This window comes from Electrophorus electricus, chromosome 11 (assembly GCF_013358815.1).
Source record: "Electrophorus electricus isolate fEleEle1 chromosome 11, fEleEle1.pri, whole genome shotgun sequence".
Taxonomy (NCBI): Eukaryota; Metazoa; Chordata; class Actinopteri; order Gymnotiformes; family Gymnotidae; genus Electrophorus; species Electrophorus electricus.
Window position 1 is genome coordinate 12295006 of NC_049545.1, and position 129995 is coordinate 12425000.

Here is a 129995-nt window from a genome sequence, read left to right on the forward strand (position 1 = left end):
CAGCATCACTAACCTGGTAGAAGAGCTTCCCCTCCCCTAAGGTGAGGTCAGCGTCATCCCAGAACACAGCCAGCAGGGGCAGACTTTCATTACCACGGAAGCCACCTGGGAACGGAGCAGGAAACAGGAGCTTCTCATTCTCACTGACAGTCTGGAACAGCACCAGGCCATTGTCTGAAAACTGAGTGTTCCACACAAAAGGGTTGCTGTCACCTTCCAGAACACACGTATTTACATCGTATACAACAGGACAAAATATGGCAAAGGAAATATTCTGCTTTACATTAGGTTTGCGATAGTTTAAAGCCCATTAAATCTCTCTAATAATGTTAATTCATTCATCCAATAGTGTGCCATAGTAATATCTTTATACTTTTTAATACTTACATAAATCCTGTCATAGAGAATGCCCATGAACGGAAAACCCATTGGAGGAGTAATATATGGCGAGGTTCCATCAGCCGTTGATATGGGTAACCTCATATCACCGACTTCCTTTCCATAAGGGTACAGTATGCTGACTGTGGATATATGCATGAAATTACTACACATGCTCTCCTATACACATTCACATCATATGTCACGCTTGGTGAAATGACGTATACCGTTATTCAGCAGTAAGTTGCTGCTGTTATGTTAAGTTAGTGCTGAAAACTGACTTGAAACTAGGAAAAGTCCTCAGCCTACTACATTTTGTGGTGCATTCCTGTTAAAAGATAATTAAATAGCTGACTGCCATCTGTCAATATTACAGTTCACTTTGATGACTTCTGTAAGAGTTTTCATAAGCAACATTGAACATTGGGTTATGAAACGCTAGTATGTAAACAGCAAGGTTTTTGAAACTGATTTCAGTTAGTTATTACTCTGTTTGAAAAGATCTTCATATTTGAAGTCAAACATTAATTCAAAGGTGTGATCCGGTCACAGCACAACTAAACATTTCTGCAGGATTATGATGCATTTCCTGACCCTTTTGTGCCAGCTGTTGACAGTTCTTATTATCATCAAGGCAGTTGCAGCTGAAGGTTCCCATTGAGTTTCTGCATGTCATATTGCCATAGCAAGCGCCAGGTGAGAGACACTCGTTGCGGTCGATGCACCCGAGTGGTCCGCTCCCATTCTGAGCCGTCACGTCCCAGCCATGGGTACACTGGCACCAGAAACCTCCCACCGAATTATAGCACAGGGCGGCAGGATGGCACCCGCCCCGGTTTTGCTGGCACTCATCTTGGTCCACGCATAGTGGCCCTAGAGCCAGTAGTCCTGGCGCACATGTGCATGTGTAAGATCCTGGTGTGTTGGTGCAGCGGGCTTGCTGGTGGCATGGCCGGGCCGGTGAGGAGCACTCGTCGACATCCTGGCATCGGATCCCGTCCCCAGAGTAACCCATGGGGCAGTAACAGGAGAAAGACCCTAATGTATTCCAGCATCGAGCCAGGGAGTGGCACACGGCTGTGGCGTTCTGGCATTCATCCGTGTCTGCGCATGTCCCATTGGACTCGTGGTACCCCATGAAGCAGGAGCACTGGTAGGACCCAAGCAGGTTGGTGCACACCTGGTCCGGACGGCAGGAGCCGGCGATCAGACACTCGTTGATGTCGGTGCAGTTTGGCCCCTGGGCCTCATAGCCAGACACACATGGGCAAGAGAAGGAGCCTGCAGTGTTTACACATTCTGCATTTTCAGAGCAGGGACTTTGTTTTACACAGCACTCATCAACATCTTGGCAGATGCTACCATTCAGCTGAAAGCCCAAATTGCACTTGCACTCATATGAGCCTGGGACATTCACACAAGTGGAGTAAGGCTGGCATACTGTCCCATTCTGGGCCCCCGAGCACTCATCTATGTCACGACACTCTGTCCCATTACTCCAAAATCCTCTGCTGCACATGCAGTAAAAGGAGCCAGCCGTGTTGACGCAGCTGCCGTTAGCACACAACGGGCCCAAATCTACGCATTCATCTATGTCCTTGCAGAGGGCGCCGTTGGTGCCGTTACTGGAGAACCCAACTTGACATGGGCACAAGAAGGAACCGGGTGTGTTGACGCATGTGCTGTGTTCCGGACATGTCGAATTATACAGGCATTCATTAAAGTCATCGCAGAATGTTTTATTACCAGTATAGCCCTTCCAGCACTCACAGTAGTAGGACCCTATTGTGTTATGGCAGTCAGAAGAATTAGGACACTGCGCCAGATGGGTGGCACACTCATCGACGTCTAAACAGAGGGAATTGTTGGCAACGAAGCCGGTGTCACACGGACAGCGGTAACCCCCGTTTACGTTCAGGCAGGTGCTGCGCTCCGGGCATGTGAAGTTGCCCATGTCACACTCATTGATGTCATCACAGCGCGAACCATTGCGCTGGTAACCTTGCCAGCACTGGCAGTAGAACGAGCCCTCTGTGTTGAAGCAGTGTGCTGACCGCGGGCACGGAGGGCTCCCGCCCCCTGCTGGGCTGCATTCGTCCACGTCGCTGCACTGCATCCCATTTCCATAAAAGCCCTTCCTGCAGGCACAGTAGTGGGAACCCAGTATGGCACTGCACTCGGAGCTGGTGCCGCAACTGGCGGTGGCGTTGCCGCATTCCCGTTCGCTCACACAGGTGCCGTAGTCGTAGACTGCTCCCAACGTGCAGCTGCAGCTGTATGACCCAGGTGTGTTGAGGCAAGTCATGTTGTTCCTGCAGCGTGATGGGGTCAGACATTCGTCCACGTCCGCGCAGGTGAAGCCATCGCCCTGGTACCCATCCAGGCACTGGCACAGGTAGGAACCCACGGTGTTGTTGCACATGGCGAACTGGCTGCAGTTGCTGGGCAAGGTGGAATTCTTTGAACATTCATCCACATCCGTGCAATCAAACCCTGATCCGGGCATGCCAGTGGGGCAGGCACACTTGTAGGAGCCAGGGGTGTTAATGCAGCCGGCGACAGGGTGGCACCCTCCATTTTGAGACTGGCACTCATCAATGTCTATAAGTCATCCAAAATGGGACAGGGTCAGGGAAACGACCCTAAAAGTACTAAAAAGATGCTAAAGAGAAAGTACAGACAAAACAAAGGTGTAACAACTAGCTTATGGTTGGAGAAGATGGCTTACCAGCACAGTTTCTCCCATCACCAGTGAAGCCACTGAGACAGAAGCACAGATAACTCCCTACAGTGTTGACGCACTGCGCAAAATCACTGCATCCATCTGTTCCAGACGTACACTCATCCTCATCTTGATGTCGGTTGGTGGGGGGGGGGGGGGGGGGGGGGGGTGATGGACAAGAAAACAGTAGAAGAAGAATGTGAAGGAAACAATAGCAAGACCAACAAAAAATTAAATCACTCGAGTATTATTTCACACTTTCACTGGTTCAAAAGCCTAAGGAGGACCTATTATGTTTTGATGTGATACATAGAGAAAACGCGGAATATGGCGACATTTGGGTAGGATTTTTAGAACAGGGCAGAATTAAAATGTGGGTAGGAATATGATTGATATACTGTGCATACAAAACCCATACAGTGTGTATCAAACAATTACCACTGCATTCAGTTCCATTTTGAATGTAGCCCATTTTGCAATCACAGGAGAAGGAGCCAGGGCTGTTCACACACACGGTCTCATTCTTGGGGCACACTTTCGCCTGACATTCGTCAATGTCTGAACAAACGAGTCCGTCCCCATCGAACCCCATGTCACACACACACTGGTATCCAGTAGATGAGGGGTGGCAGAGTCCATATGGATGGCAATGGGGGTTGCAGGTCTTCACGGGTGGAGCACAGGTGTTGTTGTACGCCACTGTGCCGTTCAGGCAAGAGCAGACATATGCGCCAGGAGAGTTTATACATACTGAGAAAGAAGGGCAGGTGGAATTGGAGAGTGCACACTCATTCACGTCAGCGCAGGTGAAACCATCCCCTTCGAAGCCCTGCTGGCACCGGCAGTAAAAGTCACCAGGGATATTGAAGCAAAGCGCACGTGAGTGGCACACGCCAGCTTCCGCACATTCATTCACGTCTACGCACGTGGACCCGTTCCCGCTAAAGCCGCGCTTGCAGGTGCATGCGAACGAGCCGACGGAGTTGAGGCACGTGGCGTTGGGGTGGCACGGCCAGCCCATCGAGCACTCGTCAGTATCGGAGCACGCCGCGTCCTTGACGGGCCTGCTGAACCCCATCTCACAAGGGCACTCATAAGATCCCTCTGTGTTGGAGCATCTCTCATTGGCCTTACAAGGCTTTACCAGCGACTGGCACTCGTTGATGTCTTGGCAGACAGTGACGTTGGCCAGCTTGAACCCCAATGGGCAGACGCAGGTGAATGAGCCCATGGTGTTAATGCAGGAGGCCCTGCTGCTGCACCCACCACTGTTGGTGAGACACTCGTCTACGTCCGAGCATTGAGTCACGCCGTCCCCGCTGTAACCCGCCATGCAGCTGCAGTTGTAACCCCCAGGCAGGTTCACACAGACACCATATGCATGACACTTCCGAGACAAGGCGCACTCATCCACGTCGGAACAGGACAGGCCGTTGCCGCTGTAGCCGGGCAAACATGCGCAAGTGAAGGAACCGGGGAAGTTGACGCAGGAGGCATACGGGCTGCAGTGTCCTATGGCGCACTCGTCCAGGTCCTGGCACTGTGTCTTGTTGAAGACGTAGCCCTGGCCACAGTTGCAGTAGAAAGATCCGGCGGTGTTGACGCAGGTCGCGCTGGCTGAACAGATGTTGTTCACGGCACACTCGTTCACGTCTGTGCACTGCAGGCCGCTCCCCAGGAACCCGGGGCGGCAGGAGCACTCATAGCTGCCCAGCACGTTGGTGCACACTGCGTTTTGGTCACAGCTGTTCACTCCGTTGCATTCATTGATGTCCACGCAGGTCAAGCCATTCCCTATGTAGCCTTCCTGACAGGTGCACCGGTATGAGCCGGGCGTGTTCACGCACGTGGCGAACAGACTGCAGATGTTGCTCATGCATTCGTTGACATCCATGCATGTTTGCCCATTGCTCTGGTAACCTGTGCTGCACAGGCAGCGGTATGTCCCTGGCAGATTCTGGCAGCCCTTGAATCCAAACGAGGCCGAGCACACGCTTGGGGTCTCGGTGCACTCATCAACATCTAGGCAAAGATAGATTCCATTGCCTTTATATCCAGGGTTGCACGTACATATGTATGAACCAGGGTTGTTGGTGCATGTTGCATTCCAGTGACAGCGGCCTGACATGAGGCACTCGTTGTTGTCCTTGCACTGAAATCCGTCTCCGCTGAAGCCATTCTTGCACTGGCAATCCCGGCCGCCGTCTATGTTGATGCAAACTGCATCAGCGTTGCAGCCGCCGTTTCCTGTCAGGCACTCATCGATGTCCGTGCATTGGAAGCCATTGCCGGTGTAACCATCCAAGCACACACAGGTGTAGCTCCCCAGGGTATTGCCACAGTGTGCCTTTGGGTTGCAGCTGTTGAGCCCCATGGCACACTCGTCGATGTCCACACACTGGATCCCATCTCCGCTGAATCCGGACAGGCAAACACAGGTGAAGCTGTCCCGTGTCTTGGCACACTCTGCGTAGGCATGGCATGTCTTCCCTATTGCTAGACAGTCCTGGACACTACCAGCTATGAAAAGGGAGAGATGGATCAGTGCAAGTGCCTTTGGGATAAAAGCAGTGGAAAACATAATGCCCAAAATCTGAAGGCCGGTGACTCACCTGCGCTGGTGTATGTGGGGTGCAGCGCCTAAACACACCAGGCACAACAATAAAGCCCTGCACGACTAGAGAACGTCAGAGTGTTATCAGGATATGATAAACCTGTTCTAGAGTTCTGAATACACAGCCAGGGGATGTTCTCAAACTCAGTCCAGTTCACATTTTTTTGCTTCATCGCCGCTCCCAAAACCCCCCTGAATTACGCAAACAAGAACACCGTGTATTCTGGTACAGTTGTGCCAGAAGCTGGAGAGCATCGGAATGTGCAATGGGAGTTACAGAGAACTGGGAAGAACATTAATCTAATATAGCAGAGGTACAATTTTATCTGCATGTGTCCACTGCACACCCAGAGTCCACCAGCTGATTAAACTAATGGACTCAGATGAGCTCCTTCTGGGTGGAAACAAACACTTGCTTGCCACACCAGTTCTCTGCAGTATAGGTCAAAGGATGAAATGAAACAGACTGAAATGAATAATGTTATATTATTTCAGAGATTAAGTTCTTAATGTGCTCTAGATTCTGATGAACGATGAGGCATCCTTTATTCAAAGCAGAAAGACGTCAGCGTGAGGAAGTAGGCCAATTTGTGATAGATGATTATATGGGAGTATAAGCCATGGTTTTTGGTTTCACCTGACTGTAAAGGTAATCTATTTGTACATACAACAAAAAAAAGGTAATGTAACAGTGTCCAATTTCAAATTTCACAAGTCACAAAACTCATAATGTAGGAGTCATAGCCTACAGCATAATAGAGAGGAGAGGAGCTGGCATTCAGACCCAAAGAGATTCCCTTGGTTGTGCAAGCACCTTCAAGGAAGTAGTTTGATTGAGTCATCTTCACTCTAAAGTGGAATAGATACTTATTCTTTCTAAAATGGTTCTTATAACACCTGATATAATGTATATTTTTATGTAAATATCCATATTTTTATGTTTCACAGTTTTCCTGCTTTCTTTGGTTCTTTATAAAGGACAACTCAATAATTTGGATATATACAGATACTTGTTAGCTCCCTTTCAAATAATGAAAGGTGTTGTTAAGCAATCTGGCTGTCTGAGAGTACACAAGGCAGGTGTAACATAATTACACCCTGTAGGCTTAAATCTGGCATTGTTCAACTTCAACTTAAACGTGTCATCAGAAGATATGTTCGTGCAGTTATACTCACATTATGTAAGATATTATATATATATATACTATATATATATATATTATATATATATATATATATATATATATATATAGTATTAGCAATAATATAATTATTTCTCAGTCCCCTTACTAAGAGTCATAACAGAAAATCCAAAAAATATGTACACAAAATTTTTAAAAACCCACAATTTTCAGAATTTTCAAGCAAATGTCAGTATTTTGTGTGAGCTCCACTGGCACTAAGCACATCTTGAACACTTTTGGGGAGGCTGTCCTGAGGTTTTCTGAAGTAATCATCTGGTTTCTTTCAATACTTCCCAGAATCGTTTCCTGCTATTGATCAAGTGTCACGGGAAGTCACACGAAATACTTGCAACTGTATCCTATTGATACCAATATATACATATGAATGACTATAGATAACAACGATTAAGTGATGTTTTTGTCCTTTGATTTGATGTATTCTTATTCTTACTTCAATGTTCTGTTGCATTAAATTGCCTTGTATGTATGTACATCATTTATATTATGCTCAAAGCACTGAAAGACCAGATGACCCAGCTCCCAAATCAAAAAGACAGGAAGCTGACACCAAGTATACCTTGGCTAAATAAATACTTTTGACTCTAACGAGGGAATTAAAATAGAGAAATACTCACAGCATATCTCACAAATGAACCCAAAATAATGAGATTGGCACTGGGGAAGGCAGCGTGGGTTTTCTCTCTGGCCCCTTGGACTCGCACTGTCCCTCGACCTTGGATGAGAAGGCTCTCTCTCACTTACACTTTCTCATCTCTGGAGACGGAGCACAATGGACCGTCTAACAGTACCTTGATATCTTAAACCAACCAAAAGGGGAACACCCATATTTTCTTATGGTCATGTTTTGTCCTCCTTGCAAGCCAACTGCTTTTTTTTTTTTTTGGCTATCACTTGTCCTTTCCCATAAAACACATGTGGCAACAATGCAGAGTCTTATTTCATTGTGAAGGCATCTTCCTTAAAACACCTGCAGTGCTCCAGACGAGGCCCTTTTTAAGTGGGAATGAGTTGGTTCTGCTATGTTTCAAATTTGCACTTCCATGTCTCACTCACCACTAACATGAGTAAGAATTCCACATCTGGAGTTTCATATGTATTTATGTCACTGGATAAAAGAATATATTCAACACACTTGCAAGAGTATGTTTTGCTGCTTGGGGAAGGCTGTCAACAAAATTTCATTGTACTCATGTATATTGACAATAAATATTCTCTCTCTTTATGTATTCATCACCTCTTTTTATTTATTATTCTTAAAAGTAATTGAACAAAATGTTATTGAAAATAGGATATTTACATTTGAAGACACTCTCATCCAGAGTGACTTATAATTTCAAGCATGTTACAGAGGTATGGGAATTTAGTGTTTGGAGTCAAGGACTCTTATTGGCATAGGACTGGCCTGCATGGGGTCTGAACCCCAGTCACCTATGGGAGAGGCAGCATTGTCATACCTTAAGCAGGTCAAAAGCTTTGATATTTAAGGAAATCTTGAACACTCTTAGTCAAATATATATTTTCCCAAGTACTTGATAACAGCCATGGGGAAAACCACATTAGACAAATGGGATTCGTAATGAAGCTTTAGACTAGAGGACTGAACAGTGTTCATTAAGCATCTTTGATCATCTGCCACACTGTTGTATTCATGTCTACTCAGTACATATCTACATATATACTCTTCTGGCACACATGACCCTATGAGTAACTCCAATTTAGTTCGTTATTAAGGGATTAAGCCATTTTTAGTTTAAGTACCTTCAGTGTGACTACTCATAATAGTGTCAGAGATATCTTGAATGATGATCATGACTAAATTATGACTAAATCTTACTGTATTAGAATGTGGAATTAATAATATGTAAAACATAAATATTTTAAACATCTTAAACTGCTATTTTGACTGCAGATATATCCTAAATTGAATTAGCACAAGTCTCAAACTTTCAAAAATACTGACTTGCAAAAGTTCTAAATGAATCTACACGGTAGCTCATAGTTGACATGGACCTTTATGTTGTAGGTGATGGAATAAAATAAAAGAGCTTTATATTGTCATTTTACCAGTGATGTAAATATAAAAAGTTCATTTAAAGATCATGTTTGGTGAACAATATATAAATGCTGATACTGTCTTCATATAGGCAAACTACGGTTAACTTCATGTTTGTTTCTTTACTTATTTCTTCATTAATACCGAATAATTAATAAAAACCTGGCTGGTGTTTCTGATGGTACTATGACTTGCAAAACCAGGTATATAGAAATCATGAATGATTATTTTCTAGATCTGACACATGGATATCATTAACTAAAACTCTGTTAAATAAGTACTGTACCTAGGTTCCTTTGGTTTTTTCTTTGTTATATAACATAATGTACATGGAAATGCTAGTATATTAGCTACTGTGTTTGTGAAGAAACAATGAGATAAAGATGAAAATTTAGATTAGCACGTCCAAAACATTCTTGGTTCATAATACTAACTTCATTTGGAAAGATACCAATGCTAACCAGTAATCCAACATTATTGCTTCCTGTTCATGTGTTTTTCTCCCACATCAAAGAGATGTTTTAGAGATGTTTTATCCTTTGTATTTTTTTGAACTTTGAGGGTAGGCATTAATTTCAGTTTTAACGTAAACACCTTCCCCACACTGCTAAAACATAAGCAGCCTGAAACCCAGAAGAAAATGACCTTGTGACACTACAATCTTATACCCTTTTTCAACTATTAATCTTTTCATCACCGAAGGGTAAAGAAGGTGTGGCAAAACAGCCTTGTTAGGTAAAAGGAATGACATCACCTGAAACAACAATAAACACACCGGGCAAACAGGATAAACCCCAAAACAACTGGCTTTCAATAATAAGTGGCCAATGAACTTGAAAAAATAAAATAAAATGAAAGTGGCAAAATGAAATATTGAAGAATAAAAAAAGGAAAAATGACAACAGTTTTATATGTTAAGTAGGGAACAGTGAAACTGATGCTGACAAAATTAGCTATAATGCTTATTACTTTATTACTCATTATTTACCATTAAGCCTGTTCATTCAACAAAGATTAGAGCTGTATTGAGAAGGGAGAGTGAACAGTACAAAACTCAACCATGATAATAAATTGGCTTTTTAGGCATTTGTTTAGTCACTCTTTGAAGACATTGATTTTTGATAGCCTATTTAGCACATTATCACCTTTTGGTGAGTTTATAACGATAGAAAAAGCATAAAGTGAATAGAAATTGTTGATCCAAATAGATGCATAAGAAACCACATATATTTGAGGAGACATTACATATATATCTTTAAAATATTTACTTTTTTTGAATATATGTATTGAAGCTAAGAGAAACCCTTTTCACTTTTAACAAAAGATTATTATATCACATAATTTCGACTTTTGTTTAGGTGAAGGATTTGTGTAATATACTTTTCCCATCACTGGTCTATACAAGAATTTTATAATCAGACACTGACAGATATTCCAAAACTGAACTCAGAAAATGTGACGTCAGTTTCGGGTTTTGTTGGGTATCACTGAGGTATTAATCGTGACTGAACTGCTGGAAATAGCGGTAGTCGTAGAGTGTAACTTTACGAGCCATTTCACAGTGTCAGTTTTTAGCCTTTTCAGGAAAAAAAATAAATTATATATATATATATATATATATATATATATATATATATATATATATATATATATATATATATATATATATATATATATATATATATATATGTTTTTAAAGCTAGTGGGCCAGAGGCACTACCGTCGTCGAAACTTGTTCATCTGGTTTGAACCTACAGGTTTCTTAACATAGAAAGAAAGAGAGAGAGAAAGGACCAGTGCCTTCCAGAAAAAATGAACATTAATAATAATAATTCGTAAACATAAATCCTATATGAAATAATTCATGTTCATCGCTTTAGTCGAAGTTTGAAGAACTTTATTTTCTCAACCGAAACAGGAGCTTTACCAAATATGGTTAAGAGGACACGATACAAGTTTGAGATAGGACAGGCCCCGCCCATATCCGGGTCTTCTTCTCACGTCACATCACTGCACAGGTATAACTTGCCACCTGCAGCGAGTTGATGTTAGTTGAGTGCAGGAGCCAGGTCAGGATATATATTGGTGTGCTTTTAGTTGGGAGTAAACTCGACGTAGATTTGTGTGAAAAACCTGATCTGGATTATAACTTTTACAATTTCTAATCCTTTCTTTTTGAAGAGTTTGGAAGAAAGGTTTTTGTGGGGTTTTTTTTTTTTTTTTTTTTGGCTTTGAGTTCTTCTGAGACGTTTTTGTGTTTGGGTCTGGTTTCTACGATGAAAACCATACTTGCGTTGTGTCTTCTGGCGTTTGTCGTCGGCGCTTCGGCACAAGGTGAGTGCCTTTTACATAAATCACTCTTTAGGGCTGAGCTGTAAAATTGGCTTTGCATTTTAAGTTGTCAACTGTGGCTTGCGTTTAGTTTATTCAACTGGGATGTCTTGGGTCCCCAGCTACTGTCCCAATAAGAGAATTGGTTGTCGTTGGACGGTAGTTATTTGATGTATTTGGCGCAGGAAGCAAGCGCTTGTAAACGACTTGGGGAGGGGAGCCCCCTCCCGCTTGCGCTGCACTCTTCCTCCCCCTCCCGTGGAACACCTATTGGCTAAACACTCGGGCCACACCCATGTCTGCTCAAAACAGAGGCTCCTATAGTGTTTTCATCTCCAGCGGGAAACATTGCGAAAAATGTATAATTCTACTGTACATTCTCTAACTTTGTTAACCTTAATCCTCCAGACACGTGCAGAACCATGAAATGGGCCACCTGTGACGGAACTCCACCAACGTGTAGTATAGCTATTGATAATGGAGATAAACAGATTCTGAACTGCAATAATCGTAAGTTCCTGATGTTTTTGTTTAATCTGTATCTGAAGACGATGTCAACATAAGTCCATGGGGAGTGTTCGCAACTTGGTCTTTGTAGCGGAAATGGAGATGAAACGTATACGGGGTAGGCAGCTAACACTTGCCTTCTCTTTGCAGTGGTTCCCAAGTGCTTCCTCATGAAAGCAGAGATGTACCTCGCCAGGAATAACCTGGAGACAAGATCAATCGGTGGCAAGCCAGTTGAGACTGCGTTTGTGGATAATGACGGCATTTACGACCCCGAGTGCGAGGCTGACGGTCGTTTCAAGGCTATCCAGTGCAACAAGACCGACACCTGTTGGTGTGTTAACAGCGCAGGTGTCCGCAGGAGCGATAAAGGCGACAAGAACATGAAATGTGAACCAGTGGAGACCTAGTGAGTGCCTTTGCCGTCCTAGTCTTCCATATGTAACTCCCATGTTGCTGTCGGTACTTGGTACTCTGTACCTGTCTGCAGTTAAGATGGTATGTTCTGTGTTTTAAAAAAAACAAAACCAACTCTTGGTACAGCTTGGCTAATGATGCATCTTGTTTCTCTAGCTGGGTCCGTCTCCAGCTGAAGCATAAAGAAGCTGGCACTTTTGATTCCAACGTACTGAAGACGTATGTAATCAGCCTTTTTAGGTTAACCTGTAGTAGCAAGTTGTCCAAGAGGATTTAAGTGACTTCAGTCTGTTGTGCTAGACTAACTTGCTATTATGTATACCGCAGGGGGATTTCAAATACCATGCAGAGTCGTTATGGCCTGTCTCCTACATTTGTGAAGCAAGTTCAGGTAAGGACCACTTTAGACCACTTAATTAATTTATTTTTTCTATTAGTGTGGTAGTCCTGCAGGTCATAATGGTGGGTTTCCCCCCCTTCCCCAGTATGATGCCGATGCTCATTTGATTGTTGTGGATGTTGAGAAGGATAAGCAAGACCGTGGTACAGATCTGTCCCGTATGGCATACTATATGGAGAAAGATGTAAGTTTCTAAAGATGCAATTTTCAGCTTTTGTGCCTGATCATGTGGGATTACATGTTTGTTGGATTCGCGTGATGCTGAGCTATATGCTTTTATTTCTAGGTCAAAGTCCTGCCCCTCTTCAAAGACCAAACGCCCTTTCAAGTCAAGGTTGGCAATACCAACCTGACCATGGATAGCATCCTGGTGTACTATGTCGATGAAGTCGCCCCTACGTTCACGATGCAGAAACTGACTGGAGGCATCATTGCGGTCATTGTTGTGGTTATCCTTGCAGTGGTCACTGGTCTCCTTGTTCTGGTCAGTATATCCATCTGCCTACATAAGCTGGATCTGAAAAGGCATTTGTTGCCATGACATGACTTTTAATGGAATTAAATTCTCTCTGCAGTTCTTTGTTAGGAAGCGGGACAAGGCCCAGTACACCAAAGCACAGGTGGGTAGTTTACTCTGAAACATCCAAGTGCAAGATGCTTCCTGATGCACATCTAGTGTTGTGGCTCCTCCCCACCCCTTATAACTGGTTCATTTGTTCTGTTTGCTCTGCAGGCCAGAGAGATGGAGAACATGTCATAAAAGCTGCCATGAAACCAATGCTGTTTGTCTTCACACTGGGGCATTGTGTAGGCGTCTACTGTATATTGTTTGGCTTTTAAGCTTTTTTTTTTTTTTAAGGGGTTCAGAAAGTGCCTGTTACATGTTCCGTGAAGTTGTTTTTAAACAAAAATGGATCTCTAGTTACCCTTAAGCTGTGTTTAAGCATGCAGTCAAGACTGTCCCAATCAGGTTAGATGGCAATCTAAGGAAGAATAGCCATGTCTAAACATGGCCATGTTGTCTATTTAATGAAATCTGACTAGTGTTTTTGGTGGAATTAATATGTACAGTTTGTGTTTTTAATAAAAGTTTCTCTACCAGTGATGTCTCATGTAAGATTATCTGGTGTCTTGGTTTTGAATGTCTGAACCAGTCAGCACAGCCTTGTGACATGTAGGGTGATAGTCATACCAAGGGTGTGTACACCTTTTAAAAAGGTGTTTGTCTTTAGTTTAAAAAAAAAAAACATTTCATAATGGTCCAGTTCTAAATTAACCACACTACTTCAACCAGTTTTTTTTTCATTAAAGCAGTTTTACACTGGAATTCATGACTGGATTTATGGCATTATTCTCACCTGTGTTGCAATAAATGTAGGTGAGGGTGAGCACTGCTTCAGGTATTTACTCTGTGGAAAAGCATTGTGTCTTGGGGGAGGGTGGAGCCTCTGCCCTGTTGATACTGCTTGCTTTGAATGTCCTCGGGGACTTTCATATGCTAACCACTCTTTACTGAGCAATTCTCTTGCTTGCATACGTACTTTGTGCTGTTTTTCCTCATTAGGTTGTTTAAATGTTGTCATAATCAACCACCTCCAGTGCTTTTATGGCTTTCACTTGTTTAATTAAATGGAAGTCATTTTCTGGACATTGTTTAACTAGTTTTAGATTGAAAAGGGTGCCTGGTAAATCTCCACTGGCAATGTAATCCAATACATGACTTAAGCCTGAGTCCAAAAAACCAGCTGTACAGGTTTGAGTCTCCCCCTCCTTTCCCACACTGGCTGCTCTGTTTCTTCAACACAATGGCTCCCCCCCCCATGTGCTTCTGTCATTTCCTAGCATAGACTTGTAATTGGACACCTTCCATATTAGGTGCACATTTGCCTATAACTACATGTACTAGTTCCACCTAAATCCTACTTGGAAGTGTATTTTCCAAATAGTCTGTTTCAATGTCTCAGAAAAATCAGTGTTTGCTGTCCTGCAGTTAGTATTCTACATTCTTCTTTTCTTTTTGTCTAGGGAGGATGGTGTCATCAGCACAACACATTACCTAGACACAAGAGCTTACGTTAGAAACACGGGCACAATATTTGCATTTCCCTCCAGTTCAGGCAACCAGGGAATGTCTGTGGCTGCCATGCCTGTTCTCATGGAGGTGGCGGCACATTCTTTTTAATGAACCTTTAATTCTGCATTCAAAAGTCACCATGGTCCTCCTCAGCCTGAATGTTCTGTCAAGAGACCTGTATTCACAGAATACATCTTCAGGACTGATTTTTAGCAAGGACCTGTTTTATATTAATACATGAAAGAACTTTATGACATTATGATGGTATATTAAATGCTTTCCCTATATTTCACGGTACATATTTCTTCAGAAACTTTATATAAACTCAGAACATGTAGGTGTACATTCAGAAACCACTGCAAAAATACTGCCATGCAGTTCGTGTTTGCTGTTCTCCGACTCCTGCTCTGTGGTCAGTTTATCACCATAGGATATTTTTACATCTCTCAGTCCCGCACTGCCAACGATTGGCAAAAACAACACTATTGAGTCCACACTCAAATAGCACCTGGTAAATGGGTTGAGAGTAACTGACAAATTGTTTACAGCCACAGATACATTCAGAAACTGTGAATGTATGAGTGAGTGTCCGAGTAGTCATAGTAAGTAATAAATTATAGTAAGTGGTGAGTAATATTAATTAAATACACTTTATTAAGAAAAATCATCACAGAAACAATACATGTGGATTAAGCCTGCATGACACTAATGCTTGTGGCTGGAACCAGGTTAGACCTGTCTGACAAGGATCAGTGCTACAGAAGGGGCTGTGGTATAGTCAGACACTCACAAACTGCTCTTTCTGCGTCTCAGTTTCAACCAAGTGACGTGACCAATTTCATTTTGAGGAATGTGTTAGCTTTTAACAAACACACACCTGAATGGCTAACTTGCTGGTAAAATTTAACTGGCTCCACAAAGCAGCAGCGAGCTTGATGTAGCCTCCTCAATATCCTTGATAATGCCAAACTGGCTTTCACATTGCTGCCCTGAGGTAAAGCCATAATATGGCCATTAATATACCTATATACACAATATATCCAGTCCTCCCAACTCTGTAATTTAACATCTCTCCAATTCCCTCAGTCCATGCAAATGTAAACAAATCGTTTGAATTCTGTTCCGTCACCAACTCCCCTCTGGCACTCAAATGTTTGTCTAAAAAGTTTAGAAGAGAAGCATGTTGCCAACTTCCTGCTTTACCTTCTCTAACTGTTTCACTTTTTTGTGGTGGCGGACACTTTGATGTTCTGAATTAACCAAATGGAACTATCAGTGCCTATAATTGTTGTTTCACACTCTAAATTGTGCCTTCTGTGGCGCACTTTTCATTTGTTTCCCAGCCATTTGTCTTTGTTGTTCTCTTTTTTCAATCTTTTCACAACACAGCCTGCAACCTTTGTGTCAGAGACTAGTTTGGACAGGTTTGGGCAGGTCACAGTTAGGCTTCTTGATACATGAAATGAGTAGTCACTCTCAGTGTGTATCCATGGCAATCCAAGGCGGTTCAACATAAAAAGCCAATCAGAAAGGACATTTACAGTGGTAGGAGGGACTGTGTAGTTGCTACTATCGACGATACCATGAAGCTGCTGGTGACTCAGTGAAACCGGAAAGGCGAATAGGAGCTTTCAGCTTTCATTTGTAGTTTCATCTGAGAAGGGGAAAAACAAAAAAACAAAAACAACAACAAAAAAACACCTTGCAAAACTACAAGGGTCTCTTCCAAGAGAAATAACTTAGGACATACGTTGATATCCATTTGTTCCGATAACCAGTTCATTGTTGAGCTTCCCTTGTAAGATTGTCTATGTAAGACACCAAATGATCACACACAACTTGTTTGGACAAATAACAAACATGGGAAATCAATGTTAAACCACTGAATGAAAGTGTTGCTTTGGTTTTAATTCAACTCAAATGCTACAAGATAACAACAAAATAAAATGATGTCGCATGTTAAACTGAGAGGAACCTGCCACTACCTGTTTTTAACTTGAGGTATAGTTAACACAAACATTTTCTCTTTCCTTTGTGATTCTTTACCACACAGTGATATTCTGACAGTCTAGATCTGCACAGAGAAACAATGCCAACAAACATTCATTCTGTAGAAATTCAGTAATCACTTTATAACCTGTCAAAATCAACTTTATCTACATGCTAACACTCATGGAATGACTTGCATTACTTTGAAAAAAACTTATACACCCCTCCGATGTACTGTTCAGCTTTAACATTTTCTAGGGTTTATTTGGGAGAAGAGTAAATAAATTACTTATTAATTTGGAATGTCCTCAGTTAGCGCAAACATGTCTCTGGACTATATCAGTCTTAAATCATGGAACACATAAATTGATTAGAATAATAGGATGGTCTTTGGTTAACGTTTGCATATATTTCTTTAAAATGAAATTTGCTTATGGTTGGTTGTGCAATGCTGGCTATGGCCGATGGACTATAACACCTAGGACTTCATTGTAGACCTCTGACATACATGACATGGATTAACACAGTGACTTCAGATGCTTTTTATATGGCAAGTACAATGAAAGGAAAGACCACAGGCCACATAAAGAAGTCTTGCACCTGTTCCTCTCCACTTTGAATATTAGTGCACGCCCGCCCTCAGCTCTAGGTCCTGCGGTAGTGTAGCAAATATCCACTAGGGGGAGCCTCAGAGCAGGGTGGGGGCTTTGCTGGGTCTGCAGCAGGCTGCAGGTGGGGAGTTGCTGCATGGCTCTCCGCAGTGAGGCTGGCCCAGCAGGAGGGCTGGGGCCGAGAGATGGTGCGCTGCTGACTTCTGCTGATGGGCACTGTTAATGTAGCCGGCCAGAAGCAGGGTCAACTCCAAGATCTGGCCAGCACGACACAGAAACACACACGCCTGAATCTTCCGCTTATGTTTGTACAGGTACAAGAACATCAAATAAAAATTTCTGCAGTAAGCAGGCCTATAACTTTGCAAACAATGACTCACTGAGCCATAGTGGATTTTAGCATGCAGATTTACTTTACGCAAACGGATAAGACGGGGTTTGAACTACCCCACCTTAGAAGGGTTCATGGAGAACAAATGCTTCCGAGTGAGCTTCTCCCTGGTCGGGCTGGTGCCGGAACTCTGAGCCACCACCAGCATGAAGTCTTGACGACAACCTCCAAACGTTAGAATTTTCCTAAAGGAGTAGGACACCAGGAGTTTCTAAACAATTGAAAAGGAAGGAAGGAAACATGGGTCTTTATAACGCAATAGGAATCACCAGGTAAGGGCAGCATATTTCAGAGAGGTGTTCTTACTATGGATGTGAACTCCAGCACACTCAGGCCTCCCTCGTGTACTGCCAGCCACACACGCGTGCTCTGCTGTGGAGAAGGGCTCAGGGGCTATAGGGAGGAAGCAAAGAAATACATATACACATACACACAATTTAAATGTGCCAAAAACTCCAATCTGCTGCCTGCTCATAACTGTGAGGGTGTGTCAGATCACATGACTGACAGCAACGTAAACAGCCCAGAAGAAGTGGTGTTGGTGAGTGACACAGCACGGAGGATCGGTGTGGTTAAGCTGTGTGTGTGAACCCTGAGAACAAGAGTCCCTTCCTCAGGAAAATAGACCACTATGAAACTTGTGAATAACAAGTCATACTTTGCCAGTTCATCATAAATTACTCAAAAAATCTATAGGTAAAAGTTTATAACCATAAACGAGCAGGTAGGTGCTTTAAGGATTTTCCACTGGTTGGACACTTGGACAGATTCTGACCCACAAAAATGTTCACATTTACCTCGGCCTCAAACAGCTTTGCTCCGAAGAAAGGCCACTTGCGGGCCACTGTCAGGTAGATGCGCACACACTCAGAGGAACCCCGGCCCCTCAGGGACGCCCAGCGGACCGAGAGCCTCTGACCCAACTGCCTGGTGAAACAAGCGAGCAAGAAATGGAGCAGCCACAAACATGAAGCTAAAATAAAACAAAACCCAGAGACTGCACTGATATTAAAGGAATACAGTAATGTTAAACACACAGTTGAATCTCTTGCTCTCACATATATATATCTATATCTATCTATCTATCTATCTAGATAGATAGATAGATAGATAGATAGATAGATAGATAGATATAAATGTGTATTGTAACTCTCTGCTCTGTGACCCAACAGCAACATGTCCAATGAAAATATGCCAAATGCGCTGTTGTATTCCATACAGAATATTATATTCTCCACAGAGATGTTTACCTAGTCTTAGAAGGTATTTTGTTCCTTTAAGATATACACATATTGAGATTTCTTGAAAGGCCAACCAAAATCAGGAATGCCAATTAGGGAGAGATCCTCACAAACTCCTGGAAAATGTGTTATGTTACAGCATTTAGCAGATGCTTTTATGGGAAGTGATTTACAATTGTGACTGGATACTATTTGAGCAGTTGAGCGTTAAGGGCCTTGCTCAGGGGCCCAACAGTCGCAACGTGGTGGCAATTGGGGCCTTTATAAAGAGATTGTTATTAGAATGGTAATTTCTGAAAAACTAATTTCTGAATTGTCTCTCCATCCACACTGTCTTGCTATATACATCAATAGAACTTTTGAGAATTTCATAAAGTGCTATTCATTACAGTGACACACGGATATTGTGATTCCGTCACAACGTTCAGAGATGTCCCAGATCACATGCTGAGTTGCATGGAAAAGGGATTACCCCTGGGTTAGAGCACGTGAGCCAGAGCATGTTAGCATGTAGAGTTGGGAAGAAGGCCAAAATAACTTGGCACTGTGCTGTTCCAGTAGTAAAAGCGTTATGTCCTACCATTTTGGCTTTCTCGCCAGCTCCACACACTGCACTGCCCACGGTCAAATGCAGAAATGCATCACTACCTTCGACATTCAATCAAGGGCAGAGTGCTAACAGAACTCCTGGTGTAGTGAGATTTGTTTTTTTAATAATTCATTTGACTGCAACAGTGCTGCTTTTGTGGAGCTCTTGGTAACCCGGACCCACGGGTGTTTACCTCAGCTGCTCCTCTGTGCAGGCTCTTCTGTAGTGCTTGGGGTAGAAGTGCTCAAGAACCTGCTTCAGAGTCTGCTTAGATTTAGCCTGCGCGGAGCCTGCAGCAGCCGCGCTGGGGAACGGCTTTTCAAAGTCACCAAACTCCACCTGCGGGGCGCAGGAAGGCCACATTAGCCAGACCCAGGGACATTTGGCTACAGTTCAAGTCTAAAATCGCAACTTTAATCGACTTTAACCCATTCTTAATCCGAGCTTAATTCTTGATTTGAATTCTGTTCATGCTGGGACACAGCCATGCAAATGATAGCAAAACGAGTTGAAACTGGTTAGGCAACGCAGGCGAAAGCGAATCATGGCTTAAGCATGCGGCCCTGCTGGTTTGGGGCTGAACGGACTCCCTCTGAGCCTGCGGCACACCTGAGCGAGCAGAGCGGACATCTCTAAGGCGAGCTCTTTGTTCACTGGGAAGTGACCGGCGGCAATCTCTTCATTTGTCTGGTATGCCAAGAGAAGGCGCTCTCTCTCCGTCTCTCCTCTCAGCTGCTGGGAGAAGTAAAACCTAGGTAGAGGGAGGAGGAGAAACAGATGGAAACAGAGAGAGAGAGAGAGAGAGAGAGAGAGAAGGGGAAGAGAGTAATGGAGAATGCTGAGGTGTTGCGTACAGTAGCATCTTCCTCAGCTGAGGTTCTCAGGGTCTTTTTCTGGGCTACCTGTTCTTGTACGTCAGTTTCACTGTCCGGGCATTCTCCCATTTGCCCGTGTGCAGCTCCTTACAGGCTTGTTCCCATTTAGCTATGATGTCACAGATCTGCGGAAGTGGGCACAACTACCTTTCAGATGACAGAAGGAAGCTGTCTCTCTCTTGGCTTCATTTCATGATGTCGTGACAGGAGATTAGGGGTGTATTCAGTGTGCTGAATGTCTCTTATTGTCAAGACAGGAGACAAGATGCTTGACAAGAAGGTGATTAGAAACGTACTTAACCCACTGAATGTCTATAACTGTCAGTGATTTGTCGTTCCTGCTAGAGGTGCCGCTTTTGTGGCATTGCTCGTGACAGTGTGCTGGAGGCGTGAGCCTCAGTGGGGGCTCCGACCTTAAGGCTGCCATGCAGGTAGTGTTCTATGTTTCGGCCGGTGGGGTCATCCGAGTAGAGGCTGAAGCCGGACTGGCCGGTCTTCCTCATGCCCGTGTCCTGGTTCAGGCGACTCTGGAACTCTTCCACCGTGGTGGAAGCATCAAAACCAACGACCTGCCAATAGAACGCACGTGCACACACAGACACATGCAAACACACACACACACACACACACACACACACACACACACACACACACACACACACACAGCATTGTTAGACAGACCTTTCCACGGCTGCGCGGTTCTCCAGGGTGCATCCTCCGCCCTGCGGACCTGGTAGGTGCTGTTGAGGAAGTGCACGGGCAGACTGAAGGGCAGGGAGTGGTGGTACGGGTTCCTCAGCAGGATGGACAGGATCTCCATGCGGGAGGGCCGAGCCTGCCGTTCGCCCCTCTGCTGGGTCCGCTCCACTGAGCGCTGGCAGTAGATGGCGTACTTCCCCGCCTCTGTCCTGCGGGCAGATAGGCCCGGGTGTCATTTTTCATGCTCGTCAGTCACGGTGTACGTACGCAAGGCCCTGCGCGCCTGCTCATGGACGCTGTGCCCAGGCTCACCTAGCGTCTGCGTGCTTTTCGAGGTGACACCCAAGAAGCCACAGAATGGGGTGCTGAGGCAGGAAGAGCCCCACGCACAACGCCAGGAACTGCCAACCCTGCGGAGGCGAAGGTACACAGAACTGTAACTCACTTCAGCTGAGACGCAATCCCAAGCAGCATCCACCAGCCACCCTCTGGTGGAGGAACACATTAATGCTCCCCATGGTGATGGTTCACAGGTGTAAACAAAGCAAAAAGAGGCCCTCCCAGCTGAGTCACTGCCGTTATTCTCGTGTTGCTCTCCGGTGAATCGCCGAACAGACAAAAACAAAAATAACAATATATCTCCTAACAATACTTGTCCTTCGGATTGTTTTACTGTTTGTCTTATTGTTGAATTTGTCCTGCCTTCTTGGATGCAGGCTATTTCGTCTCTGTGTGTTTTGCATGTGGTTTGGGATGACAAGAAAGCTGGCCATGACAGTGAATGCACCAGACACATATAGGGATCATTTGTCATACCAGACGTAGGCAGAATGACCGAATACTGAAGCAACAACTGTAAAAATGTATTCGAAAATGCTTATACAAAACATTTCTTTATTCCAAACATTTCAACATAATTAAAAATGAATGGGAGAATTCCACACAACTCTTTATCTGTCTGTGTGTGTGTGTGTGTCTGTGTGTGTGTGTGTGTGTGTGTGTGTGTGTGAGTGAGAGAGAAGGGCTGGAGATCAACCTTACCTGTAGTGGGCTCGGCTGGCCATGAGAATGCCTCATGCGTGTCTGTTTGATGAGCTGGCAGTAAATCTCGTTCTGTAGCTCGGGGTGTGTGAGACAAACCTGCAGTGCACACTGGGCCAGTGTCACATGGTAGTCTATGGCTGGCGTGTCAATGGCCACGTTAATGAAGAGCTGACAGGTCTACAGGAGAGGCACGGTATGGAAATGAATAGGGGAGCAGAGCTGAAAGGTTCCAACAAGACACTGAATATAGGTGAGAGCTTGTGACAACCAAGTGTTTTTTCCATAGTTGGTCCATGGAATCTACACTCACCACCCACTTTAGTAGAAACACACACCTTGGACCCACACTGCATTTGAACAGATCTTATAGGTGCATTTGGTAAATTTACAATTACATGCTATAGTCCATCTATTACCATTCACAACCTGTCAATCACTCTATAGCCTACCCATTACTGGTCAGTTTCTCAGCACAGGACCACTGGTGACCAGATACATTTCTAAAAACAGTATCGACACTGACCAGAATTGGGTATTATTTTAATTATATGTATTTGAAATACATATCAGATTTTTTGTATTTTGTAGATACCTTTTGGGATCTATATTTCTATATCTGAAAATGTTAAAACATACTGTAGAATCTAACCCTTCTAAAAACAAATGCTCTCTCACACAGTCTACAGTGTGGAAGAAGCCCGTCACTGAGCCTCTCTCATCCCGGTCTCACTCGCGAGAAAAAGGAAGCACAGGAGGGATAGACAGACTGCTTGGCCAACTGTCTAGCAGCACAGAGACGCAGTAGCGTCCCCCGAGGCTTGTACCTTCCTCCAGGCTGTAGAAACACAGACAGCTGGAACATACTGAGCAGTTTTTCACTTTTCCCCCTTTTAACAGCTTACAGCAGCTTGATTTGTCAATTTCATTTTTCAGATCATCATCATCAGGTTCAATCATGCAATCAAAGAAAGCATTTCTCTTAACAAGCAATTTACAGCCCATAGAGTTTTGCTGAGCACATTGCTGAGTATGTAGGACAAACCTGATCAATATCCTCTCTATTATTTTTATTACTTCTGTCAACATTATTTCTAGTTGGATTTGACACATTTGGAAAGGACGCGTCTAGCCAGGTAACCCCCAGGCCCTGGGAGGGGTAGCTTTTGCAATATTGTGACACTTTTCTGTACAGTAACCTTGAGTTTGAGAAAGGTGCTGGATAAATTCAAAAATAGTTTCTTTTGCTGCTGTTTTCTGTTTTTCTTTCTTTCTTTATGACAGCAGAACTGTCCGAGATGGAGAGAGATGGGAGTGGGTGGGGAAACGAAGAATTAAACCGAAACAGACACAGCAGGAGTGGGGGGCTACAGTGACAGGGGTCTGGGGACCTGTCCACACCTGATGATGATAACAACAGAAACACCAAACACCAACAAGACCGAACAAACTAAAGAGCAACTGGTATCGGCTCAGCAAAGACCTAGGACAAAACATGCAAAACAAGACCAGAAACAGAACCAGAACAGACACCAGGGTTAAATCTGTTGGCATTTCAGGGATAAGAAATACCAACAGATTTAGTTTTTTGATCTAAAATACCAGAAACAGAATCAGACAGAAACAGAATTTGACATTTCCCTAAATGAACAAGACTGGAGCAAGTAACAGTCATGACAACCAGAAGCTTTCTAAGCCTTCCAATTACAGGACTCTTACGCTAAACTATATCAGACCAGAACATTACTTGTCAATATCTCCTCTGGGTCCCAGTAATTATTTGAGCACGAGCCTTGCCAATGCCATCGCCTCAAAACCCCAAGAAAAGTGACAGCCACCAAGTAGGGAACTTTGTATGCCAACTGTTGGGATGCCAGTCATATGGGATGGAGAGGCAGGGTTTGTTGGTAGGATAGCAGCTTATAGGTTTTGGCGCCAAAAAAGTTCACTTTAAATACTCTGACGGAGTTGTTCGACCACAACTTGACAGAGTGGTATGACAATGTAATTTTTATTTATTTATTTTTAAAACAGAATGGCCTCAGGCTCTTAATTCAATCCATGCAGAACAGACAGTGTTTCTGAACTGACTTCTTAGTTTACACTGCGCAGGATTAGTAATAAATAAATGATAAATAAATAAAGAACTATTTCTGAAGAAGTGTGCAGTGAGTGTATAATGGACACAACGCGCAGCATGACAGGCGTTGTACTGACCTTAAAAAGTTTAATAGCTTCGGTCTGCAAGGCCTGGGAGGGCAGGGAGGTGAGAGGCGATGTCAGGCCGTCCTTACTGAAGCAAAGCGTGGGATGCCTCCACACCCGAGAGCCTGCGGAGAGCGAGGGAAACCTCAACAAAGGCCAAGCGCCTAAACCCTCCCTTGGATGTGCTTCCTCTTTACATGAGGTGATGAAGTTAATATCTCTGGAACTGGGCCTGGTTAAATAAACAACCCTGGAAATTCCAGTAAGACTCGAACTGAAAGAAGGTAAGGAGCTCGTCACCGTTCTGATGTCACTGTGATAGCAAACTCAGACACTACCTGGGTCCCCATCCACGAGGAGCAGCTCGCTAAGCAGCTGCTCAAACTCAGTTCCCACCTGTCCAAGGCGAGCGCCTGCTGCCACGCACAGGTGATACAGCCACGCGACCTGCAGGATACGTACAGAAGTGGATAAAAAACAAAACAAAACAAAAAAAACAAAAACAAAGCCTGCAGAAACTTGTCTTCCTAGATGCAACTGCCATTCTAACATCAGGAGCAAACACCTACGCCTGAAGCATTTATATCGAGTCATAAATACTAAAAAGGTCATATTCGGTCACGACCAGAACTACCATGCCGGAGTACCAAAACAGGGAGGGAGGACACCTTCTCATGCTGGGAGTCTGCGAGTAGGTAAGTGGGGACCTGGTTCAGGGCCTGTATGGAGATGGTAGAGACAGCAGACTGCCCACTCTTACTGTCCTCATCTGGGTCACATGACCGAGCCACTTCTTCCACACGCGCCTCCCACAGCCTGATCTGACCCAGGGGGAACTGAGGAAGAAAGTCCTTGATCAAACACCCACACCCACACCCTAACAAACATTCTGAAGGATGTTTCTCTGAGGACAACCATCCTCAGAATGTTTGGAATTCAAATACTAAGATATCTATACTTGCCAAGAGAACAAAACACCTAACATGATGCACGTTAGCAATCTTCACTAGGCAAAAGGAATTGGTTTAAGGAATACACAATTAAAAAAAAAAAGTGAATGCAGTGTTGTAAGCCTTCATATACACACACACACACACACACACACACACACACACACACACACACACACACACAGTGTTAGTGCTATGGGAACTGAGTTCACCTTGTCTTCCTGACATCTGAAGTAGCACAGTGTCTTTCCGATGAGCGCACACCACACACGCCTAGAATAGCCATGCTTTACCTGGGAGAGTCGGATACAAATTATTGTGATATTATACGATAATTGTACAATAATGCAGTAATCCCTTTAAGGAATGCTTGGCCAAAGATGCTAAAAGACTCATTTCAAGCATCACAGAGCTTTATTATTATTATTAATAAATATATGTATTTAAGTAAAGCTAAACTCTGACACACATTCTCATTGTATATGTTCAAGAGTACAGTTATCCCATAATTCCATTATATTGCATTAAATACAAATGCCTTTGAAACCACAGTGTTCTTTAAGACAGTATATGTGTAAAGGCATTTATCCAGTCTAAACAAACACACTGATACTGTCTGGTCTCAACAGGACAACCATCCTCAGAATGTTGGGAATTCAAATACTAAGCTGCCTATGCCTGCCAGGAGAACAAAACACCTCACGGAGCATGAGGCACGTTAGCAATCCTCACTAGGCATCTTGAACTGGTGTAAGGAATACACAGTTAAGAAGTAAATACTGTGTTGTACCATTTCTGCAATCTTATAGGCCTCAGTATGGCCAACAGTGCAATTCATCAGAATAAATTTCATGTATCCCATAACAGTTAGAGAAAAAACAGAAATGAGATTATTGTTGCATTTGTTAAAAATATGCATTAAAAGGATGTTAATCCTTCTCTCTTTCTCCCCCTTTTTAAATGGTCCTAACGGAGACGCATCTTCCCATCCATCCCCTAGCCTTCATACTGCAAAAACCTCAGCGCCACGTGCAGTTTGTATTTACTGAAAGGTTTCAAACATTTACCCTGACTCGTGTTCTTGTGAGGATGCACTCTGGGCCTTTTATTTCCCTCCCACTTGGGATGTGGATTTGTGAAGCATTTCTGGTGCAATTCATCCTTCTTTTTGTTTATTAACACATGTGATGCAATCTGAGTGCCAAAAGATTTTGATCTCAGGATATCAAATGTAGTCACGAGATAAGATTATTGTGAACAGGTTTCTGTTTTGTATGACTTCTCAACCAGGTGCTATGTAATTTCTAACGTTATTTTTGGCAACATTTTAAAAAGATGACTCCATGAACAGTGTTTTAATCAATATATTACATCAAAGTGCCACTGGTTATGTACTGTAGGGGACCAGTGTTCTGAAACTCTGTGGCAGTTAATGGGTTAAAACATAATCCAAAAGTAATGGAAACAAATTTTATTATATTACTTTAATGTTGTAATCCATTGGATTAGGATACAGATACATCTTTTATTAAGTAATCAGTAATCTGTAATGTAATACATTTTAAAAGTAACCCTCCCACGCCTGCAAGTTACTGAGCTGACACATGACTAGCCCCCAACAATTTCTTACTATAAACATGACCTGCATTTGTAACATTTCCTTACTAATCAGTATGTGAAGGTCAGTTTCACTGTGTTACAACCGTATTTACTAGACTAGCAAAGAAAACCTTAAGAAAAGGGCTTAAGAAAAGACCATTTTCTTACATATCAATCTGATTCTTATATTATTAAGGGAGAATAATGCAGTTATATAATGGTCTTCTTGTAATTCATTATATTGTAACCGATTGCCACCAGTAGCTCAGTGAAACAAAGACAAGCAAATATGACAAACATTTATTAGTCAGTGAGCTAAAGGCTACTGGCACGTCAGAAATAGAGACAGAAACATGGAAGGCAATGATGGAACACACACAGTTCGTTGTGTATGTAAGTGGACAGTGTTAGTTGTTTGGCTCTGTACTCCAGCACGTTACGCTTTACTGCCCTACGCCAAGTGCTGCTCGTCACCTTGGCCAACTCTTTATACACCGTCTCAATCTTTTAAAAGGACCCAAAGAAATTGGACAAACGAACATAACTTTAAATAAAACTATGATTTGCTCTGGGATTCACAGATGTTACCAGAAAATGTCTTCACTGGTGGTCCCTTGCAAGGTGATTAATTTGGATATTTTTAGATTCTGCTTAAACAAATTCCCTAATGTAAAGCCTCAAGAAGCACAACTTGCTCAGTTTCCAGAGTAGTTTCAAATCATTTTAGGATGCTTTTTTGTTAAATGTTAAAAGAATTATTAAAAAAAAATGCTTTTAGAAATTAAACTCCACCTGATTGGGTTATTAATCCCATTTCGTGTTGAGAGCTAATGACCAGAAAGCTTGTAAATCTTAGAATCTAACTCGCCCGAACGTTGGGGGCGGTGCTGCGTTTCTGTGCATACTCGCTGTCCTCTGCAGTCGAACACATGAGCTGCACGCCACCGTGCCGTCTCAACACGCCAAGCAACATCCGGCATGGTTTCATCGACTCCCTCATGGACTATCCAGAGGATGACGGAGTTTGCGTGTTCAGTGGCAGGGAGAAGCGTTGCTTCCCGGGGCTGGACCATAAACGAGCGTGAGAGCGGAGGGCAGAGAGCCATTGACCAAGGAGCAGAAAACAGCAGGTGTTCTGCTGTCCAGCCTGGCGCCTCATCCTTTTGGCTCTCGCGCCACCCACCCTCGTCCGCATGTTTGACCGCAGGGGGGAGACGCGTCGCGCAGAAAGCGCTCGCGACGCACGACCCCCGGCCGATCCTCCGCAACATTCATCGGAGGATGCAGCAGCAAAACCTCACAAGGAGCGTGGTTTTTTTAAACCCCTCAGGGACCAATATAAAATGGAATTAACAGTCCAAATGTCGATGGGTGGTCTTTTTTTTTTTTTTGGAGATCACAGTCATTAACTACAGATCAAAGCATTTGACATAACAAAAAAAACAACCCCGGAGCCACTGAAACTACTGCACTGCTGAGCACATGACTGAATGCTCAAGCCAGATCAGCGACTCTCCCCGTCAGCGGCATTCCATTATTTTGACTGATACAAAACTCGCCACACAGTGGTTTAACAACATGCTTTGGCACCGTCATGCATCAAGGTGATACATCTGCTATTCCTCTTCATTGCTGTTGAGATCCTTCTCCATACTTCAGAACGCATCGTGCTGCTGTTGCTGGCATTCACATTTTACAGCCGTTGGTCATTGCTGGCAATCGAGTGAGTTTTCACTGACAGCGATACATGCCCCGTGCTATCGTACCACAAACAGGACACTCTACTTCAGGTCTTGAGCATATCTTCTCCACATTTGCTTGTTCCATGACTTTGGTAACCTTTGTGTCATCTGTCTATAAGACAGAAGGTTTTTATGTGCTTTTTCCCTCCAAACTGTAACTTTGCCTTTCTCTTCTTGAGGCTAATCTGCAATACAGGTATATCTGCCCCACTACCAGACGAGCTAAACATCTTCTGCGCTTGTTTTGAGACAATCAACTCCTTGGACTGTGACCAACTCCTGCTCGGTGGATTGTGATAACTGCACACTAACCATCTGTGCCTGATGTGCTCAGATCCTTCAGGAGGGTTCATTCACGCGAGGTATCTGGTCCTGAAGGCATCCGCGGCCGTGTCCTCGAAGCACGTGCCAAACAGCAGGTGGAGGCGTCCGCAGACATCTTTAATCTCTCCCGGAAACAGTCCGTCATTCTGGCGTGCTTTAGGTAAGCCACTACACTCCCAGTCCCTGAGAAGCCTGCCGTCACACATCTGAGCGAATGCCGCCCTGCAGCTCTGAAGCGCCTAGCGCAGACGGTAAAAGCCCACGTCTGTTCCTCCTGTCCGACCACCGCGGACCCCCGCAGATGTGCATATCGTGCAAACAGATCCGCGGACGGCGCCCGAGCTCTCCCGCACCTGGACGAGACAAACGGCTCCATAAGAACGCACCAGGACGACTAGAAGGCGAGACTATCGTGGATTACAGCAGGCCGCCAGGGGTTGTCACTCCTGCTACTGTGGGAAGAGTCAGCAGCATCACATTCCTTGGGGTGCACCTTTCCCACGACCCGGCCTGGTCCCTTCCTGTGACGGCTCAGGAAACTTGGATGACCCCCTAACATCCTAACTAATTTTTCCACCTGCACCATGGAGAACATCCTGACTCGGTGCGTCGCTGTGGGATTCTGCAGCAGCTCACACTGCGACCGTAGGGTCCTCTGGAGAGTCACGAGGACAGCAGTCTCCTGGCATTAAAGGACATCTTCCACCCTCGTAGGCTAAGCAAGGGCACCAAAGCCCCCACTGACTACAGCCACCCAGCACACGGACTGTTCAGTAGACTGCCTGCTGGCAGGTGATATCGCAGCGTTCAGTCCAGGACCGGCAGGCTGAAGGACAGTTTCTACCTGCAGGCTGTCAGGAACTAATGAAGTATAATACAGTCAGCAGCTGTCCTCCCACTCTTCCACCCATCCTCATGTCTCACTCTTCTATTCAAGCCTCACTCCCACTGTTATCCTCAGTGACACTCATGGACAATCATTTCCGTCACTGTGGGCACATTGTAGCATTATAAACGCACTACAATCATGGTACTGTTGAACTCCTGTTTCAATATACACTCTCAATATATTACCCTGTGCAATATATTATCCAATGGATTATATACTCCATAAACTTTATATTAATATTCTTCTGACACACTTGTATAACCATCTTGCACCTCCTTCTATTCATTTCAGTGCCCTGTGCCTACCGTCCCTAAACTCTGCACACAACAACCATCTATACAACTATTCTATTTATAGAATTTTTTGTTGGATTGTTATATATTGATATATGTATTTTGTATTTTCTCCTACTACCCGATACACACTTGTTACAGACTAATATCTAATGCATTCACTCGCTCATAAGCAGCACACATCCATGTGCCTTATATACTCCACGCTCACACACACAGGCCCCGTTATGTCCTCCCTTACGATTGTACTTGCACAGCTGCAGAGCACCTGAACCTCACGCAAGCGGTTCCATGTACAACCACCCTGACTTTCTGCGCACATGACAGACAAACACCTGAAACTTGAACTAACCATATTATTGATCTTTTTGTAAACCTGGGACACAATGTCCTTCCCTTTAGGGTATGCTTTTACAAAGCGATAGCGTCTCCAATAGGGCCCTTTTCTCCTAAATCAACAGTGCCTTTAAGTCATTGAGATTGTTATGAAGGAACCTGCCAGATTCCAGGAGACCACAGTAAGAACAATGTACTAAACAGTTAATGATGCACCTCCTGCTTTGGAGAGCAGACTCAGCATGGCCTGTTGTGTTCACAACGACGCCTCTTTGGTTCACCTCAGCTGCAGATATGTGGCCACTAATTAAAGCGGAACGTTTTCACTTTTAGTCATTTTTTTTCACTTCACACCCAGCACGCTGGAGCATGGAGTTAAAGCAACCACAAATGTGTCACTGTCAGTGTGTTGGGGAAGCACGCTTGGTTACGAACCTTTATCAGATGTCCCTGTATGGTGGGCCGGACGTTGGGCTGAGTGAAGAGAGGGCTGGCTGCTTTGACCCTGAGCACACACTGCAGGACCTTCAGCCACTCCTCCAGCAGGTTGGGGGAGTCTGCCTTCAGATTATACACACGCTTTCCCGTCATCAACTGAGGAGGTCCACGCACACACACACACACACACACACACACACACACACACACACACACACACACACACACGCGCGCATGCACGCACGCGCGCGCACACACACACACACACACACACACACACACACACACACACCTGATTTTGTGCTTAAGAACTATGGTTTGATATTTGAGAACAAAGGACTTGGATAAACATACACACACACATCCACACACACATACACACATCCACACACACACACATCCACACACACACACATCCACACACACACACATCCACACACACACACATCCACACACACACATCCACACACACACAGAAACCCCCAAGTACCTGAAGCATTTGTTTGGCTTCCCCACGGGAAATGGTGGTGGAAGCACTCAGCTCAATCTGACCCTGAGGTTTGCGGATGACATCGCTCTGTGATAAAAAGGAAACCCAATAATCCCAAAAACCACCCGCATCACTATTACTTTGCCCTCTGTTAAGTCCAGCGAGAGCCACTGGCTGCACCACTGACCGGTGACTTGTAGTACAACAACTCGCCGTCCTTCAGCACGAACCAGCTGCGCTTCCAGGTCTTCTTCCAGGTCTTGACCATCTTAAGCAGGTAGCCCGACTTTTCCATTGGTTCCTGGGCCACCATAACATTTGCTTTTGAGTGATCATGGCTGAATGCGAGCTGCAGTGCTGCGTGGGACATGTGAGTGCGCGCATCCTCTCTTACACTCTTGCTGCCGTCGCTGCTCGAGGAGGAGGAGGAGGTCTTAGGCAGCTTGTTCTCCGGCTCGGAGCATTCGGTGTCAGTGGAGTAGGCATCGGGAGGGATGGCGTAGTCACTCTCAGACGCCATGGAGGAGCGGGACATGGCTGGCCCAAGGAAAGCAAGAGGAAAAAAGGTGTCTGGTGAAGGGAGAAGCCTGGTGTGTCTATGTGTGTGTGTGTGTGTCTATGTGTGTGTGTGTATGTGTGTGTGTGTGTGTGTGTGTGTGTGTATATACGTGTACCTCTCCTGAGAGAGCGGGGGCTGTCATGGCTACTGCCTTTGCCCGAGACGTGCGAGTCACCCTCTTCCTCGACGGAGTTCCACTGACCCTCCTCCGAGCTCCCATCCTCCTCCGAGCTGGACAACTCCTCGGAAAACTGACCGCTGCTCAGCAACGTCGCCCTCTGCGGGGGAGAACACAGCAGTAAAGGCCCGCCCTCACCTCCCAGCCAACCGGAGGACAACGTCGGCCATCGCCCAAACCACGCCTACCCCCTTGACTGTAGTGTAGACGGGCGTGCTCATGTTCCTGTAGACGAGAGATGTGTAGAGCGTGAAGGCGGGGTGTGAGGACGGGTGGGAGGAGTCTAGACAAAGAGCACAGGACTGATATGAGCACAGGTACACATGCACACAGACAAAGCATCAGCACCCCCCTACTGGAGACAGGACACTGCACAGAGACGCATCAAAACCTGCCTACGCTGGCAGAGTGCAGGCACAGGCATACTCAGGCCTGTGAGAGGAGGTACAGAAGGAGCACATCTGCGATGAGGTGAAAGCCCGTTCTGGACTGTGGTGCCTGTTGCAAAATCGAAACGTTAAAGCTTACCTTTATTCGCTTCGTCTGCACACGACGTTTCCGACAGCCGGATTCCGGATTTGGCCACTGCGTATATTCTGCTCTCCTGAGTACAACGTCAAGGTAGTGGATGAATGCACAAAGAGAGGATGCAAGCAAGTGCACTCTCAGGCAAGAAAGAGAGAAAAAAAGAATTAAGCTCTAGCTGTTTGTAGAGATGTGTGTGTGTGCACGCAGGAGAGGTGTGGGTGTAGGGGACACCAACTCCGAACGCTGAAGTGTTATGGAGAGAAACAAAATCCCCAGCCACACTGAAAGTGACCCTAATGCTGAACAGAGCAGATTTTTGCATCCATGCTGCTCGGGATAAAAATCGGATGTGTACTTCAAAGACACCGCTCCCAGCCTGAGGTGTAAAGGAGGTGACGCTCACCCAGGAGGGAAACCTGTGCAGAGGCGGGGTGGGTGGCTTGCTCCCAGCTGCAGAAGCATCGGAGGTCTTCCCCCGTTCTGCCAGCGTGTTCAATGGCCCTACGGGCAGTGCGGGCTCGCCGGTCTCCATTTCCGGTTCCTGGTCCAGGTCGGTCTCCTGGGGCTTGAGCGGGCGGAGCATGCTGATGGCGTTGCGGCTCCTCCCGTGGGCCGCGTCGCTGCACGGTGGAGGCTGGCTCAGGTGCTTTTTGGCAAGAGCCATGTTAACACTGAAGGCATTCGGGGTGCGTAGGCGGGGCTGCTTGGGAGAGGCGGGCGTGCCCTCCTGGGAGGGCGTGGGACGTTTCGGGGTGGGTGCCGAGGTTAGGACAGGGCTGGGTGTGCTGGCCTTGTTGGAGGAGGTCAGAGAAGTGAGCCCGTGCGACCGGAAACGCCTGTTCAGCTCGTCCGAGGGGCCATCCTTGAGGTCGGCCATGTCATGACCTTTGGCCCTGCCTGTGCCGTCGGGGCCTGGGGTGCAGAAGGCGAGGCACTCGGCCCGCTGCAAGTCATCATCGAAGAGCGAGCTGCTGTCGTCGGAGGCGGTGAGGTAGGCTTCGCTGGCGGGGCGGCCGACTTCGGGACCTCCGCATCCACCCGCGGCGTCTGACGGGACAGAGGAGATGCCGCCAGGTGACGCATCCAAAGCCTCAACCTCCCCCTCCTCCTCTGACTCGTGCATTTTAGAAGCGGGACCCTCTGGACTCTGGAGCTTCATGCTGCAGTCTATGGAGAAGGAAGAAGGAAGCCTGGCTTACTGCACTCTTCATAGCTGCAATGACACGACTCTGGACATAATATTATCTCTCCAGCTAGTTTGATGCACTACGTTTGCAAAACGCAGCATGGATCACTGATCACGACTGGCAGCATGTCTGATGAGAAGCTTCTCACTCTCATTGTTTGGCTGTCTGTATAACCCCGCCCACATTGCCTTTCATTAAGAAGACACCAAGTGTGTATTGCGCAACAGCCTTGGCCGTGCGGTGGAAGGCTTTATAGTCACGGGGGCCTCCACCTTGGGCAGCCAGAATCACTTTGCCACAGCGCTTCATCTGGTAGCATTTCTGGCAAGACAACAAGCCTGGCTTGGCGGAATTCCCGACACAGACATGCTGCTTACCAGAAGCTACGTGAAAAGAGAAAAATCAGTGGAATGTCTGATGATGACATGCTTGTTTGACCTTTAATTTATGTTTTTCTGACTGAAATTGCCATTTTAGATATTTAAGAAACCTGAGTTTTAGTGACTACTAATACAAAATGTTGTGGCCTTTGAATCTTTTCATGAGATTCTGAATTATGAACATGTCTATTCCATACAATATGAACTCTCTACAGTTTAGTGTAAAATATTACCACTATGCTGAAGAACCTGCAGAAAAGCCTTTATTCCTGAAACCTCACCCAGGCTGTTCTACACTGACTAAACTGCAGGTTTAAATGTACACAGGACACAGGATTTCTCCCCCACTGTCTGTGAGAAGGTTTAGCGATGACTGGGTATGTTTGTACAGCTCATAATATATGTACATACAGGGTCTTGCAAAAGTATTCACCTCTTTAAAAGTACAAATTTACATAAACTGTACTAGGCAGTATTTCTTATCGCAAACCAATATGCTCTAAAAGTAAAAATTCAAACTCAAAATTATTTGTCACCTGACCTTTAAAAATATATAAATATATAAAATGAAAAATGCTGCATGCATGCATGCATGCATGAGTGTTCAACCCATACAGACCAGTACTAGGTAGCACACGTACAACTTTTATGGAAATAACAGCATTAAATCTGTTTGCCTGATTAAATCTGTTGGGACAAGTTTCTACCAGTTTTGCACTCTTTGTGGCAGCGATTGTCACCCATTTATGGTGCAATTTTCTGGAGAGCAGACTCAGCATGGCCTGTTGTGTTCACACCGACGCCTCTTTGGTTCACCTCAGCTGCACATATGTGGCCACTAATTAAAGCTGAAGGTTTTCACTTTTAGTAATAAAAAGTCACCTTTTGTTGTTTGACTGTTGGTGTGTTGGCTTGGCCTTGCACTTGACATCATTGGCCAAACACAAAACTTTTCTTATCTGACCAAACCATATCCCACAGTTGAGATGGGTCACTTTAATGCTTTTGGGTAAACTCCAGATTGCATTTTTTTCTTCAGTAATGGCTTCTTTCTACCACCCTCCCACAGAGGCCACTTGTATGCAGATATCTTGCCTTCACTCCCGTCTCAGCCACTGAACTCTGGAGCTCTTTGGGTGGCTTCCCTCACAAGTCCCTTCTTGCTCAGACGCCATGTTTTTAGCGATGACCTTGTCTAGGCAGAGCCTTGATATAAAGTAGCATTTCCTCACAACGAAGGCAGCAGTGCTCACTGGGATACCCAAACACATGGAAATCATCTTGGGCCCTTTCATATCTAGAACTTATAGGACCCCCCCCCCCCCCCCCCCCCCAGGTTTCCTTCAGTCTTATCAATGGTATGTAAATCAATGAGGTCCTTTACTCAGAAAATATTCACTTATATAGCGACTCTCAGATAGAGGCTTGTTGTAAGCCAACTGTCCCCTCATTAGGGCAGCAACTTTCTTCTGTGTAAACGTGGAGTCTCCACAGCACAGGGACTGAACACTTCTGCAAACAGCATTTTCAGTTCTACATTTTTGCCACAGAATATTTCCTTACATCAAACCTTCATTTTAATCAATTTAGATCAATCCTAAACTAAATATATGACTTGGTGAAAAACACCAAAGTGTCACGTGTGGCTCAAGGTGTCACATCCAGACGACTCTGAGGATGTTTAAGGGGACTGCATATTTTTGCAAGGCACTGTATATGTGAATTACATGTCCTCCTGAACATAAATACATAACGAAAGATCATGCACACATCAAACTCTCTGACCAGCCGGGGGACTCCTGCGGTCCGTGTGTGTGACGCTCTTCTGAGCTGGCGCCAAGCCACTCAGCACCCGCGGGCTCTTCGCTGGCACATGGACGCAGCCGTAGGTGAGGCGCTGCACCTGTCCCGGTGCGGCCAGAACCGGGCCCACGCGCCCCGTCACCTGTTGCAGGACTGAGAGTCGCAACCAATCAGGCTCAGCCTCAGAACGATGCTGCCAAATAGGGACTGTGGTGAACCGAAGCTATGAGCTGCCTGGTGCATGTGCGTGCTAACGCAACCGTACCCTGAATTTGTCTTTTTAGGTCCTGGATCCGAGACTCCTGCTGCTGATTTGCATCCCTCAGGGAGGCGCTCTCCGTTTCAAACTGAACCCAGGAGGAGGTCAGGCGCTACATTAAAAAGGCAGATTCGTGCAGACACAAAGGCACACGCGTAACACAGCCACATGAACACAAACCTCCTTCAGCTTCTTCATCACCCACTCCTTGATCTTGGCCGCTTTCTCTTCTACGGTCTTGGCGTCTTGGATCCGGCTCCGTTTCTGTGGGAGTGAGGGAGTCGTGAGTCTCCGGGCGCTCTCATTTGTCAATGTCAACTTATTAATACTGACTGATTTCCCATGATTGGATTTTTCGAAAACACTGAAGAGAAAGATGAGTTGGCTTTTGCATGGTGTCCGATTGTAAAAGGTCCTGTCTGCCCCCTGGTGGCTGGTTGAGGTACTGACCTGCTCTTCAAGCTGCTGCTCCAGGGAGGTGATGAGCTCCTCTTTCTCCTGCAAGGCAGCCTGCAGGTCTTGGCAATGTCTGAAGAGTTTCAACTCTGAGTCCCCTGACTGCACATCGGTTACCTTCAGGCGCTCCTCCATCCACTGCACCTTATACACAGACACACACACATGGACCTGGGTGTACTTGTGTAACTTGCCTTTGACCCGGTGATGTAGACACCCAAACACATGCCCAGGCATCACTGCACAGATGTGCATGTTTACCTGTTGGTTAGCTTCATAGGCACGCCGGTCTGCTTCCAGAACCTGCTTCTCCAACTGCTGCACCTGCAAGGCAGCATAAAGAATACAAACACTGTGTACATGAGAGGCAGAGAGACAAAGAAAACTTTAAAAGTGTCCATAAAAGAGATGATCTTATGTTAACAGACACCATTTTCAAAAAAACTACTATTCTCCACTCATTAAAGGTCACCACTCCGGGAATGACTATGAAGGAGAATAAGGAAAAACCCGACAGCTATTTGAGCAGGTTTACAGATGGAGTTTCTTAAGTGTTAGTTCAGGAAGCCTTTCCAATACCACATTCTCACAATGGCACGAGCTTCTGTATTTTCCCCTAGTTCTTCTGTTGTTTCCCCAGCACTGCTTCAGCAGAACACCTGCATTAAGTGGCAGCCAAGGAAAGAGGGATATGAGGATGAGCCGCATGTCTGGATGATACTGGAAAACCAGATCTTGTGCTATACTGTTCTAATTTCTAACTATAACTAATTTTGGTGATTTTTTTTTCCTGCGCCAGTATAATTTGTTGTACATTTATCAATGTTTTCCTGCATTTTACTCCTTATTATGAAAACAATAATATTGAAAACATAAGTGCTGAATACTGAAAACTATAATTAAGGTTTTAAAAACATTTTTAAAAATTCTCTCTCCTGCTCCCTCACACACACACACACAAATCTGCACCACACGGATTTCCAGTTGAATTCAACAATATGCCTCTTGTATGGTACATTCCCACTCACACCCCACCCACCACTTCACACATTCCTTGGCTCAAATTTGGGGAAAGCTATCAGAGTCAAATGCTTTGGACGGCTCTTTTGAAGTCACTGAGTTGTAACGCATAACGGAAAAAGCAGGTCAAAAGAGCACAACCTGTGGTCACAGAAAACACGGAGCTTTTGTGTCTGTCCTTCGAGTGCCCAACCAGCCCCTCCCCACACGCCAATGATCACCACGTACAGTGAGCCAGTTGAGAAAAGCCTGGAAAAGCTCTTGCACACTAAACTTCATAGCTTTAGCGCTTTTACAGGCTGAAACGCTACAGTAGCCAGGTACTGTGCTGTGTATTCACTGTTGCGAGTGTTACTTTAAAAATAGATTCTGTTACAGTCTTGATTACCTACTAAAAATGTACCTGGAACATAATCCAAAGGATTAGTCTAGTACAGTAACATAATATGATTACTTTCTGTTACCTTTGGGTTACATTTTAACCTATTAACTGCCAAAGAGTTTTTAAAAACTCTTCCCCTACAATGTCAACTGGTATGGCCACCAACATGTTCATGTGCAGAGCCAGGAGATGTGTGAACAGTTGTCCATATAACCAACAATGTCTCTTCCCCACCAGTCCAGCTTTGCTGCAGAATAGCAAATCCTTATGCTCGTCACATTGGTAGCCTCTTCCAGTGTAAACATCCCAGACATGTAGAGAATGTTTTGGCATTTGTGAGAACAAAGTTCTTCATACTGAACCTGTTTTGCTCTGTTGGAATATACTGTTTGAAAGCACTGGTGATAGAAGATCGTGGACTTATCCATTTCAAAAAAAGAAAATTGTCTATGCAAGTACAGTGTTAGACACTGTGTAGTACTCAACTGAGAAGGTGACGTACCTTGAAGAAGCGGATCACAACCCGGGTTCCCCACCCGCCCAGCACTGGAACTAGACTGGAACGTTTATCTGACAACGTTGAAGGGACGACATAAAAATTCGGCGACACTGGCCATTTGAACTCAAGTTATCTGCGATTTATTGACAACTAAACACAAAAGCAAATTAATATGATCAAGATAACCTTTACTTTGTGTACGGACATATATGAAACAAATACCGTATCCACGAAAAACAAATATCTTTATTAAAACTGAAGAAATGTGTTAACGATAAACAAATCTCGTTTACACGTGAAACAAATCCCGTGATCACGATCGCGCAGTTAAGTAATGCATGAACCACACCAGAAATATTTCATAAATACAGGTTTGTTTTCAGTCACAACTTGCCATGGGATGAAGTAAAAGAACCAAGACGCAAACAGGTACATGTTTTAAACCTTTAAATAAACGCAGGCTACATTCGAGGCTGACTCATGGCAACCATTCACTCGATTAAGACCGCTAAGGGCTATCCAATGCCTCTCAAATAAGCCCTGTTTTTTGTTTTGCAGGAAAACAGTTTTGAGTGAGCATGGTCATCAACGAACCGGAGCAAGGCACACGGGCCTATACGTGAAGATATAGAAGCAGGCGGAACGGCCGTGTAATTACAGGGCACCGTGAGCCCTGCTGGGAGAAGCACAGTGGCAGCGAGCTGCAGACCACCGCGACCACAGCTAATGACAGGAATCAAAATATAGCACAACGCTCAGTCTGATAAGGCCACTAAAACTAAGTATTGCATGAACCTTCTTTACACAAATAAATCTAACGCCACAGTAGGAGGACTGAGATATTTTAGCTGTCTGTTGGCGCAGTCATAGCTGGGCACAAGCTTTAAAAGATATACCATTTGTACATTGCCCCTATTGCACACTATCTGTAGTATGTAAAATATGAATAAAGATGAAGATAATGCGACTTGAGTGCAATGCGATTTACTGATGAGAATAAGAGAAAGAATCCGCTGTAGCGATCCAAACTCTGGCTGAACCACTGAACCTGATCCCAGCACATTTTCTTTTGCAGCACAGACTTCTTCATCACTTTCAAATAATAAACGTATCTCCCCAAATAGCTGACTGGTTCAACCAAGCAAGATTGAAAACCAAACTTCGCATCCTTGCTAAATGAGAAGCTCAGCTGAATTTGCACAGCCAGTCTCCCAATGGCCCTCCTCCTCCATTGACTGCCAAAACAGGACACTGGAAGTACACTTCAGTAACGAGCATCTGCTGTGTCAGCAGGCCAGGAACTTCACCTTCCTTTAGCCCCACCCCCAGGGCCGTCATCCAATCGTTTCATGACTGCCACACACCCTGCCGCCGGAGACGTTGAAAATACACCCCCCAATCACCGCCGGCACCACCGCGCGTTCATCCGATGCATCGATTATGCGACTAAAACTGAACGCCACTTTTCCCTCTACGTCTCTCTGAAGGTCCTGTGCCCCGCCTCTCTGGGCTCCATATGGGCCCGGCTGCAGCCGGCCCCTTCATTCCTAGCATTCCAGGCGGGGTGCCGTGCGGCCTGCCCTCCCTGACGTCGGGGGCCAGCGCACAAAGCCTGCCTGTGTGCCGAGCCTGGGCGATTCTGCCGTTCCGAATTCCCCCGGCATCACCCATCCGCACGCACGACCAGTAATCCGCACGGGGGTACAAAAAACGGTGCGGTCTCGTTCGGGGGGAGTCCAGCGCGCTCTCACCCGCCGCTGCCAAAGCTGGCACGCCCCGACGGCCTACAAACGGGGGGATTTTTAAAGGCGGTGGACTTGGATTTCACAGCCCATACCGTCTTGTCGGTGTGTACTTTTCACAAAAACCGCGTAAGTGGGGAAAACGCTGGGAGAGGAACATCAGAAGGGAACGATGCTGGGATGCGTGTCCGAAGCGTGGCGTTTTCAGGACAGAACAGAGACTGCGAGCGCTGTGGGTCTTCAGAGTTGGCACCCCCGTTTTCTGTGGAGTCAACCTGGGCGTGGCCAACCCGGACGAGCGCTAACCTAGAACAGATTCCCTCTTTGAACAGTGATCTCAGTGGAGTCATGGCGTGTCTGGCTTTCCTCTGCCAAAAGCAAATACACCAGTGCTTGCCTTCTGACTGACAGTGGCTTATGATAAATGCTTGTTATTAATGTGGTGTAAGGAAAGGCAGGGCCAGATTGGTGTTAAGCATTAATGTTTAGGTCATTTTGAATGAGCTTCAGCATGTACGGATTTACTCTGAAGGAGTGCTTCTATCTCAGGGAAATAAAAACTGCATTGGTGTTCTAAAGAAACACAGCCACAGCGCTGAGATCACACACCATTCACATTCAGCCAAAAGCACAAGTGGCAAGAAACAGTATATTGAAGGTGAGAATTATGAGCCTCATCTCTCCTTCCACTCTGAAAAGTGTGGTTGTGCGTGTATTGCAAGTTGCATGTTGACTTCCTGTACAACACACTGTTTACAAACCCAGGCATTTCCTCCCTGGGGCATTTCAGTAATTACGGAAATGGTTTGTTTTCTGCTCTGCCCCTTTTTCCCCCTACTCTTTTTCATCTTCCTGTCACTTCGTCCTCTTCCTCTGCGGATCTCTGTCACTTTCTCTTCCCCGGTCCCAGAGTCCTCTCCTCCATTCCTCCGCCTCTGATAGGCCAATTTTCTCCACTGCCGTCTGGAATCATGGCGGGCCGAACGTCCATTCACGCATATCCCTAAACCCCAGTGCTAATCTTCGCCATTATAGCCCTGGATCCCAAACCAATCCAGGACCTGGCTGGGAACAAAAGCGCAGGCAGGATATTCTGCATAAGCACTTGTTTTTGTTTTGTTTAGTTTTTTCTCCTCTTTTTCTGGGCGACCTCTCCTCGGTCCCAGTGAGCACACCCAGACGTGGGGCAGCGCAGGGTGGGTAGAAGTGTGCTAGAAGGGCTAGTTGTGAACGCATACCATGAGCACTCAGGAAGCAGTGTACGCCCTCACCCACGGCCAGCACGACTAACAACAACAAGAGTTGCCAAAAAATAATAATTACTTCAGTAACGGCCTCATTTACACCTACAAAGTAAGTATCTATATTTGAAAAGAAAGACTCATTTGTTCCCACTCGTGAACTGAGTTTGGCAATAAAATGTGCCACTGTCAATAATCCAATTGGTTTTTACGTCTGATTGTAACTTGGCTGCTTGCCAGGCTGTAATGACTCTAGCTGTGAAAAACGGTTTAAAGAACTGACCGCATTTATGCCTGCGCCGAACACAGCTGTAACGGTGGTTTGGCATCGAGCATGCCCCGGCCCATTACGGGCTGGCACGAGTCAGGCATTTGAGCCTTCAGGCGCAGCCCCTTCGCTCTGGCCGCCCCGAGAGTGGACAGGCAGGTGTATGTGTGGGCCAGCTTTTAATTCTGCCTTTGTTTCGGTCATCACTGAGCAGTAATGAAAACTGAGGCAAAAAACTACAAATACAAGCATCTACAGTAATCATTGGAATAAGGGTATGAGAAGAGTATAGAAAGCTGTCTCAGCAACATGCACATTTTCAGAAGTCGCTGTGTCACATGCTGTCACATCTACCATCTGCAGTTCCGTAAACTTTGTGCTATCCCGTAATGCAGCAGTCCGGAGCCCTGTGGTCAGGCGTCTGTTTATATTAACCGCTTATATTAATCAGCTCTCCCAGTGGACCAAAAAAAGTAGGCTATGGCATCCAAATAAAAACACACACACACACACACACACACACCCGGTTGGCTGTACAACACCAAACATGGTCAATACTTCAGTAAGCAGCTGTTTGCTGCTACTAAAAAAAGCTGTGTGTTTGACTGTGTGCTTTCACCATTTGACTCATATAAATTCAAGTAGTTGTTAATGCATGAAGCTGATGGACTCCATAAACAGGACTGAAAACGAAGACAAGGGAAGCAGCCAGCAAGACACTGGAGGATGGATACAGTAAAACCACATTCCTGTCCTGTAATTAGTTTACTAAAAGATGGGGCTTGTAGTTTTTCCTTTACTCAGCATGAGGTTGAATAAAATGACGTACAAAGACCCTTGAGTAACCAGTTAATCATAGACAAGTGGGGGAGAGGCACAGAGGAGAGACCGGAAGGTCGATATGCGCCTTAAAAACGGTGCCGTGCACTGACCTTTTCGGCAGTGAGCTCCCGAATCACACTCATCTGTCCTCGGAACTTAAAGAGCAGCGCTTCCAGAGCCATGTACTTCTCCTTCCATTCCCCCGGCGAACCCTCGTCTCCCTCTGCCATGCTGTCGGACCCGGGCCCCCTCAGCCCTGCGCCAGACTGCACACACAGACACAGACCCACACGGAAGAGCATTTGGGAGTGAAAAGGAGCGCCCACGGACAGCTGTTTCCGAGAGCTGTGCCAACTTACAAGTAAAACAAGGGAAAACAGTCAAGTATGAGAGTCACAACAAATTCAGGCACTTTTATGGAAGACAGAGGAGCAGTCACGTGAAAGTGTGCTTTTCTTGGTGAAAGGGGGGTGGGGGGGGAGTGTTCCAGGGTTTGGGAAGGGCCCCAGACAAACCGACTGCCACCAAAATCAACCCGGTTGACGTGAATGGACCGTCACACTTTCCCATTGTACAGAGTTCAGTTATGAAAAACATATGTGGCATAAAAAGGTGATGCAGCTGGGAGAAAGAGTATGGCTGGGGTGATGGAGCGAGAGGGAGCGCGCGAAAGATGCACGGCATAGGACGAAGGAGTGCGAAGGAGAAAGGGGGGAGCAGACTTTCACTATAATAATAATAATAATAATAATAATTAATCTCGGCTTGAACACAGAGAGAGCTGAAACGTGTAAAACCCAATTCGACATTTTCCGTGAGGTTGTGTGGTAAAATAAGACTCAGCTTTCAGGCTCAGTTTCAATGAAAAGCACATGCTTCACTGACCTCATAAATGGTTAATGGAGTAAATATACAGTTCTGGGGATGAGGTTGAAGAGATGTGTACATCATAAAGTGCCTTTACATGTGATGGTGCATAATAAAACAACAATGAAGTCAAATCTTTCAAAAGCATCAGACGGTGAATCCGTGATATCTGAATTTTAAATGATGATTCGGCTGGGCTCTCAGCCTCATACTCGACAATACGGTGAAGACTAAATAGCTTGTATACACACCCATCTGCAGCTTTGAAACAGAGTATAACAGGCTATTCAAATTTCAAGTGTAATGTCTTATGTAAGCAGTGTGACAGTTCATGCTTAACAAACACCAGAAAGGCAGAGTGTTACAGATTACTGGCCAATATGGAAAGACAAAGGCAAGGCTTCATGATGTCCATATGACATGTGAATTATGGATTGTCATGTTATGCTATCAATAAGGAAACAACACGAGGGTCTTTTCACTCTGGGGAGAGGGAGGGAATTAGATCCACTTCCTGTCAGGTCTAGTTATGGCATTCCCACCAATACGGTTTCTGGTTGAATAGCTAGTGCTAATATCAGAAGTAAATCATATTTTTGTGTACTTTCTGTGCTAAAAACACATTGTTGGTGAGAACTGGAATGTTTTTGAAAAGGCTGCCGTAGATTCCATTCTCATTTTTTACGACAAAGAAATTTAACCTACGGTTAATAGTCATATTCAGGTAATAATATTTTAATTTTAATTTGCGAATAAAAATGAAAAACCGTTGTGTGAGTAGAGGGCACTTAATGATAAAACTAAAGTGCCAGGCCTCGCAGCAATGCTACAGAAAAGTCTGGGTTCAGAGTTCCTCCAGTTCCAGACGGAAATGTATTTACATGTCACCCAACCACAATACAATTATATACACTTATTTTAAGGCACACAATTAATATTTTAAAATAATCTTTCACCATCTTTAAATAAGGGATGCAGATCACACTTGTTAGCTACGGTATTGTATATCTCAGCAATGCGACAGTATTCTATTAATCCCCGTGTAAAATTATGTATGTTACTATTAAATCGTTAATTTTGAGCTAGATTCCTATTGTCCCACGTCCCTATCCAAAAAGGAAAATAGAGCAATACGTCGTTACAGTGAAAAAACGTCTTACCCTGAGAGAAGGCACGAATGACATAGCCACCGACTTCACTCCATAGTATTCTTCGTTTTTGTTGCTTTATTAACCCGAAAAAGTAATGAAAGCGTCAAAAGATTTTGTTCACTGAAACTTTCAGCATCTTACCGTGGCCTCGCGAGTGGGCGGGTCAAGAGGCGTGGCATTCATCACTAGACCCAATCGGACACATCGTAGGTGCGGCTATGTAGATTTTAGCGCCCGGGAGCGTCAAATTTAACTGACGCGCCTTTTGGCCAATAAACCTTTCAGGTTATTCCGTTTGACCAATAAAAGTAGTATTGGGCGGCCTTATGTGACGATTCCGGAATTTACGTGTCACACGTGTGTTATGGTGGTAAGTGTTGCAGAAATACAGCTCGCTGCTTGCTAAATTCCATTTTGACGTGTGATCGGTGTGTACAGTATATATGACTGTGTTACTTTATGCCGTATAAAGACGTTAATCAAACTCAAATGCTGAATAAAAGGAAACTGTATTAGCATTGCCTTGATGGCTCACTTTGTCCAGTTGGCAGATAGCTGACGCATGTAGCTAGTCAGCTAACATCTAGTAGCTAGAGAAGCTTGTAGTATTTGGCCAGCTCTCAGCGCCTCCTTGCATGCTTTATTGTCTTATGTCAACTTGCTACATTTCTCTCGCCGCCTTGCCTGCCGTTATGATGTAGAGCTGGTCATGGTGGTGAAGAAGAAAGCTCCGACAGTGGACGTCTTGGCTTTGGACAGCGCCAGGCTGGAGAGCCTGGTAGGTGAGTAAGCGGCGGCTTGGGGTAGACTGGTTGCCAGCTTGCACTACCTTCTCACGTTGTGCCCGCTCCTGTCTTGCTTAGCCTCCCTTTCTGTCGATGGAGATGACTCATCCAGGCATCTTGCCCAGATGCTGAAGGACTGTTTGGCTTCCACTGATCCGGTTCAGCAGATCCAGTGGATATCTAAGGTGTGTGATGGCAGCAATAGGCTGAAGGTGATTGGTTAAAGTGCCTTGTAACTATAGGCTGAGAGTGAAAGCTTGAAATTGAAATTTGAAAACGGATCGTCATTCCTAAATTCCCAATTTACTTGATTCAAAGTTGTAAATCCAAATATAGAATTTTTTTTTAACATTCCAGTCTTTGAAGTTACCTGTATAAAAAAGTAAGGAATGTAAAACAGAAGCACTATGCAACTATATTATTCTGTCCAGCAAAACTCTAAGATTGGCAAGAACAAATGTCACCCCTGCACATTTTTTTTTTCATGGCATCATTTATCCAGCATCACCAGTCATCTAGATGTCTATGATTCAGTCTGTGTGCAGCTGCTCTCGCAGTCTGCTCAGATCGCATGCAGCTTTGCAGCTAAGCTTTGCATGCTCATGCCTCTATAAGCTGCAGCCACTTCTCCGTGAAGTGGTTTTGTTTATTAATCAAGACCCCAGACAAATTGTTCACCAGGACACCACTTTATTCAGACTTTATTCAGGCTTATGAATGGAATAAATTTGGGCCTGATCAAGGAAGTTACCCAAACTACTGGAACGAGCGTAAATGTTTGTTCTGCAGTTTTGATGCTTGAAAATACTTCGCGAGAGTTGGGAACATGAGAAATAGGGCAATCGAGCATCTCCTGATTATCGTACCATGTTAGTACCATGTTATTTATTTATATATATATATATATGTGAAAAAGGGGGCTGTGTTTGTTAATGAGAGGGTCCGTGCATGGATGCAGGCTGGATCCATGCTGGAGCATTTGAGAGAGGATGAGTGTTCAGCGGGTCCCCTACTTCTGGCCTGCCTGGACTCTTTGGCCGTCATATACACCACACTGCAGCCAAAGAACCCGCTGAAGAGGGCCGTCGCCAAGTAGGTGTTCCTTGCTTTCGTTGTCCTACCCAGTCACGCTCCCCCCTGCGCGCGCAGCTACACCACATCAGTTCTCTCTCGTTGTCTTCCGCGTCCACAGGGCCCTGGGGAACGTTCCGGAGTGGCTGCAGGAGAAGGCCGTGTGCTGTCTGTCTGTGTGCCTGTCTTCGTCCCTGTCCTCTCAGGGTCCGGAGCATTACCCCCATCTCACCGACTGCGTCACTTCCTGCCTGGACGCTTTCCCCGCTGGTATGCCGAAGTCCATTTCCCGACCGCATTAACAGAAGTGATGTGTTTGATCCCAAACGTGCGATTCTCTGTGTTACAGGAGAGAAGTGTATTCATCGCTTGCTAACAGAAGGTTAGTGCTTCCTTACAGTGTGCTGGTTGAATAAACCTCTCATGATCTTCCTTTTTAACTTGTTCCTAAACATTATGTAGGCTTTTATTATTTGGCCTTGGTCATGATTCTCTTGTTTTCTATGTAGTCCTCCACTTTTTCCAAAAGGCTGTGAGGGAATATTTAGAACTCAACAGGTAAACGTGTGACCACGGCTTCAGCGCTGATATTCTGATATTTAATATGCTGCATTCAAGTGACTGGATTAATGATTCATGTAGATGTGAATGCAGCCCGCTTCTTTGCTTGGCCTCCTGCGCGTAGGGCTCTGGTCGGCCGGCACGTAGCCCAGGCCCAGCTTATGCAGTCCTGTCTGGCTGTGGTGAAAGCCTCAATGCTGGTGGTTCAGAGATCTCAGGAGCTGATCGGCGCCGCCCTGCTGGGGACGGCAAGCGCCGGCGCCATACAGCAGGCGTTCAGTGGACTTCTGCGCTGCTACACTCGCATCCTGACTGATGGTAGGTCAGGAGCCCTAGTCGAACGTCACAGAACTGAAAGCAGGGTAACGATAGTCTGAGATGAGGAAAGCACATCTCTGTGAACCTAGAGAGAGTAGCGGAGTCCTAGGGGACCTCAAACTCATTTATCACTTTCCCTTTCAAAATCCCTTTTGCTCTCTCTCCCTTTTTCTCCATCTGTCCAGAGGAGTTTGTCCAGGCAGTGCAGAGCACAGCTGGCATGGCTGTTATATTGCTAATTAGGTCTGTCATGGGAACGGGAGACGACATGGCTGTCGTAGTGAGTAATGTTTTTTCCTCCATGCGTTTGCCAGCCCCCGTACCCGCGGTTACAAGCCACCAAGTGCAGTAATATACATTTTTCAACAAATAAAAAACAGGGTCAGAACTGCCTTTGGTACTTTGTGTAATGCTGCTGGTTCCTATGCATTCTAGGTGGCAGGTCTGTTGCAGTGCTCGGGGCCAGAAGGCAACAGTGCCCCCAAGTGGCTAAACGAGAGCTGCGCAGGCCTGTACGTGAGCAGCCGGCCAGCAGCAGTTGCTCTTTATCTGAGCCATGGGGCTCTGGCCATGCTTAGCTGGAGAGGGGGACCACTGGGCCCCCAGGCTGAGAAACTGCTGCTCCTCATACCTGATGTGGTCCTGTCTCTGGATGCAAGGTGATTCACACTCAAGTATATACGACGGGGGCATTCAGTGCAGGCCAAAGATTTGGTGGGAGCAACGACTGTACAAATGGACATGAAAACATTTATTTACGTTACTGTAAAGCCTTTCGCTTATTGATTCTTAAAGCTGCGGTAATTGATATTCAGGGTTTATCACTAAATTCTGTCATGGAATGAAAAAGTTCATCTTCTTCCTTTAAATCTAACAGATTTCATCTGTATGTTTTCTAAAGCCACTCTATTAGTCTGCCTTTCTGTGTGCTGCCCATCGACATATGCAGTGATTGACAGGGAGTGAGGACCGCCTCCTTGCAGAGGAGACTCCTAATTGGTTAATACAGCCAGACTGTGTTGAAATTTTGATTGTCCTGCTCTTTGTAATCAGCAGACACAAAGTCTTGTCTTTTCTCAAAGCTTCTCTTTTAATGAGGCCTACTGGAATGTTCAAGTTTGGTTTATTTGTCACATACATAGTCATACACAGTACAACATGCAGTGAAATGGTTGTTAATGTAGCCACAGGAGTCATATTTGTTTAAGTATTATCTAAAATAATATTTTTTTTTCTTTAGTATCATTTAAAAAAGGATCAGCTTTAATTAGTTTTTGCCTAAATTGTAGTTATGATAACTAGCTTTTTGTGTGATGCATCTGAGAGATTCTGTTTTGAAGTTTCAGTGGGTGTATTGCTGCTATGGCGTTTCAGTGCTAATACATTGAACAGTGTTTGACATGATGGTGCTTGACCGTGTTTTCTGTCCAGCTTCAGTAGCTATTTCAGGAATGCCGCTTTTCTCTTGTGCCACAGCGTGACGGAGTCCAGCATGGCTATAGCGGTGGCCCGGATCCTCGCCCTGTGGGCCAGTGCCGCCCTGGACTGCCTCCAGACAGATCGCCCTGCACCCGTACTGCGCACCTCGCTCCGTGGGGACTGCCCGATCCCCGCCCGCCTTATGCACCACGTATACGCCCACTGGGAGCACCCGCTGGACGGTGTCCGCCACCAGACGCGCGCCCTGTTCCGTGACCTCCTCTTGCTGCACCAGCGGTGCGCAGACGCCCACCAGGGCGACCCCGCGGGCGACCCGTACATCACCCAACTCACCCGGAGCATGCTGGCGCTGGAATGGCACGTGAAGGGCAAGTATGGCTCGCTGGCATGCCTGGCCGAGCATGTCGGGGCCGAGTACCTTCTCCAGCTCGACGCCGGCCTACCGCCCAGGCTGCTAGGCCTCATGGGGGATCAGAGCTTGGCGCCGTATGCGGGCGAACTCCTGGAGAGGCTCTTTGTCAGCCACAAGGCACAGCTGAACGCCCGGCGCGGGGGCGGGCACACGGCCGCAGGGATGGACGACTGGCACAGGACCTGGGTGACGCCACTCCTGGAGGTCCTGTGCACAGCCAGGCCAGATCAGACCACGTACATCCTGGACTACTTCCTACCCAAGCTGCTGCGCTGTAGCCCCGCTAGTTTGGGCTATATGGTCCAGGCCCTGCAGAAGATGCCGTCCAGCTCAAAGGGTGAGCGGAGTTTTTCACGGAGCGATCAGCTATGAGCCCACCTGCTCTTTAGCCAATCGGAGTTGTCCCTGCTTGTCTTGTTCTGGCTTTTTGGCATGTGACTGTGTGGTTCTAGGATCTGCAGGTGGCAGAGGAGCACTGGGTGCCTTGATGACCTGTCTGCGCGCTGCCAGGGCTCAGGGAGTCCTCCGGCCTGCGGACGAGCGGCTCTGGAGCGGCCTGGTGCCCCTCCCTCTGCTGCGCCAAGCTCTGGTGCACAGGCACGACCAGGTGAGGCAAAGCCAGCGTGCGCGCCCTACGCTATGGCGCTCTCACCTCCTGGCCTAGGGGTTGGCAAGGGGGAACCGCGCCTGTTTCCACTGCATCCAGCAGGACGGGCTCTGCTAGTTATCAAACTGAGATGGATTATAGTGTGTAGAGGCGGGGACACGTTAAGACTGCGATGGACGGTGAGCCCTCAGCACTGAAACGCAGATTATGAACATTGAAAAGTTACCTTACTTTAGAATCTGTTTCGAGTCTCATTTAATCTGTAGGATCTGCGACTGTTTTTGTAGTGAAAGGACTGTGTGTTTGTGTTTTTTGGGGGTTAGGTGCGCATGGATGCTCTGGGTCTGGTGTGCGAGAGCCATCGCAGCACAGAGACGCTCTCTGCCGAGGAGATGGAGCTGATCGGCCACTTCCTGCCCAGCGGCCTGAACAGCCAGTCACCCGGAGTGAGACAGCAGAGCGTCAGCCTGCTGAAGAAGGTCCGAAACGCATGGCGTTCCCGCGGCGACCTCGCTCGGTACCGTCTCCTCTCCGAACGCTCACCGCGCTGTCTGCTGCGCTCTCTGTCTTCCCAGCTGCTGTGCAGGGTGAGGGATAGTGCCCAGTCGCTGCGCAGGAGACTGGCCCAGGAGAGAGATCAGCACCAGAGAGAGAGAGACCAGCACATCCTTCACAAGTACCAGGTGCAGGCTTGTTCTTTCACAGCCTTTCTATCTGATGGTTGGTTGGTTTGTTTTTTGCCACACTAGAAAAGGCTTTTTTGCCCTGAACCTGATGGACTAGACACATTTTGTTATGAGTGTGCATCTACTGTGTTGGTTCACAAACTCCCCCACCTGCACATGTAGCTGACCTCCTTCTGCAGATACACGATGTCATTAACCATAAGGGCGCGTGTCCTGACCTGAAATATTACTGTAGTAAGGCGAGGGTGTCTCATGGAGCGGGCGCTGTATAAACGATGGCTGTATTTTATCTCCACCATGTCCCTTACTTGTGTAAAACGCCCATTCTGCGCTTGGCTGTCTGAGAGGTTATGTAATGTCAGGTAACAAGCGATGAGTGCAGAAGACTACCTGGGAATAAGCATATTTCCTTCATCCATTTACACGCAGTTGCAGAGACCAGAGCCATTGTGTGGCTTTGAAAGAGTTTGGCGATATTCTGTATTATATGAAGGGATGAAAATGCTTATTGGGGCATGGATGGGCTTGTAGTTGTGTACTTTGTTTCTACCGTTTAGGTTTTTTGTTTGTTTTGCTCAGAACTCGCAAACATGAGCTGCTATTTGCAAGCCAACAGGCAGGTTTATTAACTAGTTTTATCTGAAAGGGAAGATGAGCTCACATTGTGGGGGAGGGGTTTTATCTGCGAGCGTCTGCGGGGAAGAGGACGGTCCGCATTCTTGTGTGGGGAGTTCTGGATGCACGACTTCCCTGTGATTTAATTCAACCATCCGTCAGTCGAGCGCATGCTTCAAATATTTAATCATCCCGGCCTCTCGAGCCATCAGTTATATGGGGATTAAAAGCTGTATACTGGCTTGTCAAGTACACTCTGATTGTAAGAATGTTTTCACAATAATTCACCTTGGGAGGCATGGGAGAACATGTATCCTGGTTATATTTCTGTGTGTGTGTCCTCAGGAGTTCCTGCGCCGGTTCTGTGAGAGGCTGTTCCAGATGCTGCAGCCTGGAGCCTCTTTCTCCAGGTGTCTGGTGACGCTGCAGGTTCTGGGGCTGGTGGCTGATCACTTCACCTTCAGCGCGGGTACCACGTGCACCGCTCCAACCAGCCTGTCCACATGTACCGCCCCTCTTTTACACCAGCAGGCCATGAAACGTCGTTTTCTGCAAGCGCACCGAGAGTTTTTAAACAGTCTCCTCTTCCACTTTGTTCTGGCTGCATGGATTTTGGGGTTTCAGTGTTGAAAACGAGGCGTGCAATTCGTTGAAGAACCAATCAATAACCAAATTTTGCAATCGGCATTGATGCTTTGCCTGTTTGCATTTATAGCCTGTGTTTTCAGTTCGCCCCATTCACTATATTCCTACAGCGTATACTGCAGAATCGAAGATTCAGTGTGATCAGTTTTGTAGGATATTTAATGTCTGAAGTCAGTTTAGTGTAACACCAGTGGTTTGCACGAGTCCATTTATCTGATGTTGGCTAGCATGGCCCATTACCGTTAGAACATTGTGAAATTGTTACCTGCATAACACAGATAGCCTAGTATAAACATCATTGCCATCAGACACAGTTAATGAAAGGCGGCGTGATTGAGGATTGTAGATTTTGGCTGGTGTGTTGCACGCAGGAATTTGACCTCTGCGTTTAACCTATCCGTGAGCAGAGAAGCCCGCCTGAGGAGTGTTAGGGGGTTAGGGGCCTTGAGTAAGGGCACTTCAGCCATGTGCAGGATGATCTGGCGAGCGACCCGCCTGCGATTATGGGACGTGCTGCTCTGCTTCCTGAGCCGCAAACTCAATCTGTGTCAGTGGCCACAGATTGCAAAGTGTCAAGCACGTAACCCCTTCAGTGCATTACTTCTGTGTAGTACTTTGCCTACAGGACGGCACACATCTCACTTCGTTTAAAGTGCAAACGCTACATCGAAAGGGGCCGAAATACTGCAGATGTGCGCCGTATAGAAGGCCACGAAGTTGTCGTGACCGAGCCAAAATGGCCAGGTCTGACCGGGCGGGAGGGGGGGACCCTGACTAAACCCATGGGGCAGAACGAAGCAGGAGGTTTACAGGTGCTTTTTTGCTCTTTGCATGGCAGACCCCGTGGCCTTCGCTCTGGGAGAGTGCGTGACTGGCCCACACAGCCAGGCTGTTTTCGGCTGCCTGGCCAGCAACTTCCTGGAGGTGAAGCAGCTGGCCAGCACGCTGCTGCGCAAACTTCCTCCTGCTGCAGTGGGACTACAGGTTGGTTTGGAGAGCAGTTGTCATTTGAATAGTTTTGGCTCGGTGACGTGTCGCAACCTCGCTTGTGCTTAACCGACCGGCTGCCAGACCGTCTATTGCAGGTCTCATTTCGGAAGAACCGTTGGTTTTTTTGGTTTTTTTTTAAGCTACCTCCTGTGTGTGTGTGTGTGTGTGTGTGTGTGTGTGTGTGTGTGTGTGTGTGTGTGTGTGTGTGTGTGTGTGTGTGTGTGTGTGTGTGTGTGTGTGTGTGTGTGTGTGTGTGTGTGTGTGTGTGTGTGTGTGTGTGTGTGTGTGTGTGTGTGTGTGTGTGTGTGTGTGTGTTCGTGTGTGTGTGTGTGTTCGTGTGTGTGTGTGTGTGTTCGTGTGTGTGTGTGTGTGTTCGTGTGTGTGTGTGTGTGTTCGTGTGTGTGTGTGTGTGTTCGTGTGTGTGTGTGTGTGTTCGTGTTCGTGTTCGTGTTCGTGTTCGTGTTCGTGTTCGTGTTCGTGTTCGGAGCGCAGGAGCCCGAGAGGCTGCGGTCCGTGCTCCGGGCCGCCCTGGACCTCAGCACCAGCACCAAGCCTTTCGACAGCGTCACGGCCGCCCACCTGCTCAACCTGCTTCTGCACCAGGACGGCCTCCGACAGGCCCTGCTCCACTGTGCCCAAGAGCAGAGAATAGCTATGCAACTGCCAGTACTACTCCAGTCCCAGGCTTCTAAGGCCTGCACCCTGGAGAAGAACACGCTGGCTGGTATGCATGCATTTTACTAGCAGTCTATAAAACGGACGCTTAAGTGTGTGGGTTGGAGTAGAACATGCGTGGCTTGTGGATATCTGTAACGTTGAGATATTTGGTCCCCTGTGGCTGTGTTCGGCATGAAACCCTAGATCTGTCTGTGTGTCTTTTTAAGCCGTATCCATGACGTGTCGTCATCGATGACTGAGTGTCTTTTGATATGCCTGCCATGTTGCAGTGGTGCTGCTCTTGATGGAATGTCTGAAGGCTGACGTAGCGCGGGCGGAGATGTCTCTGCTGCAGGCTGCTGCCTCCTGCCCCTTATACGGCCGGGTCCACTGCATTACTGCTGCCCTGCAACAGCTCAACACTGGGTACCCCACCCCGCCCACACACAGCAGTTAGAATTACCCGTCCATTCTACATTTCTGCATTAGGATTCACTGAGCCACACATTTTAGTTATGAGATTTGTTTTAAGCTGTGTGTGTGTGTGTGTGTGTGTGTGTGTGTGTGTGTGTGTGTGTGTGTGTGTGTGTGTGTGTGTGTAGGTCTCTCGAGCTGCAGGCTGAATGGAGGAGTGCAGTATCAGGCCTCATTGCTTTATGCTACAGGATGTCTGATGTGGTGTCGCCTGTTGTCCAGAGCTCTTCCCCTGAAGGGCTCATCCCCATGGATACTGACTCCGGTGGGCTCCTCTGCCAGGCTCAGGGTTGTACTGTGGATCCTGTATTGAAAGCTTTTGTTTTTGCCTAGATATTTAATTTCTTGAAAATGACTAAATTCCTGCCTGACTCCCTGTTTCTGAATCCTGACCTACAATTTGTGGCAGTAGCGCCACTTTTGTGTCATTTAAACTTTAAACTTTTATAAACCATTTATTTTGAATACAGTGCTTTTAGGTTTTGGATGTCTTTGTAATTCTTTAAGTATACATTTGCTGGGCTTTTCAGTGTGTTCTGGGTTTGCTTCTCAGAAACCTCTGCTGGCTTACAGAGGATCCTCCAGGAGATCCAGCCTCGAGACACCAATGGCTTTTTTACCGATGTCCGAGAACTAGACTCTTCACCTGAGGAGCAAACATACACCGGTAAAAAAAAACAAAAAAAAACCAACAACAAACAACCCACACCTGACAGTCACTACCTGAGACACACACACTCCCCCTCTGGCTGTGTAGGAACTTGATCTGCTATATCCTCAAAGCCCACATCCTCTCTTGCACTACATAGTTTGTCCAATAGGGGGCAGTGTTCGATAACACCAACAGTGTGTTCTGTTTGAGTCTGACTGATAATGTACTTAAAACTTGTAGTTTGGTGCAAATATGAAATTGATATTGTGTGTCTGTGTGCGCATGCGTGTGTCTGTGTACGCTCACGCGTGTGTGTGCACGCTCTGTAGAGTCTGGAGGTGAGGCCTATCGGGTCACTGCGCAGATGGTGCTGGTGTGTTGCTGGAGGAGCATGAAGGAAGTGTCCATGCTCCTGGGGGAGCTGTGTCAGAACATGCCTCTACACACAGCTCACACACACACCCACGAGGGGCTCATCACTGAGCAGCAGGTCAGTAACACGCCATACACACACACACACACACACACACACACACACACACACACACACACACACACACACACACACACACACACACACCACAGAGATGTGTGAGAATAAAGCTGGATATACCCCAAGGACTAGATCACCGTTATGTAATTAAACGAGATACAGTATATTGGAGAATAGTACCTCATCCTTCAGCCCGAGAGATTTTTCCAGTAAGCTGATCTCTCAGGGCTCCTTGGTAATGGCATATCCAGAGTTCAGGTCAAGAAAGACCCGGAGAAACAATGAAGAGGCCGACGGATGAAGTTCGTTCACCGGAAAGATATTAAACCGAAGCCGCTAACCTTGCCGGTGATGTTTTTCACATGCTCGTATAAATGCGCTCGGAGGTTTCATCTCCCTTTACGATTTCTGAGCCTGAGCCTCATACCCAAGCCCCGTGTCCAACATCGGGGATCTCGGATCAGAAGTCCCACTCCGAGATGTTTTGATGAACACGAGCCCCGCCGGTGTGTCTAGTGGCATGTTTGTTGCCTGCGGCGGTATGAAGCCATGGGACCTCATACTGCTCTTTCCTTCCCTTAGCATCCGCCCTCGTTAGTGCGGGGCTTTCATTTAAGCCCCCCCCCCCACTGGTTTTAACTGCTCCAACTGTCTTCCCACGCCCGCATTTTTTCCAAACGGCCCCCCCTCCCGCAGGGCTGTATTAATCCCCTCTTATACCTGAGACAGCAGCAGCAGCAGCTGCCAGTCAGCCATCCGCCATGGCCGTGCTTTGTGTGGATATGCTGTACTGTATGGTTGTCTTCTCTGAAATGGCCCTCCTAAGATTTACGCTCTGGGGTCAGAGTGCATGTTTACATTATGTGCTAAATTTACCAAACCAGAAGCACTAAGTGCTTAAGAAAGTGAATAAGAAATGAAACTGGCTCAATCAGTTATCTCACCAAACCTCATTACCTCTGTATTTTGAACTGTTTCATAAATAATGCCACCTGAGGTTTTCTGGTGATTGCCAGATTGTTTTCTAAATCTTTTTTTCTAAATCTTGTTTTCTAAATCTTGTTCATGAGGGCTGTCTATCCACTGTCCCTCTGTGCAGAAGCCCCTGCATCCTCTGTCTGAGAGATTGGTCCATAATCCTTTTCAAATAAAGATCAACCTTTTTTGAATCCCATCACCCGAACCAACAAATCCCAGCAAGAGACTCGCTTGGAATTTCCGCGTCGGCCTCCTGCAGCTGGAGGAAGGCCTTAGCCAGGCCAGCTGCCTGGCTCACGCAGCTTCCCCGGGAGTCATCGTGCCGTGTCCACGTGTCAAGGTGGCCTGTCCCTTCACTCCTCACACTGGGGGTCCTTCTCGCCTTCCTGATCTATGGTCCGATCCACCAACTGGGCCTACAGGACCACTCGCCCCCTGACAGGGTAACGCCAGCCACCGGGACGGTTACGTGATATTTGTGAGAACGGTTTGCATTCAGGAATTTGAAGGTGGCTACTTCCAGATATGGGGCATGATTCAATTCAACGTTGTAATAGACTGCTCAGACTTGGCGAATGACCTCATTGCTTCAGCAGATGGAGGGAAATTATTCAGTGATGTCACTTCTGCGGTTATTGTAGCATTTCTGCCTGCTACGTAAAAGGGTGATCTAACGATGGAGGCAGAGGCTCGTGTGTGTGTGTGTGTGTAGCTCCATGCACCTTGTACCACTCATGTCTGTTGTCAGTCGCCCCCCCCCCAATCCTGCGTAATAAAGTAAGTGTGTGTGTGTGTGTGTGTGTGTTTATGACAGCGACGTCCTCTTCGTGAGGTCATGTGTACATGCATTGCTGGTTTCCAGTGTCCTGTTATGGTCTCCCGTCACCATGGCAACGCAGCAGATGTTTCCGTACCGCGAGGGGCACCATGGCAACCACAAACAGTTACATCGCGGCGATGTATTAATTCCTCGTTTTCCATCACCCCTTGCCGGAGATGCGGAGAGGAGGAGAATAAACCGATGCCCCGCTCCGGGACGCCTGCCCGCCATCTTGGTTCTGATGGCACATCGCGTGCACCCAGCGCTCCTCTAGTTTCCTCCGTCCAGAATGAAACGCCCAGCCCAGCGTCCGCCTGCCTCCTTTCTGCTGCTCTTCGTCTCTGCAGCTTCTCCCTTTGCGTGGCTAAGCACTGTAAGCTGGGGCTAAGCGAGGTGGATCGAGCTGGCTTCGCTGGGGCTTTGGCTTAGCCCCACGCCTCCCTCTAACCCCCCCCAGCAGCGCTGCACGCCGCCTGAACTGGGGGGGGGGGCGCTCTTGGGCCTTCCGAGCACTAAGTGGCTGTGAGCTGGGCTACCCTGTTTAGAAGCAGCCACCTTTTTTGTTCGTCTTGGCTGCCGATGGTAGCTTCGCAGGCATGCAACTGATGTGACTAAAGGCGGATGCTCGGTTCCTGGAAACGCGGGCCCACGGGCTTTTGGTTGCATCTCTGAAATGTCTGGCTTTGATTCACTGACCCCAGTGAACCTCAGCCCAAGCCTCAAACTGCAAATATAATCTGCAAAGCCACAACTACGACGCTAACTCTCTCTGTTAGTCAGGCCTGTCTTTGATGCACTGTTGAGGTGACTTGACAGTTTTGCTGTTTACTTTTCATGGCCTTTGGACTGGTGGAGCTCGTGTGCAGTTTTGGGGTGTGGGTGCACGCCGTCATTCCGACACAGTTACATTCTCACTGAACGCTCTGCCTCCGAGGGATTTGGTGAGAGTAAAGTTATTGGTGCCCCCCCCCCCCCCCCCCAAAAAAAAAGCAACCCCCTCTCAATGTCTGTATGAGGGGAGTTGCATAATCCCCTCAGGCCTGAGTCAGTGGAATCAAAGCGGAGCGCAAACAACTGCTTTAGCCCCTCGGGTGTGAAGTTTCGTAGCGGCCAGGCGTGGAGGAGAAGCTGCTATTTAGGTCACGAGCCGACCGCATAATTAGCCAGCTGTGGAAAACGTTGGGAAATTTCTCTGCGCATGGGGTGCAGGAGGAAGAGGAAGAGGAAGGGGGGGGGGGGTTAGAAAAATGCAGCTGAAATGGCAAACAGGAAGCATCAGGCTAAATAAAATCCTGTTGGAGCTGAAGCACTTTTAACGGTTTAAATAACTGTCCCAGAGACGGCTGGCGAGCCTGCCTGGGTGCGGGGCGGGGCTTCCCTCCGGGGGGCGGGCCCATGCGGGGCAGATGTGACTGGCACCTTTCCTCCCCCCACTGTACCACCCCCTTTCAGCGTCAGGCTCTTCCCCGTGCGGATCCCCGACGCATCGTTGCATGACTCGGGCGTTTTCACGGCTTTGCTGGAATGCGTTCCCTCCTATTCTGCCAGCATAGACGCTGCTACTGTAAAGTGGTGGCCTGCGCGCAGCCCTGGGCGCTCTCTCCGTGTAAATCAGCCTGCATGCTCCGTTCCCCTGCAGCTCTGCGGCCGTTCATCACTCGTACACCTCCACCTCTGGGTGTACTCCGCCGAGCTGCTTCAATGCGTCTCCTGGCCAGTTAATTTTGGCGGAGTTGAACGAGTCCCATGAGACCCGACGTGACCCAGGTCTTTCCAGATTAGGCCAGTAATTCAGGGTTTATTGATACTCAAACAAGGATGTATTGGTGTTGGCTTAAAACCAAACAGCAACGTTGTGTGGTGGTAACCCCCCCCCCCCCCAACAGCAATTTGCATGTGATTTTTTCTCTCTCTCTCTCTCTCTCTCTCTCTCTCTCTCTCTCCCCCCAGGTGGAGGAGGTGGGGCAGTATTTTCGGGAGCAGCTGCTGCAGTCTCGCCACAGGGGCGCGTTCGAGCTGGCCTACGTGGGCTTCGCGCGCCTCACCGACATGCTGTGCAGGTGAGCTGCGTACACCGCCCACGTTACCCGCCGTGAACTCGCGTGACCTCGGTGGACTGCCTCGCGCGCAGCGTCCCACCACTCCCCGCTGCGTTTGGCGACCGACCCCTGACCTCGGCAGCGCTCTCCGGCATGCTCTCTGCAGTGCGGAGCCGCTACTGCCTCCCCTTAGGAGCCCCTTACTGGAAAGATGGGCTTTTCCAGAACTTTCTTTTCCATTTCCTAATATTCCTGCCTAAGCTTATCAATTCTCCTACATGATCATTGGGCTTCTGGTGAGCCTCTGATCGCTAACCTACTAAAGAAACCGTTTGTGTGTGTGAGCAGTAGTGGTGTTCCTTTTTTTTTTTTTTTTCCCCCCCTCTCTCGCTTCATTTCCTCTCCAGTGACAGTTGATATCTTCCTTATTGCGCAATAACACGGCCAGAAGGCCACACAGAGCACTGCCGCTCCTCTGGCATGCGCACGGCCAGGCCGTGTCCAGGGCGAAACCGTGAGCCCCGCTGGGTCACGTGACGCGGGAACCAGCCTCGCTCTCCAGAACTGCGGCCTGCCAACGGAGCAACGTGGAGACGTCCTCCTGCCTTTAGTGAGGAAGGCGAAGGCCCTGCAGAGGCGTGGGGTGTCGGGGACTGGGGCGTCCTGCGCGGTTTCCTGCTGAGGCGGCTTTGGGTGGTTAGGGCAGACGGGGGTGTGTGCGTGGTGGTTTGTGTGGACTTGGCGGATTGTTTGATCTGGACTGCTTGGTCCGGTGCTCCTGGTACAACAGCAGCACATTTCATGACAGGAGCCCTGCATTCCTCACTGCTGTCTCTGCCCATGCTGCGGGCCTTACACACACACACACACACACACACACACACACACACACTGGGCATACAACTGCCAGTGCATGCTCTGTGCATGAGTATGTGGCTCATTTTAATCGTGGATGCATATTTGTGTGGAATGCCAATACGACTGAATATGAAGATGTTGGCTGAACTTCAGCTGGTCTTGTCTGTCCTTGGTTGACCTGAAATGGCTTCCACTTCTGAGAGCAGGTGTAGATGGTCCACCTCTGCTGCCCTGACCTGCCTTTGTGTTCCATCACCTTTACATCCTGAACCTACTCAGCCAGGAACCTGGACCTGACATCCCCACTGCTGCAGGGGTGTGTGTGTGTGTGTGTGTGTGTGCGCGTGTGCACGCGCGCGCATGTGTGTGCACATGGGGGTGGGGCTTTGAGTGATCTCATTTTGTACTGGGGAACATTACTGACAGGAAAAGTCTGTATAAACCATATAGAACATGTTTACACTTAACACTGTCCTTGAGCCAGTCCATTCAGATTGGCGCCGGGCCAACCTGTGGCCTGTGGCTAGAGCAGTCGTGGGAGAAATGGTTCCCATGGTGTTTGGAGCAAACAGGCATCAGTAACTAATAACAATAATAAGTAAAAAATGCCTCTGGCTCTCTGTGTGTTTTAGGAGCGATAGTGCCACTCTGCAGCAGCTGCCTGCCCTCTGGCTGACGGAGTTCCTGGCGGAGGTGAAGTGCAGTGACCCCTCCTCCACGCTTTGTGCCACCCGCCGCAGTGCCGGGATCCCCTTCTACGTCCAGGTCGCTCTGGCTGCTTCATCTGGGTGGATGTGTGTGATTGGGGGAGGTGGGGGGGAGGAGGATCCCAAGAACAGCCCCAGCATTCAGAACTCCGTTTCCCATCAGCTCCTGCCCTAGAGCAGCCTCATCAGCAACACTATGGGTTTCAGTCACTGATTTCTTTAAGTGTTTTGTTATTGAGTTCCGCCCCAGCGCAGGAACCCTTTGAGACAGCTGAATACTTAACAACTGAAGCGAAAGAAGTATTTAAGTGTTTGGATGTTGCTGTATAGAGAGTGTGTGAGATGGAGATGCACAGAAGGGATGTAGAAATTGGAGGGGGGGGGGGGGGGCTTGAACCCGGCACATCTGGCAAGGGCAGGCGTCCCTGTGGGGTGTCGGGGCCACGGTTGCGCAAGGCCCGAGTCCCCTCCCCTCTTGATCGGATCCCACCTGCAGACGGGAATAGGGTGTGGTCATTAGAGTGAGCTGCCTGTCTGGGGCTCCATTCGCAGGCCCTGCTGTCCAGTGAGTCCAAGTCGTCCGGCTGCAGCCTGCTGAAGACGACCATGAGGGAGCTGACCACGCTGGCCATGCCGAGCCCCGAGCACGCGTCCCACTGCAGCACTGTGCCACAGGTCGCGCACGTGCACACACACCCCTGGATAAAAGAATGAATTAAAGAAATCAGAATCAGGCTAACGCGTGCCCGTGCGTCGGCATGCATACGTGTGTGTGTCTTCAGGTCCATGCTCTGAACATCCTGAGGGCCCTGTATCGGGACACGCGGTTAGGGGAGAACATCATGCCCTTCGTGTCGGAGGGCGTGCAGGCGGCAGTGTTGGGCTTCACTGCCCCCACCTGGGCTGTGAGTAGGCGGTTGTTGTTGTTCTTCTTGTTCACGTCGTTGTCATCAACATTATATATATATATTTTTTTTCTCCACTTGAAATTGATTATTCTGACTGAGAAACGCATTCACACACACGTGGAAGTAGTTATTTAGTCAGAGTTAAACTCCGTGCTTCACTTACACAAAAACATGCAACACTTGTCAACTTGGTCTTTTTCTCTTGGTTACTTAAAGCTGTATGACATTATTTGGATTTAGAGAAGGGGTGAAGTCATCTTAGTTTGCCAGCCACGTGTGTGTGTGTGTGTGTGTGTGTGTGTGTGTGTGTGTGTGTGTGTGTGTATATATACATATATACACACACGTGCACACATTTTTTTCTTCACACTGTCGCTCACGTACCCTTGCCTTGTTAAATAGTAACTGTTTTGCAGACCTTGACAGGTTAATTATTAAGAGCACACAGGGCCAAGAGATCTACGTGCACACACACACACGCGCCCGCGCACACACACAGCTGTCCGGAGGTCCTGGCTAAATGCCCTGCCTTAGCCACTTTGATCACCTTTTCACGGGCTCATACCTCCCACAGGTCACCATAGCAACAGCTTCAGTTCACATTCCTCCCTCTTGGCTTCCTACTTTTTTCTGGCCCTGAATCTCTGTGCTGTTACCCTTGTTCCTCTCTAATTTGTTAGCTCTGTGGGAGTTTTCTAACCGGGGCGTGCTCCGTACAGTCAATGGTCTGACCCGTAACCCAGGGCTGACGTACAGGTCGGCGATAGCTCAGCGGCCCGGCTTTCCAAAGTAGCCCGCTGGCATTGGCCGTGGAATGCGCTCGCGACGGCGCGGGAGGCACGCGTTCAGACCCGCGCCCATCTACCCCCGGACCTCCTGCGGCGTCTGGGGACCGCGTCCGTACGGTACAGCTGTTCTGGGTAAATGAGCGCCGCCTACGAGAGGGCTCGCGCGGCCCCCACGGCTCTGGCGGGGAGGGCAGTTCTGACCGACAGGAGCGGCCCGCTTGTGTCGCTGCGCGTTCCCTGGGCCGGCGGGGGCCGCGGGCTTGGACTCGTATGGCTGGATGAGCTCCAGCTGACGCTGAGAGGAGAGGGAAAGTTTATCCAGGTCGCCTCCTGTTTCACCTCTCCGACTGAGCCCTTCCACTCCTCCCTCTCTCTCTCTCCCCCCTGCCTTCAGGTGAGGAATTCCTCCACTCTCCTCTTCAGTGCTCTGATCACTCGGATATTCGGTGTGAAAAGGGGGAAGGATGAGCACTCTAAAAAAAACAGGTAACAACAGGGGGCGCTGTAGCCTCATGCTCCTTTTCCTGCTGCTCTCCTGTTTCAAAGTTGTTAATCCCGTACTTGTACTGTACTCTGGCCCACAGCGTGCGGCACTCGGCCAACCGCTCAAAGGCCCTGGATGCTCCATACTACTCCTTTTTGCCTTTTCTCTGTCTCTCTGCTCATCTCACGTTTGTGCACCCTCTGCTGTTGTTTTGCTTTCTCCGTGTCTGTTTTAAGTCTCTCCACAAACCTAGGCTCCTGCTTTAATGACTTTAGTAAGGTAAAGGAAAGAGCTGAACAGGAATGTAGGTTAGCTCATTAACCATCCTATTTCTTTATCTTCTTCTTCAAACACATTTTATATATATATATAACACACACATTGCCCTTTCATCCCGTCCTCGGCTGATAAAACAGATGCCCCCAGATTAAGCTTTGTAACCGGTGTGGCTGCTTTCACCCCTGAGCCAGGTGCCCGTCTGGGGTTGGGGGTGCAGGATTGGTGGGCGGGGGTAGCACCTCCCACTGTGCCCGCTGCTCTGTGTCATCTTCGCAACCCCTCCCTCTACCAGTTTAGCATACGTGTCGCTTGTCGCACTGGCTCCAGTGCATCTTGGGAGTGGGCACAGAGGTCGTGTTACATGGAGTGTGCGGTTGAAATGCGTTTGAGCGAGTCACAAAATATGACACGATTAGACCAAACCAAGCACACAATGCGCAGACCAGTTCAGATCTGTTTACTGACTGCTGCTTACACTTGTTCATGCGTGCACATAGGTGACAGACACCTGAGGCTAACTGCTAAGAGTAGATCATCTGACTTCACGTGGAATCCACAGTGTGTGTCTGCAGGCTCTTTTATGAAGCACTGTTCCTGCTTATTGGCTTTAGCTGGTCGGAGAGCCTGGTGTGGTTCAAGTTAGCATGATTTCATGTTCACAAATGACCGTTGATTTCACGTTAGCATGAGCAACGTGACTTGCATGAGCAACATGCATCCTCTTACACACGGAATCGCTTTGTGTGTGTGTGTGTGTGTGTGCGTGCACACGTGCGAGAGCGAGGGAGACTGAGTGTCTACATGTGTGTGAGGTGTGAGGGAGTGTTTGTGCTTGCTGTTGTAGACATGGGCAGAGAACAGACAAGTGGTTTCATGTGTGGTAATGTTATGATTACTTGCCGGTGTTTTCTGAAGTATAGGTGCCCCGGCTGTGCACAGTGTGGTGGGGCTTGGCATTCGCTGGCCTCCAGTACCCTCCTTGGGTCAGAGAACTATGCTGAAGGGCAGTACACCATAAGTCACTGTGACATGTTCACACACACACACACACACACACACACACGCGCACACACAAATGCACTAACGTCATGTGTTAACAACACTGCATAAAGGATTACGCCAACAGGAAACTAATCTTTTTGTTGCATTTGTTTGAATTTGTTTATGCTGTATGCGCGTTGCTCAACAGCCTGTTTGTCTCTTTCTGTTTACCGCCTTCTCAGTCCCGAGTAGATGAGGTGGATGACAGTAAATGTGATGTTTTCTATTAGTGCAGTAGTAGTATGAGGTTCCCAATCTTCTGTCCTTCTCCTGCAAGCTACGTTTGATTATGTTTGACTCTTTTGGTCGCCGGATGTTTGGGAGTCAGTGATTAGAGAGCTTCAGTCACAGTGTCTTGGAACGGCCTTAAATCAGTTCAGTGCTGGTGCAGCATGGGAGGCAGCTGACATCCAATCAAACAGCGTTCTGGCGAGCAAACGACGTCCAGTCCAGCAGCGTTCTGGCGAGTGGCCTTTAAGCGCTCGTCATGCTGGAACTGACGCGTCCTTCGGCGATGCCATCTCAGCTGGGTTTGATCAGAGCGCTGTTCTCGGTTACCACTTCATCTTTCACCTAGATAAGCTTCAAACTTTGACCTTCGACTTTGACCCAGACCCTAGCATGTGCTTCCGTACACTTCTAACCCAGTGACTTGTACAAAGCGTGTTCGTACGCTTGTCTAAGCACCCTAGGACATTGTTGTGGTTGTACACACACACACACACACACACACACACACACACTTGAGGCTGATAAGCCTGGGAGAATGCGCTGTCTTATTGAATGTGTTCTAGGACAGTCTGCGAGGTCTGAATAACATGCAGTCAATGGGATACAAACCAGTTTCCCCTACAAGCAAATGTTGTGTGCACATGTACTGGCATTTGGTTTCGCCGAGCTGACTGAATCTGTGTCATCTGTCATGTCCACACAAGCAAGGCTCGCAGTGTCATTGGTGGTGGGTGGGTGGGTGTACGTGTGTGTGTATGTGCGCGCGTGTGTGGACATGACAAATGTTTTACTAGTGTGTAAATACAGACATGTGCAAACACTCCTGAGTGCATGTTATGGAAAGCGCAGGTTGCATCGTCTGTCTGTCTAAGGTCAAGCATGTGTGCAAGCCACAGTAGTCTGTGCTTGGTAATGGTGACGGATGGGTTTCTCAAAATCGTCCCACCAGTGTTTTCTGTGAGTGTCCCTTTGGAAAAGTTCTGCCCGTCCTGATCCTGACAGGGAAGGGGTGCTCCGACTGATCACCAATAACAATATAACTCAGCCTGTTGCTCGGCGTCTAGTCAGAAAGGCCACGGCACTCTGGAGGGCTGCCAGCCGCGTCTAACCACGTTGAGTCATGTTGAGGCTAATTGGTGGTTGTGTCTGTGTGTGTGGCAGGAGTTTTGAGGCAGTTTGTGGGCGTGATAAACGATTATTGTCTCCAGAATTCTAGCTGAACAGCATTAGATAAGCAATATTATTGTGTTGCAGGTTTGGTGAAGTCTGCCACGCGAGTCTTGCAGGGCCTTTCATCATTTCAGTCGCGTGAGCCTTTTCTTCTAGCTGCTATGCAAGTGAACCGGCGGAGAAGATGGCACATCTTAACTCTGGAGGGGAAAAAGCCACCGCTGCTACGTAAAATGATTTTGATTCATGTATGGTTCCTCAGATGTTGCAGATTTAAATTTTTATGAACACGGACTGATTCAGACGAGGACGGACATGTTGCTTTAATTATGGCGGGTTTAGCCTTTTAGCTGTTCATGCCAACGAGCATTTTTTGGTCCTCACGACAGCGATTTATATGCCGCGTGCGTCAGCGCGCGTATTTGTTGAGATTTTTAATTTTTATTTTTTATGTAGCACTGTTAACATCTAAGCATGTTCACGGAGAACATGAACACTTGTTCGGGTCAGGACCAAAATATTGCCAAACCTCATCTGGACGAGCAGTTTTCACTCTCCGCCAGAGTGCCGTCGACATGTTGGTTTTTTGTTTTTTTTTGTTTTGTTTTTTTGTTGTTGTTCTTTCCATTTTTCTGCACCCCAGCGTACTTTGCCAGACTTAAAATCTATCCTAATCTTCTCAAGGGGTATTTTTGAAAAAAAAAAAAGTTTATTTGTAGTTAAGTAGTTCACGTTGTGTTTGTGGCTAAAAATGAAACGTAGAGTTTTGTTATATAAAGTTTGAACTAACCCCAGATTTAGACTGCTTGCGCGAAGGGAGTGGGTCACAAAGGTGGCGCCATTAAAAGCAGGTTACATGGTAATGGTCTTTTAACATTGAGCAACGGAACGCTAATTTGCTTAATAGCATCCCTGATTGTTTAAATCACACCAATCCAGAATCTAATTTATTGGCCTGAGGTTGCTGACAGTGTCCAAGCCTGGCGTGTCCCACAGGAAGTGGAGTGCACGCTTTTCGCACAACAAGAATTTGAAGGTGGACCGGATTCGTTTTGGAAGTCCGGCTGCTACTAAAATTGTTCCTGTGTTTAGGCTGGTCCCAATCTAGATGGGGGAGAAACTTTATTAGAAGGCTTTCGCTTGGTATGGTTTCTCAAAACATGCCGCCTCGGTCAAAAACAGGAAGTTGATGAATTTTACCCCACAGTGACGCAGCCACAGGTGGGCCTTGGCCAGCACCCCAGCAGGACTCCCAGCAGGCTTTTCATGCGTTTAAAGCTTTGTTGGGTGTTCTTGCAGTGCACCACTATGACCAGTGATCTGTAATGAGTGCTTTATAGAGCTGTCTAGGGCTCTGCCTTTAGGAAGTGGTTTACAAACCAGACCTTTTAAAGATCTCTCTCACACCCTCTTACACGCACACACGCACGCACGTGTGTGTGTGTGTGTGTGTGTGTGTGTGTGTGTGTGTGTGTGTGTGTGTGTGTTTGTCTATACATACATACATACATACATACATACATGCATACATACATGCACAAACACAGACATGGCCTCTGTCTCTGATTTCTGCCCTTCCTAAGGACATGCGGTATGTTTGTTTCCCTGTAGTCCTGAGGTAAACTCTGCTTCTGCTGCTAGGAAGATTCTGTTCAGATGATTTACACTCGTCACCAATGCTCACTACATCCTGAACACCATGGTGTTGAAACTGAAACGAATACCCCCCCCCCCCCCCCCCCCCCCGGTCTCTCTTTCAGGATGACTGGACGGGAGTTCTTCACTCGTTTTCCTGCCCTCTATCCTTTCCTCCTTAGCCAGCTTGAAGAGGCTGCCAGTACAGTGAACAGGTGAGGATCTGGATGTGTGTGTGCGTGGCGTTGATATAGTCTTACAGTGCATGCTCCTTTCTCGTTTCTTTGGTGGCTCTGTGTGTCCTGATACTGAGTGTATGAGTTCAGAGGGCCCTTCAGGTCAGCAGTGGGAACGTGGCCCCTGTGCAAAACAAGCTGCCTTCCTCTTCTCACCCGCCTCTCGTTTTCTCCAGGGCTTTTTCAAAATTAAGCTCATTTCAGTAAGTGCCTTATCATGCCTCTTTAAGCCTGTTAAACATGGCAGGCCACACTGATGAACAGCTTCCTGCTTTAGATGGCTCCGATAAGGAAACTGCGTGTGGGAGTGGAGGCCATGTTGGATCCAGACCACACTCTAGGCTTGCGTTGACGACTCCGGGCAGCTGTTTCTCCCTTATCTCAATCGTCCCCATCTAATTTCTCTGTAGATCTCCAAACGTCTCCCAAACGGCGCTCGACTTGCGAAACCGGCCCCCAAGTCAATATTATCTTAATATGTATCAGATTATTCAGACGCATTCTCCGTCTGGTTCTGGCGCTGCTTTCCCACGGTCCGGGCCGTGGAGGCACACACCCCCCCCACCCACCCACCCGGCCTGGGCCATTCCACGGCTCTCTGATTTAATATCGCCAGTAAATCGTTTAGCACACGAACAGGGATGGAAAGGCAGAATGAGCAGGGCTTAGAAAGTCATTAGGGATCTCGTGCCGCCCACGTCAACCGAGCCCGAGAGGGGGCTTGTGAGACAGCTGCAGTGGGATTGTGGGTAAAGTAAGCTCAGGAGGCAAAAAAAAAAAAAGACACTCATGACTGAAGTTGCTTGGAACATTTATTTATTTATTTATTTATTTTTAAGGGGCATATTTTTCTCTTTGACAGCTCTTAAAGCTCGTAAAAAACACACAAAAAAGTGGGAATAACAACAACAAAACTGCCAGGCTGGTAAGAGTGATGAGGCCCATGCACCTCCAACATGTACGCTGTTCCTAATGCCATTCAGGCTTCTTAAGCGCAGCGGAATGAAATATGGCTTGGGGTTGAGGGGTTTGCGTCGGATTGGACGGCTGGTGGTTTGCAGCATTCGAGCTCCTCTACCATGGGAAACTGGGCCGGGCCGGGCCGGGCCAGCGTGGGCCGCCGGGGATACTCCTGTGGGAGCTGCTCTGTTCGCATGTGTTCCGTGCGTCTTTTGTCACCCACCCAGCCCAAGCCACTTTTTATTGGTGCATTTTCGTTCCTCCTCTCTCCTCCTCTCCCTCTGTCTCTCCATCCCTCCCTGGCCACGCGAGGGTCTCGGCTACTGCCGGGCCCACCCGGGGGGTGAGTGCTGCGGCAGCTGCGTTATGCGGGTCAGGGGACCCACGGCTGCGGACGTGACCTGAACGTGTTGCCGCAGCGGCTCAGAGGGTGTCCAAGGTGTTGGGTTAGCTAAAGTGTGTGTGACTTTTTTTTTTTTTTAAATGAATTATGTGATTATTCCAGTGCAACATTGCCAGTTCTTTCAAATGTTTGCTCTGGCATGTGTCTAGTCTTTAAGCTGAGCTGAGGGAGAGAGGGAGAGAGGGAGAGAGGGAGAGAGGGAGGGAGGGAGAAAACAGGAGGACAGAGATACAGAGAAGGAAGTGAGAGGGCTCCAGGGCGAACGCCTCCCCACTGCTGCTGACTACTCTGGGCCGCCTTCCCCTCCAGGTGGGGCCCGCGCCTTCCAGCATGGAGAATGAACATGGATCTGCATGCTGCCTCTGTAAACACACACACCGCCTGACCATCCAGTGCTCGATCCAAATTGGTCTGTTGTTTAGTTCTCTCTCTCTCTCTCTCCCTCTCTCTCTCCCTCTCTCCCAGTGACTCTGGGCATGTGAGGCTTCAGCCCAGTCTGTTCCTGCTATTGTTGGTGCTGGGCCGTCTCTACCCATCACCTATGGACGGCTCCTCCTCCCCTCTGGGCCTGGCCCCATTCGTTCCTTGTATCATCAGGTTAGAAGACACACACACACACACACACACACACACACACACACACACACTCCTGCTGCTGGACCCCTAAACGCTGGTAACTGTTCTTCCTGTTCTGTGGAGCTAGGAGATTGGAACTGAGTGCACCAGTATGCGTCAGGAGGAATCTTGAGTGGCCATGGAAGTTGAGGCTCGTCCTCCTTTGCTGGTCCACGTTACATCCCTGTTTATCAGGGTGTCTGCCCCCCACCGTGAGAAACCTGCATCACCTCCACAACCCCCCCACCCCCCCACTGGGTAGAGGAACGTCACGCCATGTTCCGAGCCCAGGGCCCCCACGCCTCCTGTTTGCACATTTCTTGCATTGTCCATCATGAAATAGGCCAAATATTATTGGAATGTGTTCCACGAACACCTTTGATGGCCTCCGTTAAAGAGCTTTAGGCTTTTGGGTGCGTACGCACGCGCACACAGACACACAGAGCTTTGAACGCAATCACACCTCCACACACACACCCCTTAGCAGTATGTCTTGGAACATTCTGTACCTCCTGATGGAGAGAAATATGCCCTGTTTAGATTTTCAGGGCAGGATTGCGTTGGGAAAAACACTGCTGCAGCCGTGAAGAAGGGTCCCGTGGCTGCAACTTAAAGGAGTAGTTTGGTCAAAAATGTCACTGACAGTAAATGAAAGTAAATAGCTGCCAGTTTGCATTATGCAAAAAGTTTATATAGCTGCCGCTTAGCTTTATGCAAATGGTTTATGTAGCACTCAGTTAACATTATGCAAATTAATTATTGATAGATGGAGGGGATTTTTCCATTTTATTTACAAAGATCAGTCTGATCTTTTTTTTTTTTTGTACAATGTCAAAACAAGTTGGAAAGATTTTCAGAGATGTTTTAGGGACTAGTATTTAGTTTAAAGAAACACGAACATTAACTTGATGTTCTTAGTAAAATAAAAAGAAAAATGTAGCATCTGTAAAGTCAACACTGCATACAGTTGCTGTTGGCGGAGCTTGTAAACCTAAGAAACTACTCAGGCAGAATTAGAAAATGACTTCACCGGCCAACATGTTATGGGTTCCAGTGATTTAAATGCAATGATCAGTCTCAGTTTATCACTGCGCACTGTTCAGTCTTCAGAACACAAAGAGCAGGACTGATGTGTTGCTGTAGGCCCTCCATAAATACACTCCTTTTGCTAGATGAGGGCTTGTGGAGGGCCTAGTACAACATCTGGATGAGGGGGCTTGTGGAGGGCCTAGTACAACATCTGGATGAGAGGGCTTGTGGAGGGCCTAGTACATCACATCTGGATGAGAGGGCTTGTGGAGGGCCTAGTACAACATAACATCTGATGGATGAGTGTTTTGTTGTAGCTGTTCAACTTTGTGTTTTCACACTGATTCTGATCTTCAAATGCATGTGTGTGGCTGGTTCTGTTGAATTTCTGTTTTGTGTAATTTCATTGACAATGTTTCGGGTCTAGAATACACTCTCTCTCTCACACACACACACACACACACACACACACACTCTCTCTCATTGCGCTTGTGTGCGCACACACATACACGCACATGCTCAGAGAGTCAAGCAGGCAGGGGATCAGTAGTTGTGCCAACATTCCCATATTGTAAAAGAGCACAAGTCAACACGGTGCTCTATATTTGCCCAGACATTGAAGAAGCATGTGTTCATGCTGAGGTTTCACTGTTGGTGTGTATGGATTTGGCAGCGAGGGTGTGTATGGGAGGGGGAGGGGGAGCTTTTGGAGGCTAGTTTGTTTATTTTGAGTTGTTCGGTTGTGTGTGTGTGTCTGTTGGTTTTCTGTGTGAAAAGTGTCTGCCTTTGTGTGGTTGTGCTATTCGATTTTGTGTGTGTGCGTGCGTGAGTTTGTGTTTTCCTGGAATGGAGCAGGGAGGCGCGGGAGAGAGGGTCAGGCCAAGGCCTTGGGCTGGAATGCAGATAACATGGAGCACAAGGGAGTACAGGAGGAGACTTTTCTGAGAGAGCAGGAGCACAGGAGGAGACTACTCTGAGAGAGCAGGAGCACAGGAGGAGCCCGTACTCTCAGAACAGTGGCACGCATAGAGCACACTTGTATGCTCGCTCACTCGCTCACTCGCATTCCAAGTTTTCTAGTGCATCATAGTAACAAGGAGGCCACATGCACACCCTGTAAGCAGACTACATACTGCTTAATATCGCCACACACAGAGAGCTTGGTGTAGTTCCATCCCAGGCCTGGTGAGGGATTGAGCTCTTGAAGGCACCAGTGTAGACACCCCATCCACGACCGCGTGCGCGTCCGCATGGACGTTCAGGCTCAAGAGACGGGAGGTGACCAGGGCATCGGTAGGTGAAGATTGCAGCCCAATAGCACCAGCCCCAGACGGGACTTGATGCCAGCCGTCGGTGCCGTCCCACGCCGAAGCTGCTGCTGGTTTGAACTGGAGCGCGGTTGCGGTACACGGTGGATCTGCCTCTGTTAAGGTTTAAGTGCTGTGGGGTGGAATGCCTGGCTGGCTGCTTCTCGTCAGCAGAGGTATGCGAGCACATCCACCCAAATGAAGCCCACATGTGCACTAGATGTTAAATATAACCGCCCCCTCACCACTCCAAACACTCCCCCCCCCTCCCCATCCTAACCCCCCCGGGAGTGTATACGTGTCTGGGAGGCAGCCACTGATTCAAAACCCCCCCCCCCCCCCCCCCCCGCTCCTGGCCTCTGCCCGGAGAGAGAGAGAAAGGCAAGACGGCCCGAGATAAGGGCTGTAGTGTTTGGGTTCCCGTTCCGTGATCAGCCGCTGGGGCCTGACGTGGCTCTTCTAGGTGGGGCTGGTGTGGCCTCGAATGCCCAGAACGTCGTGACATGCCCCGCCGTAGGATGCTTGCAGTAGGACACGCTGGGCTGCTGCTTGCAACATAACACCTCCACATCGAAGCTGCATTAAAAGTAACAATACTAGATTCAGCTGTACTGAGCTCTCAAGCGCTCAGGTTTTTGCTTTTTAAGTTATTTCTTTTCGAGGGCCGCGTCATAAAAACGGGCCAATTCCACCTTTTGACTGGTGACTGAAGAAGTCACAGATCTGCAGCACCGCATAAACAAGACGTTTTTATGGGAGTCCTTGTTTCATGCACACATAAACCTTGCCTGTGACATGAAAGCGGCACGCCTGTTCTCAAAACAGCGAGTCCCATCCAGTTTCCGTAAAACTGCGTCCCATGGCTGCGCCAGGAGCAGCAGGTTGGGAGCAGAACGTATTCCGCCGCTCTCCGCGGGCGCTGCGCGAGTCTGGCCGGTCCTTTTGGGGTTCCGTTTGGTCTCGGTGCTGGGTCGGGCTGGGGGCTGTTAGGAGATTGCGCAGTCGTAAGAAAGGGGGAAACTGGACCGCCACGCCAAATAAGAGCCAGATGGTTGTTTGAGCCATAATGGCTGCTTGAGACGGAGCAGAAGCCCCCTGGAGATGGCTCGCCTTGGCCGGCTGTGTTTCTAAAATTACACCCTTCCAAACTGTCATTTCCTCCCCAAAGAGTTTTAATGAGACAAATTAGTGCTGATGGGTAACACATGAGGCCCTGAAAGGGGGCTAACAGGAGAGACTGCTGATCATTAGTGTGTGCGGGTGTGTGCGTGGTGTTATTTCTGTGAACACTGGTGTGTAGTAAGCAAATGACTAACGAAGGTTAAGAGGTGTGTGTTTGGGTGCGTGTGTGCATTTAAGTATGCATTTACAACTGGCGCGTGTGTCTCTCGTGACACGACGAGACACGTGTCCGTTAAGGGTGACTGTTGCTGCGCTGTGATGGTCGAAACAAGCATGCTGTGTGTGTGTGTGTGTGTGTGTGTGTGTTGGCTCGGAGGCCAGCAGGTGAGAGGCCATGTGTGTAGCAGCCGCTTCATGGCCCAGGCCTCTGGCCTCGTCAGCATCGGCTGGCTGGGGGTTTTCACATCCTGTTCCTTCTGCATCTCCAGGGCTGCCCTCAGCAGCTAAGGTAGCCCGCTCGGCCAAAGCGGCGGGGGTGATCTCCTTTAGACTCCCAGCAGCCTCAGAACATCAGAAGCTCTAGTCCAGATCCGCATGTCTCGAGTCGTAGACGCGTGCACGCGTGCGTTCCTCGTCTTGGCTTGGCTTTCAGTCCACCCCCCCCCTTTTGTCTGGGTGGGTGTACACAGGTAAGCCACTACTCTGGAAGTGTTCACTCCAGTGATTATTCTCAGTCACAATCTTCAGTCACTGAGAGGTTTAGTTATCTGCAACAGATGCATAGGGACCAAGGTTTAAACACTCGTATCTAGTCTCCTCGGTATGCCCAGTAAATGTATTAGAATGGGATTTAATGTGAAAAAATAGTGGTGCCAAATGGTGAAAATAATTAATTACTATTTGTGTTTTGGGTTTATTTTTTAATTTTCTTTTTTGTTGTTGTTGCATTACATTTTTAATGGCTCTAAAACCTGGTTTATTCAGCATCCAACCTGCTGTAATTCCTTTCAACTCCATATATGTGAACAGAATCTGTGAACGGACAGAGTACTGTACTGACACTGCTCAAGAGCTACTGGGCCTTTTTCTAAAACTTGTCTGTAAGAAAGGTTCCTGTTAAGTGTCTGTCTCTGGCGTGCCAGTTACAGTTGCACATTATGAGCATAGTAACACATTAGATCTCCTAGTTGCTGGGTGGTGTACTGTAAATAATGTTTATGAACTAGGTGCTTCATTGCGTTGCCCACGTGGTGTGTGTGTGTGTGTGTGTGTGTGTGTGTGTGTTCTAGGTGTGCCGGGTCCGCTGTGTACCGCACTCGCGAGATGGCCGCCCGAGCACTGGTCCCGTTCGTCCAGCTCACCTGTGTTCCAGCCACCATCCGGACCCTACTGGAGGACCTACCCGTGCGGCCCAGTCCAGGAAGCCGGCAGAACCGCATCCACGGAGGGCTGCTGCAGGTGGGTCGCTCCCTCCACGGTGCCGCGTGTTTTCTGGGTTGATATCGGACCCGGTCGAGCCTTTGAAACCCAGTCTGGGAGAGAAGCTGAGGGGGGAACTTTTTATAGTGGAAAGTGGGCAAAGAGAAGGAGGAGAAGGATGAGCAGGAGGCCGAGGAGCATGCAGTTGCCTAAGACTACTCGGTCAAAGCTTTGTTGCTTTTAGAATGATGATTGCTCAAGCAGAAGGCAAAGAAGTAATTTCAATTGAGTAAAAGTAAGAAAGTGTCTGGTAAAAAGTTACTTCATTGGATCTTCATTGGATCTCAGAACCACAGAATTGTAACTTTTTACCCCCCCCCCAAGCATAGGTGGACCTCACAGTACTCACTTTCAATTTGAATCATTTCCATCAGGCATGGTTTTAAGTGACAAACACCTTTACAATAAATATTTATACTTATTGTAAACAATTGCAGTCTTATTTATAAATATGTACCAGCGTACTTCTAAAATGTACAGGTGTAGGATTTTTGCCCATGTAAGGCCTTGGTAACGTGCCTTGTCAGCAGAAGTCTCCACTTATTCCTTCTTGCCATCTTGTTTCCTCCATGTGGATAGTGATTATGCGAGTGCACTCAGTTCTTGACCTCTTGTGCTCGCTGCTGGTACTACTCTGAGGAGACCACTAACGCACTGGATGGAAAAACTACAAACATCTCTAGTTCTGCCCAGACAAGAACTCTTAATGTTGTTGAACATACTTAACACAGAGCATGATGTCTCAACGCATCATCCGCAGGTCTCCAGTGCGTTGAATCTTTCTTTCTGTAAAACGTATCTTTTGTAATAGATTTGTATACATTTATGGCAATGGACAATGAAATGGTTTAATATTATGCATTATGACACACTAAGCTTATTTTTATGATGTTTGTAGTGTAGAAATAGAAATCAGAACATCCTTCATGTTGTTAGAGTCCAACACTTTAACCTTATTAAAATTACACACTAGGTGAATTCATGTGCAGATATGAAATCTTAAATTGCTAGCTATCTTTTTTTTTTTTTTTTCCCTCTTCTCCCTTCATCGTATTTTTCAATTTTTCGTCGTTGGGGATCTCAGTAATCCTGATCAGTAATCCAGGTCACGGTTACACCGGGAGTAGAACAAAATGAGCGTCGAATTAAAAATGTAACATGGACGGGTTACTTTTACTCCATTATATGTTTTGACGTTGTTAGTTACTTGGGTAAATGTAGCGGCATAAATGTGGTGTGTTTGGGTGCTGTCGGGCAGGGGAGGGAGGCTCCCTTTACTGCTATGGCTGCCTCGTGTGTCAAGAAAAACCCTGCAGGGCTTTTGTTGTTGTTGCGGTTTTTTTTGTTGTTTTTTTTTGGTTTTTTTGGCTTAAATTTTGATCTTCAGATATGGCAGTCTGGTTGCTGTTTTGCCTTTGAATATGGAAATATTTTGTGCAAGAGCAGATCTGAAACCGATAACGTGTGTGTGTGTGTGTGTGTGTGTGTGTGTAGTGCTAATCAGCTGGTGATATGGCCATAGTGGGGTTAGGGGTGGCACCACCATGCTGGTGGTTTATGTAAACATCAGATGTTCTAAAGAAAGAGTAGATGTACGTATGTAGAGCAAGTATATGGGTGGGTGTGTGTGTGTGTGTTTGGGTTTGTGTTTCTTTAGTTGGCTTCAGGAACTTCACAACAGCCGTGGGTCCACAGGGGGGGTAGCGCACTCGAGTGGTGTAACCGGCGGCGCTAAAACAGACGGCAGTTTTTGGGGACTGCACCTCTCGTGTGTGCGTGTGCATGTGTGTGGTGGAGTGCACGAGCAGGCCGGCTAACCGAGCGTGCATGTCTTTGTCTTGGTTCGGTATTAGCAGCTTCATTGTCTGGCAGTGTCATCGGGTGAATCCCGACATAACAGACGGCCGCAACAGTGTGCGCGGATGTTCACAACATGCTCCATCTCCGTGCGTGTGGACGCCGACCGAAGCTCCCTCCATGTATCACATAGGTCAGATTTGCGTGGTGATTGAGAGGCATGCATAAGTCAACATGGAGTTCGAGGGCAGTTCAAAAGGGTAATTTCGATTACAAAACCACCTCCGCTGAAGACGTGCCGGCACCTGTCCGAGCCTGCCCGCAAGCCTTGTTTCCATAGCACTAGGGTTCCGCTTCGAGGCTAAGAAGGGAAACAGACCAGGTTGCACTGATGGCACCCGACGGTGCTGTCTCCTGTTCCTCCACAAAGGGTACTGGCCAAATACCCACAATGCAACACTGCTTTTTCTTCTTTCTTCATTGATGTTCAGCCATTGTTATCAAGCAAATCCCCTGTGCGTTTCCACAGCCTGGGTCTGATAAGAAGGTGCGTGGTTTTCTGCAGGAACTGTACACCTGTAGAACTCCCTTTCAGAGGACTGAAAGCATGCACTAGCTGAAGAGGACGGTCCCTTCCTGCCAGGCTGTCCCAGGAAAGAGGCCTGCAGTAGGCAGTCCTCAACTACAGCTGCAGGGCATCGCGGCTACGCTCTGTGGATGCAGCATGGACTGCCCCCAAGATGCATGTCAGCTGGAATTTGGCCCACTGCCAGAGAACCCGGAAAAATTGAGGCTATTTACTTTCTTCATATTTAGTTCATATTTCAGAAACTGCTCCCATCAAGGCTCCGTATGTGCCCAATTCCAAGAGGTCAGCCTGTAGAGATGCCCTGCAGGCTCTGCCGGTGTTCGTGTGCCCGGCACGTATATGGGCCCTGCACCGCGCTGTTTATTTTTGCTCCTCATTGCCGCTGCTCTTGCCGCCGCTGGCTCGCGGTCCGTCGCGGGTTGTGCATATGGTCACCATAAATACCCTCCGGCTCCCGCCACCAGGGGCCCGGGAGGGAAGGGAGCTCGGGGGATGGGGTACCCGTGCCGGCCTGCCTCGGGCTCCGGAGAGCGCGGCCGGCGCCGGGCCCCCGTCCGGAGGTTTGGAAAGGGGGTGTCGGTGGCCCGGCGGCCAGGCGCGGAGTTCAGCGGTCAGATTTGGTTTTGCCCTGCGCCTCCCCTGCCTGGCGCGTAATGAATGGCTTCCGCACTGCGGCTACGATGCAGCCAAAATAGCCAAGCTGCAAAGGAACACAAAGCCTCTATCTGGCCTGGGGAGACCAATGTGCTTAGAACACGCTGATTTAAAACGGCAGTGTTTCAGTTGTTGTTTTAAGTAGCTTTCCGGTTCTCTTTGGACAGGCCGTGAGATTTGACTTGGTTATTCTTATGTGAGTCCAGTGTGTTTGTAGAGCATCTAGGATTTCAGCTAACATAAGCACAGAAGATGCAGACAGACACGTGACAGTCGTGAACGTCATGTGGTTACATAAGCAAGCAATTTTACTTTTAATATCAAACTGTAGAGTTGGCTATATTGTCATCAAGTGTGTCAAGTTTTGTGTGGGGAAGAAGGATAATGTGCATTTGCCCATAACACTAGGTGGGGATAAAAAGGGTTTTTAACGTCTTACTGTGTCCAAGTCCAAATGTCCAAGTCCAAGCCCTCGGTGAGCAAGCCAAGGGCGACAGTGGCAAGGAAAAACTCTCTAGAGCATGAGGAAGAAACCTTGAGAGGAACCGAGACTCAAAGGGGGAGCCCATCCTCTTCTGGCTGACTACGGTCACCGCCACAGTAGCAATTTTAAGAGAAAAATTAATTGCTTATTTTTTAATTATGTCCAACTTTCTAGATGTCCTAGTCTTGTCCCAATGGTGCGCATGTGTCCGAAGCCCATCACGCAAGAGAACGTCCATTAAGGGCAAGAGAAAAGCAGTTGGCTGGGGTGGAGGCGTGGTGGGCTACAGCAAGGGGGCATCAAGGGGTGGTGGGACCTCATGTTTTAACTTCATGTGATCGTAAACTGCTGCTCTTATCCTCGTTAAACCTATCCTACACTCTCTTCTTCCTCTTTCTTTCTCTCTCTCACTCTCTTTCCCTCCTTCTCTCTGGGCAGGTGCTCTTCCTGCTGCGCTCCTACCTCACAGACCCTCATCGGCCGCATATACAAGGGCGAGACTGGCACGTTGATATCATCAGTGCCCTCGTGCCGAGACTGTGGCTGGCCACAAGGTAAACACACACACACACACACACACACACACACACACACACACACAGTGTCAGGCAGCCAACCATTACACTAGGGGAATAGTTCAACCTTTTTGGCAATTGGACCAAGTTTATAATCCCAGAAGCATGTAGAAAAGTGCACGTGGGGTCACCAATTGTCTCGTTCTCTTCCTTGTTGCTTGAACACCTCAGCTGACGTGTGTTTAAAAGGAGCCGGCAACGGTGCCAGTAAAACCCGGGAACTCTCATCCCGATCCTCGTTCAAGGGAAAAGAGATCATCCACGGAGACGCACTTCTCATGACCTGCGGCAGGTCCAGCGTGTGGCTTGGCATGTGGCCGTCACTCCTTTTGACCGGCCGCCACCACCATGCCCTTTCCACTCTCAGCCGCTCCGCTGACGTGGCTGGCGCCGGCCCCCCGGTGAGCTGCAGAGTGCCCTGTGTGGAGCGGATGAGCTTATCTCCCTCCAGGTGGGGAGAGGGTCCATGCACAGGCTCTTGTTGGTTGAGGAGACCGGCCCCTCGTCTCCCCCACTGCACGCCAGCTCCCGCTTCAAAGGCCTGCCTGGCTGTGGCGCTCCATGCCCTTAGAGCAGACCTGCCCGGGGCTTGCAGGGAGTGTGACCCCCGAGAGAGAGACGCGGAGAGAGAGACGCGGAGAGAGAGACGCGGAGAGAGAGACGCGGAGAGAGAGACGCGGAGAGAGAGACGCGGAGAGAGAGACGCGGAGAGAGAGACGCGGAGAGAGAGACGCGGAGAGAGAGACGCGGAGAGAGAGACGCGGAGAGAGAGACGCGGAGAGAGAGAGACACACACACAGAGAGACAGGGAGAGAGAGAGACACACACACAGAGAGACAGGGAGAGAGAGAGACACGCACACACAGAGAGACAGGGAGAGAGAGAGACACGCACACACAGAGAGACAGGGAGAGAGAGAGACACGCACACACAGAGAGACAGGGAGAGAGAGAGACACGCGCACACACAGAGAGACAGGGAGAGAGAGAGACACGCGCACACACAGAGAGACAGGGAGAGAGAGAGACAGGCGCACACACAGAGAGACAGGGAGAGAGAGAGACAGGCGCACACACAGAGAGACAGGGAGAGAGAGAGACAGGCGCACACACAGAGACAGGGAGAGAGAGAGACAGGCGCACACACAGAGAGACAGGGAGAGAGAGAGACAGGCACACACAGAGAGAGACAGGCACACACAGAGAGAGAGAGAGAGAGAGAGAGAGAGAGAGAGAGAGAGAGAGAGAGAGAGAGAGTCCGTTCCCAATTTCAGTACAATGAGAACATTTATTCTTGGAACACTCTAGGACAGAGCAGCGAAAGAGAAAGATAGGTGAACCACATGACCGCTGGCCCTGGACGGCGATGACGGTGTAGACTCCTGCTCAGCTGCCCCAGGGTTCGATCGCTGGGCTGTGCCTGGGCTCCTCCTCAGCCCTCTGGCAGGCACTCCTGCCAAACGCGGCCCTCTGTGGTCGTTAGATCTGCACGTACTAGTTCAAATGCTGCTGCTAGCAGTTGGTGGCCCACCCATTTTCAGTACAGAGTCCCTCCAGAGAAGGGCTCATCAGGTTGAACATAATCTAGAATGTAATGTAGAATGTATACAGTATATACTGTATACATTCTAAAGAAAATTACAGGGAGTAACTTTAATGTAGTTAAAGATGTAGATGTAGTAACAAGGTTTGTGCACAAGGTTTCAAAGGACATTTTAGAGAATATGCAGGGACATTTCAGACAGAGGTCCTAAGTCTTGCTGGGTGTGGTGCACACACAATTCATATCTAGGATTGGTCCCTCAAGCTGCGGCCTTCCGACTTGTTTGTCTCATAAAGCCCACGAACACATCCAACATTTAGTCAGTAGTTTGGCTCTGACACCATTTGTATGGTAACAAACCAAAGTTTGGGACACCTCCAAGAATATTCCGACACAGTTATTAGTCCCAGGGTAATTAGATGCGTAAATATTCATAAACGGCTCTAAGCAGACCAAATGCACCGTCGGATCCAACTTTGTGTCCTTGTGAATTAATCGTGGAAGTAAGCTGAGCTGGTGCCTGCCTGTTGAGTGTGTGTGTGTGTGTGTGTGTGTGTGCGTGTGCGTGCGCACACTCTGGCCTTAGACCTTTTATAGCTCAGACCTGGGAGGTCTGGCAGGCCTGCAGGTAGAATGAACTGAATCCACATCTATCACATGTATGTCTGTGTGTGTGTGAGGGTGAGAGAGAGTGATAATGTGCCAGTTGCAGGTTGAGAGGGTCAGGGTCATGGCTGTAAGGGAGAAAGAATGGGAGAGCTTGCTAGCTTGTGTGTGCATGAGTTACAGGAAGTGTGAAATTAATATGACGCACTGACGTCAGCCCTGAACACTGCAGCCCTTGTTCTTGCACATGCCCATGGCACTGTGGTCGCGCGCGCCGCACACACACAAGACACGCTCCACTGTTCACACAGCCTGCACTTCTGTTGAGGCGAACACGCCCACAGTTCCGCCCGCCCGCCCGCGCGCTTTATCCCTGCTGCTAGTCTGAAGGAATTCTCTACGCTCCAGCACGTGACGCTGCAGATCTGTGTGACACTTTCCTGTTAGGGGGAGCCGGAATCTAGATAGACACTTCCTAAGGTTTCTAGGGATCACTCCAAAAATAATGCCACTTGCCTATATTGTAAGTGGTTCTCAGTAGTTCAGTTTCATTACATGGTTTCTTTCACCATTTTTTATTTAAATGGCAAAGAATGACATGCTTGTGGTCTTGTTAATTTGTAAATCTCGCTCTCTCTCATGCGGTCTCTCCTGGTTCTCTCTGGTTCTCTCTGGTTCTCTCTCTCAGGCAGAACCGGTGTCTGGTGACAAGAGGTGTGCTGCTGGATGTCCTTAGTGAGCTGTGTGCAGCACTCCCTGCTGCAGTAGCAGGTATGTGATCCCTGTGTGTGTGTGTGTGTGTGTTTGTGTGTGTGTGTGTGTGTGTGTGTGTGTGTGTGTGTGTGTGTGTGTGTGAGACTCACACACAAAAAGGAGAAAAGTTCAAAGAGGGGTGTGTGTGTGTTTATTAATGGATGGTTGCCCAGTTAGAGAGGTAAAAGTGTGTGTGTGTGTGTGTGTGTGTGTGTGTGTGTGGTGTGGTGTGTTTGTGGGTTGTTTTTTTTTTTTTTTTTTTTTGGCAGGCCTTGTGTTATTCACATGACCGAGTGTTGGCATCATTTTACTTTAAACGAACCCACATTCTTTCCCTGCCCACTTCTGTACACCACACGTTCACACAAATACACACACATGCATGGGCGCATGCGCACACACACAGGCGCACACTTCTCTTGCTCTTTGTCTTTTTTGATTATTCGTCTGTGTGTTTCACACACACTGTCTGTCCTCTCAGGGCATGAATGTACTGTGTTGCCAAAGCACTGGAAGTTGGAACCATTTCATAAAGTGAATACAGTTTAAAATATTCAAGAGTGCATTAATAGCTGGATTAATTCAAGTAACAACACCAACAACAATACTAATAATAATCACAGGTTAACATCAGTAACATTTATTAGTGGCAGCATAAACAAGATAATATGGGAAGATATTTATCCAAGACATGACGTGTGGCGTGATTACACGGGTAAGACGTAGCAGTAGGGAGGTTGTCACCAACCGTCTCTCATACGCTGACGATCTGCTGCTGTTGTGCGCTCTATTCCAAGAAAGGATTTCGTGTTGAGTCACATCGAGATACGGGATTCGATATTCCCCCTCTGCTTTCCAAAAGGCCGTGTCTCATCAGTGTCACCTGTCAGTGCAGCAGCACAGGACCAAAGGTTCAAAGAAGGCTCACCTTTAGAGTGGTCACCTTTTGAACTGGAAAAGAGGTCATCAGACAAATCGGCTTTTTCCTGGTACAGGCTGCTCAGGAAAAGCTTGAGCCATATTGGCCTGCGTGCGTGTGTGTGTGAGTGTTGGTGAGGGGTATTTCTCAGGCGGTGCTGTTTGATCCATGCAGACTTGTCTCCCCACAGCTAAGCCCTCGCCAGTAAAAACAGCAGTAGCTCAGTTCACTCCCAGCCTCCAAGCCAAACTGCTCAGGCGCTGTTTCTCACACACACAAACACACAGAGATAGATGCTGCCTTACACTTGTGCACTGTATGGGTTTGAGGTGATCTGAGAGAAGTTGCCTGGTTTCACTCAGTGGCTCAAGGTTTATCGGGATGTTTGTCTTGTGTTACACTTTGTTTGGCCAATTAACTGTTGAGGGCTCAAGATTCTTGGCTTTATTTACACAGAATGAGTTATTCCCTCTGTTTGTTGGCAATGCGCATTTCTGTCACACGCTCTCTCACACACACACACACACACACACACACACACACACAACCCCACCAGAAGGTGCTCATCAGGGGAGGGTTCCTCTATGAGAAAGTAGTATTCTTCTTCCCCACCACATGTGCTGCACATCAACTTCAGCTGCCTCTGGTTTGGTTTTCACAGCTTGTGTGTGTGTGTGTGTGTGTGTGTGTGTGTGTTGGTGCTGGGTATTTCTCAGGTGGTGGTACTACAGAAACACTGCTGCTGAACATAAACATCTGTTGTACACTGAATTTGTAGTGCACACATGCACCTTCTTTTCTACTCTCTATGTGTATCTCAAGTACACGCAGTCCTCATGCTCTCTTGTTAGTGCAGTGGCAGGAGATGTAGAGGGGAGTCGAATGGCATGTGAAGGACTATTGCTGTTCTCAACGGGATGAAAAGGAGGACCAGGAGATCCAGCGGTTGGGGACCCAGGGGCTGGGGTGCTGGTTCAGACCCTCACCTTGCTGATGACCTCAGCCCTGGGCTTCCGTTGCCCTCCTCATTCGGTAGACGAGCATTGGTGGTCGGTTAGACCACAGCTTTCACTATAAGTCAGCCTGAGGTGGGTGGGTGAGTGGGTGTATGTGTATGGGTGGGGTGGCGGGGCAATGTGTGTGTGTGAACAGGAGAGAGAGAATCCGCTGCATTCTTAGGAAACTCATTTTTGAGCCTCCCTCCCTCCCCCAACATACACAAGCTGTTTTCAGGCACTGCTTTTATTTCCTAAACAATCATTGCTGTAGTGCTCCATTTCCTCAAAGCTCACAGGCAGTTATATATTAATAAATGCCACAGTGCGCGCTCTCTCTCTCTCGCTCTCTCTCTCTCCTTCCCCCCCGTGTGTATTTGGAATGGGTTGAAGGGTGAGAATGCTGTGCTAGTCCTAATGACTTCAGGCTGGGCTCTCTAGGGTTCTTTTAAATTAATTTCAGTCATCTCTTGCTCTGCAGTCCTTTGTGTGCTTAGTTGCGCATGTGGGGTGCGTTTAAAGGAGGCATTTTGTGGCTTTAAGCTCGACTGTCTGTCCTTGGGAGCGTGTGAGGGGAACATGCTCGTGTTGGTATGAGCATGAGCATGAGTCATCGTTTGGAAAGTGAAATGAAAGTCTGGATTTGAGGCTTTTGTGTTTGTTTTTGAGATTTTTGTGGCGGCAGCCCGAGGAGCCAAGTGGCATTTCTGCCTGGAACCGTTGCGTTGGGCCCAGCCATGCACATCCCTGTGGTTTATGGGTAGTGTTGGTCCTATAGCTGCAGCAAAGGACGTGCTGTGAGTGCACCCAAATGTCCGTGTGCTTAGAGGAGCATTGGGGAGGGTTTGTGCTGTAGTTAATCTCTGGTCTGGTAATGCAAGGAATTGTAATGGCTCTTCAAAAGAATAAGAACTTTACAACCCATGTATCTACATGTTCCCAGAGTGCTTTCAGCTGTACAGGTGTGAAGTACCAACATTTAATGTTGTTCGTAATCTTCGTAACTGTAATGTGCGTCTATAGTGCAATGTAAAATAATCACTGGTTTGCTCATTAAGGTTTTTTCACTTTCTGGGCCTGATGGAGAATGTGGACCATTCTGTTGTGCCTTCCCCTTCAGACTGTCAGCTGAAGAACCTACGGATGGAGACGCTGGCTATCCTGCTGGATTCTGAGTTCATGGGCCCCCGTGGCTCTGAGGAGGTGCACCACCTGGGCCCTGGGGCCCCGCAGTACCTGCTGAGCCTGAGCCGCCTAGCGACCAGCATTGCCACGGAGACGGCCGGCCTGTGGGCGGGCCTCGGTACGGACAGGGACGGGGCACAAGCAGACCTCCTGAGGCGCATGCTGGAATGTCCGCATTACGAGGTGCGGCAGCTCGTCCTGGAGCGCCTCCTGGAGAGGCTTGAGGCAGACCAGGAGAGCACGCAGCGCACCGACCCCTGGCCTCTGCTCTCCGACCTCAGCACGGCCACATTAACCTCCTTGGCTTTGCACGAGCCTCATCCCACATGCCTGGCCAAGGTAAGAGGGTGTGCGGCCTTTAAGTAAAATGCATAGCTATGAAGTTAAAGCCTACACAAAGGTGGATTAGGTACCTGCTGTCAAAGTCCATCTTGCAGACTATCATATGGTCTGTAATTCGGTGTTGTACGGCCTCACATGTGGCACCAAGGATGCTGTCGGCTTGTTCTGGCTGGCTCCCATTGGTTCTATAATCCCTAACATGAAACTATAATCCTTTTACGTGAAACATCTTTCCTAGTTAGTTCATCAGCTTTGCATGGGATGATTCCAGATGCTTATCTTCCTGCGCCCGACCCAACACACACACACACACACACACACACACACACACACACACGATTAACAGGGTGACGGTAAACATTGGCCCTGCGACAAGCTCTAGCCTGAAAGCAGCTCACAGCGGCAGTGCACAGAGCACTGGATACTCAGTGCAGTTTCCACTCTGCACAGACTCCGCACAAATGCATACATGCATGCAAGCTCACATGTACGCATGCGTGCACGTGTACACACACACACACACACACACACACTTTTGGCAGTAGCATGAGGGGAGCAAGCTGTTTTGCAGAAAGGGGTTGTGTTTCAGTTCCTCATAAACACTCAGTCAACCATCACTGCTGTTTAGCCATTCCCATCGTTAAGCCCCATTCAGACGCAGCGGGACGTCGCGAGGAGTGTGCGTGTACAGACATGTGCATACCTGCATATACACGGTGTGGGTTTGCACGTGTGCGCGTGTATGCGTGCATGCGTGTGTCATTACTGGCCAGCCGTCAGTGCATTAAAAGTGTTGCTGTGAAGCTGCACTTGCACGCTCTGGTTACTTCCTTTCTGTATCGAGCCTTGTGCGCCACTAAAGCATTCTGGGAAGCAAACCGAGGGGAAGAGGAGCATGATTCCTGGCTTCTTTGGGGTGGGGTAGGGGTAGGTCTCACATGTTCTCGAGTGAGAGGTTTAATGGCGTGGCTCTCCGCCACAGTAGAGCAGCACCTTTCTGCCTCGAGCCATGCTCACTATACACCCTCAAATTTCTACACGCTCTGCAGGAAATGTGCATGTGCATGTACGTCGTTTTGTATGTGTGTGTGTGTGTGTGTGTGTGGGAGGTGTGTGTGTGTGTGTGTGTGCAGCAGCTGTGGGGCTCTGCAGTAAGATGTTTGAAATATAATCAGGAGCAGAAAGGCGTATAAAGAGCCCCAGTCTGCTCCGGCCGCCAGTAAAAGTCTCTTCTTTAGGGTTCCAGTAAGAGGCTGGCACGCCCACCGGGTCATCGCCAGCCGGATCTGGGCAAGGAAGACCTGGTCCTGCCGAGGGGCTCAGGCCGGACCCATAAACGGCTTTCTCCTCAAAGGCACCCCGCCTCTCCAGGTCGGACGGGGAGCCGGGCCAGCCAGACCTGAAGCAGATGTGCTTGCGGAAAGATCTGGGTGGTGGGGGTGGGGGACGGAACAGGAAGACCTCGCCGGTTTTGTGACAGAAATCTGCAAACAGATGGGTTACAGAGAGAGGGAGTGAGAGAGAGAGGGAGCAGGCAGTTTAGCCTCTGCAGATAACTTTTTGTAACTCGTTTCTGCATGCTCCTCTCTCTCTCTCTCTCTCTCTCTCTCTCTCTCTCTCTCTCTCTCTCTCTCTCTCTCTCTCTCTCTCTCTCTCTCTCTCTCTCTCTCTCTCTCTCTCTCTCTCTCTCTCTCTCTCTCTCTCTCTCTCTCTCTCTCAGGTTCTGCACGTCCTCTCTGTCCTCCCGTTGCCCTGTCTCTTGCCGTGGTGTGACGGGGCCACTCCTCTGGCCAACGAAGAGGCCCTGGAAAATCTCCTCTCCGTGGCCGAGACCTCCCCGCACAGGTGGGCCGCCCCCACGGCTCCATGCTCATGTCCCTCCAGATCCGTTAAAAGCACGTCATTCCCCACCATGCTACCAGCCGTGCCAGCGCAGCCCCAGCCCGAGTGCCTCCCGTTCCGGACAGGCCTGCTCAGCAGTTTCATGCGGGGTGCCCCCGCTTTTAAGCTCTCGCCACACCCCACAAAAAAAGGGGGCGAAGAGATTTTCCATCGTCCTGTGGCCCGCTTCCCGACGTCTGCGGGGGAACCCGATCCCGATGAACAGCGGAGGCCGTGTCCGCGGGCGCGACCCCAGCGGCGGCCAGGAGGTTGCTCGCTGCGCGGAGGGAGGCAGGGCTGATCCCCAGCAAAGTGCAGTGTTCTCAGATGTGGGCTGCGACCATGAAAGGGACCACACATGCCTGTAGCAAACATCTGCACACCCCTACCCTCCACACACCCATTCATACTTCACAAAGGGCATGCAGGATATTCGTTTTCACCCGCTGCAGACTTACGGCTACCTACGGGGATGTGTGTCTGCGTTGCCGTGTGGGTGTGCCCCTGTGTTGGTACAGGGGGAGGGTGTGTGTGTGTGTGTTCTGTGGGTGTGTGCTGTGCGTGTCGTGTGCATTACCACATGAATGCTTGTGGCGCTTGCCTCCGCTCGCTTGGGTCCATGTGCCTCACACTGGTGCGAGCCTTATTGGGAAGGTGCTCGTCTGGGCGCGCACAGGCATGCGTGGGCGTGTATGAACCTGCGGCTCAGGGTCGTGCACCTGGCGACAGGTGTGAGTGCTTCACCATACGTGGCTGAAGGGGCCTCCAGCCTGGATTACACACGCCGTCCCATTTCAGGCCCACATGAATACACACCCGGCAGCGTCGGATTACAAAGGGGCCGCGGAAACCAGTCCGTCCCTTCACCTGGTCAATGGTTCGTTTGCTTCGGTGGAGATTAGTGCTGAGACGTGGTTCGGGACGTATTGTCCTCCTCGCCGACATGACGCCCGTGTGGCGGAGTGCAGCAGTTGCTCTGTGATCAGGCAGTATCATAAAATCTGCTCTGTGCGCGTGTGTGTGAGAAAGATTGTGTAATGGTGTGGCACTTGTCCTTTGACTCACGTTTGCTGTTGGAGGCGTTGCGTAATCGCACATTTGCTGGGCGCACGCGCCGTGGTCCACCTGTTTGCTGCTGGGCCTGCAGAAAAGAAATGGCAGCACCACAAAGGCCTGCTTGTGACAGCACTGAACAGCCCTGCTGCTTTCAACAAGCTTGCTGCTGCACTGTGGGCGTGTGTGAGAGCTGCACACGCGCGTGTGTGTGTGTGTGTGTGTGTGTGTGTGTGTGTGTGTGTGTGTGTGTGTGTGTGTGTGTGTGTGTGTGTGTGTGTGTGTGTGTGTGTGTGTGTGTGTGTGTGTGTCGCTGTGCATGTTGGTGTTTGTGCTACCAACCTTTGCATTGCACAGTAGAGTCGCTTGCATATATGTGCGTGGGATTATTCGAAGCAGAAGATTGTTGTGCACGTGCTTCATGAGCCCGTGTATGTGTATTTCAGCTTGGAACTGCACTGTGCTGCCCTCACCTTGGCCTCTCGACTGATGGTGCATCTGGCAGAGAAGAAGCAGCAGGTAAGATGAGTCTGCAACTGCATGCAAAGGCACTGGACGCAAGATCCAGCTAGCCCACACGCGTGACCTTCAGAGTCCTGCCACACCATGCTAAGCTCAGAGGAGGCTCAACATTCCTGGTGCAGGCAGACCTCCTGCTCGGCGCGCCGTCCGCTGCCCCGTCTGTATGGCACGCGTGTCTGGGGTCGGGAACGGCCCGTGGAAAGATCGTTCGGCAGGGTTTCGTGAGCGCTTTATTGAGGGCTGCTTGCGTCGTTTGTAAGTCACTGAGATGTTTGTGAATTGCCATTAGGTGATTAGCTGCTTGGTGTGAGATGAGGTGGGGTGCTTGGCTCCCTCTGCCGCGACGGTGAAATGCCAGTGACTCACAGTAGCGAGGCTGCGTCTGACGTTCAGAACGCGCTGCGTTTGCCTGCAGGAGGGGCTGGGTGGCACTGTGGTGGGGTGTGCGGGCAGCTGGGGGGCGCTGGTGACCCAGTGCTGCGGCGAGGAGCAGCCAACGGAGGTCAGGCTGACCGCTGCAGAGGTGCTGGTCAAAGCCACGCCCACTCTGCTGACCTCTCCAGCAGCGCCCCTAGGTAAGTGCTTCGTGCAGGCTGCCGTGTGTGTGTGTGTGTGTGTGTGTGTGTGTGTGTGTGTGTTCGTTAAGAATGGAAATGAGAAGAGTGTGTAAGTGCTTTGTCCGGGCTGCCGTGTGTGTGTGTGTGTGTGTGTGTGTGTGTGTGTGTGTGTGTGTGTGTGTGTGTGTGTGTGTGTGTGTGTGTGTGTGTGTGTGTGTGTGTGTGTGTGTGTGTGTGTGTGTGTGTGTGTGTCAGGTATGGCACAGACCCTGGTGCTGTGGCGGAGTCTGTTCACATTACTGCAGGACGAGGACCAGGATGTGAGAGACAAGGCTGCCGACTTCGTCTGTTACACACCAGCACACCTCCTCAGCACAGGTATGCACACAGAGCTGACGGACTGGACAGGGTCACATGACTGCCTGTCTGCCGCCCCCGTGGAACATGGAGCTGTGTTCACGCGGTCGTTTTACACCGGTCTGTCGGTCTGACCCAGATATGGCAAATTGCACTGCGAACTGTGTTGAATGGTTTTAGGGTTTTGGATGGGTGTGGGTGGGTTTCTATTTACGACCTCTGACTGAGCAAAAGGACGGGTGTGCCGGAGAGGAGGAGACCCAGCACACTCCAGACCTTTGAAATGGAGGTGTGAGAGTTGACGAGGCCTCTTTAAATCAGTCACATCAAACTGGTCACTGCTGTCATGTCTGGCCAAGGCCTGATAAGCAACTTCACACACCCATGGGTGTGTGTGTGGGGGGGGTGTTGGCCAGAGGGTGCATGCTCTAAGGAAAGCGCTCCCTTTCAAAGACCTTAGATGTTATCCTCAACTTCCTCTCTCAATACTGCCTCAAACATGGCCGTGTTTTAAAGCAGTGTTTAAACCCTGTGTAGCGTGTTGTCCTGAAGGGTCAGATTCTTCCTTTTCCTACCACACTGTGACACCTGACCTCTACGGCCAGATCAAATCAAATGCAACCCTCTCTCCCCACTACAGTGTTTTAATACGAGTCAGGCAGGAAACCCGAGCCCCTCTCTACCAATTGCCTGCCGCTTGGCTCTTGGCGTGGGGGAGAGGGCCATGTGCAAATGTCATTAGGCGGGAACCAGACGGGAGTCTTGGACAGCGAGGCCACCGTGCTCGAGCTCATCGGCGCGGCCGAGAGAGCCATTCCTTCCCCTGCTACGTCTGGGTTCCGTTCTGGTCCCTTCGCTGTACTTGCACGTCGCCTACATCAAAACCGGGGGGGGGAGGGTCGAGGGTGTAAGTTACGCCGTCTTGGCCTCCAGAGACACCTTTCATTTCAGCTCCCTAGAGCAGAGCGCACGAACTGTCGGCCATGACGATCGACGCCTCGATGGCGACGTGTTGCGGATCTGAACTCCCGAACCCACGGCCTGGACGTGAGCACCTCCACTGTTCCGCGGCGCTGGCCGGCTCTAGTTAAATGCTCCAGTAATTGCCAGGTCAGCAGATCGAGAGCGCAGTTATTCCTGCAGTAATGCGTAAACACGAAAGCTGTTTTCCCATCAATACGTCCAAGTTCAACATTTGAGCGCAGCGTGTCAGAAGTGGATTTGCAGGAGTTTCAGCATGTGCTGCTTGCATTACCCCGTCCATGTTGTTCTTGGCTGACCTGCTCGGATTTTAAGAACATTTTTACATTTACAGACACCATCAAACAAGCGAGGCAGCTAATGTCTTAGCAAAAACATCGTCTGTGTAATGTCTAGGACTACTGCAACCTGGTTCATTCTAGCAAATTCCCAAGAACAAACCTGGATTAAAACGAGTCTGCTTGTCTCAACAGTTCATTCAGTCATCGGCAATTCATCCATTCATCAGAATGTAAGTGGCCATTTTTGCCAGGCCCTGGACCGAAGCAGTAAGGTTTTCATACATTTGTTCTAAAATGGTGCTCAGAAGAACCTCATGAATGCTGGACTGGGAACACTGGTTCCTTTTATCTTTGTCAAGTCTGTTTCCCTCCAGGGGACAAACCTTACGCAAATGGACATACCGCTCTCCCTAGGCAGGTGAAGGCATTAACTGTCTAGCAGAGGTCTTAGTTTTTGCAATAATGTGTCAGATAATGGCTGTAACACACACACACACACACACACACCCCCGCCCCTGAGTGCCTGTCAGATGGTGGAATCTGATTTGTCTTATCTGTGTCTACTCTTTCTGTTTTAAGTAACAGGAAGTAGGATGAATTGTCTGTCTATTTTGTCCTAAGACTGTGCGGGACTGATGTTACACACCTAGCCCTCATTTGGAAGTGCATGCACAGAGCACAGAACACACTCATGTTTCATGTGTTTCTACAGCTTACAGCTGCACATTCTACACTAGGTAACACCAAGTGTTTTAATAGACGTATAGCGCACATCTTACATCCATGTGTGAAACGTGCCGTACTAAACAACCTGAATGCTCTGCGTCGCCTCCAGAAAAGAGCAGAGCACCCACACACCTCTTGCTCCCGTTCGTCTCTGGAGGAAGTCGGAACTATAAAGGGTGACGTGGTGTTTTCTCACCTTGATACCACTGTGTTTCACACCAGCACTTCCTGCCCCAAGTCGCGCGTTGTTTCCAAGCTGTGAGTGAGCGGCGAGTGCGCGAGCGCGCACGCTGGACCCACTAACACTCTCGCCTTCACGCCGACAGGCTTTGCACCAGCTCTAGATAAAATGACTGCAGTGCTTGGTGAGACAGCACGCCGGGGCATTTGGGATCCTGTCCGTTAGACACACGATAGCGGCAGAAGTGGAGAAAGAGAACGGGAACGATCCTGCTTGCGCCGTCTCCTTCCTGTTCACCACTAAAGCGGTGAAGCAGCCAGGGCGGCTGTGGACGTTTTGCACGGGGGGGAAAATTTTCCCAACCTGGCTCGCACCACCAGAGCCCCTCTCCAGACCACGGGCATCTCCGATTTCAGGGCCTTGACCACCCCCCGAGCACGCACCGACCGCCCGACCGTCCCACACGCAGACACCCGACACTAGGCCAGCTGCACGGCCTCGCATCCCGGATCCACCGCACACCGAAGCCCCTCGTTACTCCACTGTTTTTTTTTGGTTTTTTTTAATTAGTTCCAGTCCCGCGACTCCAGTAGATCGATTACGGGAACAAGGCTCCGGGCTCTTGGGTGCGCTCTGGAGGCCCGGGCGGGGCTTGTCGAGGGAGGCCTGGCCGCGGCGGGTGAAACGCTTCGGAAGCCAGTTCGCACCGCGAAGCCCGTGTGCAAAACCAAGACCCTCATTCACACACTCATCGAATTTAAATCTAACAAAAAAATATGATTAGTTCTTATTAAACATGGTTTTAGGCTTTGATGACTGTTTATACGTGTGGTATTGTTTGATTCGTCAGTGATGCACGTTATACATGTCGTACTCTCTACTGTCTTGGTTCTATACTGTCATGTGATGCTGTTTTATATGACTATGGCAAAGGCCAAGTTTAGGACTTTCACATACTTTGGGTTTTTTTTTTGGGGGGGGGGGGTCTGGTCCACTTCCTCTTTACATATGAAGTTCAACTTTAGGTCATGACATCCTTGCAATAGTGCCATGGTCACGTTTCTTCCGCGTGCAAGCAAGCGGCAACTCCCCAGAAAACGTCCGTGTCCTGTACAGCACGGGCCGTGCGTAGAAGACGCGCAGGAACGCGGGGGCGTTGCGCAAGCCGAGGAGAGGTTGGGAAATCGCCTCAGCGGCAGATGAAGACACAGAGAAAGGGAGCGAAGTGGAAAGCAGCTTGAGTTTCCTCTCTCATGCCTTCAGCGTGTGGGTGCTGGGGTGCCAGCAACCGGCTCAGGCAGTGCCAACACGTTACTTTCGAGAAAAGCAACCCCCCCCCCCCCCCCCCCCCCCCCCCCGTCACTCGGCTTCGGCTCATTTTAGTCACCTTGTAGCGTACAATCACACAATCCCAGGCTTTTTGCATGTTCTCAGCACGCACCCCCACTCCCGCTCGGGTTCTGGAAGGAAAGGCGATACACACACACACACACACACACACACACACACGCACACGCGTGCGCGCACACACACGCTGAGCCACGGAGCTTTCCCAGAATGCTCGACGGGGGAGGGTGTCACGGCCGTTAAGGTGTCGCTTTGCTCTCCTCCAGCGAGGGCGGCTTTTGACTGGCGGCTGCTGGTGCCTGTCGACTGGGGAAGTTGCCGGAGTAATTTAGACGTTGGCTTCAGGGGAGGGAACGGAGAAGGGAAGCCAGAAAGCAAAACAAACTCGCTGTGACTCACTCTCACGTTGCCACAGAGAAGGCTTTGAAGAACGAGCAACCGGGGTCATTAAAGTCAGGACTTGACAGGGATTTGACTACTGCCTTAGGTGGGTGTTGCTGTTGCCCACCCCCTCAACCCCTCAAACACACACACACACACACACACACACACACACACACACACACACACATTTTTTCAGTCTGGACTCCTCTCACTTCCTGTCTCGTCGTTTTTTGCCTGAGCTTCCCGGAGCCGCCGTCCATTCGCGAGCCAGCTCTCGGCCGGCCTCCGCGTTTGTTTTGTGCAAGTGTGCGTCGTTCTCACTACATTCCTTTCCGACCTCCACAGTTATTGGACACACACTCTAAAACACACTCTGGCTGTCCATCTAATGCCCTGGCAGATTGCAGACTGAGAGCAGTTCAGACTGCAGGACTCCAAGTCCTATGCAGACCGACGGATTAATCCTCCAGCCAGCCTGCAGCTCTGCTCTGATGTATGTGGATAGGGTCCGTTTTCAAACGTTTTAGCCTGATGATCCAAGATCCGCAGCCATTTTCCAGTGTGCTGGTATTCGACACACCTGAGTGCAGTAATCATTGGCTTTACCTGACTCCAACATAACTGTGGAATACTGGATTGGAATACTTTGTCCCAGATGACGTCTTTTGAAAATACTTTAGCAGTAGGTTCAGAGAAAGTTTAGCACCTGACTTTTAAGCTCAGTGATCGGCCATAACGAGCTGTTCTGTTCGTGCCCCTTTCTGCAGAGGTTGCCACAGGACCAGTCTCTTCCCCTATCGCCCTGGAGATGGGGGTGGGGATTCTGTGCCAGCTGTTCCAGGTGTGGGACCAGGTGGCCATTGGCATGACAACCCTGACCAAGTGGCTGCTGGGCAACGACCGGGAGGAGCCCGGCAGCGAGGACACACCCGTGCTGGTAAGGGCATCGTGATGGTACAGTGCGTGATGGAATGCCATCATACTTCCGAGGAGAATGTAGGCCACGGGAACCTTATCTGCAAAGCCGCAGCGTGGCTGCTGGATTTGGTTTCAGCCAAGCGAGAGCACGTCAGTTCAGCCGCTTGAAGGCCAATGCAATTTGAAACTGAGTGGCAACGAGGACCCGCCACCGCACTGACCGTTTGCTGGTAACGTTCCCGACGTCTCTAATCTCTGCTCCTCCCTCCACCTCCAACAGGACTTGGAGTTCCTCTTCGAGAAGGGGGACCTGAATCTGTGGGTGGAGCCTCTGCAGTGGGCACGCCTCTTGCACCAGCACTTGCTCACCCTGTCTGTGGCGCCGGGCTCGCCCGCCCCATGCCAGGCGGAGGTGAAGCATCTTTCCACCGCAGCGGATAGCCACGCCTGTGCGGTGCAGCGCGCGATGGACGCCCTCCCCGCTCTGCCCCAGTTCACTGCCACCACAGAGTACACCAAGCTCACCCTGCTGAGCGAGCGGGCCAAGCTGGCTCAGAGCGCGCTAGCGGTGTTTAAGCGCTGAACGGATTGCAGAAAAAGACCAGACACCTATCAGGCCCTCTCTTACCTTAAAAGACATTTTTAATAACTGAATGGACTTAAAGGCAGTTTTATGGTTTCTTTTTTATTATTTTTTATTTTATTTGTTTTGTTTTTTTACTTTTAGTGGAAATGGATGTAAAGTTTTAAGGTATTTTAAACTCTCTTGAAGTTCTCACAGTGAGTTTAGGAGATTTTAGTCTGTGTTTGCCACCTGTCATCCACACCCATATAACTGTCTATAAATATTATGCTTATTTAATTATGTCCTGCCCTACCCTTTAAGATGAACCCAGGTCAGGACTGTAAACTTTGTTTTAGTATATTAAGAATTTATTTAAAGGTGTAGATGATCGTTCTAAATGTGCTTCGTTGACAAGTGAGGCATGACAAACTTTTTTTTTTTTTTTTTTTAATGAAAATAAAAAGTTAGTTTTAACCCACTTGTTTGCCTGTGCCATAACGTGCGTATGTTTGGATGATGGTGTGTTTGGGAGGGTGAGGAGAGAGGTAGCGTGCACGTCTCTTAAAGATGAACCTCGCCGTCCTTTCTCGTATGAAGGGGTGGACGGAAGCGAAGAGGGAAGCGCTATGCTTTCTTTTCGAAAGAATAAGACTGATGGACTAAGAACAGATTTGGTGGCTGTGTTGCAAAAAATCTAAACTGACCAAGAAACCTGAACTTGACTAAAGGTCAAATCTATTTTTCAATCCTGTATTTATACACACTTATAAAAAAAAAAATAGGCTCATGTGGTTAACATTTTGTACAGTCTGCCATCATATTTTTGATGCAGCCTTTTGCACGGTTCCCACAAAAAGCATGGTCCTTCCTTCGTAGGTTACGCAATCGGCCTAAAACTGCACATTGGTAGCCGGGTTGCCTTCGGGGCACTGTTAGTCGGCTACCTTTGTAACTAAAATGAGGTCAGGTTTTGGAGCGATCTGAAATCCCAGAGTCCTTGACACCTTACGAGCATACGCGGTCAGAGCATGAAAGTCCGGCGACCCCTCGACTTTTACGCTGCGGGAGCACATGCAGGCAGACAGACGGCTTGCAGGTGGGGCCGCACTGCTCTCTGTCTCTCTCTCTGTGTGTGTGTGTGTGTGTGTGTGTGTGTGTGTGTGTGTGGTGTGGGGGGGGGGGGGGGGGGGGGGGGGGGGGGGGGGGGGGGGGGGGGGGGGGGGGGGGGGGGAGGGGGGGGGGGAGTGGGGGGAAGCGGAGGGGGGAGAGGGGGGGGGGGGGGGGGGGGGGGGGGGGGGGGCCTTTAAACTCAAGTAGCCAATTTAGACATTAGGTGGCGCCCTAGACTTTCTGGAGTTGGAAATCTTAGGTCGCCTTTAGGGGGCAGTATTGGATCGTTTACAGGAAGCATTCCTCAGTTGATTTATTTTCGTCCTGCTGGGGAGAGATAGTGTTGCTTTTATGGTGAAACTGCTGGAATCAAGACTTTGATAGTGTCCAGTTGGTTTTATTTTGTACATTAATAACATCTAAAACGTGACGTGTTCAAGTCAGTAATAGTAACGCAGCTTGTCGAGTACACACGACCAATGGAGGCTTCGACAGTTCATTGTGTTGTGTGTTTAAATCTCTTGATGTGATGCCATTATTTATAGATTCCTGAGTCGGGTTGGCAATATCAGATCTGGTTCACTAACTGTTTATCGGTTAAAGAAACTAGATATCTGTCGCTTCTGCTTGGTATATCACTTAGTTACATTTATATTACATAAATATGTTTTCCTCCATTCCTCTACGTCCTTTACGTACAAAATCGGAAAACTAACAAAGTAGTTCAGATTTTCCTCCTCCTCTCTCCCGCTATTTGATCGCGCAGCACATTTCTACAATAAAACCGCAAGTGCTCGGATATATAAATCTTGCAGCCATTCTTGGAATCTGGAGGAGAAAACGGCACATTTTGAAGAACGCTGTAAAGCGCATGCGACGCAAAGCGTGCTGTTTGAACAGATGTGCAGAACTTAGGAGTTTTGGAAATAATCATGTTTCCTCAAGTCTAGTCCGAAACGTGCTGCGGGCGGGGATTGACAACTCTTGAAAAGAGGGGGCGTGACTTTGTCGAACTTAAAAAAAAAAAAAAAAAAACCACACACAAGAAACTTTGGAGATTTCGACTAATTTTTGACGCCCTTCCAATGTGGCCACGCCCTTCCACTGTGGCCCCCCCCCCCCCTTCCCGCGTCCCGCTCCGGATCTTATATGTTGGGCGGCGGGCGTTTGCTGCTTTACTCTGGCTCGGCACTTCACGGAGGGAGACGACCAGCAACAAAAGCAAAACGAGAAACTTGAGCTTTTCGTCTAGCGTCAGACTTGATCCAGGATTGCTTTTTTTTTTTTTTTTTTTTTTTAAAACTCCGTCTCTCCGACCGACTTCACAAAGCAATCTCGTGCAAACTAAAAGCTGCCCCGTGCACATCCGGGATCTTGGTAGGGTCTTCAATGAAAGGATCAACTCCGGCTAAAAACTTCAGAAACAGAAATGTCTGCGACCATCCTGTCTGCTTTCTACGACATCGAAATGCTCTACAAGGTAGTATTCCGTTTATATTAACGTGGCTTTCATTGTTAAGCTTCTACATTAAGGCTAGAAGGAAATCTTTCTCGAAGTGTTTTGGGGCAATCGCGGACACGCCAGCGCAGCAAAAACCTCAGCTAACTTGGCTAAGGTCAGCTAGCGAACCAAGTTAGTGAAAAAAAGAAAAAGTTCGTGCGCATTGTTGGGTTTGATGGCTGCCTCGTAAACGGTTTTATGTCCTGCAAGTTGTAGATGTAAAACTCCATGCATGTGAGGTCGCCTGTACGTCGCGGGTTTGCACTTCTAACCTTTTGCTTTCCTTCTCCCCATGCTCGCTTCCACAGCAAGACAAAAACCTCAACATGAACGCGATCCACCTTAACAGCATGCTGGACAAGAAAGCCGTGGGGGCCCCCGTCACGGCTTCCAGCATCCCCACCAGTTGCTCGTACGCTCCGGGATTTTTCCGTCGCAACTCCAGCAGCAGCGATTCCGCCACGAACAGCAACAAGTACCCGGCGAGCTCCTACAGCAACATGAAGGACAACGCGAGCACCGTCACAGCCATCATGAACAAGGAGAACCGGTTCCGCGACCGGGCGTACAGCGAGAGCTGTGAGCGCGGCCAACAGAAGCCCAGTTCGCAGATCAATTCCACCCGGTACAAGACGGAGCTGTGCAGGCCCTTCGAGGAGAACGGCGCGTGCAAGTACGGCGAGAAGTGCCAGTTCGCGCACGGCTACCACGAGCTCCGCAGCCTGTCGCGCCACCCCAAGTACAAGACGGAGCCGTGCCGCACCTTCCACACCATTGGCTTCTGCCCCTATGGCCCACGCTGCCACTTCATCCACAACGCCGAGGAGCGCCGGCCCGCCCCGAGCAACGCCAACGTCTCGGCCGAGCCCAAGGCGGGGCGGGATCTGTGCGCCTTCGCTGCGCGGGACGTCGCCCCTCAAGCGGCCGCGTTCAGGGACAGGCCCCGGCTCCACCACAGTTTGAGCTTCTCGGGCTTCTCCAGCCACCACGGACTGGACTCCCCCCACCTCGAGAGCCCCACCTCCCGCACGCCCCCTCCGCCTTGCTCGGGCTCTTCGTGCTCCACCAGCTTCTACGATGACGCGCTGTCGCCAAGCTCCATGGCGTGCGTCAACGGCGCCTTCTCGTTCCCCGGGCAAGACCTGAAAGCGCTGCTCGCCCCGCTGGCTGTGCACACGCCGGGCAGCTATGGCAGCCAGACCAATGGTGCTTACTACGGAAACTTCCAGGCCACGGTGGGGCCCCCTTCGCCGCCATACAACCTTAGCCACTTGCAGTCCCTGCACCGCCTGTCGGAGTCGCCGGTGTTCGACTCCCCCCCCCAGCCCACCTGACTCCATCTCAGACCGGGAGAGCTATGCAAGCGGGTCCCTCAGCTCTTCTGGGAGTCTCAGCGGCTCAGAGTCGCCAAGTTTGGATGCCGGGAGGCGTTTGCCAATCTTCAGCAGGCTGTCGATTTCTGATGATTAAGTGTGTGTGTGTGTGTTTGTTTTTTTTTCCCCCCCTCTTTGTTTTCTTTAATGGACTTGGAGGAGTTGCGATTCCAAAAGTTAACCGCTATTAAAAAAACCGCCGTCTCATCATGGACGTGTAGAGTTGAACAGACTTAAAATGCAGGGAGATGGATTGTCAGGCCCTTGACATGGCATTAGTTTCACATTTTTGTTTCGGGGGGGTTTGTTGGTGGTATTTTTATTTTTTTTTTCTCCTGCTTGAACTGATAGCTATGAAAGTAGGTATCAACAGAAGGCATTCCATCGGTGACTTTGTGCTGCGTTATTGCAGCCCTTTTCTTTATCAAGACCATCACGTTCCGGAGACGCACACTTTTTTTTGTGCACAAGACTTTTGGACGTGAAAGCGGTTTCAGATTTTCCTCCATCCTACCAAGAATATGCCTTGACAAGTATCAGTTTGCAAAGTAGCCTATGTACGCGCTTCTGAAAGCTTAAAAGAAACTTCATTCCAAAAGTTTAACCAGTTTCACAGTGCCACCCAGTGGTTTGGTTGGTTGTTGTAGTTTGTTGCTTAGTTGAAGCACTCTTGTTCGGTTTGTTGGGAAATCACTGCTGATGGTTGAATATATATTTTTTTAGCTGTTTTGAGTGATTTACATAGCAGTACATAACTGGCTATGAACTATTTAACTTATTTATTATCTTGTGGAAAAATATAGGCTACATTGGTAATTATGTCCATACTGTATTTATCAAGTATGTTGAAGCAATAGATCTATATTCTTTTATGTTTAAATTATGATCGCCATTATTAATCTACATTAAAGTGGAGTGTATGTTCTTTTCACAGTAATATATTTTGTTTGGTCTCCTTTTGTAACTTCACTTTGTTTATTTTATTGTAAATGAGTAAAAAAAAAAACCTTAATTTAAGAGATTGTATGTGATATATTTATTTCATTAATTTTGTTTCCTTGTTTACGTTCATTAAAAAACATTTGCGAGATTGTTGCTTGTGGAAGACTTTCCCTCCTCTCCTAGATGTATCCCTCTTTATCCATATGTGTGTAGAATGTAGAAGCTGTGTGGATGTGAAGACCGTCCAAACCAGTAGGGTTTCTTTTGTTTTTGTTTTTAGAAGGCAGCCTTTAAATGACAAAGATCCCAAGTAAATAAATTAACCAAAAAGTATTTCTACCCCCTTTTGTTTATGCACAGAGTCAGGTTAGGACTCCTACAGTGTGCTTTGAGAATGTAGCAATTCAATGCCCCAGTATTATTGTGTAGTGCCTACGGGGTCCACCATCTTACACGCCTTACAATTAACCAAATAAAGTATTTTCATACATGTTCTTGTTTTAAAACAAAAGGAGTTGAATGTAGGTTTGAATTTAAACTTTTTTTTTCAGAAGCTTGTTACCACTTCAAGAGAGGGGCTTGGAGCAACCGGCAAAGCTTTTCTTTCATCTCCCTGTTCCTGTAATGTTTAGTTGGACGTTTGTTTTTGTTCTCTTGGTTGCCTATGATATGACATAGTAACGGTATTCCAAGCTTGCTGGATGGGGACGAGGTTGAATACGTTTTGTTTGTACATAGTAGGTACAGGGGATTGGCACTATGTACTTTTCTTGACTACTTTCAGAAGTAAAGCTTTTTGAATGTAATTTTAAAAACAGACAAAAAAAGATGAGTTGTAAGATGCTTGTTTTTTTGGGGGGGGGGGGGTGGGAGTCAGTTCACTACAAATTGCGTGTGAGACTGTTAACTTTGTACTGTACATTTTTGTAGTTCTCCCAATAAAATTATTTTGGAAAATAAAGTCTTCTGGACTGCACTCCGTGTGATTGACACTGAGGTTCTATAATATTCTCTCTCCAGAGCAGCACATTTCTGTACTAGTCTCCTTTTCCTGTTCATTTCTTGCTCATTCTCTATTGCTTCTGCCATCTGGGTTTCTTAATCTCATGTCTCTGTGTCTCCTTGATGTGCACGTAGGTAGTTTAGTGGACTTTTGACATCTTGTGATAAGATCATAAAGGCCTGTAGATCCTCCATTAGTGTTGACTGCACATGTGGTTAAGATTTGTAATCTTTCTTTAAAAAATGACACACCAGATTGCTGATACAATTAATGTTGCTTCTCAAATAATCTGGCAGATTATGATAGATTTTAAGATGTTAACTTGTCAAGAGGAGATCAACAATTAAAATCCAGACAGCTTTGACCCATTATTAACAATCTGAAATCTGTGTATAAAATCACAAATCTCATGGAGTTCATTTAATCTGAAGCCAAATTATGAATCACAAAAATGAGAAAAACAGACTCAGATATGTTATGAATCATTGGCATTATATCTATATGTTTCTTTGCTATACATCAGAAATGTCCTGAATAAATATGCTATGAGGATTACATTCCAAGATTGAAACCCTCCTGTCCTAGTATGGAGGGTGTGGCTCTCTGCTTGGTCACTAGCAATACTGTCCAATCAAGTAGTTAGGGCCATGCAAAGTGTTCATTCTTGCTTGTTTGTTGCCCTGTGTTAGAAGGATCAAGTCTAACCTGCCTAATTTCAATTGTACATTTGATTAGCTATCAGTACCAGGAAGACATTAAGAAAATAAAAGGGCCGGAATACGTCTAGTGTTGAGAGTTCACCAAAAGATAAGGAGGAATGAACAAATACTAAAGCAAATATTTACAGAGTTCTGCTGCATTGCATAATGGAGTGTTTATCACGGGCCATAATGAGCACCGCTGTGCATGCGTGAGTGTGTGTGTGCGATGGTTATTACTTTATTTTCCGTCCCTATTGTCAATACGCTGTGCATGTTCAATGGCAGACTAAAACTGCATTATTGGCACATCTGTTATTTGGGTTTCGAATGTGTGTATCATGTTGAGACCCAAAACACTCTTTAGCGTGGTGTGTGTGTGTGTGTGTGTGTGTGTGTGTGTGTAGATCAGTATGTTAGCAGGCCTGAAGCTCATACAATGACAGGAAACACTCTTGACTTCTGAACATGGCAGGAAGAGCCCAGTTCTTCAGCTACACCCATTTCCAGCCCTTCTCTCCTCTGCTGTTTTTGCTTTTTTTTTTTCCTTTTTCTTTTTTTTTTTAACATTTATTTATTTATTTTTTACGAGAGCTTTTATTTCCATTCAGCTACTGGAAGTTTCTATCTGGGCCACAGGACTTTCCTGAGGAGCGGTGGGGCTTCCTGTCGTGCTGCTGCCACACTCAGCAAGAAAGGACCTGGAGACGAGACTTCGCACGTGGAACCCATGCAAAACCATGTTTTGCTGACCGAAGTCCAGGAACCAAACCATGAAGCTTGAAGTTATGACTCTGCACATGTCCTGGGAAAACCCTGGACTTCCTTTTTCCATTTTTTTTTTGCCAGTGGAAACCAGTGCCACTTTATGCTCTTGGAGAGCCGGAGCGAAACCTTCTGGCTGTGTGTGAGGTTTTTCCCTTAGTAATGTCCACTTTTTTTTAATCGCAGCCTGCCACTCTAGGGCTGAGCGTTTAAAACACCACAACATGACAGCGTTCCACATTTTGTATGCTAAGAGGGCTGCTCCGGCCCTCGCTCTCTCTCTCCGCGCCTCACAAATATTTACGCGTCGTGTGCATGAGGTCAGTGTTTACAGGCGCACGGCCCCGGGGCCGGCACGTTGACGACATCTATAAATGGTAGAACACACGCGGCGGGCTGTGTGTGTACGTTTCTGATGAGCCACTTCCTCCCTCGTCCTTCAGTTTATTAACACTGGCTGTGTGCGTCGTGCTCGGCACTTGGTACACATGGACGAATATTTTCACACAAACAGAAAGATAGAGAGCCTGCTCTAGCAGTGGCACCTCATGCCACATGGTTGACCTGAACTAAATATACACACATACACAGAACATACAGATATGCACCCAATATAAACACATCCACACAATATACACACATGAACAGCACACGCACACACACACACACACACACACACATTATTTTCATTTAATAGGATCTCTTATTTCTTATACAGAGGTCATTACTCAGCACAATGCATGCTGTCTACAGTACATCAGAACACTGCCTGTAAAGCCACTGTGCTAGCTGATCTACCCAAAACACGTTGATCATAACAGTAGCTATTCATAGCCTTCATTCATGGCTTTCCCACAGTTCCTTGCCCGTCACTCTGCTCGAAACCTCCAGCTGAGTGAAAGCCGGTGTTTCCTTCTCTCCCTGGGCAACTCCTCTATTCCTTAAGTCGCCTTTCCTTCCTCTCTGCCATTGTCTTTGACCGTGGCGCTTCCAGTAAAGGTTCTCGTGCTGATGGACGGATCCGGGTCCCAGGGGACAGGAAGTGGGGGGCAAACCACAGCTTGAGTCAGCCTCTTGACCCAGACGTCTACCAGTGAACAGGCGTGAGATGACACAGCAGTCGTTGTCTTTGTGAAGAGCTGGATGTCACGCCTTGTTGAACTGGAGACTTAAAGGTTGGATCACATGACTCTGCACAGGGCACACACTATGACAAAGATATTTGCTGTACTTACTGTACTACAGACACGCACATACCTACAGAAGGCCAAACAAGCCATTCATGGACTGTAACTAGTGTTTTTTAACACTAGTACATAAGTATTTGTGTGCATATATATATATATATATATATATATATATATATATATATATATATATATATATATATATATATATATGTGTGTGTGTGTGTGCGTGCGTGTGTGTGCGCGTATGTTTGTCTATCTGTGTGTGTGTGTGTGTGTGTGTGTGTGCGTATGTTTGTCTATTTGTGTGTGTGTGTGTGTGTGTGTGTGCGCGTATGTTTGTCTATTTGTGTGTGTGTGTGTGTGTGCGTATGTTTGTCTATTTGTGTGTGTGTGTGTGTGTGTGTGTGTGTGTGTGTGTTGCAACAGTCCTTTTGTTTGCCTGGGTGTGACTCTGCCAGGCGATAAAGAAGTGGTTGAGTACTAATGAAACAAGGTGTGACTTGTGTGTGATCCTACGGCAATACTGCGGTGATGGGCAAAACCGTCCATACAACAAAGGCCCCATTACACCTCTGTAGTTCCGCTGGTTTCAGACAGAGAGCCATCGTCCTCCTCATGGTGTGAGGGGAATCAAACCCTACGAGTGTCGTGACACCGATGTCCTGTTGTGAGGACCGCACGAGAGAGTCCATGAGACTGTGGTTGATAATGCCGCTGCTTGCCTGTCCGTCATAACCCTCAGGTCAGTTTGTTTGCCCGTTCTCATCACATACTGGAATCTGCTTCCATGAAAATGGCATGACGGCATGATCCAACACACACGTATGATCTAACACATATCGCCGAGCGCGGCACTGGTGGGACACGCCCACATTACTGCGCCTACATTACGGAAAACTGGAATAAATACACAAGTCCTAGGGCAAGGTCACAGCAGCATGATTTACAGTGTGTACATAAGTAACGTTAGGGATAAATAACACTCTCGCGCACACACAGTCTCTCCCCTGGAAGCGCACAGTGCATACACACATACAGGGATTCTAAAGCGACGGTGGAGCACATGGCTGTAAGTGTCGGCCTTATTTGAAGCTGTTTAATGGCCGTGTTTACCCAGCCTGTTTCTTGGCAGCCGCTGGGTCCATGACTCTCTTTTCGTTTGCGTTATTACTGAGTAAATACTTTTCTGCGCCGACGCAAAAGCCCCGAGCGCGGCTACTTTACGACCGGGCGTCTGCACACGCGCGCATGCATTTGTATTTATGCACAACAAAGTAACTACATATGATCGCTGAATATGTTTATACTGTACAGGCAGCAGTGATGGCCCTGTTCCGGGAGCTTCGACCTACATGGAGACGGGAATGCGCTCTTGTTGGGTATTATTCCATAGGACGGGTGACTCTGTGGAGGGAACACGCGGCGGCGGAGCCATGGGTTTAGAAGAACTGCCCGGATGCATTCTCACTCCCGACAGAATTCCACAGAGTGCTTTCCAGTCACAGGCCTTCGCTGCTCCCCTTGTCTACACACCCATTCCCTCCCGTATCAGTGCTGTGATTTTTAAAAAATCTTTCGAAGCGAGTGTTCGTTGTCTGGGGCCGATCAGAGAACAGATGCGCGAATTGCTGAGAAGCCTTTAACAGTTGTGACACAGAGACGAACAGAGGGGCTGCAGGAGAGAGAGGCAGAGAGAGAGAGAGAGAGAGAGAGAGAGAGAGAGAGAGAGAGCGAGAGAGAGAGAGAGAGAGAGAGAGAGAGAGAGAGAGACAGACAGAGAGAGAGAGTGTGAGAGGGAGGGAGAGAGATTGAGAGTGTGTGAGAAGCTGGACACCCCTGAACGCCCAGGTTGCACCCTTAAAAGCCCAGCTAGCTAAACTAGGTAACACCTTGTAAAAGATTTAGCTAGAGTGGTGTCTTTAAATAAACCCTGTCCTGTCAACACACGCAAGCACACATGCACGCGTGCACACACACACACACACACACACACACACACACATACCCCATACCCCCCCCCCCCCCCACACACAAATAAAGTCCTATCTTGCAGCCAGAACACACCCTAGGCTCTGACACACCCTGCAAAAAAAAAAAACAACAACAAAAAAACAACTTTCTGACATCCACACATGCTCAAATATTCAGGCCACACACACACACACACATACACACACACACACAAACACACACACACACACACACACACACACACAAATGTACAAACAACCCATATTTTTTGCTGTTCTGTTTAGATTCAGGCAAAGCATGTGCACATATAGCATGAACACATGTTTAAATGCTATAATACCAAGGCAACTATAGTAAGGCATGTCACATATGTGTGGTCTTTAAGCATATCTTTAACCAGCTCACACACATCGCAGACCTCATGCTTGGACATGCACACATACAGTTTATATTCCAGAATATGAATATGATATGCCTCATTACCCACGAGTCCTGTAGCAACTACAAGCAACTACATCAGAAAGGTGTAGCTCAGGCTTTGATGATTTATAGTTTGGCATATGACACATTTTGCCTTTCCCAAAACGTCCGTCCCTTTAACGTTGTTTCTCACCGTATATTGTGCGAGAGGGACAGAGCCTTGCAGCTAGCTGTGGTGCTGAATTCTCCTGAGCCTCAGGTCTACAGCCAAGCATCTGAGCAAGGAGTGGTGGCTCTTTCTCCGTGTGCTGTCTAACCCACCCTTCCCACACAACCAGAGCCCACCTCTGCTACACAGTCATCAATGAGTCATTCACTGGTCACGTGACCAGGCAGGGTACCAGCCGCTGCATAGATAGTCTTTATGCTGAATCTAAGGCAGGTCATTCATGAAGGGGAGTTCAACAGCTCTGGTTGTGTGCATGTGTGTGTGTGTGAGTGTGTGCGTGTGTGTGCTTGTACAGTATCTGTACCTTACTTACTCCCAGCGATGGTGTAAACAGACCGCTCTCTGTGCAGCGACTGTGCTCTTAGTTAATTTACACTGTTAACAAACACATTCACAATGCAAGCCCACACTTATTTTGGCAATTTTGCAGACAAAATTCAAATACTATGATGTCAAGCATTGATAGCATTTGAATTAGCAGGTAGAGTCATGCTAGGTTGAACAAAGGTCACTTCCTGCATACACTCTTATCTATGAGTGTCCTCGATAGATTGTACACATATTGTAGCACCCACACGGAAATTGGGTCTCTCTCTTGCGCGCACGCACACACACACACACACACACACACACACAAGAACACATTCACCTGACCTAGATAGTGCTTTCAGATTATATTTAGCTGCTGTTAGATATTTTGCCTCTGTTTAAGAGGACAGTGCACATACAAAATCACGTCAACCTCATGTAACAACATTCATGTAAATGTGCTGTTTGGGTTTTAGGGCACCAAGGAAGAAAACAAACAGGTGCCTGCATGGCTGGAGCACGTGGACGTCTCAGTGATTTTAACTTAACAGAACAAACTTGCATAACTCTCTGTGAGTCACTTAAGGGCTGTAATCTACCGAGGAACTACTGTGACAAACTGTCACATGTGTTTGCCCTCAGATGTGCAGACCTGAGGTGGGTCGGACGTGTTCTGGCCTGTCTGGCTGGGATGGTGACGTCTAAGGCAGGTGAGCAGCGCTGAGGCCCGAGTCTATGAGATCTGCCCTCCCCACCCTCCACCCCAGAACCCCCACCCCTTCCCTGTTACCTCCTTCCCACAGGGAATCTGGTGGAGTCAGCGGAAATGAAAGGTTGTGATCTCTCCCCAGATAGTGCTTGGCTGTGCCAGGCCTCTAAGTGTTTTTCGTAGCTGTGCTTTGGCGGCCTTGGCTTCGTCTGACCTGCAGCCATGTTTCAACCTTTGGCCATTTTCAGCCTGGCCTCTCTCTACCGCTCGGTACCTGGTATTTATGGGCAAAGTGTTGGATAAATCGTTTATGAAAATGACCCAGGTTTCACGGAAAAATATATGGAGTACTTCATGACTGGCGGTTGAGCTTTGGAGGCTCTTAGTCGACTCGAATTCCTGTCAAATGGCGGCAATGGGAGAGTTATAGTCCCAGAGGCAGTTTCCACTGGTGAGAATTTACACCATTTTTCATTCATCATTAAAGAGCAAAACCAAATTCTGCTTTTTAGATGGTGGCTTAATGAGTCAGGGAGAGAGAGAGAGAGAGAGAGAGAGAGAGAGAGAGAGAGAGAGAGAGAGAGAGTGAGAGAGAGTGTCTGTATGTGAGTAAAAGATAGAGGCAGTGAACATGGGAGGCAGGGCAGTGCTTGGTCCCTGCCTGACTGTCCATCTGTGTCTTTATTTCACAGGCCTTGGGAAGGTTTGATTTCATATCTGGAGATAAACCGTTTCCATGCCAACGTGAACTGTGGAAGAGGTAAACAAGATACCCGTCAGGCAAGACTTCTCTGCTTCTCTGATTCCTCCCCTCTTCTCTCTCGTTCTCCCTTTCCCTCTATCCGTCTCTCCTTCTCCCACCTTTTCTCCCATTCATCTTTCTCTCTCTCCTCCTCTCTCCTCGCATGTATCCATGAATGTGTATGTTGACACTGGCCCACATTTCTCCTGTCATCACGGAGGTAGAGCCGACGGGTAGAGCGAGGTGGGGGCGGATTCAACCCCCCCCCCCCAACCAAAATCACTTCCCTCCACGCCGTGCACTCAACCTTTTAATGAGGTCGTATTCAAACCTGGAACGGCCAGCGTCCAAGGTGCGTTTGCTTCGGGCCCCGCCCTACCACTCAGCACAGGCAGGACAGTGACACAGGATATGAATCAGCACAGTCTCAGAGGGACCAGCGGGTATTGGATGGCTGTTCATCAGCGCTACCTCATAGCCAGCTCAGTCCTCTGACATCCTATGCGCAAGCTGCCATTGTGCAGTCTGCGTCGTTTTTCATTAGTCTTTGTTGCTCCAGGTTCCAGAAAAATGTAATTATTATGGGCCTTTGGTGGTAAAAGTTGTTCAGAAAAAAGGAGAGACCCAAACACTCTCTCTCTAATAGCACGCGCTGTTTGATAATTACGTTCAGAGTCACCCGCCAAAAATTTCCAGTCAGTGAATCCCCTGAAAGAAACATTTCAACACAGACGCGTCGCGAATGCAGCCGAAGTAGGGGCTCCTGTCCGCCGCTCCCACCGTCCCGGCCCTGTGTGGAACTGACCGTCGTGCGCCGGGTTTGTACACATCCTGACCGCCAAAGCTGCTGTGGACAGGGCCAAGCAGCGCACATTCCTGCAGCCGATAAACAGACGCTGCGGTGGGCGCCGGCCACCCCGGACAGGCTGTAGCGTGACTGACTCCTGGGGATCTGGAGCGTGGAGGAGGAGGAGCGGAGAAGTGCTGTCCGGACGCTCCGCACCAGCCGACAGCTCGGGAGCACTCGGCCGGTGGCGTGTGTGTGTGTATGAGTGAAATGGGAACTAAACCAAATCATGGCTAGAGGGTCTATTTCTCCAGTTGCTTTAACATTTCTTTGTGTCTGGCAAAGTGTTTTATCTGCAATACCTATTATGCTCTGTACTGCTGATGGAAGCATTTTTGTCGTTTAAGGAGGAGTGTGTTGTGATATGAATATCTTCATTACTCCCTTTGTTGTAAAAATGACTCAGTGCATGAATGACTGATTGCTGTTTAACCGTTCTCCATACCATTATATCTCTCCCCTTCCACACCCGTTACACACACACACACACACACACACACACACATGCGCATGAGAGCCAGGTGTCTAACATCTGGAAGCACCTCTAAACATCTGGAGCAGTAGTAGGTTCAGACACAGGGCTGTTAGACATCTCAGCTTTATTGTCTCTGTCTCCCCTCATTCCACATTAACTAGCGAATTTCCCTGACCGCAGCAGACACAAGCCTTACTCGCTCTCTGTGAGCTTCGGTGTGCTGTTGGCCTGTGGCTCTTCTCACACAGCGTGAGCTCTTTCCAGCCCTAATCACACGCAGGTCAATGTAAATCTGGGATCCGACAGCTGTTTGTTACCCTGTCTTATGTCGACCGGAAACCAACGACTGCCAGTCCCGCTCCTCCTTTCTCCAGCACTCGGCGATGCGCACCGACTGCCTGCTTATCTGCGAGCCCCAGCTTCGCAGTGTCCGCTCAGAGAGCCTTGCAAGAAAACACCAAATGGGCCAGAGAACCTTCCTCAGAACAGCTGGAGCGGGGAGGATTCTGTCACACCTGCTCTCTTCTCCCAGACGGGTCTAAGGACCCATGCGATTCCCCGCGCAATCCCTTACCAGCGGAGGGTGTTCTCAGCCTTTAATTTGGCTAGGATGCTTTGCCAGGAGAAGCCAGAAGTGGCACATCCGGGCAGGAAGAGATGGGTGGGGGGTGGGGGGGGACAGACAGAAGCCGGGGCCTTTGCTGGAATGTGAGTGCGTTCCCGTGACGACTCGTCCTGTGTATGCACAGGGTGATATAGCCACGCGCTGACTGGCTCTTGGCGGTCCCTCGTGCATTCAGGCATCTCTCGAACACCCCTCCACCTTCCTATGATCTCTCTCTCTTTCTCTTGCTGAGCAATTTCCACAAGTGCGCTGCACTCTCCTACGCGGGACGCTTGTTTGGTTCCGACAGGGTTATTTTCACCATTTGCTTACTCTGCCCTGCCGCACGTGTTTCTCAGCTGATGTGCCGTTCGCGATCTGTGGGCCGCCCTGTGGCCCTGGATTACTCCCACACTTCTCCTGGGATGCCCCAGGGCCGGTTCCCGCACACCGGTTCCACGCATCCTCCCTATCACATGCCTACAGAATGTGTCTTGGTGCCTGGGTGGCTTTTTTTTCTTTTGTCCTGGTCATTGTTATGATAGTACATGTGTGCAGTAAAGGGCGGAGCCTTGGAGGAAACAGTGCACCATTCAGGACAGAGGGCAGATCTAATTGGCCCAATTGTCTGGGCTTTACCTTTGGAAATGCCCTTGGTGAAAGGACATCTATGGAGATGAACCAGGTTCACATAACCCATTCAGCGCAGCTGCTTCCTGCGTTAGCTCAAATCAGGCACATGATTTCTTTATGATGAATTTAGCAAACCTGCAACTGAAATGAGGACGATGCTGCTGAAAGCGCCAGACACAGAGCGTCATTTATAAACAGGAAAGCGGGCCGCGAGTACATAATGTCACCTGGCATCGTACGGCCGGCAACAAGGCGTTTTGTGTCAACTTCCCGGGGCCGGAGTCCGTAGAAAGGGACAGGCGCACAGTCCTTAAACGCTGCCGTTCCGATCGCTGTCAATCATTAACCTGCGCGTAAAGAGAGAACGATACAGACTCTGCGAACTACAAAACAAGCGCTAAAGCACTGTATCGGTCTCTGACACCGGCCAAACGCCCGAGCAGACTGACAGGAAACTCTTGCAGGAAAACGCGTACCCGTTTGCAGAAGAAAACAAAGAGGCTACAAAGAAAGTGGGAAAACGCGTTGTATCTTAGATTCCTCATAAGCAGCAAAACGTTGCTTTGATAAGTGCGACGCGCACCGTTAGCGGCAGGAAATCACCCACCAGGTCTCCTCAGGGCTTCAGCAGATTTGGCCTCCAGACAGAAATCTCTGGGTGGCCATTTCATTAAAGCGTGGACGATTTGTATCTTCGTTTAATGAAGGCTTTGAACACAACAGGCATCTTGATATAAAAACACGATATAAAAAAGCTCCATGTATGTCTGGAGCATGTTCTAGACCTATAATGTACAGATGAAGCATACGTTTCCTGTGTTAAGGAGTTATAATTTCTCTCTTTTAATGAGTTAATCATACTTGAATAAGTGTTTTCTGCACAAATAGTGTCAGACATATTCTCTTACTGACAGTGTATGAGTCAAAGGGATGTGAATTGTGAAATAGGTTGAACTGCCTGAAACTCTCCCCTTACATAGTGCGCATACACACACACACACACACACACACACACACACACACACACACACACACACACAGAGACAGAGACATGTATGCAAGATCGTGCGCCGAGTGACAACTTTATGAATCACTGACGTCTGTATCACTGCAGAGAGAACAGTACATTCTGAAACAAATCTTCGACACTACACACCTTCAGCACGACGCGCATGACACCCCCAGTCTCTGCCCTTCACGCTTCCTACGTGGCCTGTTCGGACACAGATTTCCAGCGCCTGGGTGTGCGTGTGCATGAGGTGACCCAGTTCCTGTGGCGCGCGTGTGGGAGGGCACTCGCTCGAGCCCCAGAACAGTACTTCTCACACGAAAATCTACTCACCTCAAAATACACACGGGGAACACCTAAGGATTCCCACAGCACTCTCTCCCCGCTTCCCTTCTGCCCACCACGGGGGAGACAGGGCCAGACACCTGGAAGCGGCTTAGGACTAGAGACCTGGTGGAGGGTAAACAGCGTTCAACCAGAGAGAGAGCGGCTGTATCAGGCTGTATACTGACGGCGAGAATCCGTAAGAATGAACTTGCTCCAAAAGCTGACTCCTCAGGGCCAATACTTGTGATCATATTTGTTTTCACCCTCTAGTCTGCACAGACCAAGTGAGTCATTTACAGTCGTGTCATTAAGTTGTTAAGTTGTAATTTTAGTTAAAGGACTGCTGTTATTATGGGCAAAAAAAGCAACGTAACAACTTGTTCAATCCTAAACGCGGCTCCTTTACAGGCCTGGCACCATGCAGCTCTACTGTATGACCACACCTGACCTCTGACCCCCTTTCAAAAACAACACCTGTTGCGTGTGACAAGGCGAACGCATTCCCTCTCTGCTTCTATCAGTTTGATCCATCCCAATTCCAAATAATGGTACATATGTATCCGCAGGGTGGGAAGATATTTTAAATGAGTTTGGGAATCTGGAAGGATAATTAAATTAGAAACTGGGGATTGTAGAGTGTGTACAACTGCAAAAACAGGAACTTTTTTTACATTTAACATTGTTCTCTCTTTCTCTCTCTCTCTCTCTCCCTCTCTCTCTCTCTCTCTCTCTCTCTCTCTCTCTCTCTCTCTCTCTAGCTATCTCTCTATCTCTCTCTTTCTTTCTTCCTGCTTGGCTGAGGTCTATCCAGTAGCAGGAACCACGGTAAGGCGGTGCAATGACGATCCTGCCTAGTGAAGTGATGGCATGACGGAATACAGTGTGTGTGCCAAAGACAAACAGGAAACACACAATGCTTTATTAAACAATCAGCACTTATTACATTACAGAGCCGACTGGTGTCAGTCATCGGTTCATTGGCGTGGGGTTTCATTTAGCCCAGGATCGCAGTTTACTGAGCTCCAGATGCTTTTGGCATGAGCCTCTGACTGAGCAGATCGGCTGTGGTTGGAGATCAGTTGAGGAAGAGTCAGACGGACTGTCCTCGGAGAAATGCCTTGGGCAGAGAGGCAGCCTCATGTTCAGCCAGGCAGCTAGAAAGAGTTTCTTTCTCATGTTTTCATGTGGCCGCTAATCTTATTTGACGCAGTGTCAAATTGGCTCGGTGTGGATAAACGCGAAAGGTTTGGTCGACACTGTTAAAAGTTTGGTTCGGTTGAAACTGGTGAAAACTAGATGTCTTTTCTAAAAAGACAACTGCCAGAATATGACTCACCCCAGGCTACACGGACACTTTCAGTGAGCAAGTTGAGAATATCCGTGGAGATATTCTTTTGACAATAACTGATAGCTGAGTCAAAATGAAAACACACACACATGCGTGCACACACGCACGCACGCACGCACGCACGCACACACACACACACACACACACACACATTTGACTGTCATTCTCATACTTTATCTTATTTAATAGAAATATCCAAGCCCCTGGAACTTCTCTAATCACTATTCAAACTGAATTAAAAATGAGACTTCATTTCAGAACTAACATGGTTCCCAAAAACACAGTTTAGCTAAATTATTTATGGTAAATATGGAATAGAAAGTAGAGTATAACCAAGCTTTTTTATGTTTATGTTGATTTTCAAATATGTCATTAATTTTAAAGTGTAGTATTCCAAATATACTGTGGTGCATTGTAATGTTTTTAAAACATTGCATATAATACCCTTAAATAAAAAGGATTAACTCTATTTAGCACATGATATCTCAGTTAAGCATAAAGTAAGCTACATCTGCTTGTGACTATGTGTGTTTGAGTATGTCTGACTAGCACACCAGTTTGTTTGCCTGCTGCATGAGTCATTGTCACAAGACCCTGTCATGTCCCAAAAAACACACACACACACCCCACACCCACCCCACCCACACACACACACACACACATACTCACACACACACACACACACACACACATAAATTGCGACAAACCCATAAAGACTACTCTACTTTCAACTCATCATCGCCACACGAGGATTGATCGGAGGGCGCGGGGCTCAGACGCAGCACGCGGGGGCCGCCACGGATCTGCGCGCTTGGGGTCTCTTGCTTGGGCCTGAGCCTCAACGCCGCGAGGCCAGGAGGGAAGAACGGGAGGCAGGACCTGCGCTGTAAAACCCGAAATGGGCCAAGTGAGATGGTGGGCACGGGGCCTCGGACCTCGGCATAGAGGAGATGAGGGAAAAGGATTCATGCTGGGTAGGGAACAGTAGGAAGCCCCAGCTCTGCCACTTTCGAAAGTTCGATTACAAAACAGGAACAAAAGACCGATGTATTGCGTGATATACTGTACTGTTGCTAAAAAACATCCCAGTGTGAAATAACCCAAAGGTTTGGTGAAGTATGTGTCTATTTATGTGCATGTGAGAAAGAGTGAGAGAGTGGCAGATAGACCGAGAGGGTGAGACAGAGCGAGAGAGAGGATGTCTCCTTCGTTGCATGACCCTTGCAGCTATGCTTATTAACGCGCCTGTGCAAATGACCTTTTCTCTGTTCCTCGCCGTGGGTTTGTGTGTTCATATGCACGAGTTCCAGCAACGTCACAGTGAGTGTGCATGCGGTGGTGAAACCGGGCAGATGCAACCCCTCCGTACTGAGTCACAGATCCTTCACTTACCCCAGGCTCCAAACCATATGCACGCCAACCTTTTATCATACATAAAAGGTTGGACACCATGCCGGTTCCCCGAAGGCTCTGTTGTTTTTTTCCAGCTCCCAAAGCTGCACATACCGAGCTAATGATTCTGCTTTTTTGGCTGATTACTTTTGTGCTTCGTGACTCGGCCATTTTCCAGTCCTCTAACGGGCTGTGCCACAACCTCGGTTTGGCTGTTGGAGTGGTTTGGGGCCAGCATATCGGTGACCAACACGTGACATGATGTTGGCGTCACAGAGTGGCCTCGGAGATGTGCTCCCTGCACCCATAGACAACCCACGGGCGTCTCACGCGACCCTGGCTACCTGTTTCTTCTCATGGCACCTCTGACGTTCTGTACCATCCACGCTTTCTCAGAAGTGCGCTGAGGATGGTGCTTGTTTTTAAAAACATTTCAAAGCCAAGGGGAGGCTGGTTTCTCAGTCTTCCTGTGTCAAATCGCAACCTGTGTGGTAACTGAACCGAAACACGACCAAGCCTTTGATCAAACATTTGCATTTATGATAAATATCCCCCTTATTCTGATGTGACAAGTGAAACTAATGTAGCTGTAGGGTAATGTAGGGTGGATGTCTTTCACAGTAGTCTAAATGCAGATTTCGAACAACAGGTGAGAGGAAATAGCCCGCTCCATGAAAGACATCCAGCAGGGTTTTCTTCATCAAATCTGAAAATATGTGGAAATCTACAGTAACAATAAGGACTTTCCAAACAGATTGTGGGGTCAACGTTTACTGTACAATGGTGCCGCGGGGGGATCTCCCTGCTTCTGCATTTCTGCATGTATCGTGGAGTGTGAGTGGTGTGTCCCTCACACCCACATCCACACCCTCACATGTGCTTGTGTGGATGAGAATTCCCCAGAATCTGGTCAGGACATCATGTGGATGTCTCTGGGTCTTGGCTCACACACACACACACACACACACACACACACACACACACACACACACACACACACACACACACACACACACACACACACACACACACACACGCATGCACAAACATGCCCTCTTCAGACTTCGCTACCTATGGATGAGCAAACCAACAGCATCTCCCCACAAGCAGCCCTTCCTAATGCAAAGTAGCTCAGGAACGCTGGAGATCCTTCCTGGAATGGCTGGGATTTTCCTTTCTCGTTTTGCTATTATTTTCGAATCGGGTGCGGAATGCGTCGCGTTAAGGAGCCACCTGGGTATGATAGCACGATGAGGGGTTCCCGCGTGAGCCGGGCTGTGCTGTGGTCCATCCCTGATAAGCTCATTCTGACAGGGCAGGGGCATCAGCGTGCACCAGAGCGCGTATCTGTCGTTGTGCTGCGTTTGAACGGTGCTGGGAGATTGCTCACAATGCACACCCATCTAGTCACGTGTGAACATAAAGGCACACGTGCATACGCACAAACACACACCAACACTGTATTTTCGCATGTCTGCATAAGCTAACAAAGTCGTAAAATTCCCTAGGCTGTCAAAAGACAGACAGACCCCAGTCTGTTAAGTTAAAATATATTATAATATCGTATTGGCACTAGGGGAGATACGTAAGCTTTTTTTGGATTCTCGATTGCATGGAAAAAGGGAACCGTAGTACTTTCACTGCGGACAACAGGGTCAGGAAATGACACTGGGCCAGAGCAGTCTGCTCCTTGCTGCTTCCTCGTGGCGTCTATCCAGGCCACAACAGGAAGATGTGGGAGGGGGGGGGGGGTGGAGTGCGGAGGGCTGATTGACAAGCACAAGAGGGTATACCACAACAGAGGTCTAGGTTAGAATGGTGCAGGATGCTTCTGTGTAATCATGTTTATGTGTGTATGAGTGAGAGAGAGAGAGAGAGAGAGAGAGGAACGGAGAGAAAGTGAGGCTTTGAGCGTATGCTTATGGCTATGTTCGAGCTTGATTATGTATGTATAGAAGTGAGCATCCACGTCTGTGTGTGTGTGTGTGTGTGTGTGTTTTTTCACTACCCTCCACTCACTCTACACTCTAATGGATAGGCGTGTTTAGCTTTGATGGAGAGACATGCAGACTCCGTGTGTTAGTATAAGCATGCTTGTGTGTATGTGTTCAGGAGTGTGTTTGCATTACTGCGTACATGCGTGTGCGTGTGCGTGTGTGTGTGTGTGTGTGAGAAGGATAATTGCTGCCAGCAGTGTGGCGCTCTGATTGTTGGAAGGTGATGACAGCTAGGAGTGTGTGTGTGTGTGTGTGTGTGTGGGGGTGGGTGTGTGTGTGTGTGTGTGTGTGTGTGTGTGTGTGTGTGTGTGTGTGTGGGTGTGTGGGTGCGCGTGCGCGCGTGCGTGTGCATGTATGAGTCAAAGTTACAGTGCCTCAGGCAAGTCACAGATTCAGACCAGTGCCTCGTTCGCTAAAACCCTGCCCCATTAATGGACAATTCTGCTGGGACCTTCCATTCTCCCAGGGGCAGAACTCTGACGTGGGTGAGCTCCAGAGCTGCCCCAGGGAGAAACATGGATGAATTCTGTGTCTTTGACGTTTCAAAGCCCATGATTTGTGCTTCTCATTCTGTTCATGTCTTCTGCCCTGCCCTGTTTGTCTCTCTGCTGGGCAGGGTGGGAGAGTACAGCTTGGGGCCTCTTTGTACAGTGTTCCTGGAACAGTCCTATCAGCAAGACTCTCCAGTGTCTCTTCTGCCCTGGTAGATTTGGCCTCTCTCGATAAGCAATAGGGCCTAAATATAGTGAACGATCGAGGCCAAGGGCTATTTTTTCCTAGCAAGCCGAAGCATATAATGGGGAACGCGTTTGAGAAGGCACTCTCAGCAAGCATGCACTTCATTCTCCACATTTTAACAGTGCCAACTTAAGCTGTGTGAGGCCATGTTTGTTTGTGTGTGTGTGTGTGTGGGGGGGGGGGTGGTGTTTGGGTGGGTGGTACCTCATAAACTACCTCTGTGTTTATTCCTTTATGGCATCTCACACACACATGCATGCACACGCACACACACCCACACACATGCATATGCACACACAACTGGAATAGAGTTCTTTGTTAAAGATTGATGGTGTTGTCTGAAAGACTTAGCGTTTTCTCCCCAGGGCTATCTGGGTCACACCTCTATATTGAGTGCTCTAGAGACAACTCAGAGAGTTTGTAAGATGACCTTTCACCTAACAGACCTTTATCTGACACACACATACACACCTCCTACAGCTCCAAACTCCCTAAGAAAAACCAAAAGACGCATTATGTTAAAACGGTGTATAATAATTGCATTATTAGGGACACTATTTTGCAGTGTCGAAATCTTTCCATTGTGTGCTGATGAGAGCTAAGTGCACACACGTGTGTGAGAGCGTTGGCGGGTCCTCGTGACTGGGTGTACAGCGAGCACGCCCTGCTGAGGTTTGGACTTCTTCATTCATCATCATGTCCAGAGCAAAATTAACACAGACATTGCAGAAAGCAACACAGGGTGGAGTGGGTCTTGAGCGTGAAGACAGGAGAGAGGGACAGAGAGAGAGAGAGAGAGAGAGAGGGATAAGAGATCATATAGAAGACATCTTAGCAGGAAAAAGGAGGGAAAGGGAAGGTGAACAGCAATAAGCATCGATGGAGAGCGTCGGGGTCAGGGGCACGTAAGGCGCAGACGGAGGTCAGCAGGAATGCAAACACAGATCTCAACACTCTCCAGTGTCCACCCACCACCACAGCCTGGGGTTACTCATATCAGTGGCAGGTCTCCAGCCTCCATCACCTCCCACATCTCCCCAGGAAACCTACCCTTGCGGGCAGAGCCGAAATGGCCGACTACCGGGAGTCGGCAGGGATGGGCCGAACGGGAAGCTGACCTCGGGAGAAAACGGGACTCTGTTCGTCGTGGAACGCCGTGCCCTGCGTCCTGTGTCAGTTACGGGAATTTGATTCATTAGAGCATGGGGGCTGAGAGGGCGGAGGGTGGAGGGTGGAGGTGATGGCGGACTCGGACTTGGTCCCTGAGGAAAGAGAGAATGGGGATGAGGGAGAGGAGAGCAACCGTTGAGGCCACTGTGATGAAGATGAACGGGGAGATAAGCTTTTAGCATTCAAGGCCGTATGGGACATGTTAGCCATCGATGTGTGTGTGTGGGGGGGAGGGGTAATTGTGTGTTTGAAATACAGATAAGTACACCCATGCCAAAATGCCCATAGCTGTCTAACACGCATATTCATTGTTATGTATGTACTTGCAGATTTGTGTTTATACATGTTTATAAATGCGGATTTCCGAGGATATTCTTACAGCGCTTGTTCATTAATAATGCACGGATATTAGCCCAGAGTACCCGTTCGCTGACCTTTCATTGCGTGTGAAGGCATACAGTATCTAAACATTTTCTTCTGTGCAGATTTGCTATTCGAGACATAAAATAAGCATATTCATATCCGCTCCATGGGCCACTGTCATTATAACTCCACACACCACATGTTTCAGGGTCAAGAGGTTCCGCCTCGGGCTTCAGAACTTCCTGAGGAGACCACATGTCTCCTCACAACACAACCAAAATCTGAATCACTTGCGTCTTGCAGCCTGACTGGGCTTTCCCCTTGCGCTGAATGATAGGCTCCCCGCTCAAAACCGGCAGTTGTACGAATGCGGGGATCTAATAATGTGTGTCCATTTGTTCCATCTCACCTTCAGGCATCCTCACTCTGTCTTCGGGCCCAGTGTACGTACATACTCTTCTCCTGCAGTAGCCAGAGGATGTGAGTAATAGACTAAAGTGGTTTTTCCTTAGAACAGCTTGGCTGAACTTCACCGTAGCAGTTGACCTGACAACCATTATAGGTCGTCGAGACCACAGTGAGACGGCCATTACCGGGTAGGACCCTACCTGACTGTCTGGAAGGGGATGAAATAAGCAGCACGGCACGGCAGAACAGTGTGGCAGGAACAGATGCATTCTGGGTATTGCGGTCCCCGCGCGGGGGGGGGGGGGGGGCCTGAAGGACGGCTGAAGGGCGTGGCCCCCCTCGCGGCGGTTTACGACTCGCTTGTCATTCCTGCCAACGCTCTGGCAAGGCAACTACCACTTTCCCTCGGTTTTGGTGTTCGTGCTGAACGTAATCCTGGAACAGCCTGTCATTTCTGCAGCCTCCAGCTTTTTTGAAAACACCTTTTTAAGCTGCTGTTGTTCGCCCCCTTTGTGCATCGCCCTGTGTTTCTGTTTACCTTCCAGGGCAGCCATAACAAAATCTGTAGCTTCTTTTCTTAGCCAGCGACTAGCGTGATTAGCATGTGTGTTAGCGATAGCGATAGTGTGTGGGTATGTGTGTAGCTCATCTGCTTGCCCAACCCCACGAGATACCCTTTGGTGTGTCCTTGAGCATTTGAGCAGAGTTTAGTCTGGCCTAATATATATATATATATATATATATATATATATATACACACACATACACATATATATATATAATTTATTTATTTTTTCTGTTAGAAAGGAAAGAGGTCTTGAAGATTCTTCCAGGTTTCTTTCTTGCTAACAAACATGTGTTTTCCAGCTCAGCCACATAGCTACTTGAGCTGCATTTCAAAGGCACCGTTCATCATATTGTACTTGGCTGTCAGGGGTTTGGAATACACGGCTCATCACCTCAGGGACCTGCTGCATACCGAACGCCATTAAAGACACAGAAAATGAAGGCTGCTTAGAGTCAAATAAATTCTAATGTGATGATAGCCCTTCAGTGCCTCCAGTTCACGATTATAAACTAAGCCTTGCTTTGACATTTAAGCAGATGGCTAGGTGAGTTGGGTCTCTCCATATATTAATGACTGAACCTTGTGTCTGTCTTCACTCTATTAGAAATACAATTATATAATGTCTGAATAGACTGTTGTAAAAGTAGGTGGAACCTTTTGCCCTGTATTTGACCTCAGAATCAAAGCTATGATTCAAAGAGGAATATGTTTGTTCAAGAAATCTCTTCTCTAGAAATTGGTCAGTCTGCGCCTCATTTTAAGGTTGACGAAGCGTTTTGCGTTCGATGTTCATGCTTGCCTTCTTCCTTCCGTATGGCCTGTCTTGCCTTTTTCTCCTCTCCTGTACTCACCCTCTCAATCTCTTCGTGCCATCGCCATTCTGTCCTGCCCCAGGTCGATTGGACCAGGCTGCGGAAACATGCCGTGGGGGGGGGCTGAAACACGAGGGGAATGAGGAAGATAAGTGGCTGTCAGTCAAGCCAAGTGACCTGCCCTGTTCCACCCAGCAGTACAGACAGCCCTTGCCTGCATGCGCGTCCACTCGCAGTCAGACAGACATTTACAGCCAAGATTAACACCGTGACCCTAAACCTATAGTTAAGTCGAGGCCTGCTAAAATGGGTTTTATAAGGCCAAGCACTGAAAAGGGATCACATGACAAAATTAGAGACTACTAAAATTGTCAGACTAGACATGGGAGAATTGTTCATGTAACATAGCTTTCCCATACACTGATGGGTGTGTTGAGTTTGAAACGACGAGTCGGCATTCTCTCTTCCCTTTTTTTTTTCCTGTTCCTTTTCACATATAGAGCATGTTTGATTTTGATTGGAAAGCATGAATACGTTTTACATATACAGCAGTATGTGTACCACAGTACACCACGGCCTGCGTTAACTCGAGCTCTCCTTCACAGGGAGTGTTGGGTGATTTAAGGTTTGTTTGCTCTTACTGAACTGGGCTTCGGGCTTCTGTACCATAAGAGTGAGTGCCTGTGCAGTCATGTATGAGAGAGAGAGAGAGAGATACCTACAGCTTAGTTCGGCCTCACTCACAACCGGCCCACGACTGAGTAATGGTGCTTCAGTGACTAATGGGACACTGTGGACTGAGAAGAGGTCGAAATAAACGCATCGGTCATGTGGTCAAGAGCTCCCCCATTCCCTACTCTCCAAGACCAGAAATCCGTACTGCACAAACAAATGGCACAACAGCGATTACTAGTTTTTTTACGAAGCACAAAGTCACCCACCCCTCTCATCCCTCGCTCCTTCACACTCTCTTAGAGGAGCGTAAACACAAACACTCTGTTCTTTGTTCCGACTCAGCGTTCCATGCTAGTGGGAACAATGGCGGAGTGCTGGAGTGCCAGTTCTGGACTCTCTTCTCTTTGAGATGACATAAGCGGGTGCGACGGTGAGCTATCACATTCCCTCACTAATGATTCTAATCAACCACTGACTGCTTCAGGCTCTCTCTCTCTCTCTCTCTCTCTCTCTCTCTCTCTCTCTCTCTCTCTCTCTCTCTCTCTCTCCCTCCTTCCCTCTCCCTCTCCCTTTCTCTCTCTCTCTCCCTCTCCCTCTCTCTTTCTCTCTCTCTCTCCCTCTCCCTCTCTCCCTCTCCCTTTCTCCCTCTCCCTCCCTCCTTCCCTCTCCCTCTCCCTCTCTCTCCCCCCTCGCTCTTCCTCTCTCTCTCTCTCCCCCTCCTCTCTCTCCCTCCCTCCCTCCTCCCCCCTCTCTCTCTCCCTCTCCCTCTCTCTCCCTCCCTCCTTCCCTCTCCCTCTCTCTCTCCCCCCCTCTCTCTTTCTCTCTCTCTCTCCCTCTCTCTCTCATGCTCTTTGTCCTTTTTGTTTGCAGAGACTACCTGTGGTTGTCAGACTTTATATAACACACACACATGCACGCACGCACGCACACACGCACAGACAGACACATTCACCTTTGCCTCGGTTTGAGTAATAGTGCTGTCATACTCTGTGTGCTATGACATCACCCCCAGGTGTGAGTGTATACAGATATGTGTGGCAGAGTTTCACACACATCACACGTCTCCTGGCCGCCTAGCTGGCCGCTAACAGTCCTCACCTCCACATATCCAGGAAATACCTCATCGAACAGATCGCTTCGTGTCTTTAACATATTTAAAGCAAAACTGGATCACGTCGCCGAGAAGAAACACAGTGCTAGTTCTCAAGCTAACTGCTCCCCAAAGCCCAGTGCGCCACAATTGGATTACTGTTTGCCGTGATCTACTGCCTAGCTTTCTAACTGGCGCAGGATGAATAGACATACCAGACTGCCATCTGTTCCTCAGTGAAAACAAAATAACCGTTCATGTAGTTCATGTGTCCCGAATCCTTGAACACAGGTTTCTGGCCTTGCCCGGGGCCCACTGGAGCTCCAGTTTGATCCTGGTGCACGCTGCGTGTGAAGTGGAGAGCCCTCGCTCAGCCCCCTCAGACTCAGTCTCACTATGCCTCAGCTCCGACAAACCGTCCGCCATTCCTCAGTCAACCCGAGACGCAACCCTGAACAGCCACTGCATTCCTCCCTAATTGAACAAACTGGGTAATTACCCGGGACGAGTACCTAACCACATCTCCGTGCCCCTGCACTCCTGCTTTAACTGCTGTTTCTCTTCTTTCGTTCTTTCAGTCTTTCTTTTTTTTTTTTTTGCTTCTGGCAGCCTAATGGGGTCTGCTCAGCGGTTTACGCAAAGGCAGCAGCCCTGAGAATGGGGCAGGCTGCCCAAACAGGTGCACAGCCGGTGGGTCAGGGTTACATCAGCCTCCATTGCCGGCCTGCCGCAGCCTTTGGGGCAGACCTCCAAGGGCTGAATGTCATCCTGGAGGGAGAATCAGCAGGAACAGTGGAGTGAGGAGGAGAGAATGTGAGAACGGGGAAAGAACGACGGGATGAACGTCACTGTGGGGTTGAGTGATGAAGTTGTTCCATTTGGTCATGCTTTTTTGAATTGTCGATAATGAGCTTTAAGCTGGGATTACACTCAGAAAGTGAGCTGTTTACACAGCAGTGCTTTACTCAGGCTAGGTTGGTTTCCCATTCATCCTTCGCCTAAAGCTCTGAGGTTAAGTCAAATGAGTATGGATTATGCTACTACAACAAAAGCAAAACAGTGCTTAGTAAGTGCTTGGAACGCCTGTGATGAGTCATTTGTCTTATACTGGAATGACATCTTGTACTAAATGTGTCACCAGTTCAAAGCTGCATTAAGCTAGATGAACTGGGCTGGAGGTAAATGAACGTGTTGACAGGTTTATGTACCAAGTATGTGACAATGTAGCAGAAACGTTGCAGACTACACTTTTACATTACATTACATTACGCTTTTATGGAGAATAAATTTTAATGATACTTACTGTACACATAACATATGTTGAATGGAAGGTGTAGGACTGCGATAAAAGTTTTTAATAAATCAATTTTGAATAAACTTTGGCAGAATTCAATCGGCCAGTACAAAAAAGGAACCAGCCTTCACAGTTGGCTTCAGAGCACACATTTAATCTCATAGAGCAAAACGCTCAGTCCAAGCTTGTTTAACAAATCCACCTGATCTCACTTTATTTACGGATTAGGGACCGCTTGAAAGGAGAATTCTGCACAGATTACAAAGCGAGTGTTCTTCTGAGGAGCTGCTAGGGGTATCCACAACAACATCTGCCCATCAGCGTAACCACGATGACCCAGTTTCAGTGCTTGGGTATTCCAGAGTTCCGCTTGCTTACCACTCGCCCATCTGAATTTGCACTGAGGCAGCGTGATCTGGCACGTGCACACACACACACACACACACACACACACACACACATGACCTTAGTAACCGCAGGATGGTCACCAGAAAGTCAAAATGTCAGATGTTCCTGTTCTTGTGAGGATATTTGGTCCCCACAGAGATATATAAATACACACACACACACTGTTGGGGCAGAGAGCTTGGTGGTGATATTTTGCCTACGTTAATATTTTGCCTGCAGTAAGTCTCATCTTCTGTTCTCACGTGTCTTTTCCTGCAGCTGTACCTCACCCTTCCCTCAGCCATGTGCAAAACAATCACAGGAAAAGAGGTGCGGAGACAGTGGCCACGGTGACAGTTACCGAGGGGATCAGGACTCGCCATTCACAGGTGCAGCCTGTCTGGGCTTAGGGTCCATGCGTGCCTGCATGTGGATATCCACGCACTTCTCCACTCCAAGACATACATCTGCGGTGTGACTGTCTGAAGACCTTTGAGCGTGCAGACCTCGCCATTTCTCAGGATCTCACCTGGTTCCCCCGCTAAACCACACCACAGCCGCAGCACCCCCTATTCTCTCTCCCATCCTCTGTTATTCATCTTCTGTTTGTCTCTGTCTGGTGGTTCCCCCTGCCTCTCCTCTCCCCGACACGTATACGGTTGTCTTTACAGGGCCTCTTGGAAGGACAGAGCGGTTTTGTTTTTTGTTTGTTTTTTTCTTCTCCACTTTTATCTGTGTGTCTGCGGTTTCCTGTAGAGTCTGTTAAGGAACAATCGGAGGAACCACGCAGTCAGTTTGTCCAAAACTTGACCCTCCCTTACTCCCTTACTCTCTCGCTTTCTCATGTGCGCATGTCTAACTCACTCAGTCACACCTTCATTTACTTACTTATCCACTCAGCTGACGTATTTCCGGCTCTCGGTTCGTCCTTTGTGCCGTGCGTCGGGGCTGCTGGAGGCTGAATGGAGGGGACTTCCTGCTCAGGCAGCAGGTCCTCCCTCACTGCTCAGAGGACTATGGGAAGAGAACGTGTCCTGTGCCCCGCACGCACGCACGCTTGCGCATTTCCGCGAGTACTGCCCCTTCTTAAGTCGTGGCTCGGTTCGTCTAGTGTGTGTCTGTGTGTGTCACATAAATGTGCATATTTGTCCTGGTAATTTTTGTGTGTTTATAGAGAATGTGCTAAACGTAAAAATCTAAACGCTTGAATTACTTTTCATTATCCGCCTATCACATAAGATACAACATTGTTTCACGCCGCTGTCCTCAAGTGGAAACCACCCCGTATCCACTCACATAAAATACCATGGTCAGAACCTAACCCTCTCTCCTAACCTGGGGGTTCATCTGATCACTGTGGTAGCAAAGCTGCTTTGAAGGGGAAACACAGCGGGCTCGAACCGTGGCCCCGCTGGCCTCCTGACACGGTCCTGGTGACTGACGGGTACCTTAAATGGCCAAGATGAACTCGGTAAACTGCAGAAGCTCTGCTGTAGCTCTACCTGGAACTACATAACTAATCCCAACACCCACATTCCAGCCTGGGCTGGCCACCAAGATGTTCTCTGAATGAAAACGAACGATTCAAATCTTGTACCCCCGCTGGGCACAAAAAAAGACAAACAAAACAGCACCCTGCCACCCTGAATACTGAAACAGCCCCCCCCCCCCCCCCCCTGCTAGTTCTGAAACCCAACTGTCCCAATGCCAATGAAGACATTCACTTCCCCCTCTGCCTAAGGGCACTGGAATTTCTCTGAGCAGCTTCACACGTCGGTCTGAAAGGCCCGACACAGGCCTCAAAGGCGGCACGGCCCAGAAAGAGTCCTCGAGGAGGATCCGGGAAGGGGACAGGGGCTCCTCCAGTGCCTCTCCTTGAGCGCATTGAGCGGTGCACAAAGGCGGGAGCCGGGGCAGTTCTCGCAGGGGCCCGAGATGGGAGCTGCCTTCCCCGGCCTCCACTGGGCCGCCTGCTGCTGCCCCCCTCCCACCCGCCCTCCAGCTCCCACCATTGACAGCTAACTGCTCGCAAAACAAGGGCAAATCAAGCATGAATTCCCCCAACGCCTGGCAGGCGTTTTCCGCTCTCCATGCCACTCTCTCACTCGCTCTCTCGCTCTCTCTCTCTCTCTCTCTCTCTCCATCTTATTCTTTCTTCGCCGTCTTTTCACTCACTGGCCTTCTGTCCCTCCCTCTCTCTCTCTCTCTCTCTCTGATTTCCCGCTTTCTCTCTCATCTCCTCTTTTCTTCGCTCTCTCTCTTTCCCTTTCGCTCTGTGTGAGGGAACGAATCAATAGATGCACTCTAATGAACAGGATTCCAATAAAAGCGCTTTTACATGACCGTTGAATAGGAGTCTGGGATTACAGCCATCCACTGGGCCCCTGACTCACACAACCTGTTCTCATCCCCGGAACGACGCATACACACATACACACGTGTGCACACGCACACGCGCGCACACACACACACACACACACACATGCACTGCACATACGCGCACAGTCAAAGTGTCCCTGTTTGGCGGCCTATTCAGGAGAGGCACACGAGCGGGGTAGAGGACTCAGCGCGGGCAGCTGTGCAGCTGAATTCGGGGGCGTTTGAACTCCACGGAAGACAGAAAATGCCACCCAGGCTCACCGTCCGACGCGCGGGGCCGCTCCGGGGCCGCTCCAGCGAGCGGCAGATGCAGGCCGTTATTGGGCCCCTTCAAACATCAGGTGGCGGTGGGCGGCCGGGCCGAGCTGAATGCCCAGCAGTCAGATAAGATTAATTTAGGCCAGCCTTTAAGTCCGACGCAGACCGCGTGAGTCACCTGCTCCAGAAAAGCCACAATTCATGAAGTCAATGCCTGCCTCTCCACTTTCTTACAGCCCCAGCACCTACAGAAAAACTGCCCATCATTCATATGGGGTTTTAAACACAAAGCCTAATCTTTGATTTGATTTATACTGTCAACAGGAGCCCTTCACTGGAAATCCTCCTTCACTGACCACAATCCGCGTCCCCAAAACAGGCCTTCGAACGCGCGGCCCTTGCAGCAGCGGGAAAGAGTGATGCGTTAGCGGGACTGTAAGCCGCGTGAGAGCGCTGAGACTCCAGTGTTCTGATCTTTTTTCGGCGCTGGCATCCTGTTACGATGCCTTGAGCTCAGCTGGGCACAAAAATATTTCCCTCGCTGAAAATAACACAGCATATCTAGTAATAAGATGAAGTGCCACGCTCCCAGCGGGTCAGCGTGGTGAAGGGCCACTGCTGGAGTAGAGTTTGGGTGCAGTTCCATGCTCAACCTGTCCCAGCTCCCAGCGTGTCTTGCAATAAGACCGTTAGCGTGCCTGCCGTCGTGGCAGCGTGGAACCCTGGAACAACTGGCTTCGATCCGAAGCTCCTGCATCCGGCCTGGAGGCTCTCGAGAGCGGGACGCTGTTTAGGAGCACCTGTTTTTCCCATCTCCCTCACTTCCTTTTTGCCTCTCACTTACTGTCTCTTTCTCCGTCTACAACCCCCCCCCCCCCCCTTTTCCTGCTCTGTCTTTTTTGCAGGGAGAGGTCGACTGCTCGGAAAACACTCCAGACTCAGATGACAGGCCTTGGTTGCCCAGTGTTATTTCAAGGGTATATTGGGCCCCTTCCACACACACACACACACACAAACAGACACTCCCCACAGACAACCCCCCCCCCCCCCCCCCCCCCCAACCCAAGGGATCACTCATGCAAGGCCAGGGGGCTTTGCTGTGCACATCTGCTGTGCCGGGCAACAGTGAGAAAGCTGTACTGCGGAGTGTGAGACAGAGCAGAGTGTGGGGGCATTTACTGGGGGCTTTGGGGAAGCAGTGGCAGATGCCTGTTAATGCTGCACTGGCTGCCATGGTGACAGCCAGAGTGTACAGCTCCAGTAGTGGAGCACGACCCACCCGTGCAAGCACCACCGACAACACCCAGCAACTCTCATTCCTGCCTCTTCCTCTGTCTCTGTCCTTCTAATGGAAATGACTGGGCCGGCGGAGAGGGGGAAGGCTTATTATTGTCTTTGCTGGTTTTCCCTCCCTTCTGCGTGTGTGTGTGTGTGAGTGTGTGTGTGTGTGTGTGTGTGTGTGAGTGTGTGTGTGTGTGTGTGTGTGTGAGTGTGTGTGTGTGTGTGTGTGTGAGACAGAAAGAGAGCTGTGGGGACTCAAGTTTATGGCAGCAGTCTCTTTTTTGGTTTTATGAGCTCTGTCTGGCAAAACGTGATGATGATGCCCCACCAAAATCTCAGAGATGTGTGTGTCTGCATGTCTCTCTCTCTCTCTCTCTCTCTCTCTCTCTCTCTCTTTCTTTCTCTCTCTCTCTCTCTCTCTCTCTCTCTCTCTCTCTCTCTCTCTCTCTCTCTCTCTCTCTCTCTCTCTCTATGTGTATCTGAGTTTTTTCTCTGCTGTTTTCCGTGTGTTCACTGAGAAGATCAGCAAGGCTTGTCCTCAGTTCTCAGCCCACCTGACACACTGGGTCACATTTAGCCCACACCTGAGGGAATACTTATCTGGCATCAGCTGTCTGAACACGTTAAAAGCAAAAAAGTGATGTCAGCACAGCAAGGCGTCTGATAAATATGGCCCAACATCTTCATTCTCTCTCTTCTCCTGAGCTCATCGTGCTCCATTCAGCTGTCTGCCACGATTTCATACAAACATCATCCGATCAACCACCAGCTTGGCTCCATCCACTGTGACCCCCATGACAAATCTAGAACACAAAACAGTTGCTGCCCTCGTCTCTGAGAAGTGAGAAATGATGTAGGTTGCAAGGTAGGTGTGGAGAGTGTCTAGATACAAATAAAGGACTTTCCGCTGCACTTGCACAGAATGAATCAGACCATCGAGCAGGGACTGATCTCTGATAGAGTTATAAGGCCTCATTTGCATACCGATTCTGTGAAAGAAAGCAATTACTCATGTCCAGGAACCAGGAGATCAGCTCAGCAACTCCATTTCACGAAAGTAAAGATTGTCTAATTCCAGCAACGCAGGTGTTTAGATCCATCTCTCAACTCTTGTTCTACAGCCGGGGTGCTGTGAGCAGGGGTTCGTATAGCCTAATATGCCCCTCAGCAACCTCATATGGGTTTATGTCTAAAGAGGGACATTTACATTTTTTGGTGTATGCAGTATGTGTGCTGAAGTGTGTGTGTCTAAAGGACAGCGTATGCGCCTCTCTTTCTCTTGCCATGAAAAGGGAGGTCCACTGCTCCCATTCGCCCAGCTGTGCCTCTCTTTATCCTCACTTCCGGAGCCCATCAAACCGCTTCTCCACGGCCTTCACCCTCCGTCCAGCCCCTCCGAAGCCCGCCTCCCCCCCTCCCCGAGGCTCACACCCCTCCCTCTCCGGCTGCCGCCGACATCAAAGGCCCAGGAGCTGCGGGGCTCCGCCGCAGCTAAGCCGAGAGGAAGCTTAGCGCGTAGCCCCCTTTTGTCATGTCACTTTCCCTTTCTCCCTCTACTTAAGGTCCCGTTTCTCAGACTCCTACCTTAGCCCGTTCACCCGCCGCTCGTAAAAAGGGGGACCGCCCAGTTCAGAAAGAAGCTCGAGTGGCTTGGGGGCATTGTTGCGCAGGGGCCGTAAAAATCGATATCCTTGCGAACAGAACAATAGGGGACTCTCCGGGTGCTGAGGATGGAACGGCAGGGAATACGGGGAATGCCGGGAATAGAGGGGAAGTGTGTGTGTGTGTGTGTGTGTGTGTGTGTGTGTGTGTGGATGTGGATGTGGATGTGTTTCTGCTTTCACGAAAATGTGGCAATACTAGATTTGATAACAAAAGGAACAAGGAAGTTTGAGATATATTTTTGATATGCATCACAACTGCCACATTTTCTACTTGCTATACAGATTACATTTGCAATAAACAACACATGATGCTATCAACCTTCAGTACTAAAATTTTAAAAGGGTCAGAAGGTGTCCATCTATACTTCTAGGTGTCTTTACCATGGTGCAAGTCTCCTTTGCATGCAGGACCTCGTGCGGCTGCGCAGTTGTTCGGGTCTGCAGTCCAACGCTTCATTAAGGACCACATATGGTTTGGGCAACGTCATAGAGAGAGCTAGATGGTGAAGTAAGACAAGGATAACAAGAGGTCCGCAAAGAAGGACCCCCCCCCCCCCCCCCCCCCGACGCTCTCAGCATGTGCATTGCGGAGGTGAGCAGACGTGCAACTGTGTTTTGCGCTGTCTGTGGTTTGGGGCTCCTCCAAGAACTCTGTGTACTCAATGAGAAGACAACAGGATCCCCTTGGCCTGGTGGCAATAGGCCAGGGCACACGAGAGCACCGAGAGGTGCAGCTCTGCCACATCGACGCCAGCACGTACAAGTCACACTGGTGCGTTTCATAATGACTTTTTTATTGACTGAGAGACAAGTATGGAACGTCTCCAAGTAGGCTGGGTGATGGGGGACAGCCCTACTGCTTCTGAAAGTGACTGTGAAG

At 48.4% G+C, this 129995-nt stretch overlaps 4 protein-coding genes and 1 long non-coding RNA gene across 7 annotated transcripts; 3 read left to right on the top strand and 2 right to left on the bottom strand.

Moving 5' to 3' along the window:
* The first annotated feature begins 11009 nt into the window (after positions 1 to 11009).
* epcam (epithelial cell adhesion molecule) lies at positions 11010 to 13728 on the top strand. The gene is made up of 9 exons (XM_027002579.2): positions 11010 to 11306; positions 11712 to 11813; positions 11961 to 12219; positions 12384 to 12446; positions 12555 to 12618; positions 12713 to 12811; positions 12914 to 13111; positions 13203 to 13247; positions 13361 to 13728. Exons 1-9 carry the CDS (start codon positions 11249 to 11251, stop codon positions 13385 to 13387), a joined length of 915 nt encoding a protein of 304 aa, XP_026858380.2. The 5' UTR covers positions 11010 to 11248; the 3' UTR covers positions 13388 to 13728.
* Positions 13729 to 16074: 2346 nt separating this feature from the next.
* On the bottom strand, positions 16075 to 44870 carry plekhh2 (pleckstrin homology domain containing, family H (with MyTH4 domain) member 2). 2 transcript variants are annotated; one of them, XM_027002576.2, is made up of 30 exons: positions 44755 to 44870; positions 42838 to 42993; positions 37015 to 37077; positions 36748 to 36897; positions 36478 to 36561; positions 36304 to 36385; positions 36021 to 36191; positions 33072 to 33835; positions 32669 to 32744; positions 32329 to 32423; positions 32078 to 32240; positions 31798 to 31940; positions 31591 to 31704; positions 31404 to 31490; positions 30911 to 31069; positions 25505 to 25585; positions 25011 to 25178; positions 24681 to 24789; positions 24355 to 24467; positions 22138 to 22317; positions 21409 to 21506; positions 21128 to 21305; positions 20811 to 20966; positions 20425 to 20522; positions 20132 to 20273; positions 19716 to 19861; positions 18490 to 18619; positions 17999 to 18085; positions 17754 to 17903; positions 16075 to 17558 (listed from the first exon to the last, which is right to left on the bottom strand). In XM_027002576.2, exons 1-30 carry the CDS (start codon positions 44776 to 44778, stop codon positions 17379 to 17381), a joined length of 4347 nt encoding a protein of 1448 aa, XP_026858377.2. In that variant the 5' UTR covers positions 44779 to 44870; the 3' UTR covers positions 16075 to 17378. The 2 variants fall into 2 exon arrangements, with proteins under 2 accessions (XP_026858377.2, XP_026858376.2); XM_027002575.2 differs by having other exon boundaries at positions 17466 to 17558; positions 17754 to 17877.
* Positions 44871 to 45130: 260 nt separating this feature from the next.
* Positions 45131 to 94908, top strand: thada (THADA armadillo repeat containing). 2 transcript variants are annotated; one of them, XM_035531387.1, is made up of 37 exons: positions 45131 to 45527; positions 45609 to 45715; positions 46489 to 46622; positions 46723 to 46871; positions 46951 to 46983; positions 47111 to 47159; positions 47287 to 47480; positions 47666 to 47760; positions 47916 to 48139; positions 48957 to 49669; positions 49785 to 49939; positions 50263 to 50418; positions 50515 to 50622; positions 51586 to 51709; positions 52724 to 52869; positions 53368 to 53599; positions 53823 to 53958; positions 54135 to 54271; positions 54560 to 54673; positions 54988 to 55148; positions 58900 to 59009; positions 60479 to 60611; positions 61106 to 61228; positions 61336 to 61458; positions 62644 to 62735; positions 67215 to 67304; positions 69154 to 69285; positions 74051 to 74219; positions 78203 to 78318; positions 81176 to 81258; positions 84275 to 84678; positions 86402 to 86526; positions 88062 to 88134; positions 88553 to 88712; positions 88950 to 89072; positions 93719 to 93888; positions 94150 to 94908. In XM_035531387.1, exons 1-37 carry the CDS (start codon positions 45455 to 45457, stop codon positions 94450 to 94452), a joined length of 5769 nt encoding a protein of 1922 aa, XP_035387280.1. In that variant the 5' UTR covers positions 45131 to 45454; the 3' UTR covers positions 94453 to 94908. The 2 variants fall into 2 exon arrangements, with proteins under 2 accessions (XP_035387280.1, XP_035387281.1); XM_035531388.1 differs by having other exon boundaries at positions 84275 to 84522.
* Positions 94909 to 96708: 1800 nt separating this feature from the next.
* Positions 96709 to 99268, top strand: LOC113572763 (mRNA decay activator protein ZFP36L2-like). Its single transcript, XM_027002584.2, is given in 3 exon segments — positions 96709 to 97024; positions 97354 to 98361; positions 98363 to 99268. Coding segments are annotated over 3 exon segments (1212 nt in total). The 5' UTR covers positions 96709 to 96973; the 3' UTR covers positions 98516 to 99268.
* Positions 99269 to 103730: 4462 nt separating this feature from the next.
* On the bottom strand, positions 103731 to 105718 carry LOC118242228. Its single transcript, XR_004776679.1, has 2 exons — positions 105601 to 105718; positions 103731 to 104688 (listed from the first exon to the last, which is right to left on the bottom strand). It is a non-coding gene; the product is annotated as an uncharacterized LOC118242228 (long non-coding RNA).
* Positions 105719 to 129995: the final 24277 nt, after the last annotated feature.

Excerpts from the sequence above, each read along its gene's own strand:
- epcam (XM_027002579.2), top strand. The coding sequence starts at position 11,249 with ATGAAAACCATACTTGCGTTGTGTCTTCTGGCGTTTGTCGTCGGCGCT. Across the intron at positions 12,220-12,383 it reads TGTGAACCAGTGGAGACCTA|CTGGGTCCGTCTCCAGCTGA; the intron begins GTGAGTGCCTTT and ends TTGTTTCTCTAG. Across the intron at positions 13,112-13,202 it reads TCACTGGTCTCCTTGTTCTG|TTCTTTGTTAGGAAGCGGGA; the intron begins GTCAGTATATCC and ends TTCTCTCTGCAG.
- plekhh2 (XM_027002576.2), bottom strand. The coding sequence starts at position 44,778 with ATGTCATTCGTGCCTTCTCTCAGG. Across the intron at positions 42,994-44,754 it reads CATTCGTGCCTTCTCTCAGG|TCTGGCGCAGGGCTGAGGGG; the intron begins GTAAGACGTTTT and ends CTGTGTGTGCAG. Across the intron at positions 36,562-36,747 it reads AGCAGCAGCTTGAAGAGCAG|AAACGGAGCCGGATCCAAGA; the intron begins GTCAGTACCTCA and ends TCACTCCCACAG.
- thada (XM_035531387.1), top strand. The coding sequence starts at position 45,455 with ATGGTGGTGAAGAAGAAAGCTCCGACAGTGGACGTCTTGGCTTTGGAC. Across the intron at positions 84,679-86,401 it reads ATCCCACATGCCTGGCCAAG|GTTCTGCACGTCCTCTCTGT; the intron begins GTAAGAGGGTGT and ends TCTCTCTCTCAG. Across the intron at positions 86,527-88,061 it reads GCCGAGACCTCCCCGCACAG|CTTGGAACTGCACTGTGCTG; the intron begins GTGGGCCGCCCC and ends TGTGTATTTCAG.